Genomic DNA, 104,003 nt, shown 5'->3' on the forward strand with positions numbered 1-104,003 from the left:
GACTCTGTCCTCGAAAGAAGGTTAGGGTTAGGGTTGATCTCGAAGGGAGGGGTTTGTGTGTACTAATTAAGAACTGTGCGGCTAGTGTTAGGGTTGGTTGTGACGGTGTTACGATAAACGTGGTCATTTATATTGATGACATATTATTTAGTTTACAAATTTAGTCTATAAATTAGTTTTTGTAGCGATGCTATGCCGTTATTATTTTGTTTTTGCATTAGAAGGTTTTATTGCACTGTTTGTAATTTTCAAGCCGCTTCTCCCTATAGAATCATATCATTGAAATTATTGTGTGGTGGTTTCTTTCATTTATTCTACCATACAAAAGATAAGTATTTTATCTTATTTTATTTAATAAATTGTGGTAATAAAAATTGTCATTTACTAATATTAGTTTTATGTGATTTATTGTACGTAGGAATAGTAACATCGACATTGCCAAATATTTCCAACGCTACCTTCACTTGTGGCATAGGGTTATTCTTCTCCGGTGGGTCGACTGATCCAACGCTGCAGAGGGCTGGGTGGAAGGAAGGATATTCAAGCCTGCAGTTCTAGTTTTGTTGATTTGGGAAGGCATCGTGGCTGCCATCATGAGGATCATCTGTTGGAATTGTCAGGGGATGGGCCGGGGACAGTTCACGATTTGGAGGATCAAAGTAGCTTCGTTCCCCTGAATTGGTGATTTTGCTGGAAACGAAAAACCATAGTAGAAATTACATGTATTTAAAGCGGCGACTGGGCAGGCAGTTTTTACACTCAGTGGAGCCGAGGGGTGTTGGTGGTGGGTTTGTGTGTATTTTGGAAGGAAATGGAGCAGGTTGTTTTGGTTAATTAAATATGCTAATTTCTTTATTTTAGTTGTGGTGGAGGGATGAGTCAACTAAAGAGAGGTGGAGATTATTTGCTATGCATGCTAGTACAGATTATAAAACTAGGGAGCAACATTGGCGAACATTGCAGGGGCGTACTTAATAATCAAGTGACGATTATTGCTTGGTGATTGGAGATTTTAATGATTTATTAGATGGATCAGAGAAAACACGGGACAATGCAAGAACAGTAGTGCTGGGAGTATGCCTCGTTTTGGAATTTTGTGACTGACAACAAGCTCTTGGATTTAGGGTTTATTTGCTGCCCATATACATGGCGTAATAGAAGCGAGGGCGGCTTTCAGGAGAGATTGGATAGAGCTTTGGCATCGGAGGGCTGGGTGCAATTATATCCGAAAGCTTGTTTTGAGCGTGTTAGAGGGCTCGGAGCCTCGGACCATGCCTTACTGGCGTTGAAAACGAGCCAATTGTGGCAAAGTGGAAGAAGCGGTTTATATTTGATCCGAGATGGGGAGAGGAACAAAGATGTAAGGGTGTGGTGAGTACGAAATGGCACTATAATGGAGAAGGATAGCGAGCAAACCAGTTCGAAGAGGAGAATTGAGGAAAAAGAGCGTGCCAAACTCGAAGAGGAGAATTGATGATTTGAAAAGATTGCTGCTTGAAGAGTATCAAAAACATGTGTTTAAGGAGGAAAAAGGGTATTGGAAGCTTAAAAGCAGAGTCCAATGGTTGAATGAAGGTGACAAGAGTACTGTAAACCAAGAAGCAGTTCATCATTAGGGTTTATAGAGAGAGAGAGAAGTCGAGAGAAATGTAGAGTGAGAGAGAAAGATATTTCTTGTTATATTTGTTAGTTGTTACAGTATTCTGCTTAGTGAGTATTTATACAAGAACATTCTTACACTTGCATACACTTGCTAACTATAACTAACTCTCTTAATCTGATTACAAGTGTCACAATCCTATTTGTTCATTTAACTCTATCATCCCCCCTCAAACTCAGGATTGGGAGGACCACCAAGCATGAGGTTGTGACAGTGAGTGCGGAAGAGGGGTGCACTGAGGCCTTTGGTAAGGATGTCTGCAAACTGTTCACGAGAAGAGACAAACTGCACAAGCAACTGCTGTTTAGCAACCCGTTCACGAACAAAATGAACATCAACTTCAATATGCTTGGTCTTTTGATGTTGAACCGGATTAAATGACAGAGCAATTGCAGACAAATTATCACAGAAAAGAACAGGAACACAAGACATCTGAATGTGCAGGAATGTAAGAAGTTGTTGAATCCAATCAAGTTCAGCAGCAGTGGAGGACATGGCGCGATATTCCGCTTCAGTGGACGATCGAGACACCGTTTGTTGTTTCTTAGAAGACCAGGATATGGGATTGGAGCCCAGGAAAACAACTAACCCGGTTGTAGATCGTCTGTCATTGGGATCGCCAGCCCAGTCAGCATCACTGAAAGCCTTTAAACCAGTGTCACCAGCAGCATATGTAAGACCAGAAGACAAAGTGCCTTTTAAATAACGCAAAATGCGTTTGACAGCAGTGTAGTGAGAGACCATAGGGTTTTGCATAAACTGGGACACTTGATGGACAGAGAATGCAATGTCTGGGCGTGTAAAAGTGAGGTACTGCAAAGCACCAACTATGCTTCTGTATGTACCTGGTTCTGAAAATGGACACCCATCATCCTTCACCAACCGATTATATGGAAGACAGGGAGTATCACACGGTTTACAATCACTCATTTCTGTCTTGTGCAAGAGTTCATGAATATACTTGGTTTGGGACAAAAACAACCCAGTGGCTGTTCGAGAGATTTGGATCCCCAAGAAATAATGAAGTGGACCCAAATCCTTGATATCAAATTCAGTAGTAAGAGACTGAATAACATGATGTATGGCATCTGTAGCATTCCCAGTTAAGATGATGTCATCCACATAAAGAAGTAAAATCACAATCTCAGAACCAACATACTTCACAAATAGAGAGGAATCAGAATATGTTGTGAGGAACCCGAGAGAGGGAAGGAAAGATGTAAATCTCTCATTCCAGGCCCGTGGGGCTTGCTTTAACCCATACAGCGATTTATGTAACTTGCAAACGAAATGAGGATGCACAGGATCTGTAAAACCAGGTGGTTGGGCCATGTAAACTTCTTCCTGCAGAATGCCATGCAGAAAGGCATTTTTTACATCAAGTTGCCTTAAAGGCCAATGAAACTGAGCAGCTAAGGCCAACACAAGTCTGACCGTAGTAGGCTTGACCACGGGACTGAAAGTCTCTCCATAATCTAAGCCTTCCTCTTGACTGAAACCCTTGGCAACTAACCGAGCTTTGTGGCGTGCAATAGACCCATCAGAATTCTTCTTGATTTTAAAGATCCATTTACACCCTACTAAGTTTTTCTGAGATGGAAGGGAGACTAGAGACCAAGTACCTTGAGAATGAAGAGCATCAATCTCTTCCTTCATAGCAGCCAACCACACAGACGATTTCATAGCAGACTTATAGGTAGCTGGTTCAATCAGTGCCATATCAACATCTCCAGAAGGCTTGGAAGCAACCAACTTACTCAGGAAAACCTTGGGTTTGACTATCCCACTCTTACTCCTTGTTTGCATAGGATGCATATTCAAGGGTGCAATAGGTAACACCACTTGTAAACTCGCAGGACTGAACTCAGGATCCACAGGGAGGGGAGAAGAATCACTTGGTGGAGCAGTAATGGATGGAAAGGGAATACCTGGACTGGAGACAGATTCACTAAACTCGGGGTGTGGAATCACAGATGGAGAAATGGAAGGAGGAGCCCGAGGAATAGGCACCATCAACAGATTCGGAGTAGGAGAGACTGGGTTAAGAACTGAAGACTGAAAAGAGATAGGAGACGAGCTGGAACGTTTGACCATTTGAAGGAGACTGAGATAAGGAAATTCAGTCTCATCAAAGACAACATGACGGGAAACAAAAAAACGCTCTTTTAAAACTTCATAACAAAGATATCCCTTATATTGAGAAGCATACCCCAGAAAAACACATTTGGTTGTCTTAGCTTGAAGTTTAGATGTGTTGTAAGGTCGAAGCAAGGGATAACAAGAACAGCCAAATACCTTAAGATGAGTAATAACAGGAGGATGACCATATAATGCTTGAAATGGAGACTGATTTTGTAAGACTGGAGTTGGCATCCGATTAATTAAGTAAATGGCTATTTGGCAAGCAAAGGTCCAGAATTTAGAAGGAAGATGGGCATATTGTAACAAGGTGACTGTAGTTTCAATGATATGGCGATGTTTCCTCTCGGCTAACCCATTCTGTTCAGGTGTATAGGGACACGATTTCTGATGTACAATGCCTTTAGAGTGCATAAAGGCTTGGAGCTTAGTGCTAATGTACTCACCCCCCCCATCAGTTTGAAGTATGTGCACAGAAGAGGAGAACTGAGTAGATACAAATGCACAGAAGTTAACAAACACAGTATGGAAATCAGACTTATTGTATAGAGGAAATAACCAACAAAAACGAGTGCACTCATCAATGAGAGTAACATAGTATTTATAACCATCAATGGAATTACATGGTGCAGGACCCCAAAGGTCACTGTGAACAATTTCAAATGGTAGGACAGACTTGACATGAGTAGAAGGAAAAGGTAACTTTGTAAACTTGCCCTCGAGACAACTTTGACAGACAGTCGAAACAACATCCTTATTACAAGAAATATTGGCTTGTTTAAGGAGGAGGGAAACAATATGATTGGATGGATGTCCTAACCGAGTATGCCACAAATTGGAACTCACAAGCTGTCCAAGATAAGCAACAGGTGAAGATGTAGAAGGTGGACAGAGAGCTAAACTGGTAGAGAGTGAACGAATAGGATAGAGTCCATTACTGCAAGGGCCCTTGTACATGATTCTCCCTGTGACCTTGTCCTGAATCCAGAATGAAAATGCATCAAAGATTAGCCAGCAATTGTTATCCACACAGATCTTATGAACTGACAGTAAATTCTGTGTCAATTTAGGAACATAAAGAAGAGAATTTAATTTGATAGGACTGTGAGAAGTAGTAAGTATAGAACTGCCCATGTGAGAAACACTCAGACCTTCACCATTGGCAGTTTGAACAACTTCATTGCTGGGATATGGAGAAGCTATGGACAGATTGTTAAGATCAGCTGTCATATGAGTAGTAGCCCCAGAATCTGTCAACCATACTTGTGGTGACTGAGAAGTAGAAGCAACAGACCCCATGTGTGAAGGCTGAGAAGAAGGAGAAAACACAGTATGCATAGCCTGTAATGAAGACGGTTGAGAACCAGTGAACACAGGAGAACTATGGTATGAGTAACCCTGCATAGGAGCACCTGCCCGCTGAGAAAACTGAGATCCCATATAATAAGGTCCTTTTTCATTGTAAAAGCAATACCAAGTTGTACGATTGAACTTGCCACAAATCTGACATTGTTGTCTATCAGATGATTTATTTGAACAATAAGGGGCAGTGTGGCCTTCAGCATTACACAATTGACACGTCTGCAAAGGAGGCGCTGATGGATTCCCAAATTGACCAGGAAAAGAACCAAGGACACCAGGAGTAGGTGTAGGCAAGACATGGGATTGAGGATGATACATTGGCCGAGGAGTGTAGTATCGCTGTCCTCCATTGAGTTTGCCTTTACCTCTGTGCTTGTTGACATAAGGCTTGAACCCCCCAGATGCACCATATTGCTGACCCCCAACAGGACTATATGAATGACCACCACCAGAGCCTTTGGACATAGCAGAGGAATTAGTGACTACCATCGCAGAAAGAAAAGGAACAGCAGAATGACTATCGACAATGGTTTCTTCAGCAAGAAGTTGAGACCGGAATTCCTTAATGGTCATAACACTTTCTCTGCCTCGAACAACCGTGCGAAATGTATTATACTCCGGAGATAACCCATTGAGAGCCAAAATGATAATATCTTCATCAGCAAGAAACACACCAGCAGCAGACAAATAATCCCTAGCTTCTTTGATTCTCTGCAGGTACTGAGTGACAGAGTCTGACCCCTTCTTAATTGTATGAAGATTGGACTTCATCTGGAAAATGCTGGTTTTAGACACAGTAGAGAATTGTTCCTTAAGTCTAGTCCACAAGTCCCGAGAACTAGAACTACCAATCGCACAGGACATAGCCACGGGAGACAAGGTGGCAGTGACAAGTTGCATAAGGGCACGATCATGGAGTTTCCAAACTGTATAGGCATCTGAGTCTGTACCAGATTCATCAACTCGAACAGGACATGGTGTTGACCCATCAACAAACCCCATAATGCCATTACTTTCAAGCAATAATTCCATTTGAAAATGCCAATTGAGATAATTCGAATCATCAAGTTTTACATTGACAGATGTGGAAAGCGTCGAAATAAGAGAAGTGATAGGCGACTGGAGAAGTTGTAATTGAGATGCAGTAACCATTATTGCAGAACTAAAGAGAAGAAGTCAAGAGAGGAAATATCACAAACACCTGATGTGCACAATCTTGTAGAGCAGAGACGAGAAGATCAAGAAATTCCAAAACCCTAACAAAAGAAATTACAGACGAAGAAACAGAATACTAGAACTCAGGAAAGAACACATCAAGAATCTACCGTCGAAAAAGAGAAGGAATCACAGCTGAGAAGAGGAGCGGAAGCAGCCGAGGAATCGAAGAAACACTGTTGAAGCAGCCATGGCGATTGATACCATGTAAACCAAGAAGCAGTTCATCATTAGGGTTTATAGAGAGAGAGAGAAGTCGAGAGAAATGTAGAGTGAGAGAGAAAGATATTTCTTGTTATATTTGTTAGTTGTTACAGTATTCTGCTTAGTGAGTATTTATACAAGAACATTCTTACACTTGCATACACTTGCTAACTATAACTAACTCTCTTAATCTGATTACAAGTGTCACAATCCTATTTGTTCATTTAACTCTATCAAGTACGAAACACTTTCATGCTAAGACGATGAAACGCAGACGCCATAACCAACTAAAAGGTTTGGAGGATGATGGTGGTGTGTGGATGCGATGGAAAGGATTATGGTGGGATATTTTGTTAAGTTAGTTCAATCCAACAACCCAAGACGGATTGATGGGGTGGTAAGTTGTTTGGGAGCTCGAATTGGGGATGTGGAGAATAATTTGCTTTCTGCCATGCGTAGTAACGAAGAAATAAGTGAGGCTATTTTTCAGACGAATTTTGCCGCTGGATTATGGACTGTGTTTCCATGGTGTCTTATAGTGTGATGCTACATGGAGAACCTAATATATTCATCCTTGTCATGGACTGCCACAAGAGGACCCAGTCTCCCCATATTTGTTCTTGCTTTGTGACGATCGAAGAAGTGACGTAAAAATAAACAAAATTAAGCCTCTAATGATAAAGCATTTAAAAAATAAAAAATAAAAAAACTTATCTGCAATGTCTAGTAATGATCAACTTTGCCCAACTTTTGATTGCATTGTTTTAGGTTTTTAGTGGGGAGAGCGTAAATATGCGCATGACACTTCAACGCCTAAGCAAATTAAACTTCCAAGCTGCCCACGTGTAGATAAGGCTAGTCTGTCAAGAGAAACCTTCCATAGTCAAATATTGACCTCACAAGTTTCAATGGAAGATAAAACTCTCAAACTTTTGTTTATGGGGCAATATAGACGTGAGTGGTACATGAGTTTGTATGTAAGAGATTTATTTTGTAAACCGGGTGTAGATAAATTTTTTTGTTTGATTGACTTATACGAATTTTTAGAGTAACAATTTTCATAGAGAGTGATTCCTTTTATATGTATTGAATACGAAAAAATAAAAGAATGCGAGAATCACTTTTGTTTTTGTTTTTTTTTATTGCAACTCAAAATCCCAAAATCGATTGGCTTAAGAATAAAGGCCTATAAATCTCATTAACATAAGCGCACTAATTGTCATAGAAATTTCATTGAAGCGATGTTGTGCTTCGTACTAAACAGAGAAATGAGGGTAGGTTGGAAATTTTGAAAGAAATTAATCTGCACTGTTCATCTGCCTATTGGAATGAAAAAAAAAAGTTTTTGAAAGCTCCTTATTGCTGCTTTGGGTTTTTAGCTTTTTTCACCTAAATTGTGAAAAAAGCTGCTTGAGGATGTTAACCAAACACCAAATCTTCCCGGCTTTTTCGAGTCGCTGCTTTTTAAAAAAAAAAATTCAGCTGTACCAAACTGTTACTAAATCCAACCTCCCTCAGAAGAGTAAAATGCAACCTCCCTCGGAAGAGTAAAATGCAACCTCCCTCAGAAGAGTCAAATGCCATCCGTTGCCAACATTTGTCTATCTGAGGACCAAATACCTTTCGTACTTTTTTCACTAATTAAATAGAAAGCTTTCGTATCGTGTGGAGGAGGGGGTGCTGGTGATGGACAGATGGAGTGGTTGGCCTTATGACATGGCAAATAATTCAGTTTGTACTATGCATAAGGATGACTTGTAATACTTGTAACCATTGTTCTAAAAATCACCGTTTAGTGTTGTTTAGGCATTTGCATCAATCGTGATTCTTACTAAGACAGAAAATAGATAATTTTTATTTTGCATTTAATTTTTTTTAATAAATATATGAAACTTGTTGAATACTTGGACTCATTAAATGCTTATTCTCAATGTCTTAAATATGTTCTAATACTTTATAATTTATATATCATTTTGTAATTTATATGTCCCTATACAATTATATATATATTTATTTATTTATTTATTTAAGTACAATTAGATATTTGTTTATATGTTATATAATAAATTTAATTAAAATAAAAAGAACTGCCTAGGTCAAGCCTAGACACCTAAACGCTAGGCTCTTATCCGTTACCCGACTAGTGCCTAGAACTTTTTAAAACCTTGCTTTTAAGTATTTGATTCATCTCCTTTGGCTCTAAACACGGATAAGTAGACCTTATCTTCTACAGAGACTTGAATTAACATCCCTTTTTTTTTATGATATTTAGTAACTTAAAAAACTTTAATTCTTCAAAAAAGGGTTATCAAGATCTTAATTAAACATTAACTCCTTTCACTGAAGAGATGGTGTGTCTTCATAATTATGGGTATGATATATAAACGAAGTTGGATAAGTTCCATTTTATTGTAGGTAAATTACAATTTGATAGATGTACAAAAATTATATCAAAAATAATTTATATAGAGTGAAAAATAATCTCAAAAATCCAGAAGACGACATGTGAACCTTTTTTCAAAGAAAACAAGATTCAGGTCACACAAATATTCTCACGTGCAACTGATCAACTTCTTTATAGGCCTAGCAGCTACACCAAGCTCCCTGCTTGTGGCATGGAAAAGTAAAGACATAAAAAATAGGATCAATCAAGCATACTTACCTCATCATTTTAAGATATCATCTTGTAATTAATATTTCGGTATAATTCTTTATTTATTCATCCTACAAATAACATACCCTGACCAATTCATGGCTTAGACACTGCGTGAAGAACATTAAAACAGTTGGAATTGCATTATTAGTCTGGGGTGCTCGGCCGAGTATTGGGGTGTAAGCAAGTTCTTCTCTTCCATAGGGGGGGATTAGATTTAGCCAGCCACATTTCAAGTTTGGAATAATTTTGAATTTTTGTAGTTTTTGATTGGTTTTTCTCCCCTCATGTATACAAATAGAGATTTGTAACTAAAAAGACCAATAGGGTCACGCCAGTAGGGAGCATATGGCATTTAGTTGAAGTGGGAAGTTGGGTAGTTTAGGGAATTACTGTATTTATGTACCAGTTTCAGGTTATTTGGAAATTTGAGCTATGAATTTCTGGGTTTGTGTTTTTTTCTTTTCATGTTTTGTTTTTTGGGGCTTAAGGAGAACATAGTTTATCTATTATGCAATTTTTAGCAGGAAAATAAATAAAAAACTAAATAAATGAAAAGCAGTGGCAGAATAATCAGTTATCAAGTAAGATATGTGGTAGCAAGAATCCGCCCACCATCTTCAGTCTTGACGAATTTATAGAGAGGTGGCCGGCCTTGGGATAGGATTTTGCCCTACACATAACGGCTTCCCAAACCCTACACCTAGGTCGGCTTCCCATTGGCCAAGGTTGTGTCATCCTTAGGAAATAATATTCCCAAGATGATGGAAGCATCATTGATTGAATGTGATAACGATTCCTTACTTTTTTTGAGTTGATCTTTAATTGATAATGTATTAAAGATAGGATTTGGTGATTATATGCCTTTGACTTTTCCATGTCAAAAGCAGTTAAGCTTTGAGCAGTTGCATTCAGTTGCTTCGACCTTGAGAGATGCTGAGTTGTTGGTGTGAATATTTGTGTGCCCTGACCATTTAATGAGATAATCTCGTTTTCTTCAAAAAAAAAATTACATGTCGTCTCCAAGATTTTTAAAATTTTGTTTTTGGCTCCAACGATCAATGATTAAAATACTTGTGTGTAGAAGAACTTGGTTCTCTTCCAAACTCAGAACTCTATTTTTTTAGGGCATGCATGTCACATCCCAGTCTTGATTTCGCCGTAACACGATATTGTCCGCTTTAGGCTTACCATTCCCTCACGGTTTTGTTTCTAGGAACTCACACGAGAACTTCCCAGTGGGTCACCCATCCTAGGATTGCTCTCGCCTGAACTCACTTAACTTCGAAATTCTGATGGAACCCGAAACCAGTGAATTCCCAAAAGACATCGTGCTATATGGAGGTGGGCATGTACATATGAGGCACATCACCCCCTCTCTGTTGGTCGATGTGGAATGTTACAATGCATGTCTGCATGTACTAATTTAAAAGGGAGAGGACAATGCTCCCAACACATATGATTAAGTAAATGGGTAATGCTAGAAAAACTAAATTTGTAGATAATATTTTGAAAGCTAAAAACATGAAAGTTGATGATTGGTTTATCACTTAAATATTGATAAACATATTTATTTCTATTGATGACATATTATTTAGTTTGTAAATTTAGTCTTTGCATTATTATCCTAAGTAAATACGTGCTCTCTTTGTTTTATAGAGGTATTAGCATAGTCCTAGGTATGCATGGGACTTTATATGTATATTTTATTTCATTATACATATAAATGTCAGACGGTTGCTTTCAGGTGTCTGGTTTGGTTAAAACCTTAAAACAGCCTGTCAACAGTAGAAATCCATCCACTTGTATAATTTAATGATTTTTCTCTTTGGTTGAACAGTCGAACTTGATACCTGAGCTCAGTGTTCACACGACGTGGAATTCATGTGCTGAGGAGTAATGTTATTCATACCATGTTTTTGTACCATATTTTTATACCATCTTAGGTGTCATTTGATGTGGACCACATCATTTGAATTAATCAGAAATTTAGTTCATTATTTAATAAATTAATAATTAAGAAAAACTAATTAATTAAATGATGATTGTAGTATACGAGAAGTTTTTTTTCTCTATTTCTTTGGGTTTTGCAAATTTTTCAAATGATTTGGTGGTTCATATCAGATATCACCTAAAGTGGTATAGAAATATGATATAAAAATATGATACGAATAAAATTACTCATAAGTTTAGTGTTCACACTTCGTCAAAATATGGATTTGGATTCGGTACTGACCTTAGTGTCAGAGCATAGAGATTCATATTTCTAAGCCACACAGATTAAGTTTGACGATATAAATTAACCCATTCTGCTGATTTATCTCATATGAACTAACAACTTTGCTTTTTTTTTTTTTTTTTTTTTTACAAAAACTAATGAAATGGACTTGAAAACTTTGAGTTTTAATGATAAGGACAAAATAAAGGGTAAAATGAATAGTATCAGGATTGAGTTTTTAATATAAAAATGTGATTTTTCATTAAAGTGAACAATACTGTGAATTTTTTGTTAAAACTCATTTTTTTTTCATACAAACATATGGTCCAAATTTATAGATCCTTAAACTCTAGACACTAAGGTCCATAATGGATCTAGTTCCTCAAAATATTTCGCGCTCACACAATCGGCTTAATTAATATAGAAACAATTTCCACACATAAATTTTTATCTCTTTTTTTTACCAAAATATTTTTCTTTTTGAACACCTTAATGAATACCGCTTTCATTTTCTTTTGTTTAATCTTTAAAAAGTAAAAATAAATAAGAGCGCGGAAAAAAAATTAATGGAAATCTCCCCTTAATATGTAGCTGCCTTTCTTTGATCTATAAAAATCCACCAACTATTCTTCTTATTCTTCTCTTCCTCCTCCTCCTCCTCCTTCTTCTTTATCTTGTCAATTCTTCGCCTTCTTATTCTCGTCAATTCTTCTTCTTCTGGTAAATTCTTTTTCTACACCCTTCAATCTCATATCCATACCCCTACAAACTCAAAGATGGATGACAAAATTACTAATAAGTCATCAGTTCATAAAGAAGCAGCCACCCTTCCACCCAAGAGAGGTAAAATCAAATCCAAAATCTTTGAGGACATAAAAGAGACTGTCATCAATCTGATAGGAATGGGAAATGCAAGTGACAGCTCATCAGCAGCTCCAGCAAATCAGCAGCCAAATGAAAAGAAAAAGGCTTGAAGAGCAGATTCTTTCTGTTGGTGAATCTTTCAAGTTTTTTACTGTGACAAATTTCCTGTTTTAACTTTATGCACATTGTTATGTTGTAATTTTTACAATCGATTTGTTCTTGCTTGAAGTCAAATTATTCCCCTTTTACTAACTAATTCACATGTTTGAGAAATTTGAAAATGTCCCATTTTATGAAGATTATGTAGGAAATGAAGGTGTTAAATTGCTATAAATAATGAACAGAAATTAAATATTATGAATATGCACGCAATAGAATGGAATTAGAAAAATCTCAATTGAGTTTAGGCAAGCTTTCGACGCTTTGACCTTAAGACGATTGCCGCCCCATATTTGTTCTTGTGGTTTACTATGGTGTTCGTCTCCCATAAGACGACTCCCTCCTTGTGAAAGAAGTACTGCAATTCATAAGGCTCATTTGAACTCGAATATGCAGGAACTTTCTTGAACGAATTATTCTATAATACATGCCTAAATGATCTCTAGTATGTAGAAGTAGTGAGTGTAATTGAATGAATAACTTGCAGGAGTATTCCTATATTTATAGAGAGTCGCTTTGTGTAATTTAACATGGGAAAGGTTTCTATATGAGTTTAATTTATGGGAAGGTGGCGGCTAAGGATTCGAAGAACTTAGGAGATGGAATACATCTCCCTTTTAGTGTGCAAGAGTTGCCTGATGATAAACACGAGTCCCCCAATGATGAACTAGAGAGTCATTGTTGTGAAGAAGAAATCAACTTTATCCGGAGCCCGGAGTTGTATGCGGTTCTTAACTTTGATCCCTGTTGTATAAATTTCAGCCAGCTATCTTTTTTACAATATATGATCTAACTTACACGTTATAATTCTGATATTAGGATCGCCTCTGGAATGCCTGTTCAGGTGAGCAGTTGGTACTTTAGGTTAATAGTTTTAATTCGTGGATAGCCACAAGTAAGTGTGCTGTGACTCCGTATGAGGACCTCCTTCCCTTCTGCCCACTCTCCGTTCTCTAGGGAGTGGAAAAGGGAGATTCATTGCATGAAATAAAGCCACAACTGAGAAGCTCTAGCCATCTCATTGACTAGCAGTCCCGCAACTTGTTCACACATTTCATGTTAAACAAGGTGGAACCAGTTGTGAGCTATATTGCTTCATCATAAGCCCTGACTGAACGCAAAAATTGCTTGACGGAGAAGATACCAATTTTTTAGACGTTCTGGTATTATGAATCTATGCTTCAAAAAATGTGATACGTTTTCTGTAATATTCTGATTTCACATTTTTATAAATACATTGAAGAAATTAAAAGATAAACAGTTTGATTAGTATATATGTGTAGATCAGAATTACGCATGTTTTAGAATTTCAATCATTGCATGGTCTCGTCTATTTCCACAACAGTCTGAATGCTACGTAAGGATTATCTACGTTCCTTGAACAATCTCCGTGTGTTGTTTGTTTATCTATATCCTTCCCCTTTCTGGATAAGAAGTTTGTGTTTCTTAGGTACATAGAACTTGAGTCTTGACAGAGATAGTAGTGCTATCCTGGTGATGGGAAGGACACAACCAAGTGCGACGTTCTGCATTCCATCTTCCGTAAGAAAACTGCTTGAGCATCAAATGATGTGAGTGACTGCCAATTCTTTAATTCTATGTTGGTGCTTGTTTATGGAATGACCCGTGCTTGTTCATGTCATGTTGCGAGGCTGTTAGTTTTTACATATTTCATTTATGCTTAATTGTACATACGCACTTGCCTAACTGCTTATATGGATTGGACTTTCTATTGTGCATATTAGAGACACTAGTAGTTGATCTTGGATATTGGATGTTTGCTTTGAAGAGAGCCAAGAACTATCATAGTTCTGTCTAGGGTTGTAGTACTTATGTAAAGTTGTACATAGGCAAATCAGACATTATTGTACTTGTAAATGCTTTTTACATTCGTGTAGAACAATTGATACATTGTTTTTATCATTCAATAAAATGCATATTTCTGAATGTTGCTTGGTTTAATATACTGTTGATTACTCTAAAGCATTAGAAAAATGTAGACGAATTTACAAACATCTTGACCATTGCAATAGCACAAAAAGAGATATTCGTACTTTTCAAATGCTAAAAAAAATTTATAATATCACTTTAGAAGCCCCTATAATTCTCATCTATAATAGCATTTCTAAAACTCTATCAAAACCATATTTTGTGTTCTAAGATGTTATGTGGTGGAGATTGTGTTCAGAGTTGAAATTAATAATAATTTATTTACAGGTGCGGAGATTGTGGTAAGGTGTATTACATAGAATGATTCTAGATCATGCTGGCAGCATGTGTGCCGTCGCTATGCAGAGAAAGAAGATAGTGCAATGTTGTTGCAGATTGTGTAAGTGTACAACAAGTTTGCATTTAACGGGGCAATGTCACAACCCTGGGGAAGTAGTGCAGCTACGGCTACACCATGTGAATGAATGTAGCTCTGAAAAGAACACGAGCAAGTTGCAAAGTCCTTCAACTACTCGTAGTATGCAGATGGGTGTTGTCTGAGGTGCCTTCGTGGAAACGGCCTGCGGTGGGGTATGTTAAAATAAATTGTGATCGGTCATGGTGCTCGCAGACAGGTTTTGGTGGATACGGGTGGGTTGTGCGGTCGTCGGCTGGTATATTTAAAGAGGCTGGTGGCTTTCTGTGCAGCTCTAGTGCGACAGTGGAGCCATATATCATTAGAGCAGGACTAACCGCTTGTCCAGAATGGGGTTTTAGGAAAGCTGAGTTGGAATCAGACGCAAAAAGAGATATTAGATATGGTGACAACAGGGAAGACTACAGAAGGGATCATCCACGACATTCACATCCTAGCTTCTCAGTTCGAGTCAGCTGTGTTGAAATTTCCGCTCTATCTTTTGTGGCTGCCTATGCTGTTAAGGAAAATGGTGTTGTTGAGTGGGATGGTTTTGAGCTGTCATCTCCAAACGAGATGTCAAATACGCCAAAGAGAACTATAAAATATTGAGGTGTTCTCCAATTTTTTTTTCTTTTTAAAAGGGGAGCAACTAGTAGCAAGTCACGGTTATCCACCTCTTCTGGGAGTTGAGAGACTCACAATGACATTTCAGCCTCCCCTGACCACAAGTCTGACTTCCACACCAGCAGCGGGTTTCAAACCCAAGACTTCAAGTTTTTAATTTGAATGAAGCCTCGCAATTCATCCTTTAGCTCGTGGTTAAGGTGTACTCCAATTGACATGCAATATATGATGTGGTCTTCTAGCTTGTCTTTTTTATTACAACAAAGCAAAGAAGAAGTCAAATATATTTAATATATTTTTTTAATGCATAGGTCCTATTGACAAATAGATCGTAAAAGCTAAAATCGATTTTAATTAATTTTTATTAGTTAATCTAACTATGGAACTCAATATAATAAAAAAAATAAATACATATCCATTAGGACAAAAAAAAAAGATTTAACATTTATATTCAAATGGTCACATCAGCTAGCAAAGAACATTTGGACAAATTATATTTGTCATTATTTCCTTTGAAGGTCTAATATCCTGGCTGTTGATATTCATGTTTCTATCCGTATATGATTACTAATGAAATCTAACTATTGTTTGTGGAAAAAAAAAGGTTGAAATAAACATAAGCCTAGAATAATGAAGCATTTAAAAGTTTTTTGCTTCCGAAAAGCATTTAAAAGTTCACCAATGCAAATTGATTATTTTCAGTTATCTGCAATGTCTAGTAATGATCAATTTTACCCAACTTTTGATTGCATGGTTTTTAGTGGGGAGACTGTAATAGGAAATGGACAAATAAATCCCTTCAACAACTAAGCAACAACTAAGCAAACTTCCGAACTGCCTACGTTTAGATCAGGTTAGTCCTTGTCAAGAGAAACCTTCCATAGTCAAATATTGACCTTTTTCAATGGAAGATAAACTTTCAAACTTTTGGTTCTGGGAAATGAAAACATGAGTACTTCATGAATGTATATGTGAGATTTATTTTATAAGCCGGTTGTAGATAGTTCTCATTGATTGATACACTTTTTCAGAGCGACTTTCGAATTATAATTTCTTTTATATGTATTGCGTGCAAAAAAAAAAAAAAAACAGGAGAGTGCGAAAATCAGTTTCATTTTTTTTTTTCTTTTTTTTGCAAACTCAAAATCCCAAAATTGATTAGCTTAAAAATAAAGGCCTTGAAATCTCATCAACATTGGTAAATTCAATCAAAGTTTGACCTGAGACTTATAGTTTCCTTAGTTATTAATCTCCCCTCATCACTCTCACTTGATCAGAAGACTCAAATGCCATCTCATGCCACCTGTTGCCTCTCTGAGGACCAAATACCTTTAATAGTCTTTTCAACAATTAAATAGAAAGCGTTCACAACTTGTGGGGTTGGAGATGGAGTCGTTGACCGTAGATATGAATAATTCAGCTTGTACTACGCATAAAGGATGGCTTTTAATTCTTTGATTCATCTCCTTTGGCTCTTAAACATGAACAAGAGACCTTATCTTCTACATAGACTTAATACTTACATCCCTTTTTATAATCTTTAGTAACTTTGAAGAACATTCATTCTTCTAGATAAGGGTTATCAAGATGTTAACTAAACATTAACTATAATTACCCTTCAACTGCTGACATAGTGTCTCTTCATAATTATGGTTACGATGTGTAAACAATGTTAGGTAAGTTTCATTTCATTGTGGTTAAATTACAGTTTGATGCATGTGCATAAAATTTATTTTACTTTTTTTTTGAAAAATTATATCACATATTCAAAAGGATTTTCACACATTATTTTCTTTTTCTGCGCACCCTTATTTATTCAATACAAATACTACAAATAAACGTGTATGAGAGAAAAAAAAACGAAGAATATATAACTTCATAAATATGAAGAACGCAGTGTTGCTTCTCCAAGTCAAGTGAATTCTTGGAGACTTTTTGATTGGCCTTTGTTTGCTTGTTAGAAGATTCTACTACGTTCAAAGTTCAAACCGTCATCCCACGCATGTTAACATCTAATACCACATAGACTTTACATTAAAAATTAAAATAAAAACCAGCTGTCTCTCCTTGGACACACACACTCAAACCCCACATCACATATTTTCCACTCTTTTTTGTTTTGTTTTTTTTTTTTTTTTTGCATTTCCTTTTCACACTATTGTGAACCCTTCTATGATTCCCCCCACCCAAAAATTCCCAATGTGTATAAATATATGTATCCACCAAGTTTTATTCTCCCACAAAATCTTCCCTCTTCTGAAAACTTGAAATTTCTTATCCTCCTCCGTCTTTTTGCTCTGTATTTTTGTATGGCTTCGGTTACTCCAGTAAAATTCAAGTCCATGGAAACTGAGCTCCGCTCAAAGAGGCCACTGATAAGGCTGCCTCCACCAAGAGGTCAGATTAAAGCCAAGATTTTCAGAATGTTGGGGTCAAAAGTAAAAACTGCAGCATCATCAGTGATGAAAAAACTGGGAACAAAGAAAGGAGGATGCTGTGGAAGCTGAGCCTCCACTTTCATAGGAAGAGAGGCTTCGATGCACGCCCTGTACGCCGCTATGTCATTCCAGGCCAATAGTACAATGACGTCACGTGGGGAACATTGAAACAGTTGGAATTGCTGGGATGCTCGGCGGCGTATTGGGGTGTAAGCAAGCTCTTCTCTTCCATAGTGGGATTAGAGTTAGCCACATTTCAAGTTTGAAATAGTTTTGAACTGTTGTCGTTTTTATGGGTTTTTTTCTGCCTATACCTACGCAGATAGAGAGTTGTAATATAAAAAGACCAATAGGGTCATGCCAGTAGGGATCTATGGCATTTAGTTGAAGTGGGGAGTTGGGTGATTTAGGGAATAACTGTATTAATGTTCAAGTTTCAGGTTATTTGGAAACTTGAGCTACGAATTTTGTAAGTTCTGTTTCTGGATTTGCGTTTTTTTGTTGTCATGTTTTGTTTTGGACTTCAGAGGAGAAAATAGTTTATCTATTCTGCAATTTTTAACAGAAAAATAAATAAATAAATGAAAAAACAGCAGCAGCAGCAGCAGCACTACCAGTTATCAAGTAAGATCGATCAATGATTAAAATACTGATGTGCAGAAGAACTTGGTTCCCTTCCAAACTCAAAACTCTATTTTTTAAGGCATGCATGTCAGGCATGTCCTAATTTAAAAAGAGAGGTTTACCAACTCTCTCTGTCTGATGGAGGTATTAGCATAGTCTATAGGTGTGTATGGGACTTTCTTGCATCACGAGGCTCAAAAAAATATGTATACTGTCTTTCATTGCATGATCACGTAATGAGAGAAGGAAGTTTCAACTAGGCTATCCAGCCTAGGCCTGAGTGCCGACCCCGTCCACAAGCAACGAGTGCAACGGCGAGGACTTGTATTGACATCGGCCACAAAAAACTATTTCAGAGTACAAATAAATAAAAAGTAAGCGACATTCGCATAAGTGACAATTAATATGATGGCATAGATGAAAAAGTAAGAACTACATGATTCTTGTTCGATTTTAATTTTTCTTCTATAATTTTAGACTATTCAGTAATTCAAAAAATTGAAAAGTAAAAATTGTTTCTCAAAAAAAATTTGAACAGTAAAAATTGTTTGAAAAGCAAGACTACCAAGTAAGTTGAACTCAAACATGTTAATTTATTTGAAGCCCTACTGTTCTTTTTTCCGTTTTTTTGTTTTCATCAAGAGAGGGAATAATCATATTAAGATTTGGTAATAAAAAAAGACACAATATGATGTGATCCATATATTATTTGTCAGATGTCAAATGGTGTCTGGTTTGGTTAAAAAATCAAAAGCAGCCTCATTGGCAAAAAGCAACAGCAGAAAGACATCCCCCATTTTAATGATTTTCTCTTTGGTTGAACTTGAGCTTGTCTACTTGTCTCTTGACTCTTAAGGAATTCCTCACGTGTTCAATGTTCACATTGTATTAAATTATGTCACGCTCGCACAACTGGCTTAACTAATATAGAAAAATAATTCCCCCACATAAATTTTTTCTTGTTGAGGACGTCATTGAATTTCGCTTTATTATTTTTAAGAAAACTAATAAAAAAAAATTAAAAATTTTGAGTTTTAATAATTAGGAAAAATTAAAAGATAAAGTGAATAGTATCATGATTGATTTTTTAGTATAAAAATATGGATTTTCGTTAAAGTGAACAGTATTAGGACCTTTTCGTTAAAGTTCTTTTTTTTTTTTTTTTTTTTTAGGTTTTTTTAGTTAAAATGGTTTATGAGATTTACATAACTTCTTATTTTGATCTCTAAGATTTGAAATCAATATAAGTGATCCATCAGGAACTGATGCAGAAGTTATGCAAATCTTCAAAATCATTTTAATTAAAAACCTTTTTTGTATTAACAGTTTGCATGAAGCAAAAAAGAGAATAGTGGAGATCTCCTCTTAATCTGTAGGTGTCTTTCCACTGTCCATGATCTTATAAAAATCCACCTACTATTCTTCTTGTAGTCAATTCATTTTTCTACACCCTTCTGTCTCATATCCATACGGACCATACCCCTACAAACTCAAAGATGGATGATAAAATTACTAATAGGCCATCAGTTCATAAAGAAGCAGATACCCATTCCACCCAAGAAAGCTAAAATCAGAGCCAAAATCTTTAAGGACAAAAAAGAGACTAGTAATCAATGTGATGGGAATGGGAAATATCCTAGTGACAGCTCATCAGCAGTTTCAGCAAATCAGCAGCCAGATGAAAAGAAGAATGCTTGAAAAGCAGATTCTTTCACGTTTTTAACTGTGACAAATTTCCCGTTTTTACTGTCTGCCCATTTTTATTTTGGGGTTTCGGAATAGAATCATCTCCTGATCCTCTTTGTAAGTATTTAAAAAATTAATTAATTATGTTCGTTTATTATATATCGTACAGTTAAAAATTATTTTAAATTTTTGATTTAAAATTAAATATAAATATTACCTAACAAAAATTGAATGCACGATATACGATAAAAATATTGATTAATCTTTGAATCCCATAAAGAGAATCAAAGAGAATCCTTGTCCATTATATCGTTGTTCTTTTTCAGTCAATTTGTTCTTGCTTGAAGTCAATTTATTTCCTTTTTACTAATTAATTCACATGTTAGAGAAATTTGAAAATGTCCCGTTTTGTAAGATTATGTAGGAAACAAAGGTGATGAATTGCTATAAATAATGAACAGAAGTTAAATATATAAATACGATAATAGAACGGATTAAAAAAACCTTCGGTTGAGTCGAGGTAAGCGTTCGACGTTCTAATTTTAAAATGATTTCCACCACACTGGTGCTTATAGTTTGCTATGGCTTCCGTCTCACAGCAACGACTCCCTCCTTGTCATAAAGAACATTGCAATTCACAAGGCTCCTTTAGACCCAAATATGCAAGAACTCTCTAAAACGAAATATTATATAATAAAGTAATACTAATAAATCAACTTTTTAAATTAAATTTATTAATTATATGATGCATCACCCTAACCCTTCTATAGTAGATGCCTAAAATGATCTCTAGTATATAGAATGCAGTGAGTTTGCACTGGTTCTGGATTTTCCTGTACACAATAATTCTATTAAAACGAGAGAGGATTTTACCGGATTCTCTTTACGAGGATTATGAGGATCTTCCAATTACATCTGTTCATTATATATCGTGCTGACAGTTTTTGTCAAGTACTATTTATATTTAACTTTAAATAAAAAAATTAAAATAGTTTTTAATCATACAATGTACTATGAATAGATGTGATTTGAAGATTTTCGGAATCCTCACAAAAGAATCTAGTGAAAATCCTCAATCCTATTAAAATAGCCTTATAAGATTAATTCCATGAAATATCAAATCGGCCTAATCTCATTACCCAATGGACTGTTAAGAAATTTAATATTAAATTAGGCCCCTGTTAAATTAATATCAAATTTCCATCAGATTTATTTTTCATCCTTATTTCTGGTTGGTAAGGTCCAGAGCCAGTTCTCCAACATCAATCAAAATCTGATTCTACCACACCAGACTCTGGTTCTTCAGATTAGAATTATATCTTTTGCCATGTACTTAATTGAGCCTTGATCTATCTCAAATAGTGTCATTTAGGACTATGATATTCCACTTCATTTATACTTATAAGTGTTTTAAGTTCGAATTTTGTAATGACAAGTTTGTAACTAATTTTTTAGTTGTATATAAAAAAAAGGAATAGTGTCAATTTAGTCTTTAAATTATTACTCGAGTGAAAATTAAGTTCCAAACTATTTTTTTGGAAAAATCGGTCATTAAACTATTTAAAATCTACCAATACATTGCTAATATTATATTCAAAGCTATTCTATTTAGTTTTCTGTTAATTTAAATCACATGACTTACATGTGATAAACTTTGAAGGGTAGATTAGTAATTTTAATGAGTTCAAGGACTTATTCTTTTTGAAAAAATAGTATATGAAGTTAACTTTAGAAGGTAAGTTAGAAGTTAAAGGAGCCACCTATATGCAACATTGAGGGCTTATAGGTAAGAGAATGGCGATATTACGCTCTAAAATGTGTCACGTGCAAGTAACATAACTTAATTTGACAAACATTTGATATAATAACTTTAAATATTATAGTAAGGATGAAATTAGTAGTTTTTAATGAATTTAGAAACCTATTATACCAAAAACTAAAATCATTTAGAGACATATTTTTCACTCAAGTAATAATTCAAGAACTAAATCTACAATTAATCCTTAAAAAAAATAAGTAAAGTGTATAATTCATTGACCATTCAGCTTTGTTTTTTATTTTTTGGGGATTTTCCTAACCAACGTGCAACATGTAAGCAATATTCTTAGCCTGTTGTCGTTTCTAATTTCTTTTGTGTCCATCTATATTATTAAGAAATATAAACACAAAGTACTTTATAACTAGTTATAACTTTGATTCTATCCGATGCATCCATGTGCGTTTCTTGTTTTGCTCGATAATATATCCATCCATGCATGCATTTTTGTGTACCAAACATGACTTTTTTACATTAAAATTGCGAGGAGGATGGAATCTATGTATGGGGGATCCCAAACACCCCCCAGTAGTTTATACAGTGTTCACACCGCATGCCATGAGTGATATGATACCACTTCTCAGTCTTTTTGACAAAGTTACCCTCATTATAATAATGGCTTCCCCCACCACCAAGACATATAAAGCCCTACGCTTTCACTTCCGCTCACTTCACCCCTACTCTCCTGCAGTTTCCTCCTTCTTCCTTAATTTCTCTCCTTTTGCTCACAAAACAGCTGAGAAATGGAAAGCAAAAGCAATAAGCCAGTGAAGAGCGGGAAAGGATCAAAAGCCGTGACCAATACTATCCCACCAAAAAGAGGTCAAATCAAAGCTAGAATCTTTGAGGAGATAGTGGAGACTGTGACCAACATAGCAGCTGCAGGAGCGGTTGGAGGAAGGTGTGGTGGCAGTTCTGTGGAAAAACCAGGTTCATCATCAACTGTTTACTCATGCACTTCCGAATGAGAAATACACTAGCACTATTTGGGGAAAAAAGGGCAGAGAGAGAGAGGAAGGGTATTTTCTTTCTTTTTCAAATTTCTACTTTTAAATGTCTGAGGGTTTGAAGTAAGCATACAAGTTGTTTAAGTGTGCACTAGGAGTTAGGATTAGTACAGATCAAGTGTTCGATCGATTTCCTTGACTGTAACAAAAAAGTAATGTCGTCCATGTTGTTTTTGCTCTGAATTAATTCTTCATCTTTCTTAACAATATGGATTATCATTTAGATGACAGTTTATGTACACAAATAACTACAACTTCTATTTGGGTCGCACTAGTTGAACCTTAGCAAGAGCTTTTGTAATGTTTTTAAATCAATTCTTAGTAAAAATGCAAGTGAATCCTTAACCCCCAAAAAAAAAAAAAAAACACTTGAAGTGCTTTTGGAACTCAAAAATATTTTCTCTAAAGCCATTTTCAGTCATTTTAAAAGCACTTCTAAACAAGCTCTACATTTATCCTATTTGGTTTGCATGCAAGAATCTCCAAAAGATAGTGAGAGAGAGGTTTGCTAATTATATAGAACAACACTTTCTGATGTGGTCCAAATTAGGCCCGTTCTTTATTTGTTTCTAGGAATAAATTGAGTCTTTGTTTGGTTTGTAAGTACGTGTTTGTTTTAATAATAGTTTCCCGTTGGCGATCCTTTTGGATCCCATTCACCAAAAAAAAAAAAAAATCCTCTACATTAGTATCTCTGATTGGTTGAGAGTTTTCAATCTAATAGGATGGGAAATCTATAAATATATATAGAGCTATGCTCGTTATGAATAAATTAAACAATGTTAAATCCATTAGTTTAAATTTTGACATTTTTGTCGCATTAAAATCTGATTTTTGAGCCACTTAACATCACGAATGATCACATAAGCCTGATCTCGAATGTAAAATCAACCCAAATTATTAACTATTTGAGCTATAAGTATCATTTGTTTATATTTTTTTGTTTAAAAGTAATTGTCTGAAAAAAAAAAAAAAAAAAAAAAGAGGTTGTTTAGAATTAGCAAAATAAAAATGGGACAAATGTAATCACGTGGCTCAGCCAAGTCCGTTTGTGAGGGAGGGCCGCCCCTCCTACATCCCTGATTGACAACTTACGTTATCTGGTATGAGGATGACATCAAGCTGTTCAGATATAAGATCAACATCTCGTAATAATTTACTAGCCGATGAGCACACATTGTGTGTGTGTGAATAATTTCATTTTGTCTTTTGTTTTTTTATTAAGGAGTATGATTAGTTTTTAAAATTTTAAAAAGAGTATGAAAAAATGATGGTGAGACAATTTTTCTTAATAAGTGCATATTTTATCTTAATATTACATAATTACTGTTTCGTCTTCCTTATGTAAATATTGTGTATCAAAAGTGAGAGTAAAATAGAAAAAATAGGGATATGATTGTCATTTTATCAAAAGATACAAAATTACTATTTTGCCCTCATTGTCAAAATAGTAAGAGAACCCTCCTTGTCACACATATTTTATCTATACTATTTATTAAGAGAACCCTCCTTGTCTCTTAGTAATAGGAAAAATAGGGATATGATTGTCATATTATCTTAATAATCTATACTATTATTACTATTATTAAGAGAACCCTCCTTGTCAACTTTTTGCCACTTTTTTTTCCTATTTTGCCCTCACTTTTTATACACAGTGTTTACATAAGATAAAAAATATGCACTTATTAAGAGAAATTGTCTCATCATCATTTTTTTCATACAAGTAAGTGAAATCATGATTTTTTTTTATAGTTTGAATGAAATGAAGCAGTTGCACTTGATGAGAATGTGGGAGAAGGTGGGCGGTTGAAGCCTTTTGACAAAATAAACCAATCATATCCTATTTTTCCTATTTTACACTCATTTTTTGAGAAAATAACAATCATATACCTATTTTTCCTATGACAAAACAGTACTTATGTAATATTAAGAAAAAATATGCACTTATTACGAGAAATTATCTCATCATCATTATTCCATACTGTTTTTAAAATTTTAAAAACTAATCACACTCCTTAATTAATAATAAAAACTAAAATGAAATTGTGCACACACACAGAATGTGTGCTCATTTGCTAGATAGTATATATTATGTGTTAATGTTGGAAAAAAAGTATATATACTATGTGTTAATGAACGCATAATATACAATTAAAAAAAATATATATATATAAATATATATATATAATTTGATTTCTGTCGTTCTTCATAAATAAAGATACCACTACAGTTGAGACATCTTCTGAATCTCACTTCAATACATCATCTGGCCTGAAACTTACCCCTTCTCAGTTTCTTTTCTTCCGCCCCAAAAGTAACTGACTGAGCCCAAAAAAATGGAAAACAAAGGCGGCAGCAGCAACCCAGTGACGAGGAAAGGAAAGGGAAGAGACTTGACCAATTGCCCACCAAAAAGAGGTCTTATCAAAACCAAAATCTTTGGATTTGGCGGCAGATCAAATCAAGAATATTCATCAGCAGAAGGAGGAGGAGCAGCAGCAGCAGCAATCTGTGACACCAATTCTGGAGCAAGCCCTGCTTCTGCAAATGGCCACTCTTCCAATGAGTACGAGTAAACCTAGCAGCTGCTGGGAAAGGGGAAGAGAAGAGAGGCTATAATATATATGTGTGTGTATGCAAAGGAGACTATATGACGAGAGGAATTAAGGGTAGTTTTTCATTTTTTGTGTTTGCATATGTAACTTTCAAGTTTGAGGGTTTCAAGCAAGCGTGTTAATTATGTTATCCAAGTTGTTTCGCAAGACGTATATAACCCTTCCTCTTTCTTGGCAGTAATAAGAAATAAATCAGTGATTAAGTTCCATTTTCCCTACTTCTCTAGTTTTCTGGATCTTCCTTTCTGCAATGTAATTACAATCTTGAATTTTACGGCAGATTTTGTATCGGTGAACATCTGTTTTGAAAGAGCTCCATGTTGAATTTTAGAGTTTTATATTTCATAAATGAAACCTTTACAGGAACTAAACATATAAAGGAGAGAGGAGAGAGGAGAGTGAAGAAACGGACTTCAATCAATCCCCTTAATCACTCTTTGAAACACTCCTAATCTATTTACCAATAACAAGAAAAGCAAAGTCCCTTAATTGAAGGGAAACTACAACGTGAATAAGTATCTAGGATAAAACCCTTAACCCTTGCCGAGAGCTATACACTGGATAAACAACCAACCCTAATTGACAATGATTGCTGCAATGAGACTTCCAATAGCGTCCAACTTCCAACACTCTCCCTCAACTTGGATCAAGGGGATTCCTTGAGCCAAGCTTGCACAAAATTCTCGAAAACTGAGCAGTGGGAAGGGACTTGGTAAAAATATCAGCCAATTGATTATGATTGTGTGTATAGTGAGTGTCGATGACCTTGGATTGCACTTGTGCCCGAACATAGTGACAGTCTACTTCAATATGCTTTATTATCTCGTGAAAGACAAGATTAGAGGCAATATGCATGACAACTTGATTGTCCCAGAACAAGGACATTGGTTGGTTATTGGAGAACCCTAAATCAGAGAGAAGGCTTTTCAGCCAAATAAGCTCACAAGCAATGGAAGCCATGGCTCGTTACTTAGCCTCAACACTGGATCGAGCTATGACACTTTGTTTTTTGATTCTCCATGTGACCAAATTTCCACCCACAAAGGTACATAATCCGATAGTGGACTTGCGATCAAGGGAGTTCCCAGCCCAATCTGCATCATTGTATGCCATGACTTCAGTGTTGTCATTTTTCTTCATTAAGATACCTTGACCAACATACTTTTTGAGAGAACGAAGAATTCTCTTAACAATTTGCATATGAACCACAGTGGGGGCATGCATAAACTGACTCACTATGCTCACAGTATGAAATATATAAGCTTGCCTACCAACCTTTGATACTCAGTAACATTGGTTTGAGTTTCACTATGTGCATTGAGCTGAAACTTGCTGTTAAGAGGCGTACGTGTAGGTTTGCAATCCACCAAGTTAGCATCCTTCAAGAAATCGAGAACATATTGTCTTTGGTTGAGAAAAAGTCCCTTTTGGGATGTAGCTAGCTCAATACCAAGAAAGTACTTGAGATTTCCCCAAGTCTTTAAGAGCAAATTTTGGTTGAAGGCTCTGCTTAAGGGAATGGATTTCTTCAACATTGTCACCTGTCATGGTGGATTAGGTATATAAGATGTAGGCTCAGAGGTCATAACTAGGGTATCATGCACTACCTGATTGTCTTGGCAGAGAGGAACGCTAGGCAAAGGGAACAAGTCATGTAAGAACTCCCCCTGACCTTCATCACCCACTTTTCTTGAGAAATAGGGAGTTGTTTCATCAAATTTAATATCCCTTGAGACAACAAGTTTTCTAGTGACTAGATTGTAGCATTTGTATCCTTTTTGGGTAAAGAAATAACCCATAAAAACACACTTAGTTGCTCTAGGATCAAGCTTGTCATGGTGAAGTGATTGAATGGGAACAAAACATATGGAACCAAATACCCTCATGTGAGAAAAGTCAACCTTTCTATCCTTCAATACTTATAGGGAGATTTGAAACTTAGCACCTTATTAGGAAGTCTATTAATAAGGTAGGTGGCTGTAAGCACTCCTTGTGACCATAATTTTTTTGGTACATGCATATGAAGCATGAGAACCCTTCTCTTCTTAAGAAGGTCTTGATTTTTTCTCCCGGCAACCCTATTTTATTGGGGTGTGCCAACACTAGATGTTTGATGTAAGATGCCATGAGTGCTTAGGTATTGAGACATGTTATGGGACATATATTCAGTGCCATTGTCGGACCTTAATATGTAAATTTTAGATGAAAATTGAGTACCAACAAGTTTATGAAAATCTTGGAAAACATTTACAAGCTCACTTTCGAATTTCAAAAGATACAACCAAGTGATCCTTGTAAAATCATCAACAAAGGTTACAAAATACCTATATCCATCAAAGGACTCAAGGATTGGACTCCAAATATCTGAGTGGATGATTTCAAAAGGACTACTAGCCCTAGACATAGAGGGATCAAAAGGTAACCTAGCAAACTTAGACTAGTGACATACATCACACTGTAACTTTTCTTTACAAAGCTTTGGGAACAAAAAAGACATCACTTTCTCATAAGGATGTGTCAATCGTTGATGCCAAAGTTGTTGGTCTTGAAAAACACAGGAACTAACTTGAAAAGCCTTGGTTTCCTTGAAGTCTTTAGCTAGATAAATATAGTCCATTCAAAAAGAAACCTTCATCAATCTTCCTCATGGTGGTAATGTCCTCGAAAACAACATTATGAAGAGAGAAAATGGCTAGGCAATTTAGAGAGTTTGTGATGGTTCCAACTGATAACAACTGAAAAGGAAAAGAAGGAACATAAAGAGCTACTAACTCAATAAAGTCTTAAAACAGTTTGATTTTTTCCTTTCCTTACAACTGGAGCACTTTTTCCATTGGCTAATGACACTTGAGATGAATTAGACAATTTTTTAAAATCATGCAAGGTTAGTGAGCTCATTGGTCATGTGATCCATGGCATCTGAATCTACAATATAATAATCATGCTCACTACTAACATTAAGGGCAGTTAAGAATGCATTCATTGTACTTGGAACACCTCTATGTGGAGCACGATCACTTTTAGCTAGAAAGTTGGCAAACTTTCCAAGCAAGGCAATGTGGTTTTTTACTTTAGACACAAGAGCTTCTTCACACTCAGTGTGCAACTGCTTTTTATTAAGATAAGTAGTAGATTGATGAAGGTAGCTGCAAAGGTAGCTGCATGATTGGCCTTGTAAGAAGAGTGACTTGGACCCTTTTGGGGACCCTTATTCTTCTTTAAGAACTTAGGTTCTAGCTCATGATGAAGGATCCAACACCTATTTCTAGTATGCCCCATGGTATCATAATAATTGCACTTTAAATCAAGTTTTTTTTCCTATGTAAACCTTTGCTTCCACTCGATTATTGCTAGAGATATAAGCTCTAGTTTCAGGTATACTAGTCTTAGTCTCTTGACTCATCACTTTCTTCCTCACTTCTTCCTTTTGAATGATAGCACAAACTCTAGTGAAGGAATGAAGCTCAAAGTTCATCAGAATATGACTTTTAAGATCTTCGAACTATGGACCCAAACTTGCTAAGAGTTGAAAGATCTTGTCTTCCTCAGCTCTCTTCATTAAAATAGTAGCATTAGTCGTATGAGGACGATAAACGTCGAGCTCATTCCACATGCTTATCAGGTTACCAAGGTGTTGAACAAAGGGCTTCCTTGCTTGTTGCAAACTTGAGATGTCTTTCTTGAGCTGGAAGACATGTACAACATTAGTTTGGTTGCCATACATTTCTTGAACTTGCTTTCATAGGTGCAATTATGATTTTGAATAGTTGAATATTTCAACAATTCTATGCTCCATGGAATTAAGTAACCAAGACATGACCAACTAGTCCTTACACAACCCCAACTCATATGTAGGAGAGGTGGTTTCAGGTGCCTCAGTAACACCATTGACATAACCTAGCTTGTATCTTCCTCCCAATGCAAGAAAGATAGTGACACATCCGACCCTGATATCCTCCAAATACCAAGGTAAGCATGTGCTAGCCGACACCCGAAGATGACGAAACCATATTAGAATGCATGAGAACTAGAAAGAAATAACTAACATAAATAACTTGTAAAATTAACTACAATGAATATGCAATTATGGAACGTGTTCAGAGCATACAAATAATTTGAGACACTAAAAAGGAATAATATAAAATTGAATGAACAAAAGGATGAGTCCTACACCGAGAGGACTAGAAGATGCCGATGCTAGAGTGCCTTGACGCTGGGATTGTACGCCTCGATTCTAAGTCCTTAAGGGGCACAAAACAAAACATGAGTGAACCAAGTTGATATATATAAGTAGTACTAATATAGTTATTCAACAACGTAATGACCCCCAAAGTTTATGAAAACTCATGTAGCATAATCAAAAATAGCTTTTCCGAAAATCCTAGCATGCCATAAAACTTCATAAAACATATATTATATATAGTATTTTAAATAGTGGTATCAGTATCGCTCGAAGGCATATAAAACTCTTCATTTGCCCAAAGGCATATAGAACACTTCATTCGCCCGAAGGCATATAAAACACTTTATTCGCCCAAAGATATATAGAACACTTTATTCGCCTAAAGGCCTTCATTCGCCCATAGGCTCCTACAACACCCGACCAAAGCCATATATAAATATCAATCACCTAGCACCCGACCAAAGCCATATATAAGTATTAATCACCCGTAGGCTCCTACAGCACTCGACCGAAGCCAATATAAAAGTATTATTCGCCCGTATGCAGATCGTATAAGTAACCACTAAATAAACACATAAGAATATTAACATAATATTTCTAATATATATACACACACACACACATATATATCTCAAATCGCAACTCAATAACTAAAACGTCATATCGTGAAACCATGTTCACAAGTATGTATATAGTCATTAATCATATATACATCAAAGAACGTAAATCTGATAAAGCATAATATATCATAAAGTGTGAATCGAATTTACTCATAAATGTTTCATAAAACGTAACCAATAAATCATGTTTTTCATACATGCATTTTGGAAGAGGTCCGCTCATAGATATTTCGCCGTCAAAGAGCCGTGCAAACTAGAGAAAATGGAAACACCATAAACAATTACACCTAAGCACATAAAGGCACCAATTAATAAAACTAGACTATAACGATTGAATTTCAGGAAACAAACGTCATAAATGGGGACTTAGGGTACCCCCACGCGCCACCACATGGAGGCGGCCTGGACGGCCACGTGCCGCAGTACGCACCGATTTAGGTCGTCGAAAAGTTGGCTAGAAAATTAACCGATGCCGCCGTAACAGTATTTCTGATGAAGGCGTGTGTGCTCCACATGCAGACCCATGCACTAATTGGGTTCTGGGTTTGGGGCCAATTCAATTTGGGGTTTGGGTTTGGGCTCAATGGGTTTAGGTTTGGGCAATTGGGCTAGGTAATAGGGTTTGGGCCAGTTTCTGGGATGGGTTTTGGATTCAGGTTAAGGATTTAGGTCGGGTCGACCTAGCTTCAGGCCAAAGGTTGGCCAGTTTCTGGGCAAGTTTTCAAACGCTCATAACTTCTTCGATACTCAACCAAATCGAGCGATTCAAAAACCAAAGTTAGTACTCAACAAGATGAAGAGAATGATACCTTGCACAATGGCTAACTTGTCGTGGTTTGGCCAGAAAACACCTCAAAAGTGGCAGTGTTTGTCGGAAAACTAGGAAAAGCTACTCCGAGCTATTTTCGATGATTAACACATATGTAGAACTTAAAATAAGCTTTGATCTAACCCTAAAACATATCCCAAGGGTTTCTAGAAGCTTACCAACATTGGAAAATCACAAAACACATCGGGAAAAATGATGAATAGTGACAACGTCACTGTGGAGTTCTTCGGTATTTGATACGAGGTTTCGAGGCTTCTTCGTCCAAGTGGTGGTGGTTTAAGGTGGTTGTGGTTGCTCTGTGTGTGTGGTTCAGAGAGGAAAAGGAGAGTTTGCAGAGAGAGGGCTCGGGGAGAGGGGAGAGATAGAAAGAATGAGTGAAAGTGAGCGAGAGAGATGAGAGAGTTGTGAAAGAGAGTTCACGGGTTCAAAATGAAGAAAGGAAAAAGAACCGGGGGATAAAATCAAGGGTGGGCCCTCTTGGGCACACCAATTAAGATCAAAAGCATAATTTCAAAATAAATATCCCAAACTTAGTGAAATTACAAAAATACCCTTTTGTTCCGTAAATTCCAGGACGGCTTGTCACAGATAACATAAGCCCAGGCAAGGTAATTGAATTCATTCAACAAAACGGAACTGAGATGTTGGTTGGGATTAACTTCAACGTCATATTGAGGTGAAGTAACCAATGAGCTTTCGGCTTTAAATGAATTTTCTTCAGCCATCTTGGCATGAAGGAAAAGAAAGAAAACACAGCGAAAACAACATAGTTAGGAATTTAGGGTTCCTGCTCTGATACCATGTTGAATTTTAGAGTTGTATATTTCATAAATGAAACCTTTACAGTAACTAAACATATATAGAAGAGAGGAGAGTGAAGAAATAAACTTCAATCAATCCCATTAGTCACTCCTTCAAACAGTCCTAATCTATTTACAATAACAAGAAAAGCAAAGTCCCTTAATTGAAGGGAAAGTACAACATGAATAAGTATCCATGATAAAACCTTTAACCCTTACCGAGAGTTATACACTGGATTAACAACCAACCCTAATTGACAATGATTGTTGCAATAAGACTCCCAATAGCCTCCAACTTCCAACACTCCAAGATCACAAAAATCCCAATTCATTGTTATTACTAATTAAGAAATTTAAGAAACAATTTGATCTTTGATCAAAACTTATTAACTTCTTTGCTTGGATTGGGAAGTGAGATTTGTTCTCACTAATTAAGAAACAAGCTACATGCATTATGCACACATTTGGTGCTAAAAATGAGTTTAACCAAACTAGCTCGGTTTTTCACGGCAAATCTGTGTTGGCCAATCATGGTTGATAACAAGCGAATGAAGGCATTACGTTCTATTATACTATCAATTGTATACATGTTATGCATGTGTTTATTAAAATTTTGAAAATTTTACATACAGAGAAAATATAAATGTTCCCTTGAACTTTTTGGTGACGACCTTCAAACTATTTTTCGTCACTGAAAAGGTTGTTCATATCTTTAGTGACTGTTTTCGGATAACTATTTGTCACTAAAAATTTGTTTTATTTGGAGAATAATGTGAAAGAGAAAATGAGACAACTGATACGTTTACTTGGCTGTCAACGTTTTAAAAAATGAGCCTCGAGGTTGGCCTAGGCGGCCTTTGAGGTGGAGCGTGAGGAAAATGCCTATTCCAAGTGGGAGTAAGCTTAAACTCGCCTAGACATGATTGAGGCGTGCCTGAGACATCAACTGGGGCTTTTTTTTTTAAGTTAGAATTTCTCACCTATAGTGGAATTTTTTTTATTTAATTGTTGATTATTCTCGTATAATAGTTGATCTCAACTCTATTGTTGATTATCTTATATATATATATATATATATATAACTATATATATATTAATAATTTTAGATCTCATGAGGCTTTGCCTTAAGCCTCAAGGCTTTTGCCTAGGCAGTAGGCAAGGCTATTCATAAGACGCCTTGGTTTTGCTTTCGCCTTTTAAAACATGCTGGTTGTGAGGCTTTAAAAAAAGTAAAAACTATTTTGTGTTCAATTTACCATATTAACATAACTTTTATTTTAGTTATTTTTATTTAATTTTGTTTGACACAGTTAATATAGTCTTTTCTCCCTTTGATTGACAAAGAAGGTTTTGCTAATGGGTAGTTTACATTGTTTATGTATATCTATGAATTGTGAATGTAATTTCGATAAAAAATAATCAGAAAAAATTCACAAGAATTAAAGTTGCAAAAAAGTACATTCAAGTGTGACAATTTTTTAAGCAGTTCATGAACCAAATCATATCCATCCAATATTCTTATTAATTAAATTAGCTTTTTTAATGGATCTTTTTTTTTTTTTTTGGATATTTGGGAATCTTTCTTATCCTATCATTGGATGTGATAACAGAATACTCATTGTTTACTTGAGCAAATTGTATTCATTCTTTGACTTCAATTGTCATGTTACGTCACAAAAGCTAGTGTCATCAACATGTCACTCAATATCATCACAACTTTATAAATTAATTTAATTGTTGGGGGTTTGTTTCAATGTTTAATTAATTAGGATATCAATACGGCAAATAATATTAAATGAGAATGCTTGCTGCACGAGTTGTCCAAAAACAAATTGAATATTTGGCTAATAAAAAAAGATATTTTTCAAGTGATAAAGTCGACCTATTTTGTCTGAGAGTGAAAAGATTATGTGCTTAACTTAAAGTTCGCTGGTACCCACTCACCCATAGTCTCCTATGCCCTTTTTGTAAAAGTTGCAATCATTAACCCTAGCCCTGGAGAGTGGCCACCACAGCTGCACATACGAGAGAGAGAGAGAGGAGGACGAGATGGTGGAGGGGGATACTGGACCTTTCTATTCATATCCCCTTCTATCCTTTCTTCTTACATATTATTTTTTGTTTTATTATGTTTATAACAAAAATCAATATAAGATATTGACATGACTTAACTGTGATCGTTCAAATAAGAGGGTATAAAATAGTATAAAGATTAGGAGAGTAGAGAATCTTCTTCTATGAGAGGTTCAAGTGTGTTCAAACTTTGAAAGACTATTTCTTTAGGATGATGATGAGGACTTGAAATCAAGAAAGGAATCTTTCCGAAATATTAGATTTCACATTTCACATCAATTGCATGCATAATACTAACATGTGGTGTTAATTTGGACAGAAAGGTACCTAAAGGATGGTTTGGTCTTACGTTTTACTAAGACTAGATTAAAGCATGCATCTTGTAAACTAGTCTTTAATCTTATCCTATTTGGACTGCAATGTTATTGATAGTCAATTGATCAAAGAAATTGAATGAGAATTCCGGAACAAAAACAAAGGAAAAAAAAATGCTAAAAGAGAAAACAACAGTGAGACCATATCCCCGATAAACCATGCGTTCACAATGATGATGGTGACTTCTTACAAACATCTGTTGCTGTTTGCATTTTTTACATTTTTTTTCCCCCTGTTTCTGTTCCTATGATCAATTTCTTTGATCAATTGACTAGCTAAAAAAATCAAGAGGACTGCAGGGAGAAAAATAGAATACTCTTCAATTTGGATTCGCCTCCTAACCCAATTTTCTCGCTTTCTTAGAGATCAACGTAAAAGTGGATGACAGCTTCGCTTGGAGCCCAAGTCACAGATGTCAGTAAGAAGTCACCATCACCATTGTGAATGCATGTGGTGTATTGGGGACGTGCTCTTTCATAATTATAAAACTAATAGTGCACCAAATGGCCTGCAGCCCTAAATTAATTACCCCCAAGATTATCAATGGCTTAAATATAAAAGGATAATTAACTCGTCAAATCGTGCCTAAACGCGTCATTCATTTTCCCGTCGAAAAGATTTTGTCAAGGGACGACATATCTGTCATGTTCTTTATTTGACAGAAACATATACAGAGGTTCCCACATGGAAATTCAGGAAGATTATGTTTTGAAATATAAGGTAATCTTAAACAAGGACACGTGAACTTTTGACTATCCTTTTGCACTTATCTCTACAAATAGAAGTGAGTTCCCACCATTCAATTCACGTTTCGTTGTAATTACGAATGTTGCCCGTCTTACTGGATGACTGAGAAAATTGGATCCAAATTAGTTTTATAGAATCTTGATATTAAAAGACAAGATATTCTTCTAATTTAATTGAAATAGGTCTTTGGACCGAGCCAGCAGAGCAAGTGAATACGTTGAAGCTTTTTGACTGGAAGTTTGGATCCCAGTCGTTTGTTGCCCCTAGTGAAGTTACTTTAAAGGTTGATCAAGCAAGTCAAAAAAAGCCATCAACTTTTGGGGTTGCCAAATTGCAACTGGTTACCAGATACAGCTGTGTCAATACATAACTCTAATTTGAGTTAAATTTAGAATTAATCTGTGGACTATAACTCTAATATAGATTTCATCTGTTAATTTTGATCATTAAATTTAACAGAACATGGAGCAATGATCCATTCCGTTAACTTCTGTAAAAAAAAAAAAAAAAAAAAAAAATTATCCTTCATATACTTAGGTTCAAAGTAAATTTAATTATCGAAGACGCCAGCAATGAGACCAGTGCCATCATCACTGCTAAACCGGCTGAACGTTTATTTGGAACTTCATGTTATGATTTAGTTGTCGAAAAAAGGTTTACTGATCAACAAGAGTTACCATATGCAATTCTCTAATGTCGAGGGCAGATCAAAAATTTTCAACTTCAATTTTGAAATTTGAAAAATGATTTCAACAGAAATGATCTTTTGATCCAAGCGATTTTCGACGACAAAATACAAGATGTTCAATCAAGCTCCAAGCTTCAAATAACCTGACATTTACTAATGTATTAATCTCTCTTCTGTTTATATGGATTTAAGGGAAACTGAAATTACCGAATAAATAGATGAACAAAACACTTTGGACACTGAAGATTTTCCCATCAAATCTCTCAAGAACAAAGTGTCTCCAAACAAATCTGAAATAGTGTTTACTACCAAAACCGAGTACATTACATCTATTTGTTATTAATACACGTAATTTCATAACTCAAATTTTATTATATTTCTTATGCAAAGAATTTAATTTCTATCTACAGCAAGAACAAGTGCAAAGATGACTGAAGTTCTATGTAACAATATAGAACAAAAGATTTTTTTATGAGCCCAAGGCAATAGTCGTTCAAATATGCTTTTTTGGTTGTACATAGAACTTTTAACATAGAGTTGGTAAAATGCAGGTGCAAAATGAATGGCTAATCAATGTGCGAGACTTTTGGAAGTGTATAATTGTAACTTGGAAATTTCCCCTTTGGACTGTAAATATGCTTTTGATGTGAAGTAAATAGAACGTCATATAATTGTGATAGATTTTATTGCACCACCTCCTTTTCTACTTATGCTACAAGGAATCATGACTTGATTTTGAGTCTCTCATTTTAGCCACATCATTGCCAACTACTACTGCACCTTGGATACCAATTAAGCAGCCATCACTGTCAAATCCATATGGAAAACTCATCATATGAACGGTATATTGCTGGTACTTAGAAATCTGATATTGATGAATTATTTAGAAATAAATGTGTTAAATTGTGATTACTGATTCATAACCTGCAGCGGAGCGCGGACAATTTTGCTAGTTAGTTCTATAGAGTCTAGTCATTTATAAGAGGATTTATAAGACACAATATATTGTACTGTTTTTCATTTTAAACGTCCGGCCATAATATTTATAAGTTCACCAAACAAAGGACAAGATAGTCTTCTAATTTAATTGAAATAGGTCTTTGGACCGAGCCACCAGAGCAAGTGAATACGTTAAAGCTTTTTTACCGGAAGTTTGGATCCCAGTTGTTTATTGCCTCTAGTGAAGTTACTTTAAAGGCTGATCAAGCAAGTCAAAAAAGCCATCAACTTTTGGGGTTGCCAAATTGCAACTGGTTACTAGATACAGCCTAATTTGAGATAAATTTAGAATTAACCTTTGAGCTATAACTCTAATCTAGATTTCATCTGTTAATTTTGATCCTTAAATTTAACAAAACATGGAGCAATGATCCTTTCCGTCAACTTCTGTGAAAAAAATGCAACGCCCATGTGTCCGGTTTATGATGCCACGTAGATAATTATGAAAAATAAAATTGAAAAAACAAAGTTGAAGTTAACAATTCAGCACAGTAGGAAAATGCACTTATAAAAATACAGAAGACTATCAAAGTAGATGGTAAGAACAGCAATCTTAATCAAAATTTGGATTTTTTTTTTCTTGCATAAAACACCAAGTCAAATCCAGAACACCAAGAATTTAGCATAAAGACAGCATCTCAGGATGAATAATACATTATTTCCTCTCTCATTTCTCGATATCTCGTCTCTTTCGGCCCCAGCCCCAACAAGCAAACTGTCAACAGTACTCTCTCCCCCTCTTCAAGATGTCTCTATACCGGGCTCCCGTATCTGAATGGATGTTTTTGACAAACTTGCTTCAAGTTCATTTAACTCATCCAAGTCCAACTCGTCGTCATCATCATCATCATCGTCTTCATTATCATTATTGACGGGGACTTCAGAACCAGCAGCACTAGTAGAGGCGCTTGGTCCTCCTCCTGCTGCTGAGTTGTCTTTGGCCTGAAATGGAACACAGTCAAACTCGGATAACAAAATAAAATGGAAATTGTCAAGGCAATATAAATTGTCCATGTAAATGGGAACCATGCGACATTATTTGAACCACGTAATCTAAGAGTTTAGGAAAGCACTGTATACAAAAGCACATCCATGATATAAATGCTCCTTGTTTCAGAATATTTGTTCCTCGGGTAATGAGCGAAACATAGTCCTTCAAAGTTACGATAATACTTGTCCGCCAAAACTGGAATTACCAAAGCGGAGATTTTGGTTCATGAGTTACTGATTAATAGTCTTTTTTATACGAAACAAACTTTTATTAATGAAAAAAATAGGACAACAAAGGTGAACCAAGTCGTCCACTACTAAGAAAGTATGAAATTTTCTCTCCATAGTGTTTTCACATCAACATTAAACTTCAATCTCAAAATGTCTTCATTTTCTTTGGCATAAGCGAAAAGCGTGTATTAAGGTTAAAATCATGTTTTGAAGAAAATGGTTTTTATCACCATATGTCCCGTAGATTCCCCCCATAGACTTTCTATAAGTCAAAAGGGCACCACTCCTTTGAAACAGGAGGAATCTAAACTTTTGAAACAAATTAAAATGACCAGTTTTATAAGGTTTGACCTCCTTGATCACAGGAAAGACGGGGAGAACAAACAATAATTCATGGCCAAACAAATGAAGTAACAAGTAGCGAAATGAATATGATCACATAAGTGAACTACGGAAGTTCAAAGCACCAGCCAATTAATAGAATTTTTGTGGCCTAAAATAACATGGCAACAATTAACATGAAGACAGTGCACATACATGTAGGTATGTTAACGGTAAGAACACAAGTTTACGAGTCACAGATGCTCGCTTTACACGGTTCATGGTTAGAACAGAAGTCAGTCAGAGAGTATGCTTATAATGCATGGAACAAGGCAACAGACAGAACCAGAAAGGGCTAAGACAAACATAGTATAAACCCTTAAAAGGATCTTGATGCATGCATCTGTAATCAAAATTTTATGATCTCACCAGAAAAAAAACTTCACACCATGATCTACTATAAACGAAACCAACAAAGAGATACAATGTGAAAAACAAACTGAGATAAGAACAAGGATTTGAAAGAAAAAAAAAAAAAAATCACATCATGACATTACCAACAGAAAATCTTATTGCATAGCTTCAATCACATTTTGGTATTACCTTGGCGAACTTATAAGAATGTTCAAAGATCCCTTCAACCCATCTTTCACAGCGTTATTACTACAATAACTGTCAATTCTACAAACCACACCCCCCCCCCCCCCCCAAAAAAAAACAACAACAAAACCAAAATGGAATGGCCTGAACCCCAGCATTAAAATTATGTGATTGAAAAAGAGCAGATGTGGACTCTTATCTCTGTTGGTAAGCCAATGATTTTATTTGGCTGCAAAAAAGCTTTCTGACTTGAGATACGAAAACCTCTCTTAATACAAAAAGGAAGCAAATTCACAGATAGAAATAATATTCACACAAGACAGCAATGAGATGTTGGAAGTTAAATTTTAGCCAAAATAATACCAAAAGAACATACTAAGGCTTCACCGACTTCAAAATGGAATGGTATGCTATCAGTCCATAAATCAATCGCACGCATATACCAAAGGGACATATTACCTTCTCTTCAGAAGCCTCAGGATCTTGTCTTTGGTATTTTTCATATGCTTCAGCATCATCCACAAACACACTAGCATCTGAAAGAAACAACTCACGACCACTGAAATACAGGAAAACTTCAGTCAATAGCATAAAACAAAAAAATTTACAAAAATGCAAAAAAAAATAGAAAGGAACAGAACCTCATGCGGTCATTCTTAGCCCTCTCAGCTCGTTGTGCAGCCAAGCCAGCCTCTTTCTCTTCTGTCTTTTTATTCCTCCATTGCATGAACAACTCAGTGGTCATTGGAGTAATGGTTGTTACTTTTGCACGCTGCAGTAACCAGCAGATGATCAACAGTAAGAATTAGACATACAAAACTGAAGAAATAAAGCTAAAAGTACTTAGGGATACAACACATATAGTTCCAAATGTACAAAAGGTCTCTATCACAACACATATGGATAAAATGAAAACGTAAAGTCAACAAAATCAATATGATCATCACCTGATTTTCAATTTCATCCTCAATGGCAACTTTTTCAGCCTCCTCATCAAGAAGTGCCTTCATCTGAGATTTCAAAACATAACCAGGAGGAAGAGCATGTCTATAGTGGCACTCTTTTCCACCATTTGGACAAGACCAAAACCAACCATACTGTTTCTTTTCCACTGCATCTAAGAAGTGTTTGCAAACCTGTACATATAGAAAGCCCGCCTTAGATTCATAACTACATTCAGAGATTTCACATTACCAAATGAATATGGCCAAAATTAGAAAAAGCATGTTACTTTCTACCAGTCACTATTTTTAATGCTTATATTTTCTCATCTCGAAGACAAAAAATAATTCCGCCTCTATTATTCTACAACTCAACCCAATTTAACTCACTAGCATAGCCTACAAGCGAGAATCCAAACTAAATCCCAAATATTGTTTCACATTACAGATTCTTTACAAGAATGTCTTAAGTAACATTCAGCACCGCAAACAGCCAAACAGAGTAAACGAACAACTGAAAAGAGTAAAAGTAAAAGTATCCACCCGCCAAATCTATCTACAGAAGACATAAATTGATCACCTGAACTCTATATGTACTTGCATAAAGTTGTAGCATACCCTATTGTCAATGACTTGTTCTTTCAGTTATCAGATTACGACATTAATAATTTAACTCTTAACATAACCCTTAGGATCAAGGATTGCAAAACTGACCTACATTACCTAAACTAGTATTAAAAGAAGACCGATGTCCCATGCAACTAAGACTGTGCCTCCCTCGTTTTTTTTTTCCTCCTCATGAAACATATTATTGATGTAATGGGTAATATGCCCAGCAATGCCTCCATATTCCATCCTAAATCATCAGAAACATTTAAAGGGTGGGTATGGAGGAAGGAAGGAGGGATAGATAGATGAATATCTAAAGACAGATGGAGAGCAACACGTTCAAATGCAAATTACACTAAAAGCTTCTATGTCAGATATAAAAAACAATTTACGATAAGAAAACCAACATACAATTTCAGTGGGCTTATTCTGGTTATACTCATTCTTCTTTGACTCCACAACCTTTTCCAATGTCGCTTGATCCCAATCCTCCATAGTGTCTGAAAAATAATCAGTCTAGAATAAGCAAAACATGTGCGATAAATTAGCATCAGAACATTAAACACGATATGTCAATCCTCTCACCTTCATCATCACGCTTATCACTGTAAATATCAATCTTTTCACCCTTCCTCTGGACATTCAAGTCATGCGAAAACTTGCACTTGAATCCCTTGGTACATTGCCCAAACTTGAAAAACTCGCATAATATAGACTTGGGATCAACACCTATTCAAATTCCCAATTCGATTACAAGCATATCAAAACCAATCCGCTATCGAACACAATATAATCGACCATCACCAAACAAAATTAGGAAAAATGTGAGAGTTGGAGTACATACTAGTACTACATACCAGCTGGCACTTTCGGCTGACTAACAGCAACCTTAAACAAATCATTGAGCTCCTTCTCTTTTGCTTTCTCTTCCTCTTTCTTTTTCTGCAAAATCCATCAAAATTTGATAAAACCCAATTCCAACCCAAACACTAACTCCAATAAAAATAGTTAATTTACATTCTCAGCTAATTTTCTGCGTATCCAAACAGAACCCAATGGGGGAAAAATCAACAGAGATATAAATCGGACCTTGGCTTTGGCTGGGTCTACTTTGGGCTGGACTGCCTGCTTGAGATTCTGGACGTACTTCTGGACGTTCTTGCTCTTGTTCTTGTTCTTGAGCCCGAAGGTTTTGTCCTCCACAACCTTCTGCTTCTTCGCCAAGTCGGCCTTCGATGCCTTTGGCGGCATGGCTACGTCGATTCAACGAACAGAACAAATTAATGGAAAAAGGGGGAAATTGGAGCGGTCAGTGTTTCCGAATTAAATAAAAGTTATTAACTTCCGGTGGGGATTTTGCTTAATTTTGAATCAGAGATGGCGATTAGGTTTTCGAGAGCCCTCTCTGTGCGCGAGAAGGAAAAGCGAGCGGCGGTCGAGTGAGGTGTTTTGTTTGGGTGACATAAAATGTCCATTTTGCCCGAGCGTCGAGTGCGGCATCTCCCTACCAAAATTAGGAACAGAAGCGAAACGGGTGCAATTTATCATATTATTTAGTTTCGTAATTCTAACATAAAAGGATTGCAAGTAAAGAGAGAAAGAGAGGGATATTGATATTATTGTTTTCATTTCTCTTCTTTTTTGTGTAAAGAGAGGAAGAGAGGGATATTGATATTATTGCTTTCATTTCTTTTCTTTTTTGTGTAAAGAGAGGAAGAGAGAGATATTGATATTATTGCTTTCATTTCTTTTCTTTTTTGTTGTGTATTGTGATCATACACATAGTGTTCTTTAAATAAAGTCACACCCCGTGAAAACTTATAAAGGTGAAATGAATGCTTTTTGAAAAACCTCATGCAACACCAACATGATCACTATTCTAAAGTCTTCCTCACCTTTGGCTAACAACATGTGGACATTTACTCCCACAACTTTTACAACAATAAGTTTGTATTCTTTGTTTTTTTTTTTTTTACGTTAAATTGCTTTTAGAGTTTTGAAGTTTGAAGATATCTAAGTTCAATGTTCAAAATCTACTTAAGGTTTTTAAGTCTAAAGAATACCAAATTTTTGAAGTTGGCGTCATCTGTAGGCTGTAGCCAATTTGGTATGTTTGCAGACTCCAAATTGGCGTTAAAGCTATGTGACAGGGAAAAAAATCGAGGGATTGACCATCAAAAGTATGGTTCCTGAATTATGTAGCAGGCTTGGGGAAGGAGGAGAGGGTTTTTACAAAATCCAACATGGGCATTCTGTTATGATTACACCTGTTGTGAGTAGATCATTTCCGTTGTGTTTTTAGGATAATATTTTGAAATGACCATAATAACTCTCTTTTCTTTTTCTTATTTTTTCCCCTCGTTTTACAGATACGTATGGGACTGGGCACAGCAATTTTAGGCAGATGTCAAGCAGCTTATGCGTAATCTCAACGAGTGAAGTGAGAAACTCTGTCCCTTGTTAATGAGTAAATAAATGAAGTTAGCAAACATCCATTATCTAGGTGCTATATCTAAATAGTACTTTTTAAGCAACACTTGAATTCAACATGCTTCTAATAAAAGCACTTATAGCAAAGTATGCTTACGCACAGAAGGGTTCTATACTTCTAGTGGATGCATTTTCCATGTCTAACAAAAGGGTTCTATTTGGATGATTTGCTCTATTCCTGTATTGAAGAACATCGTAGGTTATTAATTTTTTTTGTTTTCGTTGTCCTTTGTAACATCATATTGGAGGACTTAAAAATTCGACTTTTCTATATGACGAATTTGTTTATCATTTTATGAGGAACACTTGGTGTTGATATGTTTTTAATAAAAGCACTTTTAGCAAACTATGCTTATGAAAGGGCCATGGTGAAGCTGAATGTATTTGAATACTAGTTGTAAAATTCTTAATAATTTGGAGTAAAAATAGGAGATTTCTCTTATTTGAGCATGTCAACATTCACTCCAAATTCACAATTCACACAACATAAATATCAACCCGTTTGAGATTGTTTATGTAGTGACATAAATATCAACCCATTTGAGATTTCTCTTCTCCCATATGTTGTTTTTTCCCCTAGTTTTCTTGGTTGATTTGCCTTCTTCTCACCCCTGTGATGTCTCTCATCCATATTCATCCAATTTCCAAGCTTCAGTCACGCTTTGTCGCGATTTGTTGTGGTGTTTTGACCTGGTGAGTATAGATCTGGTGCTTCCATGGGGTCGGGTGTTCCTCACACCACCACCTTCTCTTTGTTGTCTGCTTTTGTTGGCAGTGTTGCTTGTGGAATCCCACAAGCTTCTTTCAATTGGTTGCAGGTTATTTATTGTCTGCAGTTGTACTAGGAGTGAAGCTTGGGATTGAATGCTGGTATCGATGAGGCGAGGCTTAATTAGGGACAAGAATTTGTGTGGATCGACATGCATGGCTATTGTTTTGGTGGTTGCAGCGGAATCAGCCGTTTTGAGTTTTCTTTTGTTTTGGTCTCAACTTTTGGTTTGGCCACTGTTGTTTGTTTGTGTTTTTTGTTTTAGGGCCTTTTTGTTATAAAATTTGGTCATTTGTGTTATAAAGTTGGTTGTTGGTAATGTATATTGCCTTTGATGAAAAAAAAAAAATTTCAAGTGTTTTTTGTCTGTCATCGATTAAAAAAACAAAGAAAAGAAATAAAAATTAGTGATTGTCTAATCATTTTCAGCAGAGCTCATTTGGAAATGCATTTTTAGAAAAACAAAAAAAAAAATTTAATTATAAAATTTGAAGCGTTTTTGTTAAAATAAGCGATTACATGTTTTTTTAAGAAGTATTTCAAGTGATTTTTTAAGATCACTTGCATTTTGTGAAGAATTAGATTTAAGAACATTTTAAAAAAAAAATGCTCTCATTCATTTTAAAATCACTTTCACACGAATCCAAAGTTACTGAAATGTAATCACAATGTAATCACCGGAACCTTCCACCCAATAAAAATAAATAGAACCGCTTGTTACTCGTTGGCTCAAAGATTCTATGGAAGCTGAAAGCAAGGGAGTTGTCTCCGCACTCAAAGGGGAATATATCGTGATATCAGAGGTGGGACGAGGCTCTTTCTCCACCGTTTGGAAAGCCGTGCACCGGCAAAGCGGCAAGGTGGTGGCTCTCAAGCAGGTCCACCTTTCCCTCCTCAACCGCCACCTCAAGAACTGCTTGGATTGCGAGCTCAATTTCTTATCCTCCGTTAACCACCCAAACGTCATCCGCCTCCTCAATGCTTTCCAGGTTCTCAATCACCCTCCTCGCCTCCTCAATGCTTTCCACCCCAACATCATCCGCCTCCTCACGGTGGAGGACTGTTTCTTACATGCTCAATTTGTTTTCGTGAAGTCAAGCTCATATGTTCGTTGCAGGATGAAAGCTGCGTATTCATGGTGTTGGAGTTTTGTGATGGGGGAAATCTGGCTGCTTATATCCGGCAGCACGGGCGAGTTGAAGAACAGATTGCCAAGAGATTTATGCAGCAGCTTGGTAGCTTCTTAACTTTTTCGCATCTTTACCTGTACTAGGGCTTCAGGCCGCTTTGATTCTCCGGTCTGAATATAATCAAATTCTTGTTTTGGTTGCAGGAGCCGCGTTGAAATTACTACATTCGCACCACATCATTCATCGAGACTTGAAACCAGAGGTAAAAACAAGAGTTCATGGAAAGATGGTAACGAAATGCAATTAGAGATCTTGAAATCTATGCTAAACAATTGGATTTGTTATACAAATTGAATGTATATTGATTGATTTCGATCCTTTCGGATTGCATTACACCCTTAAATGTGGAATTGAATCGTAAATCTCTATCGGAATTCTGTAAATCGGCTGAATTGTTGTATTTTGAATTAGTAGAACATTCTACTCTCTGGCACTCAAGATGATGTGGTGCTAAAGGTAGCTGATTTCGGTCTCTCAAGGTAAACTCTAGCAGAGAGATCCATATGCGGAAATTCATCCGCTAACCCGGTTTAGGATGTATTTAGTATGATTTAAAGCAACCAACTGTGGTGGTTTCGTTCCTTATTAGCTTATCTTTGCTACCGTATACAGAAGTTTACATCCAGGTGATTATGCGGAGACAGTTTGTGGATCCCCGTTGTACATGGCACCTGAAGTTCTTCAGTTTGAAAGATATGATGGGAAGGTACGGTCTTGTCTATAACTTGTGTCATTTTCCCCTTTCAATCACGATGAATCAAAATTGACGGATTCAGTTTATAGGTTGACATGTGGAGTATTGGCGTAATTCTTTTCGAGCTTCTCAATGGTCGCCCTCCTTTCCCTGGTAGGACTAACGTTCAGGTACTAACTTCCCGCTTATTGTCGGAAAAGGTCCTTTAGTCACGCTTGGCCAAATCTTTGATAAATTTACTTTCCAGGTGCTTAAGACCATCAAGTCATCCACATACCTTCCTTTCGACCAAGACATCCTTTCTAGATTGCATCCTGACTCGGTCGATATGTGTTCAAAACTGTTGTCTCCAAATCCAGGTTTAGCATTTTACCAGCCTCACTTTCATATTATTATTGTACTTCGCCAAAACTCGCTATACATTATGTTTAGTAATTCTCTGACGTACTGATGCACCACTGCAGTTACGCGCCTGTCCTTCAGCGAATTCTATTTGCACAGTTTTTTTCAAGGTTTTCTAGAAGAGTTGAGATGCGAAACAATTACGGGTACACAAATGTTCTAGCACTCTGTACAGAAGATGATTTTACTGATGTGTATGATTCCCATTACGATAAACTGCACTAGAAGAGGTGTTGAACAGAAATGTCAAGATCTCCAAGCTCCATGGCTTTGCCATGGATCGGGAGAAGTGCAATTTCACTGTTTTAGACAGATTTGGTGGTAAGTGTGTAGAAGTCATAAGTGAATACCGGAAGTCCGTTGATTCCAACAACTCTTGAGTTATTTGCTTCTGTAAATGGACATGTTCATGATACAACAGAAATTGAAATCCTCCTACGAAGGCAAGACTCGATGAGTATTTTCGTTCCTGTCATGCATCGAGTAAAATTGATTTTGCAGGCATAGCTTTGATTGGTATTTTCGAATTTACACATAAAATATCATCAGGCATCAGCAAACGAGATACAAAAGTCAGCTACATTTTATTTACGAGATCATTCACATCAGCAGAAGCATCAACAAAGATGCACAGCCTACAGATCTCAGAGATTAGGACGTAGCCAACAACGAAGTCAAGGATTGGCTTCCAGATTGTGGTTCGTGTACTCTACATTCTCACACACAATTTCAGCAGTGCTTGTTTAAAATTGTCTCGATACCGCCTTGAGCTATAGGGTGGTAAGTCTCGCGAGCGGCTGCAAACACCTGCTTGGCCAGAATCTTCTCTTCTTCATTTCCATTGCCTTCCACAAGAGCCCTGTAGAGGGGGACAAGGTACTTCTTCCTCCCAACTTCCTTCAAAGTTCTCTCCACCTCGCCCAAGTAGTCTTTGCACTTGGAAGCAATGGCCAGCAGGAGAAATGTCACCTTCACGTCATAATCTTTCGATTCTGCCAGCCTGAAGCGCGAGTTCAACTCTACAATCTGCAAATCAAGTCACAGGAGCTAAGAAATTAACTACGCATGTTGAAGGCCGCTATGGAATCAAGTCATAGAAAATAAGTACCTGTGAAGGTTCAACAGGCTTGGGGAGGTTCTCCAAGTAGAGTTCCCACTCCTGCCCTCTCCAGTCAGCAACTTCATCCTCCCCCGGCATCTTACCAAGCTTAAATTCATTTGCCATGGACACAATCTTTGCATATATGTTAGAAACCGGTTCATACGCATCAGGAGGGATACCAGTGCCCTCAGTCCACAACACTAAGTCAACCTCTTTCTCTATTCCAGGTAGGTTTGCCTTCAGAAACTCGAGAAATGTATCGGTATCAATTGACTGGAACTTGAAGGTGGCAATGTATTTCTTCAGAAACTCATCAAACGCAGGCCTTCCAACCTTTATATTCCGAAAAACAAGTGCCAATCAGATCGTCTTTACAGAACAATATCAAGAAACAAAAGAAGTTACAACTTCAACATACCTGACGTTCGATGCGCCATAGAAACTGGAAACCCTTTTCATATGGAACTCTAGAATACACATCATCTGGATCAACTCCTTCCTGGTTGGTTTTCAGCTTTGTGACCTCCAAGCTATCCTTGAACCTCTCCATTTCCTTGTGCAAACCACGCCAGCCGATTCCAATGTTCAATGCAGCTCTGTCCTCGCCTTGCACAGCCTCAACAATTCTCCTCTCAGCATATGTCGTGAAACCCTGTAGCAATAAGTAAATGTTAACACCCTGATATCAACTACAACCGGAAGCTCGTAAATCAGTAAGACATTCTTCACATTCTCCTAACCCAGAATTATACAAACATCCTAGTGCGTTATGCTTCTAAAAGGGAGTTTTAACGAAACACTTCCGGTATTATTCAATGTTAACGAAAAACCACATTTTTACCTTTCCTGCTACCATTCACTACACCTTTATTTGTCTTTTTTAATTAAAACTAAAGTTTTTTTGAATTTTTCGTTAGTTTCCTTTCTAAAACTGAACTACATCTAAAACAACGCGGCATCACACCGTCAAGCTTTCGCACATTGCGGTTTTCACAAGATACATACTGGAAACTGACCTAAAACGCACTGTATGCAGGTAGTATTACATCAAATGAAGAACATAAGCATCTTGAAGTTATGGAATTGATCAGTTATGAACTTAGCATCACCCAAATAAGAAAACAAACAACATCTATGTGTGAATTTTTCGATATGAAGCCCGAAAAGTTGAACCAGTGAATGTGTGAATGTAAATTTAGTACCTCATTCAGCCAAGAATCCTCATTAGTTTTGTTGGTGATCAAGTTCCCAGTCCAGCTATGAGCCAGCTCGTGCGCCACCACCTGCGCGCCGCTGGCGTCGCCTTTGAGCACCGTCGGCGTCAAGAACGTCATTCTCGGATTCTCCATTCCACCGTACGGGAAGCTCGGGGGCAGCACCAAAAGATCGAACCTTTCCCACACGTACGGCCCAAACAAGGCCTCCCCTTGCCTGATCATGTCCTCGATGCTCGCGAACTCCGTCGCCGCCGATTCAAGCACCGCCGGCACCGCCTCAGAGTAAACCCTAGTCCTAGGGCCCACCTCCCGGAACCCCAGCTCACCGACGGCGAACGCGAACAGGTACGGCGGGATTGGCTGCTCCATGACGAACTCCTCAACGACCCTGTTCTCAGAGCACCACAAGGCGTCGCCGGAGACCAGCGCCGACCCCTCACCGGCGATCGGGTCGCGGCGAGAGACGTGACGCGCGGACATAACGGCGGAGAGCTGGCGGGGGACGTTGAGCTTGGCCGCGTAGCGCACACGCGCAGCGGGAGTGTCCTGGCAGGGGAACACGGAGCGCGCGTGGATGGCCTGGCATTGGGTGTAGACAAACGGCAGCGTCTTGTTAAAGGTCTGGGGAGGGGAGAGCCACTGGAGGGCGGAGGAGGAGGGGGAGGTGGAGTACAGTATTAAGACGGACGCTGCGTTGGAGAGGGTGAAGGTAAGGTGGCAGCCTTTGATTGGGTCAGGATGGGAGATGACGTAAGAGAGAGGCCGGGAGGGCTTATGGGGGTCGATGACGGAGTGGACGGTGAGGGCACGGATGTCGAGGGAGAGTGGGCCGGAGTACGGGGCGGGGAGGGTGAGGAGGGCGGAGGCGTGGATGGTGGAGGAGGGGAAGTCGAAGAAGAAGGAGAGGGAAATATGGGTGGCGAGTGGGTGAGTTGAGTCAGTGAACGAGTGAGGGTCGATGGGCGCCATGGGGAATTGCTTAGGCTTTAGAGCGTGGAACCGGAAACGGACAAATAAGGAATTTAAATAGACACACAGCAGTAAACAATATTTCTTCAGTTTTCTGGTTATTATTTTGGCTATGCCCTTCAACATTTTGGGTAAAATTTTAAAGTTCCGGATTTATTAATTTGATGGATTTGGTGGAAGAGATCCGAAAATAATCAATTTCCTTTATTTTGGCTTTGCCTTTCAACATGTTGGAGGGAGAAGAAAATCATACACCGGCATATATATGGTAAAGTTTTTACATTATTTACTAAGAATTTGATACTTTTCTTTTTCTTTTTGAAGTCTCAGATTCTTTCTTAAGTGTGAAAATTCGGCTATGGATAGATTGACATTCCTAAGTAAACAAAAGAGTATAACTTTTTTCTAAAGTGGTGAAAGTTCTTGTACGTTTCGAATGACGTGTATTGAATAAACAAAAGAGTATAATTTCTTTCTAAAGTAGTGAAAATTCTATCAAGTTTCAAATGACATGAACTGAATAAATAGAAAATTGTAGCTTCTTTCTAAACTGGTGAAAAAAAATTTTTCTAAGAATTTGAGTTTTCGAACGGCGCCACGCTCTTTATATCATCTTATTTGTATTGTTCATATATAGGTGTCGTATCGTGTTAAGAATATCAATTCCACATCAAAAAAAGAAAAGAACTTTGATGTACTTATAAGTAATTGGAATCTCATATTACCAATTAGTTTTATAATAGAATCTCAATTTTCTTCAAAAATTATATTCAGTTGCAACGAATCACATGATGAACGAGATAAAACAAAAAGGGTATTTAGCAGGCTGATACTCAACGGCCAGAAAAGAACTCACAGGCTTAATATAATAACGGCCCAAAACATCGTATTTCAAATTTCACAGCTGCCAGCCCATATGAAATTGCCAGGGTAACAGTAAGCCTACAGTGGAGCCCACCTTCATCCCAGTGACCACCATCATTCCGAGAGCAACTTTCCCCTCTCTCCTCTCACTCTCTCAGTCTCTCTGAAGAATCCAAACATCGTTCTTGCTCTTGTTCTTGTTCTTGAGCCCGAAGGTTTTGTCCTCCGCAACCTTCTGCTTCTTCGCCAAGTCGGCCTTCGATGCCTTTGGCGGCATGGCTACGTCGATTCAATGAACAGAACAAATTAATGGAAAAAGGGGGGAAATTGGAGCAATCAGTGTTTCCGAATTGAATAAAAGTTATTAACTTCCGGTGGGGATTTTGCTTAATTTTGAATCAGAGATGGCGATTAGTTTTTTGAGAGCCCTGTGAGAAGGAAAAGCGAGCGGCGGTCGAGTGAGGTGTTTTGTTTGGGTGACACAAAATGTCAATATTGCCCGAGTGTCGAGTGTGGCATCTCCCTACCAAAATAGAGACAGAAGCGAAACGGGTGCAATTTATCATATTATTTAGTTTCGTAATTCTAACATAAAAGGATTGCAAGTAAAGAGAGGAAGAGAGGGATATTGATATTATTGTTTTCATTTCTCTTCTTTTTTGTGTAAAGAGAGGAAGAGAGGGATATTGATATTACTGCTTTCATTTCTTTTCTTTTTTGTGTAAAGAGAGGAAGAGAGAGATATTGATATTATTGCTTTCATTTCTTTTCTTTTTTGTTGTGTATTGTGATCATACACATAGTGTTCTTTAAATAAAGTCACACCCCGTCAAAACTTATAAAGGTGAAATGAATGCTTTTTGAAAAACCTCATGCAACACCAACATGATCACTATTCTAAAGTCTTTCTCACCTTTGGCTAACAACATGTGGACATTTACTCCCACAACTTTTTGTATTCTTTTCTTTTTTTTTTTTTTTTTTTTTTTACGTTAAATTGCTTTTAGAGTTTTGAAGTTTGAAGATATCTAAGTTCAATGTTCAAAATCTACTTAAGGTTTTTAAGTCTAAAGAATACCACATTTTCGAAGTTGGCGTCATCTGTAGGCTGTAGCCAATTTGGTATGTTTGCAGACTCCAAATTGGCGTTAAAGCTATGTGACAGGGAAAAAAAATCAAGGGATTGACCATCAAAAGTATGGTTCCTGAATTATGTAGCAGGCTTGGGGAAGGAGGAGAGGGTTTTTACAAAATCCAACATGGGCATTCTGTTATGATTACACCTGCTGTGAGTAGATAATTTCCGTTGCGTTTTTAGGATAATATTTTGAAATGACAATAATAATTCTCTTTTCTTTTTCTTATTTTTTCCCCTCGTTTTACATATACGTATGGGGCTGGGCACGACAATTTTAGGCAGATGTCAAGCAGCTTATGCGTAATCTCAACGAGTTAAGTGAGAAACTCTGTCCCTTGTTAATGAGTAAATAAATGAAGTTAGCAAACATCCATTATCTAGGTGCTATATCTAAATAGTACTTTTTAAGCAACACTTGAATTCAACATGCTTCTAATAAAAGCACTTATAGCAAAGTATGCTTACGCACAGAAGGGTTCTATACTTCTAGTGGATGCATTTTCCATGTCTAACAAAAGGGTTCTATTTGGATGATTTGCTCTATTCCTGTATTGAAGAACATCGTAGGTTATTAATTTTTTTTGTTTTTGTTGTCCTTTGTAACATCATCAACTCCCTTTTCTTTCAACTCTAAGTGTCATACTATAATTGGAATGATCCAGATCAGCTGCCTGCTTATACACAAACAGGCTGCATTTCTTCCACGCGACTTGGAACGGGCACTTTCAGAATTTCTCCAGCAAGCATCTTCCAACAGGTGAGACTGGGATTCCTGTCATGTTCAAATTGTTTAACACCCTACCTGTGTGCAGACGTGGGTGGGTGTAGCCATATTGGCTATAGCGAATTTCTCCCCCTATGCATCCGAGTTGGAAACACTCTTGGCACTACATTTAATTTAAAGTTGAATATCGCTTGTTAAAAAGAATCTTGAACTGTACACTATCCTGCCTCACAGAATATATGATACAGGAGTGCTTATGCATATTTGAACCACTTATAATGTACACTGATATGCATATATCATTAGATTCATTACCATACTTGGTTGTGGATACTGGAGATAAGTCTCTCACCTGCAAGTCTAAAAATTGCGTAGTAACTTATAACTTGCATTTGATTGCATATTGTGTTACGAGTGAAATGAATTCTATGCGCGCTAAGAAGTTCCTTCCCTTTTGTTCTTTTTGTAGATTGTGGATAACGTAGAAGCGGCAGTGGACTACATTCTGCAGAGGAAAGGAACTTCTTAGCGCAGAGTTCATTTCACCCACCTGCAGAAAATTTACTTGTGATGATTTTATGCAGACTGGTTTTTGCTGGCAGATATAAAATTGGATTGACCGCCTCTTCAAAATATAATTGGCAACTTGCATAGGAAACTTCACTATCATATATCGTTGACTTTGATAAAGTCTTTGTAAGATTAAATTAAGAAATCTCGAGTGCTTTGCTTGTTGTTGAAGAATTGCAAAATATTAATTTGACTTTGCAAAATATTTAATTTGAGTTTGAATCAGACATGCAGGATTATACTATTCTTCTTTGGTGGCATTATTTCCTGGATCTAAAAATAAGAGGAAAAAGGAAAACTGCTTAACTTAGTTGTTGATCGTCTGAAGAAGAGAGATTAATATGGCCGATGCTGTTGTTTTATGGTGCTTGAACGGCACACGGACTATCATTCCGGAATTGAAACTCTTGGGTGGTGTAGGTGGTCAGGTTGAGCTTGCACAAACCAAGCTACAATTTATGCAAGGTTATCTGAAAGATGCAGATGCAAGACATGGACATGATGATGCTGGAGTACGCACTTGGGTCGCAAGCGTAAGAGATGCTGCTTATGATCTGGAGGATGTCGCTGAAGCTTTTGTCTTAAAAGTTGCTTCCATGAGGAAAGGAAGCGTTCTGAAAAGGTTTACTTGCATCTTCTTAGAAGGAGTTCATCTTCACAAGATTGGCTCGGCAATTGAGAAAATTACGACTAAAATTTCAAAATTAAGGTTAAGTTTGCCAAGTTATAACCTACAAGAGATGAGGGAGAGTGGAGGCGACACTTCTTTCCAGAGGCAACAAGAGCGGAGGCGATCTTTTCCTTATGCAATTGAACCTAATGTGGTTGCGTGTGCCGATGGCATAGAGACATTGGTTGTGCATTTGATCAAAGAAAAACATCATCGAGTTGTTTCTATATGGGGAATGGGTGGCTTGGGTAAGACCACGCTTGCAAAACAAGTTTATAATCAGGATGGAGTGAGGTGTCATTTCGACTGTTTTGCTTGGGTGTGTGTATCTCAACAATGCCATGGAAGAGAAGTTTTGGAAGAGCTTCTAAATCAACTCAGTTCTACCAATGAGGAAAGACAAGAAATTGCAAAACTCAATGAGGACGAGATAGCAAAGAGGCTTTGTACTAAGCAACAAGAAAGGAAATGTTTGGTGGTGCTTGACGACATTTGGACATGCGATGTGTGGAATTCTTTACAAGCTGGTTTTCCGATGATGAGGAAACTGAGAGCCAAATATTACTCACCACTCGCAACAAAGAAGTGGCCTACTGTGCAGATGAAAATGGCTTCATCTACCAACCGCTGTCATTGAATGAAGATGAAAGTTGGGAACTGTTTGAGAAGATAGCAATGTTTCAAACGGAAGATACAAGTATGTTCTCTTCTCACACAAAGCTTTTATTTCTACTTTTCTTATTATTTATCAATTGAATAGGGATTATATCGTTTCATTTGACACTAGAGTTTGTATGGAATAACGAAATATCAAATAACACCGCAGATTCAAGAATTTACTGTACCCTTGATCTAGCATAGAAATAATTTGTTATTTGTATAGTTCCAATTTCTAGTTCCCGAGAAACATAGGTAGTTAAATGATCTGGTTTTAATATTGTTTCTCAGACCCTGAAATTTATGCAAAGAAGAAAGATCTAGGAATGAAGATGCTTCGACATTGTGAAGGTTTGCCACTTGCCATCATTGTGCTTGGAGGACTTCTATCTAGAAAAGACTCCGTTGATGAGTGGGATATGGTGCATATAAATTTCTATGCATACATAAGGAGAGGCACAAACCTTGGACCTGAATACGAAGGTGAAGAATACGGTGGTGTATTATGGTTATTGGCTTTGAGTTATGATAACTTACCATATCAGTTGAAACTATGCTTTCTCTATTTAGCCCATTTTCCGAAAGATTATGAAATACCGGTGAATAGATTGACTCAACTATGGATGGCTTAAGGTTTTGTATCATTAACATCCATGGAAAAAATGGAAGATGTATCTTACAGGTGCTTAAGTGAGTTGGTAGAGAGGTTTATGGTTCAAGTTGGACAACATGGTTTAACAAGGAAGATTAAGACTTGTTGTCTCCATGGTCTTATGCGAGATTTGTGTATGGTCAAGGCAAAAGAAGGGAACATTCTTCGTATTATCAATTACTCTGCAGCCACGGTAACCAAGGAAACACCGAGCGGTAGTAGTTCAAGGACTTGCCATCAATTTGGAAAAGGAGCTTGATTTTTATTATCTAAATAGAGATGAAAGAGATAGACATCTTAGGTCTATGCTTTTCTTTGTCCCAAAACAGTTTATTTTGAACCTAAATTTCGGCCAAAGAGTACTACGGTCAGTGTTAAATAGCTACAAACTTCTCAGAGTTTTGAAGTTTGAAGATATTTTCATGAGAATAAGCTTCAAGTTACCAGGTGAAATTGAGAATCTAGTCCACTTAAGATTTTTAAGTCTAAGGAATACTAAGATGCAAGAGCTTCCATCGTCTGTAGGTAATTTGGTATGTCTGCAAACTCTAGATTTACGCGGCACTAACGCTCATGCAGGGTTGCTGCTGAAAGTTCCAAACGTGTTTTGGAAGATGGAGAAACTGAGACATGTGTATTTACCCTCGATAATAAGAGGAGAGAGACTGTCATTTGCCACTCATGCAAGTAATTTGCAGACGGTGGTCAATGTTTCAGTTTCGGCATCTGATCTGTATGATTTTATTAACTTAACCAACCTTCGAAGATTGGAGGTAACGCTATTTGGCAACGAAACCATCGAGAAAGGGAGCCTTACATTTGACAATCTGCAGTCTTTATCAACGGCATCTTTTCATGATGGAGCATGGAACTTAGTATTAAGCTGCCCTCGTATATACAAGTTGCGAGTAAAGGGACGTATCAGACAGTTACCAGAAGACCTCCTGTTGCTTCCAAACCTCACAAAGCTAACACTCTGTGGAATTCATCACGATCGTCTCAAGGACGATAACATAGAAATACTAGAGAAGCTGCCAAGCTTACGAATGCTTTTCCTGGATAATAATGCTGCCCTCGGCTATTTTCCCGGACCACTTGTTTGCTCAGCAGGAGGCTTTCCTCGTCTTGAGTTCCTTTCTCTTCACAGCTTGATAGAATTAAAGGAGTGGAGGGTGGAGAAACGAGCCATGCCTAGTCTCTCCAGGTTGCACAGTTCCAGACGGCCTTTGGTATGTTACTACCCTCAAGGAATTAACCATCAAAATGGTGACTCGTGGATTCGGTAGCAGGCTTGAGGAAGGAGGAGAGGAATTTTACAAAATCCAACATGTGAACTCTGTTTTGGTTACGGATTTTTTCGCTTCCCCTTCACTTGAATATTGGAGGACTTAAAAAGTTCCTTTACTTGAATATTGGAGGACTTAAAAGTTCGACTTCTCTAAATGACGAGTTTGTTTACCATTTTATGAGAAACATTTGGTGTTGACATGCTTTTAATAAAAGCACGTTTAGCAAATTATGCTCAGGAAAGAATCACGGTGAAGCTGAATGTATTTGAATACTAGTTGTAAAATTCTTGATAATTTGAAGTAAAAATAGGATATTTCTCTTATTTGAGCATGTCAGCACTCACTCCAAATTCACAATTCACACAACATAAATATCAACCCGTTTGAGATTGTTTATGTAGTGACATAAATATCAACCCGTTTGAGATTTCTCTTCTCCCATCCGCTGTTTTTTTCCTTGGTTTTCTTGGCTGATTTGCCTTCTTCTCACCCTTGTGACATCTTTCATCTATATTCATCCATATTCATCCAATTTCCGAGCTTCAGTCACGCTTTGTCGCAATTTGTTGTGGTGTTTTGAGCTGGTGAGTATAGATCTGGTGCTTCCATTGGATCAAATGTTCCTTGCACCACCACCTTCTCTTTGTTGTTTGCTTTGTTGGCAGTGTTGCTTGTGGAATCCCACGAGCTTCTTTCAATTGGTTGTAGGTTATTTATTGTCTGTAGTTGTGCTAGGAGTGAATCTTGGGATTGAATGCTAGTATCGATGAGACGACGCTTAATTAGGGGCAGGAATTTGTGTGGATCTACATATATGGCTACTGTTTTGGTGGTTGCAGCAGAATCAGCTGTTTTGAGTTTTCTTTTGTTTCGGTCTCAACTTTTGGTTGGGCCACTGTTGTTTGTTTGTGCTTTTGTTTTTGGGCCTTTTTGTTGTAAAATTTGATCATTTGTGTTGTAAAGTTTGTTGTTGGTAATGTATATTGCCTTTGATAAAAATAAAAAAAAAATAAAAAAATTCAAGTGTTTTTTGTCTGTCATCGATTAAAAAAATAAAGAAAAGAAATAAAAGTTGGTGATTGCCTAATCATTTTCAGCATAGCTCATTTGAAAATGCGTTTTTGGAAAAAATATTTCTTAATTCTAAAATTTGAAGTGTTTTTTGAAATAAACGGTTATATGCTTCTTTTAAGAAATATTTCAAATGTTTTTTCAAGATTACTTGCATTTTACAAAGAATTAGTTTAAGAACATTTTTATAAAAAATGCCTTTATCCATTTTAAAATCACTTGCAAACGAATCCAAAGGTACTGAAATGTAATCACAATATAATCACCGGAACCTTCCACCAAATAAAAATAAAGGAAAACTAATGAAAAAGGTTTGAAAACTTTAAGTTTTAATGGTAACAATAAAATAAAGAATAGAGTGAATAATACCAAAATTAACATTTTAATGTAAAAATATAATTTTTCGTTAAAATGAACGACACTCTAAATTTTCCATAGAACTCCCTAAAAATAAATAGAACCGCTTGTTACTTGTTAGCTGAAAGATTCTATGGAAGCCGAAAGCAAGGGAGTTGTCTCCGCACTCAAAGGGGACTATGTCGTGATATCAGAGGTGGGACGAGGCTCTTTCTCCACCGTTTGGAAAGCCGTGCACCGGCAAAGCGGCAAGGTGGTGGCTCTCAAGCAGGTCCACCTTTCCCGCCTCAACCGCCACCTCAAGAACTGCTTGGATTGCGAGCTCAATTTCTTATCCTCCGTTAACCACCCAAACATCATCCGCCTCCTCAATGCTTTCCAGGTTCTCAATCACCCTCCTCGCCTCCTCAATGCTTTCCACCCAAACATCATCCGCCTCCTCAAGGTGGAGGACTGTTTCTTACATGCTCAATTTGATTTCGTGAAGTCAAGCTTATATGTTCATTGCAGGATGAAAGCTGCATATTCATGGTGTTGGAGTTTTGTGATGGGGGAAATCTGGCTGCTTATATCCGGCAGCACGGGCGAGTTGAAGAACAGATTGCCAAGAGATTTATGCAGCAGCTTGGTAGCTTCTTAACTTTTTTGCATCTTTACCTGTACTAGGGCTTCAGGCCGCTTTGATTCTCCGGTCTGAATATAATCAAATTCTTGTTTTGGTTGCAGGCGCCGCGTTGAAATTACTACATTCGCAGCCACATCATTCATCGAGACTTGAAACCGGAGGTAAAAACAAGAGTTTATGGAAAGATGGTAACAAAATGCAATTAGAGATCTTGAAATCTATGCTAAACGATTGGATTTATTATACAAATTGAATGTATATTGATTGATTTCGATCCTTTCGGATTGCATTGCACCCTTAAATGTGGAATTGAATCGTAAATCTCTATCAGAATTCTGTAAATCGGCTGAATTGTTGTATTTTGTATTACTAGAACATTCTTCTCTCTGGCACTCAAGATGATGTGGTGCTAAAGGTAGCTGATTTCGGTCTCTCAAGGTAAACTCTAGCAGAGAGATCCATATGCGGAAATTCATCCGCTAACCCGGTTTAGGATGTATTTAGTATGATTTAAAGCAACCAACTGTGGTGGTTTCGTTCCTTATTAGCTTATCTTTGCTACCGTGTACAGAAGTTTACATCCAGGTGATTATGCGGAGACAGTTTGTGGATCCCCGTTGTACATGGCACCTGAAGTTCTTCAGTTTGAAAGATATGATGGGAAGGTACGGTCTTGTCTATAACTTGTGTCATTTTCCCCTTTCAATCACGATGAATCAAAATTGACGGATTCAGTTTATAGGTTGACATGTGGAGTATTGGCGTAATTCTTTTCGAGCTTCTCAATGGTCGCCCTCCTTTCCCTGGTAGGACTAATGTTCAGGTACTAACTTCCCACTTTTTGTCGGAAAAGGTCCTTTAGTCATGCTTGGCCAAATCTTTGATAAATTTACTTTCCAGGTGCTTAAGACCATCAAGTCATCCACATACCTTCCTTTCGACCAAGTCATCCTTTCTAGATTGCATCCTGACTCGGTCGATATGTGTTCAAAACTGTTATCTCCAAATCCAGGTTTAGCATTTTACCAGCCTCACTTTCATATTATTATTGTACTTCGCCAAAACTCGCTATACATTATGTTTAGTAATTCTCTGACGTACTGATGCACTACTGCAGTTAAGCGCCTGTCCTTCAGCGAATTCTATTCGCACAGTTTTTTGCAACGTTTTCTAGAAGAGTTGAGATGCGAAACAATTACTGGGTACACAAATGTTCTAGCACTCTGTACAGAAGATGATTTTACTGATGTGTATGATTCCCATTACGATAAACTCCACTAGAAGAGGTGTTGAACAGAAATGTCAAGATCTCCAAGCTCCATGGCTTTGCCATGGATCGGGAGAAGTGCAATTTCACTGTTTTAGACAGATTTGGTGGTAACTGTGTAGAAATCATAAGTGAATACCGGAAGTCCGTTGATTCCAACAACTCTTGAGTTATTTGCTTCTGTAAATGGACATGTTCATGATATAATAGAAATTGAAATCCTCCTACGAAAGCGAGTCTCGATGAGTATTTTCGTTCCTGTCATGCATCGAGTAAAATTGATTTTGCAGGCATAGCTTTGATTGGTATTTTCGAATTTACACATAAAATATCATCAGGCATCAGCAAACGAGATACAAAAGTCAGCTACATTTTATTTACGAGATCATTCACATCAGCAGAAGCATCAACAAAGATGCACAGCCTACAGATCTCAGAGATTAGGACGTAGCCAACAACGAAGTCAAGGATTGGCTTCCAGATTGCGGTTCGTGTACTCTACATTCTCACACACAATTTCAGCAGTGCTTGTTTAAAATTGTCTCGATACCGCCTTGAGCTATAGGGTGGTAAGTCTCGCGAGCGGCTGCAAACACCTGCTTGGCCAGAATCTTCTCTTCTTCATTTCCATTGCCTTCCACAAGAGCCCTGTAGAGGAGGACAAGGTACGTCTTCCTCCCAACTTCCTTCAAAGTTCTCTCCACCTCGCCCAAGTAGTCTTTGCACTTGGAAGCAATGGCCAGCAGAAGAAATGTCACCTTCACGTCATAATCTTTCGATTCTGCCAGCCTGAAGCGCGAGTTCAACTCTACAATCTGCAAATCAAGTCACAGGAGCTAAGAAATTAAGTAACTACGCGTGTTGAAGGCCGCTATGGAATCAAGTCATAGAAAATAAGTACCTGTGAAGGTTCAACAGGCTTGGGGAGGTTCTCCAAGTAGAGTTCCCACTCCTGCCCTCTCCAGTCAGCAACTTCATCCTCACCCGGCAACTTACCAAGCTTAAATTCATTTGCCATGGACACAATCTTTGCATATATGTTAGAAACCGGTTCATACGCATCAGGAGGGATACCAGTGCCCTCAGTCCACAACACTAAGTCAACCTCTTTCTCTATTCCAGGTAGGTTTGCCTTCAGAAACTCGAGAAATGTATCGGTATCAATTGACTGGAACTTGAAGGTGGCAATGTATTTCTTCAGAAACTCATCAAACGCAGGCCTTCCAACCTTTATATTCCGAAAAACAAGTGCCAATCAGATCGTCTTTACAGAACAATATCAAGAAACAAAAGAAGTTACAACTTCAACATACCTGACGTTCGATGCGCCATAGAAACTGGAAACCCTTTTCATATGGAACTCTAGAATACACATCATCTGGATCAACTCCTTCCTGGTTGGTTTTCAGCTTTGTGACCTCCAAGCTATCCTTGAACCTCTCCATTTCCTTGTGCAAACCCCGCCAGCCGATTCCAATCTTCAATGCAGCTCTGTCCTCGCCTTGCACAGCCTCAACAATTCTCCTATCAGCATATGTCGTGAAACCCTGCAGCAATAAGTAAATGTTAACACCATGATATCAACTACAACCGGAAGCTCGTAAATCAGTAAGACATTCTTCACATTCTCCTAACCCAGAATTATACAAACATCCTAGTGCGTTATGCTTCTAAAAGGGAGGTTTAACGAAACACTTCCAGTATTATTCAGTTTTTAACGAAAAACCACATTTTTACCTTTCCTGGTACCATTCCCTACACCTTTATTTGTCTTTTTTCATTAAAACTAAAGTTTTTTTTAATTTTTCGTTAGTTTCCTTTCTAAAACTGAACTACATCTAAAACAACGCGGCATCACATTGCGTTTTCACAAGATACATACTGGAAACTGACCTCAAACGCACTGTATGCAGGTAGTATTACATCAAATGAAGAACACAAGCAACTTGAAGTTATGGAATTGATCAGTTATGAACTTGGCATCACCCAAATATGCAAAACAAACAACATCTATGTGTGAATTTTTCGATATGAAGCCCGAAAAGTTGAACCAGTGAATGTGTAAATTTAGTACCTCATTCAGCCAAAAATGCTCATTAGTTTTGTTGGTGATCAAGTTCCCAGTCCAGCTATGAGCCAGCTCGTGCGCCACCAACTGCGCGCCGCTGGCGTCGCCTTTGAGCACCGTCGGCGACACGAACGTCATTCTCGGATTCTCCATTCCAGCGTACGGGAAGCTCGGGGGCAGCACCAAAAGATCGAACCTTTCCCACACGTACGGCCCAAACAAGGCCTCCCCTTGCCTGATCATGTCCTCGGTGCTCGCGAACTCCGTCGCCGCCGATTCAAGCACCGCCGGCACCGCCTCAGAGTAAATCCTAGTCCTAGGGCCCACCTCCCGGAACCCCAGCTCACCGACGGCGAACGCGAACAGGTACGGCGGGATTGGCTGCTCCATGACGAACTCCTCAACGACCCTGTTCTCAGAGCACCACAAGGCGTCGCCGGAGACCAGCGCCGACCCCTCGCCGGCGATCGGGTCGCGGCGAGAGACGTGACGCGCGGACATGACGGCGGAGAGCTGGCGGGGGACGTTGAGCTTGGCCGCGTAGCGCACACGCGCAGCGGGAGTGTCCTGGCAGGGGAACACGGAGCGCGCGTGGATGGCGTGGCATTGGGTGTAGACAAACGGCAGCGTCTTGTTAAAGGTCTGGGGAAGGGAGAGCCACTGGAGGGCGGAGGAGGAGGGGGAGGTGGAGTACAGTATTAAGACGGAGGCTGCGTTGGAGAGGGTGAAGGTGAGGTGGCAGCCTTTGATTGGGTCAGGATGGGAGATGACGTAAGAGAGAGGACGGGAGGGCTTATGGGGGTCGATGACGGAGTGGACGGTGAGGGCACGGATGTCGAGGGAGAGTGGGCCGGAGTACGAGGCGGGGAGCGTGAGGAGGGCGGAGGCGTGGATGGTGGAGGAGGGGAAGTCGAAGAAGAAGGAGAGGGAAATATGGGTGGCGAGTGGGTGAGTCGAGTCAGTAAACGAGTGAGGGTCGATGGGCGCCATCGGGAAATGCTTAGGCTTTAGAGCGTGGAACCGGAAACGGACAAATAAGGAATTTAAATAGACAGAGAGCAATAAACAATATTTCTTCAGTTTTCTGGTTATTATTTTGGCTATGCCTTTCAACATTTTAGATAAGATTTTAAAGGTCTGGAATTATTGATTTGATGGATTTGATGAAAGAGACTCGAGGATGATCCATTTCCATTATTTTGGCTTTGCCTTTCAACATTTTGGAGGGAGAAGAAAATCATACACCGGCATATATAAGGTAAAGTTTTTACATTATTTACTAAGAATTTGATACTTTTCTTTTTCTTTTTGAAGTCTCAGATTCTTTCTTAAGCGTGAAAATTCGTGTAACATCTCACATCGTCCAGGGGAGTGATTCTTATATGTATAATCTCATTCCTACCTAACACGAGGCCTTTTGGGAGCTCACTGGCTTCAGGTTCCTTAGGAACTCCGAAGTTAAGCGAGAAGGGGGCTAGAGCAATCCCATGATGGGTGACCCACTGGGAAGTTGCTCGTGAGTTTCCAAAAACAAAACCGTGAGGGAATGGTAAGCCCAAAGCGGATAATATCGTGCTATGGTGGTGGAGCGGGTCCTGAGAAGTGATTCCCTCCGGGCCGGGATGTGACAATTCGGCTATGGATAGAATGACATTCCTAAGTAAACAAAAGAGCATAACGTTTTTATAAAGTGGTGAAAATTCTTGTACGTTTCGAATGACGTGTATTGAATAAACAAAAGAGTATAATTTCTTTCTAAAGGAGTGAAAATTCTATCAAGTTTCAAATGACATGAACTGAATAAATAGAAAATTGTAGCTTCTTTCTAAACTGGTGAAAAAAAAATTTCTACGAATTTGAGTTGTCTAACGGCGCCACGCTCTCTATATCATCTGATTTGTATTGTTCATATACTAGGCTTTAAAATTCGTCGTAGCGTGTTGAGAATATCAATTCCACATCAAAAAAAGAAAAGAACTTTGATGTACTTATAAGTAATTGGAACCTCATATTACCAATTATTTTTACAATAGAACCTTAATTTTCTTCAAAAATTATATTCAGTTACAACGAATCACGTGATGAACGAGACAAAACAAAAAGGGTATTTAGCAGGCTGATAAAGGGCCAGAAAAGAACTCACAGGCTTAATACAATAACGGCCCAAAACATCGTATTTCGAATTTCACAGCTGCCAGCCCAGATGAAATTGCCAGGGTAACAGCAAGCCTGCAGTGGAGCCCACCTTCATCCCAGTGACCACCATCATTCCGAGAGCAACTTTCCCCTCTCTCCTCTCACTCTCTCTGAAGAATCCAAACATCGAGGAAAGCTGAGAAATTCAAAACGCAGAGAAAGCGAGTTCACTCGCTCTCTCTCTTCACCAATCAAAACCCTCTCCCTCTGAAAACCAGAAGAGCAAGATGGACGATTACACGAGGGAGATGATGGACCTCAAGACTCTCGTCACTCGCACCCTCGAGAAGAAGGGCGTACTCGCCAAGATCCGGGTACAATTTCAAATTCCCTTTTTCGCCCATTCCCATTTCCCCCTTTTTCTTAATGTTCGACATCTCGATCTCCTTTCTGTGATTCCGCAGCTGATTTTACCCCAAAAACGCGGTTTTTTTTTTCTCGGGTTAATTGAGTATATGTCCCCCAGCTTTGTTGACTTCGGCTAGGGTTTTGCAATTTCAAAGCTCGTTGCTTTGTATTTGCTTAACTGTAATTTGAAGCTTCGGATTTTGAGAAATGTGATCCGTTTTTTGAATAACTAGGCTGTGATTTGTGAATAATCAAACTTATTATTCGGGTTTTCGGCTTGTTTTCTGATTAATTCAACTGTTTTGTTTTGGTAGGCTGAGTTGAGAGCAAGTGTGTTTGAGGCAATTGAGGAGGAGGACAAGGTCATTGAGAAAGACGAAGGCTTGCCTCCGGCATTGCTTGGTAGCTGCAACGATCGCGCTAAACAGCTCCACGCTTCCCCTTCAGGTTCTTCTACTTATCCCACGCTTAAAGAAAGTTAATTTCCTTTCGGTTTTTATGCTTATCGGCTGAATTTCACTTTGGCATGCTTGTTATAGGAAGGTTGTTGACGGCACTGATATGCGAATACCTAGACTGGGCGCAACTAAACCATACGCTAAAAGTTTACCAGCCCGAGTGTAATTTGGTAATCATGTATAATTTTGAGTGCAGAAAGTGTCGGCTTTTTGCAAAAAGTTTGAAGTAATATGTTGCTTTCTTATGCTAATGATTGCTGATTTTGTTTTTGCTGAATCGCAGCAAAAGGATTCTTGGAAAGCTGAGTTGAAGGACTTTAGTAGCAAGAATGGGTATGATCTGAACCGAAATGGAGATAGCTGTCCTTTGCTTTTGGACGTGCTTGAAGGGTTCTTGAAATTTGAGGTTTGATTTTGTCTGAGTTAAAACACAAAATTTTCAATTTCATTTCAGTATTTGCATTAGGACTGTTGTCTTTCGTGGCGATGTTTTATTTGCTTCAAGGTACATTTAACTGATTTTTATGTTTTATCACGTAACCAAGACATCGCTTCAATAAATGTGTGTTAGTTCGACAAAAAATAAATAAATAAATATGTGTGAGTTCTCTGGACATAGTACAGATTAGTTAAGAATCAGATTGCATGATATGTTCTCTGTTATACTTGCCCGCACGTTTTCCCTTTTCTTTAAACCTATTGGTCAGTTATAGGATGGGATTAATATACAATTCAGAGGTTCAACTGACCATGGGAAAAAGTTTCCCAGCCAAAAGAGAAAGGGGATGATATCACCCTGGGTTGCTAATGAAGCAAAAATACAAATTCCTTTAGCTTATTGTTTGCATGTTTTTGTTCCTTTAGCAGATTGCTTACCATTAGATCGTTTTACTGCAGAATTTATCTCAAGCAAGGGGTACTGGAAGGAGGCTAACTACTTCAGAAACGGAGTCCTTATCCAATTTAGATTCTCGGAACATGCGAAGACCTTCTTCGTCATCTGTTGCAGGAGGGCTACCTCCACTAGGAAGGTGCTGAACCTACATCACTATCCAATATTTTGTGATTGCTTTTGTCTCATTTTCCTTTTTCCTTCAACTCTTAATTGATATTAGTTTGTTTGTGTGTTTATACTTAGGCCTGGTGCATCTTCCCAGTCAACTGGTGAGTGACAAAGCTATTTCTTGTGTCTTCCCTTGACGTGCTTCCTTTTGTTTCTCTTTATCTGATGCATTCTAGCATATTCAGATCGAAGAGGTGGGTCCTCCATGTCTGGCTACAGGAAAGATGACTACAACTATAGGTATGACAGTGATGAAAGTCCTGAGGATGTCATTCGAGCTTCAAGTGCAATGGAAAATCTCCAATTGGATAGAAAAGCTCGCAATCTAACAACATCTTGGCGGTATGTTCTCAGCCTCTTCTTTTTGTTCTATCCACTTTAAACTAAGACTAGGATAAGCTTTTCTTTCCAAAGAAAACTGAAGAGTGATGAGAAATGGTGGAGAGATAAATTTTCGATGATGTTGAAAATCAAAGTAGGGCTATTTGCCTTGTGTTTCATTTCGTAGGTGGTTTAATTTAAAAGAAATTATGGATGGTTACATTTTCCATGAGATCATATTGTGTTGACCGGTCAGTAAATGCACAGAATTTACCAGTAATGACATGCCGATCCCACCGTTGTCATGTATAACGAAGGATGTGAAATTTTGAAACCCTGGGTTAAGGCTCATCTTAAGTGATCATCTAGTAGCGATTGCATTCAAAATAGTTGGGAACCGTACTTCTTGGACATTGTTCATCTTAGCTTTGTTTGCTCGATCTCGCTACAGGCACGCAGGCGATGGAATTAGTGAGGATGACGGCAGGGCTGACCACATGTAGCTGAGCGATGACAACCTTTGTATAACTGCACGTGTATTTGATTTTGTATTTTGTTCTTATCACCCTCAAACGATAGGCATGTATTGTAAGATCGTACCGTATTCCGATTTGATTTAGTGCTTTGTTCGAGTGGTTTTTGATTGATGTAATTTCATTTTCACCCTTTCGTGAAATTTAAATTAGTAACTGCTGCATGCTTGCAATTTTCATTATAATGAAGGCTATGGAGTTTCATGTAATTCATAAGATTGAGATATTGAGGGGCTTTTTCTGAGATCAGCTGGAGCCACACTCAATGAAGCAGTATTGCTAAGGCAGGTTATTTGTCTCCTTGGAATGTGTAGTTGTAATTTTGGGTCCACATGGCAGTTTTTCATTGGATACGTGTACTCTTTGAACACATGGTAAGCAATGATACGTCGGGAAATGGCACTGAGACTATGAAATGGTTTCAAAAAAGAGAAACTCTCTAGGGGTGAGGAATTTGGGTAAGCTGCACAAGTTTGCCTCCGTGAAATTCGAACTTACACATTCTTACGCACAATAAAGAGTGAATAATGTGTGAGATGTAGTATTGTAGCCGATCCCATGTGTAATTGATTTAAAGATTTTTAGTTGAAAGTAGAATCCAAAGAACATTAAGGGCTCGTTCACTTATCAGTTGGTAATGAAAAGAAAGAAATTTTGTTCCCTTCATAACTTTCCCTTGTTTTCTTGCATGTAATTTGTAACCGAATTATCTAAAATCGCAATGGAAAAACCTGATTTCAGGAATTTTGCTAAGAGACTAAATTTTTAAACTAAATTTACAAACTAAATAATATGTAATCAATAAAAAATAAACACGTTAATTAACTTTTAAATAATATTTCAACTACCAACCTTTAGATTTTATTGCACGTGCACTTTTTGACATTCGTTATCGTGGACTGGAGAGCGCTCTAGATTTTATTGCACGTGCCGTGGCGCGCCTAAAACCCACCACCGCCCCTCTGCCCTCCCGGAACTCATTAAACTCCCTCCCTCTCTGTCTCTCTCTCTCTCTCTCTCTCTCTCTCTCTCTCTCTCTGTGCAATCCAAAAGGACTTGACTTTTTAGTCCCTCCCATGGCGGTTTTGGATCGCGTTCTGAAATTACGACGACCAGGAAGCTACTTCTCACTCCGGAGCTTCCGCTTCTCACCTTTTCTAAATTCCGAAAGTGACATCAAAGCGTCTGCCTCCGTCATCCCAAAGCCTCTCCCCCTGCATCGCGACGTCGAGGGCAGGAATGTCCAGTGGGTCTTCCTCGGCTGCCCCGGCGTCGGCAAAGGCACCTACGCCTCCCGCCTCTGCCACCTCCTCGGCGTCCCCCACATCGCCACCGGCGATCTCGTCCGCGACGAGTTGTCGTCCTCCGGCCCCTTCGCTCTTCAGGTCCCTCCCGTTTGGCCCTTAGGGTTTCTGTAACTTCTGTAAATTTAAGTTGTTCAAAACCTAAAAGAATATATGTAAAATTGCAGCTTGCGGAGGTTGTGAATCAGGGGAAATTGGTTTCGGATGAGATTATAATAAACTTGTTGTCCAAGCGTCTTGAGGCTAGTGCAGCTAAGGGTGAAACTGGCTTCATCCTTGACGGCTTCCCTCGGACGATTCGACAGGCGGTAATACCATCTTTTCCATCAAATTTTAAAAAATGGGAGCTTGAATTTGCTTGAAATGTGCACAAAATGATCGTGCAGGTGTAGATAATAAAATGTAGTAGTCAGATATGAAGATTTAGTTCAGATTAGTAGAGTTGAAATGTGAAAGTAGATTTGTGTTGTTTGAAAAGTGACTGCTTGTTGATTGTGTGATCGCGCAATTGCGTTATTCCTGCACAGCGGTATTTCCGTTGTGCTGCTTTTCATTTCAAAAGTTGTTGCATTTTTTGAATTTAATGTTTGGATCCGGAAAATCTGAATTCAGATGGTTCAAGTTTTAATAAGGTTTCCTTTTGTGTTATATTTGCTTATGGGGATCAACTTCAGTACTTCATTTGGTTTGAAGTTCTATCATCTTGCATATCTACATAAGGAATTTGCACCCCATCACGAATTTTAGTCATTGAGTTTCAATATGATTACTACACCGGGGGCATCTACCATTCATCGAACGAAGATAATTACTTTGTGTGCTGTTTTACGAGAGTACTTATTTAGTGGGAATTTCCAGGTTTCTATGACCTCTGGAGGGCACTCTTAAGTTTTGAAACTAATATGTAAGGATACTTATTGAGGAAGTAGTGAGAATTTCCTTTCTTTTATAATGTCTCAAGCGGCTACGGAGAGAAGAGTAGGCATTGACTTAGTGCCATTCAGTTGACAACAGAGCTTATTGTATGGTGCAATTGTATATTTCCATGTCGCATCGATTCAGCTTCTGTGCCTTTCCCTCCTTCCTTCCTCTCAAACATAACGCTCTGGCCTCTCTTGGTTATAACTTGCCTTATAATTTTTTATGATTTTACAGGAAATTTTAGAAGGAGTAACAGACATTGACTTGGTGATCAACCTAAAGCTTCGTGAAGAGGCTTTGCTTGCGAAGTGCCTTGGAAGAAGGATTTGTAGTGAGTGTGGAGGAAATTATAACGTTGCCTCCGTTGACATTAAGGCTGAGGACGGGAACCCTGGCATGTACATGGCTCCACTTCTTCCCCCTCCAAATTGTGCATCTAAGCTTATCACGCGATCTGATGACACTGAAGAAGTTGTTAAGGAGCGCCTCCGTATTTACAATGATATGGTATTGTTTCAGTATCTTGGGAATGCTCTTTTATATTCTTTTCAAGTATTCAAGCATCTAACTTATCCATGTTTAAGATTAGAAATATATTAACGTGACTGAAACACTGCCACCCATAGTTTATAAGGCATTCCACCTTCGTATAGATCTACCTCAGAGACTATTCTACAGGCTGAGTGAACGGTATTCAGTTTTGGTTCAGTTAGTAATCTGTGCATCACATTCAATCATCTTCTTGCAGAGTCAACCCGTGGAGGAGTTCTACCGAAGTCGAGGAAAATTGTTAGAGTTTGATCTTCCTGGAGGGATTCCCGAATCGTGGCCAAAGCTACTTCAAGCTTTGAAGCTGGAAGACCATGAAGACAAATGGTCTGCAGCAGTATGATTCAAAAATTATGTACTACATACACCAGACAAGTTAGTTTTCATTAGGTAAGCTATATCATTCTTTGCATTGTCATCGAAGCAGATGCATATAATTTGAAATTGAAGGGGAAAAACTTCAGTGTGCGATAAAAAGCAGGTATGGTATTATTTGTTTGCCAAGTTGGGCATTTGTAATATTCAGTCGTGTTCTTTGCGGGGCAGATGCTTAGATCGTAGTGGTGGGAAGTAAAATTTTCATTGCACCACAAGTTTGCCGTGTTTTAATGAAATTGTATCGATTAACGAATTGTAAACATGGAATTCTGTACACAAACCATAGGAGGAGAAAAACATGAAAACTTACCATTTGTTTTCTTGTCATCTTTTTCCTTTGCATGCATCTGCTCTTGGATTCTTGTTGAGAACATTCTCTAAAACTGTCAAAAACTGGGTTTACTCAATTTGCTTGGGTTATAGTGATGCCTTTCTTTCCAGTGTCAGAAGAGGTTTCAAGTTTTGAGTTCCCCTCGTCCCTCATTTGCTTGGGTTATAGTGATGCCTCTCTTTCCAGTGTCAGAAGAGGTTTCAAGTTTTGAGTTCCCCTCGTCCCTCAATGAGGAACGAGGGGAAATGGGCATGTTGCATTATGCGGGACAAAGGGAAATGGACACGTTGCATTGTGCGGGATGTAATTGGGATAAATAAACTGGGAAAAATTTCACAATATTGCTTTGAACTTTACACTTTTGTGCAGACACCCATCTTAACTAAAATTTGTACAATCAACTACCCAAATTCGAAAAAAAAAAAAAAAACTACCCAAATTTTGGGTTGTGCGACAATTTGGCACCTCCGTCCACTTTCATCTCGATTCTCTCCAAATAATGGCACTTGGCAATTAGGTGTCACTTTTAAATCATTTCGGCTCGAGGTTGTGAGTAAGTTTTGGTGCTGGTAATAACAGTTAACAAACTTTATTTGATAAAAAAAAATAAAAAATATTTCTAATATTTCTAATAATTATTAATACATGGAAAAAAAGTCATTATTAAAATACTATTATGATATTTCTAAAATCTATATAAAATCTTAATCCTAAGTTGAAAACCTATTGAAATTATGTGAAAATGGATGAAGGTGTCAAATTAGCAATTTATATATAAGAAAATTAGAGCATAAAGGCAAGATATATAAATTAATAACGTTTTAAACATAGAAGTATGATTGGGCTCATTTATTAATAGATCAAGTGGTATATATACTATCAAAATTTTATGAGTAGTGAGATTATAAGATCACGTGACAACAGATTTTAGATTTAAAATGACAGAAATAGATATTGATACAAACTAAATTACCTAAACATTTAAAATGAAAAACCGAAAAGAAGACTTTTCTTTTGGTCGTGGGATTTCCAAGCAGATATTTTTATGATGACGTGGACCAATCTGTGAAATCGGGAGGGCATTTTGGTCCTCTCACAAGCCGTCTCTTCCGCCGTTGGTGTGCGAACCCGCCAAAATTCGTCTCCAGTTACGTCGACGAATCCAAGCATCCTCAAACCTTCTACTCGTCTCAAAACGCGCCACGTGTCACGGCGAGTTCCCCGCATGACCTACTCCCCCAGTTATCCCTCGTGGCAGGCACATGACGTGGCAGAGTTCCCGACCTCCACTCCGTCCACGTCAGCAAATGGCCTGCATATAATATCTTTATCTCAATTTCAAGACATCTGCCTTTCCCCTGCCTCTTCTGCGCCGCCGTTCCGCGACCGCTGAAGCCCATTTTTTTCTCCGATGCGTATTTTTCTCTTTTTTCTTTTGTTTTTCAGAAGAGAAAAGCCCTAACGCGCTCTCACTCAGCTCGGAAGCTTGCGACTTTCCAACTCAAAAAATCTGCATTCGGAGGTCTGGATCGAGCTCAAATAATGCAAATTTTTTAGTATTTTTTGGCTATTTTCTCTGGATTTAGAGGTAAATTCGACTGCTCTGAAATCGAAATAATAAAATTAGTCTTCCAGTTTATTCAATTTTTCATTTTTATGACAGTTTATTCTGTTAGGTTTAGTTGATGTGAGTGCATTCTGTTGTTAATTTCACTTCAATTTCCTACTCTTTTTGTTTTTTTTTTATTTATTTTTGTATATCTGTTGAAGCTTAAAGGAGCAAATTTGTTAAATCTTTGGTATGCTTTGTTGCTGAAATGGAAATTGTGTGAGAAAAATAATTTAGTGAATCAATTTTCGTGCAAAAGAGAAATAATGGGAACATTGTTTGAACTTCAAGTAATCTTTGCTCTGGTTAGATATATCAGTGGCGATGGAATGTGCATCGATTTCGTAGACCATGTAATTTACAGTTCTTTTGAATCTGATTGTTTCTTGTTTGGAGAGGAGGCTCGTGGAGCTTCACTCCATTTTAGGTCTTGTTAATGCTTGCATCCTGAAGACACTGGGATGTGCAACGTGATCCCGCTGTCTCTTTGAATCTGGTTGATCGGGAAAGTTGGGATGAATAGCAATAGTCGTGTAACCAAAGAGCGCGCGGAATTAAATTGCCACATTCGAGATGAGAGCAAGGAAATTAAGGATGGCACCATGGGAGATGGCCGACAGCTCTCAAAGGAGGAAGATTTTCGGGTTAATGAGGACTTGCAAGGCTGTAAATAGGTGGGCGGCCAGAACAACAGCTTCAAGGATGGGAGGAGTTCTTATCTGTCAGGTCTCTGAAGGTTCTGCTAGTGGAAAATGATGATGGAACTCGCAATCTTCTCCGTGCTTTACTGCAAAATTGTGGCTACGAAGGTTAGTATAATGCAAAATATAAGATCCTATGTGTAGGACTAGGATCAGTTGAAGTGTACTGGCGTAAATATTTGTATGAGCTGATATTTCAAGTGCAGATATTAATGATATGAGATATTTCCCTCATACACCATAAAATGATAGAACGTGCTTACGACAGATTTTCTAGTTTAAGCATGTTCTATCATATTTTTAGCAGGTTGATATTGTTAACAAAGGATTAAAAAAAGTCATAGTTTCATCCTTGTGGCTGCCTACGCCTATTTTACAGAACTTCTGCAGACTCCGATGCTTAATCTACTAAGGTTGTCAGTAGCTGTGGCATCTACAATCTTAGACAATAAACAATTATGCAGTCTTCAAGCCAAAAGCTTTTCTTATGATGTTAAAGCTGTGACTAAAACATTGTTTAAGGTTGTAAACATGGGTTTTGTGATTCTAATTTTCATATGCTTTACAGTTGATAGTTCTTTGAGAAAGCTCACTTTGCGAGAGTGATAGACTAATAGTTTACTTCCAATTTATCTTGAATAATTTAGGAAAATGAGGATTAATTCCTGTTCCTTTAATTGCTTGTATTTTGGTAAAATTAACAGTGGATCCAACCTTTGCAGTAATAGAGGCAGATAATGGTATACGAGCTTGGGAAATCTTAGAAGATCTTACAACTCATGTTGATCTTATTTTGAGTGAGGTTGTCATGCCCAGTTTGTCAGGCATGGATCTCCTGACCAACGTAATGGACCACAAAACTCGAAAGAATATTCCTGTAATTAGTAAGTACATTTTTACTCAGGCAAACGTAATTCTGATTTACCTATAGTATTTTTTAGTAGGTTGATACTTTAGCTACTGAACCTGGTGTGTCTTATGCAGTGATGTCGAGTCAAGATTCTATGAGTACAGTTATTAAGTGTTTATCAAAGGGCGCTGTTGATTTTTTATTGAAGCCTATACGAAAGAATGAGCTTAAAAACCTATGGCGGCATGTTTGGAGGAAATGCCAAAGGGTGAGTCGCTCTACTTATTTCATGTTTTTTTTTGTATGATACTATGTCGTGGAACTATTATTTTCAGTTCGGTTTTCATTTCTACATTCAAGCATCAGTGCATCACTAAGGCATGTGCAGAATCTTGATCCTCTGTTTTTGTGTTCATTACTCATCCTTTCAGCAATCTAGTGGTAGTGGAAGTGCAAGTGATATCGGGACTCAAAAATCTACAAAGTCGTCAAGTTTTGAGGAGTCAGACAAGAACACTGGTAGTAATTGCGAGGATAACATTGCCCTTGGAAACATTAGTCTGACTGACAAGGATGAAGGTGATAATGGAAGTGGCACTGAGGTATAAATTCGTCCTGTCTAGGATCTTTCTTGTTCTACGTTTTTAATCGTATATCCTCTCTTGGATGGTTTACTCTATCTCCTTTCTCATGTATGTTAGATGTTGATTGGCAAGTATCAGTCAGCTTACTAATTGCCTTAACTTTACTAGTATCATATAAAAGAGTAAACTAGTGTTTGAATTCTTTTTTATTGCACTCGATTTGCATATATGTATGCCTAATGTTTAATCTTGAGCATGAGTAAAATTAAACATAATTTAAATCGGAAGGCAAAAAGATCATTTTCAGGAAAAAGTACCTTTTCGTGATGAGGTTGTTTAGCTGCAATTTTCCATGCCACCCAAAACGAAAATTTATCTCCCAAAAGATCTTCTGGAGAGGTACTGATCAATTTCCAAGCATTAGCTTGGATTTATTCTTTCAGACCAGTCAGGTTGATCCTTCAAGGGATGACACTTTTGGCAATGACGGGGTGCCTGCATTTAAAACTAGTGAGGGTGAAGGGCAAAATGAAGAGCTTGGTAGGCATCTTATTCTAAACGTCTTTTGTTTCCTTGTCTCTCTTTTTTCGGGGTAAATTTTTCTGTTTTTCTCCTTCAGGTGATGTTGTCATGTGCAAAGACTCGGCTATAGGACTTCCTAGAACTTCAGTTTTGCAGCTTGATGAACCAAAAGAAGAAGGGTTAACCAACACGACCAGCACTAATAAAGACACACTTCCAGAAATGGACTCAAAGAACGATGATGAACAAACAGACAAAGGGCAACCAGAGCTCAACAATGAAAAACCAAATCGGGAATTGAGAAACCAGGCTGTTGATCTAATGGGTGGCATCGGTAACAGTACCACCTTTCCTCAGATGCAATGTATTATGTTTGACGTTCCAAATGGTGTCTTCAAGCTTCCAGAGATAAAAGCTAAGGCCATCCATGACAGTAAAGAAATTCCTTCCCTCGAGCTCAGTTTAATGACGCAGAGAGATGTTCAAGATGCCAGGTGCAGTGGTCATGATCAAAATGTTCTGAGACATTCAAACAATTCAGCCTTCTCAAGGTATGCAGATACTCAGAAATTGAATTAAACTCATCTCTACCGACGTGTACTGTCAACTTTTTTAATCTGAAACATGTTTCGGTACTGTTCAGGTACAAGTTTTCTACAAATTCGAAGCAGGACCCCATCTGGGAGTATTGGTAGATATTCTCCTCTCGGTAATAGCTCAGGGGAGCAAATGCAAAATCATTTCAAAATTCTCAATCTAAATCATATGGCACTCCTCTCTACCAGCGTTCCAATGGCTGTAGCAATAACAATGACACAGGGTCCACTACTAACAAGTTCTTTGCCAACGAAGAGATATTGGAGGACAATGCAGACCCCAGATCAATCCACACTTACTGTGTCTTCCAACCAGACCACAACAGGATTATGTCTTATAACCAGCCTATAAAACAAGGTCAGGCTGATGCTGCAGTCCATAACACAACTTTATCACAAGAATGGGGAATGAATCAGCACGTGCAAGTGCTGCAGCAGCAGCACCATATGCATAACGTGCGTCTGGACCAGCACCAGCAGATACTGAATCACGATGGTTTGTCTCTGAAAAATCTGGCGGCAGCAGCTCCGCAGTGCGGGTCATCCAATGTGCAGGGTGCACCAATGGAACCAAATGTTGGCAGTAACAGTTTGCATGGGTGTGCCTTAGAAAGAAACAACAGTATCAACGGGCAGAGTGGGGGTAGCTCTGCCATAAATTCTAGGGGAACTTACATGGAATCTGATAAGCACATAGCTGGAGAAGGAGGAACTATCAGTGCAACTGAAGGTGGTAGCAAAAGTGAAATTGATCAAAACCGTCTTGCACAAAGAGAGGCTGCTTTGCATAAATTCCGCCAGAAGAGGAAAGATAGATGCTTCGAGAAGAAGGTAACTCTAGTTGTGTTTTGAGTTTTATCGCGTGTAATGCGTTACTTCTATGGTTAATTTTGATTGAGTATTTAACAAAACGATTCTTCACCTTTTCAGGTTAGATACCAGAGCAGGAAAAAACTGGCGGAAGAAAGGCCCCGTGTTCGTGGACAGTTTATTCGAAATGTGGTAAATGAAACCAAAGGCAACGATACAGATAGCTAAGCTTACTCAACTCATTGCTAGTGGTTTTGTCCATGAGAACAGGACTAGCCATGTATACCCGATGAAGCATCTTCGATGATGCAGGATGGGGCATACAGCATTTGGCATTCAAAATCTACATATCTAGTATGGTTAAAGACTAGATTTACTACAGGGGGACAACAAAAGACATGGATTTATGTTTTTTTTTTTTTTTGACTTAAACAATTTCTTTTGCGATTTTACTGCAGAAGGCAGTAATTATTGATGGCGTAGCCTAGCCTTCTCCAATACAAACATATGTCTAGAGCGTTGTTAGTCAAAACTTGAATTTACACCATTAGACGATGCTTCGTATTCATACATTCATACAGAACAGAAGATGCTATATGTATGTAAGGGCCGAAGAGTGTCAGAAGAAGAAAAAACTGCAGAGATTGCACTTGCATATTGGAGAATCAGATTTCACCCCTTTTGCATACGAACATACACAAAAATGTCACTTAGCAGTTACAAAATTTACAATATAATATATTGTAGTGTGTGACTGAGGAAGGGAGAGACTAACCGCAGATCATTGCCGGCGCACTGAATTCAATCGTTAAAGCTATGTAGCCGCTGGACAATGCGAACGCACTTGAACGAAGGAGAAAAAATGAATTTCAGAGAAGCAAAAGCAAATGGGGTGGCCTAACTTCCTCTTAATTCGGGATTCAAACCTTCTGTAGTACCGAAATGCAAGTATCCCAATTAGACCAATCTCCGCCCCGGCCACCCTCACACGCATCCCTAGCCGCGTCACTGTCTGGTGGCTCAACTCGCTTACAGAAATGGTTCGGCGGCGAACTTCCCTTCCGTCAAACAAAAGACTGATTAAAACTTTATCAGCTGCGTAATATACAGTTGGGCAAAAGTCAGCATGAAAAGCACGTTCCTTTTTACTACGGAATTGGATCATATCCGGATCCATTTGTGGGATCTAAGGATTCCCACATTTTAGTCTCTCATCATATATCATGCGGTCATAAATTATTTGATTTTTTTAATTTAAAATTAGACATAATAGTATCTGATAAAAACTGATCACGATGTACAATAAATGATTAGAATGTAAGGATTCCTAGAATCTCACAAAATAGATCCGGAGAAAATCCTCTTTCTTTTAGTCAGCCTTATAATTAGGCAGATTTTTAACGTGTCAAATTTAGGGTTTAGGCCCAAAAAGCCAAATGAAGAAAATATATGTTTTGTCCTGACAGATCACGTCATTTAAACTACCTACTCACAAAAATACCCCGTGATAGACTTGCCTTGCATATTGTAGTCTCATCCACTCCTCAAGTGGTTCCTATACCCTATCTTGGTTGCGGGCGACAATTCCATGACCCTTGCTTGGAAGGACTTCTATGAAATAGATACACAATTAATGATTTCGGAGCTCATCCTACAATTAAAACTTGTTTTGTTTCTTTATAATTGGTCATTTACCAGGGCTCGCACAATAAACTATTTATAAAAGAAAAAAGAAATCGTCATTATATGCTGTCAAAATTAGTAGAAACGTCTTTGATATCAATTCACGTAGGAATTAACACTTTGGTTAGGATCTTCTTTCATGCCATCGAATTGTGTTACGTGGTAGTCCACCTTGGATTTGAGGGACTGTGTACTGTGAAATGGAAGTTATTCTAAGTGTGGACATGGTGGAAGAAGCATGTCAAGAAAAAAGAAATACAACAATTGCAACCCTATTTTCAAAAACACATCTAAAATTCATAAATCCATTTTTATTTATGCAATGGAAAATAAATACAACAATTAATATCAATGCATGGGAAACTCTAATTCATTAAAAATTCAAAATCGAGATCAGGCTAATGGTTTGAGTCCAAAACACACTTCTCATGTTTTTTTTTTAGTAAGAAAGTAAAACACATGAATATAGCAGCTTCATGCATTTTTCATGGTTTTACTGCAAGGGAACGAAAATTATATGTAAACTTGATAATTTTTAGTATAATTGGAGTAAAGATCGCTGAGAATATGAATTACTTATACAAATATTACCGATTATCTAATCGTCTTGTGGGATATTGGGGTGGTATTGTGAGATATCGGAGTGAACTAAAATTGTCCATTTAAGGCATGTTTACATATAGGAATGTACATGGCGGAGTGGGAGTCGTTCCCCATTCTTGATCATTCTTTCGATTACTAACACTTGGGAATGAAAAAAGTGTGTGGGACCCACTTACTAAAGGGAATCACACTCCCCAAACTCCCGGAATTAAATTCTCGACATTGAGGTGGTAATTGAATTCCCCGAAATGAAGCCTATCAAGAATCCAGCTTTTGTAGCAATATTACCCCATAGTTCTTTTCTATTCCAAAACACTCGTTGTGGTTTTACCTTCCAACTCCTCTGCAACCCCAGACCACTCTCTCAATCTTCTGCCTTTCCCAAATCTACCACCATGAACGAACACGGACACAATAACAACCGTACCGACCACGCCTATCACAACCCCTCCTAAAACCACCACAAATATAACAACCACAAATTTAGAGAAAATGAAAAGAAAAAAGCCAAACATCATACCCACTAGTAGGCGACCCGCTCAGGAAGCATATATGAGATCTCTGAACTTCGACCCACTCATCAGCTTTCACAAGCACGTTGGATTGAACGGCGTTGCGAACCATGATGGAAGTAACCAAGAAAGCGGGGAGGGAGGACATAGAGGAGAGAGATGGAGGGTTTCAGAAATTGGGGCTAGCGGCGGTGGCTATAGGGGTAAGTGGGATGGAGGGCAAGGAAAGGCGGGGATGGGGGAGGGCTATTGCGGTTGGGAAATAAAGTCTTCATGATGAAGGGGGTGGTGTGGGGAAGACAGACACATGGTTTTGGGTGGCGGGGGACAAATGGAAATAACCATCTTCTAACAAAAAGAAACTTCTTTAATTCTTTTTTATATAGATAAATTTTGGTATATAACATTAGTTTGATTATTATTTTATTTTATTTGAACAATAAATTAGTTTGATTAATTAGTATAAAAATAATTTATTTATATAAGGGTAATTTAGTAATCAAGCTAGTTATAATTCCGATTCCAGTGAATTAGTAAACAACTTATATAGAACCAACATCATTCCTCTCTGAATTCAGACAGTTTTAGTAAACAACTTCAACAGAAATCTTACCCTACTTCCACCTCATTCCAATTTCTCCTCAATTTAATTCCTCTCAATCTGATTACGGATTAGTAAACACGCCTTAGAGTCCATTTAGAGGATTAATTTTAATAATTTGGCAAAATTTAACAATAAAGAGGCACTATTACCTTTTCATTACGTCTCCTTTTAATAAACGTTGAGGGAAACAGTCGATTTGGATCTAATTATAGAAGGGACAAAAAAGGCTCACCACTAATTCGATGACCAGACCAAAACACCACCAAAACTCTACCTGCCAATTTCGCTAAAAAACCATGCAATCACAATTCTGCAAAGGAGGTGGATATATTCCAAATTCAACGTCCTTTTAACGTATCTTTAAAATTAAAAGGTAAATCCAAATCACATTACAATTGCATTTGTTTATAAAAATAAAAAAATAAAAAATAAAAAAATCCACCTGATTATTGTGCCGGTATACGATATAGACCCCATAGAAAAGAAAAAATAAATTAGTTTGATTAATTAGTATAAAAATAATTTTTTTTTATATAAGGGCAATTTAGTAATCAAGCTAGTTTTAATTCTGATTCCAGTGAATTAGTAAACAACTTATATAGAACCAACATCATTCCTCTTCAATTTCAGACAGTTTTAGTAAACAACTTCAACAGAAATTTTATTCTACTTCCACCTAATTCCAATTCCCCTCAATTCAATTCCACTCAATTTGATCACGGATTAGTAAACACGCTCTTAGAGTCCATTTAGAGGATTCATTTCAATGCCGGTATTCGATATAGACCCCATAGAAAAGAAAAAAATAAAACGAAATTGTTTCCTATTGTTATCATCGTAATGCAAAGATGATGGGAATGAAACAAATTCATTTGATCCTTGGGATTATTGTGCCTAACTCAATTTGATCACGGATTAGTAAACACGTCCTTAGAGTCCATTTAGAGGATTCATTTCAATGCCGGTATTCGACATAGACCCCATAGAAAAGAAAAAAAATAAAACGAAATTGTTTCCTATTGTTATCATCGTAATGCAAAGATGATGGGAATGAAACAAATTCATTTGATCCTTGGGATTATTGCGCCTAACCTAACCCTATGACCTAACTATGTCAGTCAAATAGTCATTCAACAACAATGTGATGCAAAACATACGCTCTAATTGTTTACCAAAAGAAAATATGTGCTAATAATCCTCAAATGCTCATTGAGCATGTGCTAATTAACGATGATAAGAGTCGCATTCACAACCCATTTTATTTCGGTTTCAGGGCAGGTCGGGATGAGAATAACAACATTCATGTCGCCACATTAGTACAACCCGTAACGCAGATATACTTTCCACCATCCCAAGGGAGCCTCAATCGCTATATTCACCCACAATTTGAAATTCCTTAACAACGCCGCGTATATGATCCTCAAGTCTTGCTTCCGGGATAGAAATACTCGACACCATTTTCCTTTACTTTGAATTGGAAATTCGACACCTTGTTTCTCGATCCCTCATGCCCATCATAAATCCCCCTGTTTTTAACTGTCAACTGCAACCAAGTACAACAATCAGGATCATAGCTCGTGCATCCGTGCAGCAATGTAGGTATTATCTTTAACTATTAGGATGAACCTTTTGTGAAGTAATAGAGACTACAGTCGTAACTGGCAAGTCACAAGCAGCACGGTAGCAAGCAATACAAACGGACATAGTTCTCACAATTTTTCAATTGTTAACACCAATTTGTGAAGAGCAAAGAACAAGGATATCAAGAAAAAGGACCATGACACAAAAACCCCAATCATACACATGAGCATAATATGGTTAACAAAACTAATTAGATTATCTGTTTTCATAACAACCAAAGACCCATAAAGTAAGCTATTAATCACAAATGAGAAGAGGGGACCATACAAGAATGATGTGACGGGATATAATTCCTAGCACTCTCCCTATGAAGAGAGACATAACATTTGTTCTAGCAAATACCTGCCCGTGCACATCTGAGGCTAACCCAGTGGCCAACGGTTCTGCCCTTATCAGAATGTCTGCTAGATGCTCCATCTGTAATATAAGGGTAGGCTTCGCTGTGCCTGAATAGATATCCTCGTGATTGAGCATGATCAAAGAACAGCCCTGAGACAAGAAAAGGACACAAAATAAATAACAGAACAAAAGGAGTGGAAGCATGAAAGGCGGAGAAATTGAGACAGTTGCAAGCAATGCCTTACAGATTCTGATATTAAAGTGTGACAGTAATGCAGAAAGTCCAGCACAAGATTTGCAGATCCTTAGCAGCCACCTCCATGAGGGAAATATCATCAATCATAACTGGTGACACAGTTGTTCTCTTGAGCTAAGGCACTTATAGTCTTTTGGATTTTCCCATACAAAGCAATTAGTCCACAATCACTGTTTTTCCCTTCATCTGCATCACAATTGAATGAGATGATTTCTTGTCATGAATTTAATGATATAAAGAAACCCAATAATCCAACAATTTCTGATAACCAATACTAACAACTCTTACACTTTTCTCTTAACGAACAAAGATTTATCAACCGAAATTGAACTACGGTTAACATCAGTCCTGCAGTAAATCCTATATCGCTTCAAATTACAGTGATTACAGCAACCTAAAGAAGATTTATTTGTCTGCAGGTCTCTTATATGAGGATCATTAGCTAACTTTTAGCTACTCAGGACATGTAAATCAATAAGGACATGTCGGGGATTTGCATTTGATGGAAAATTAATTAGTAAATAAGAGTAAGCCGGGCTGAGCCGGTAAACTGAAAGACCAATTCATACCTGATTTTCTCACCTGGGCAGTCCATAAGCATGTCAAGAAAAAAGAATCTATTATTGTCCCTCTGTGCAGCCAAATTGCAACCCTGTTTCAGAAAACACATTCAAAATTCAGAAACCCCATTTTTATTAATGTAATGGAAACAAATATAACAATTACTAATAAATGCTTGACCAATGTAAATTAACACAAAAAATAGCAGCTAAACATGAAACTATGAACAATCAATCGAAAGTAAAAGTAACAGTTTAATTCTTTGTAAAGAGAGAGAGGGAGTACGAGTCTTCGGAGGATGCGATCGTAGTGAGAGAAGGGGTGGGCGAAGGCAACAAAAACGACGGCGTTGGAGGTGGAGTGGGGAGACTGAGAGAGAGAGCGCTTGAGAATGTGGTGGAGGACGAAAGCGGCGCTAGTGTCGACGCAGTCTTCGAGGAGCACAACGCGGCGGCTGAGATGCCCTAGCGCTTCGTCCAATAAGCCTCCTCCCTGCTCCATCTTCGTCTTCTTCCTCGCAGTCAGCTTTTAGGGTTTAGGGTTTCTGAATTTCTGATTTCAACGGTTTGTTAAGCAGAACTTGATTTCAACGGTTTTGGGCCTGCTACGCACTTCACCCGCGCCTTTTTTTTTTTTTTTTACTATTTTATTATTATTATTTTTTTTTTTTGTTCGGGAAAAAGAAATAGAATTGTGATTTTCAACCCACTTTTTTTACTTGTACACCTCTGTTAATGTTATTCTAATTGCTCAATCTAATGACGACGAAATTAGAGGGGTACGTATGAGGTGAGAAATGGTGGATGAAAATTTTGAAATATTTTTCAAAATTAATTATTTATGAAAGTGAATAGTATGAAAATTAAAAAGAATTATCCAACAAATAGAACTTTCGAACACAGGCACATAATAATTAAAGATTTGATTATTGAAAAACACCCATCGAATAGCTTGCTTTATGAGTTCAAGGAAAATTATATAAGACTCACTTTAAAGTGCAAATAGAGAAAAATTGTATGTCAGACTCATAATTACTTCTTAACTTATCTCAATCTCTCTTTATTTACGTTACCACATCAATTGTATCTATCATTCATTCATTGCTTTACATTGATTCAGTAAGGGAAATGTTATTGGTATTTCAAAAATCTCATTCTACATTTCTTATAAGTGTATTTTTTTCCTAATATAAAAAGTATAGAGTGTAGAACGAGAATTTTTTAATAGAAATAACAATTCCCTTCACTAAAAACTACTTAAATTTGCGCTATAGAAATTCAAATTCAAATCTAAATTCACCTTTTACTAATTCTTAAAGAAATCACCCAGAGGTAAATTTAACCCAAGTACTATTCATTTCAAATTACGACATGTTTAAACATAAATTCCTTGAAACGCGGTCAAAGTCACGTTGAAAATGATGTTTTTGAAATTGACATTATTATGCTTTTTAAAAAATTTTGTTCCAAGAAACTGGCCTTATTTTTTATTATTTTTTTAACAGAAAAACTGGAATTTAATAGTATATTACCTTTCATATCCAGCTGTCCATTCTGCTTCTAGTTTTTTTTTTCCCCTCAAGTGAAAGCCAAATATTGTATTTAAAAAAGCAAAAAAGTGAAACCCAATTATTTGGTTTTGTATTTAATCATGAGATGTTAACTGTTTAGCTCGTGGGTGAAATTTAAAATGGTACGTGGGTCCACCATTTAGTATTAAGATTTAGTAATTTATTTTTTTTTAAAGTGAAAAATCTTAAATTTAAATATGGTAAATAATGAATTTTTAAGAAAAATTACTTTTGCATCGAATGACATGTTTGAAATTTTTTTTATCATTTTTTTTTAATGTCATTATTGCTTTATTTGTTTACAAATATACCCTTGAAATAATTAGATGCGAATTTCGTTCAATTTGTAAACCTTTTTATTTGAAGTGTGCTTTTGTTCAAAACATTTTGATGAAGCTCGTGATCCCAAAATAGAATTCTAACTTTCTAATAGTATAGATATATTGTTGTGTGTCTATATATATATATATTGTTACAACGTGAGCATAACTACATTAATTAACGAACGTATTTTCCCGTTGCATCACATCAGAATTACAATTGTTATCTTCATTAGCTGCCAATTGTCATCATGTTTTGGAGTAAAGTGGTCACTTGAGGCTGAGCTGAGTCAAAGCAAAACAATGGAAATACTGAGATTCTGTGGGAAGAAATACAAATTCAGAAAAACTACAAGGGCACCCTTGCAAAAAAGGGTTTTCAAGAATTAAAAGTATATAATGGGAATGAACAGGTCTGTGAGAATTTAACCAACTCTGCCTCTCAAGCAACACAAAGGTTAAAAATCGGTAAGAGGTAGAAGAAAAGCCATGAGTTGGTTCCTTTGTTCTGGCAAATTAAGCAGAAAATCTGCAAAGAAGAAGAAGCTCAAGAATAACAAGCCACAAGATCAGATCTCATCAATTTCAGGTAACATTTCTGGAAATATTCTAAAGACACCATTTTTTCAGAATTTTTTACTGTTTGGAAGATGCTTGAAGATTTGAGCTTTGTGAGCCAATGTGTGCTTTTTTTACCGCGTTGAGTTACTGTTGATGAATGCAGGAATCCCATTTTTGTAATTGCTTGAATCTTAGTGTATTCGATCCCTTTTGAATATTAGCATTGTCGGGAATAATGTGCGTTTGTTTGTTGTCATGTGGTATTTGGCACTCTGGGTTGGATTTTCTTTGGTGTTTAGCATTCACAGTTATTGGGAAAGAGTTACTTTCGATTTTTAACCATAAAGTTGTGTTCTTTACTGCACTGGGTTTTCTACTGTTGCTAACCATTTTTGTTTAATCAAATCAAAATCATTAGTTTTTGTGTGTTTTTTAATCAGAGAGATGGCTTAAATGTTTACTTTTGATCAGGAAGAAAAAACGTGGAGAGAGAGAGAGGGAGAGAGAGTGAATTTATGATGAGTTCACTCGATTACTCGTTCATTTTTTCAAAACTCTGAATGATGGTAATAAGTACTAGAAACTTTTTGGATCATTATGCAATCGAAGTTTGGTTTGAATTTTATTACACAGTGAACTGTTTTTGCATTGTTGTTTATTTACCTTTCGCATTTGTTCTTTTACTTAGAACAACTGAAGGCAAATTTGGGACCATCTGTAAAAGAGGCTCCTAAGGATGGAGGCCCCGGTCACATTGCAGCACATACATTTACATTTCGAGAATTGGCAGCAGCAACAAAGAACTTTCGAGCAGATTGTATTTTAGGTGAAGGAGGTTTTGGTCAAGTATATAAAGGGCGCTTGGAGAGCACTAATCAGGTTCTTTCCAAAGCTTTGACAATCAACGACATGAAAAATTAAATTACCTGTCTTTCCTTTTTACAATTCTTTATGCCTTTCATTTCCCATTCTCAACCTCACCTTAACTGTAAGATTTATTTCTTGCATCGTAAATTTTAATTTCTAAAATTAAACTTTATTTCATATGATGTACTTACATATTATGATTTTTATATGCTTTGATAAAGTAGAGTGTTGCAAAGGATGACCGAAGTAATATTGTTTGGTGAAAGACCGGAAAGGTTTTGAGTGTGGCGCTAAGCCTAATTCTGGGTGGTCTCGAATTTGATAAGATTCAATCCACTTCTATCGCTGCAGATAATAGGGGTGTACTCATATCTACTGTCATTGATATTTTTCCGTCTGTACTAGAAGTTCGTTTGTTGTCGCATCTTTGACTTCACATGCTTTGCTTGTGGTAGGAGCTGAACCTTGTTCCTTTTGGTGTAGGTAGTGGCCATAAAGCAACTTGATTCCAATGGGCTTCAAGGGAACAGGGAATTCCTTGTCGAAGTATTAATGTTGAGCCTACTTCACCATCCCAATCTTGTGAATTTAGTAGGCTATTGTGCTGACGGGGATCAGAGGCTTTTGGTATACGAGTACATGCCATTGGGATCTTTGGAAGACCATCTGCACGGTATATACAGCAGTAACAGCACTTGAAGCCATTATTTCTTTGCTCGAAGTTCATAATTTGATGTTGCAATAGAATGCAAGCTAACACGTTATTACCATGTCATGGCATGTTCAACGTGTCCGTGGTTATATGATGCTTAAGCACCAATTTTATTTTTCCGTCTAACTTCTATTTGGTATCTTTTAACGTTGTTAATGACTTTTATTTATCGCCATATGCCAGATCTACCGCCAGATGGAAAACATCTTGACTGGAACACGAGAATGAAAATAGCTGCCGGTGCTGCAAAGGGCTTGGAGTATTTGCACGACAAAGCTAGCCCCCCTGTTATTTATCGTGATCTTAAATGCTCAAACATTTTACTTGGTGAAGGATACCATCCTAAGCTATCGGATTTTGGCTTGGCAAAGTTGGGTCCTGTGGGAGATAATACTCATGTTTCCACCAGGGTGATGGGAACCTATGGATATTGTGCCCCTGAATATGCAATGACTGGTCAGCTCACATTGAAATCAGATGTATACAGCTTCGGGGTTGTTCTTCTGGAAATCATTACCGGAAGAAAGGCAATTGACATTTCCAGGGCTGCCGGTGAACAGAATTTGGTCACATGGGTAAGAGAGTTGTGTCTTCTTCTTTGCTTTTGTACATTTTATTTTCTCTGCTAATATGAAAACATATGAAGAGTGCTTGGAACACTCAAATGAGTTTCGTACGAGGTTGCAATTAACAACTGCAATATTTTATGAGTGAAATCAACGATAGGAAGGACAAGCTATTTCTTGCTAAATGGCAATCTCGACTCTTGTGAACTTTCTGCTCATAAACTCTTTGTCGCAGGCCCGTCCCTTGTTTAGAGATCGGAGGAAATTTTGGCAAATTGCTGATCCAATGCTCCAAGGTCAGTATCCAGTGAGGGGAATGTATCAAGCTCTAGCCGTGGCTGCAATGTGTGTCCAGGATCACCCTAATATGCGACCTGCCATAGCGGATGCAGTGACAGCCCTTAATTACCTTGCTTCCCAAAAGTATGATCCTGAAGCACGGCAATCACACAGCTCTCACACAGCATCGTCCACTCCTAGGTCTAGGAGGGAACCTTTAAATTCATAAGATAAGTCTTAGTCGACATGGTTCCATCTTCGGAGCTTGTGATGAGAGCATGGTTGTTGTCACCAATATAGCCGTCGTGTTTCCCTTCCGTAGTGGGGTTTTAGTTGTGATTCAGAAGTCAATTTGTTTGGAGCTGGAGTGGTATTTTTGTTGGCTGTAAATGCAATGTTGCCTGTTTATCGGAATTTCCCTCACTCCGGTAGCTGGTGCGGTGGTCGCTCCCCCGCTTTTCCTGTTTTTCTTTGCTTCCTCCTCCGCCCTTTTCCTTCACTCGCCTTATACAAGATTCTTTGATTTGATGTACAACTGAGCAATAAGAACCATAGAAATGTATCCAAATTATTTGATAATTGTAGCAATGGTTCCCCAACTGAAACCCAAATGGAGGAATGGTCTCTCAACTAAAAATCCTTCACCATTGGTCTTTAACTCATCAAAACGTGCAACTATGGTCTTTTTCATCAACTCTGTTAGAACTTCGTCAAAATGAGCTAGAATTGTATTTAAGTTGAGAGACCATTGCTCCAATTGGGTTTCAGTCGAGGGACAATTTTTTCAACTGAGTTAAAGTTGAGAGATCATTAATATAATTTTCTCATTTGGTTTTTAATATTTGCCTTGATTAAGCCTAGCATGTATGACATGTGATTCATTTTGACCGAAGTTCTGATAGAGTTGACAAAAAAGAACATTGCTGCACGTTTTGATGAGTTAAGCAATCAATGATCATGAATTTCTAATAGAAGGACTATTATTCCAATTAAATCAACGTTAATGCGCCATTACTACAATTTCCTCAAATCATTTATGGGAATATGGGAATTTTACAGATTTTGGTGAATGCATTACCTCATCCTGTGCAACTGCATGGTTATTGATTATCACTTCCATTGTCTCCTACGCTCGCTTGGTTTCTGTCCCTTTTTTTTTGTTCAACCCAAGAGCTAAAAAAGAGTGCACGAGAAGAAAAAGAAAATGCGGAAATCACTCTGCCAACATTTTCAGACAATTTTGTACCTGCTCAAAATTAGTAAATGAACTATTATTAGTCTCATATTACATATTGAACAGTAAGTAGCAAAGAGATAGACTTCGTGTGGTGCTACTTTCACCCAAAAACGTTAATTTTGAGAGAGAGAGAGAGAGAGAGAGAGAGAGAGAGAGAGAGAGAGAGAGAGCAACATAACTACATTTATCTGATCAAAAGAGAAAAGAAGAGGAACTGTACGTTTCGAAAAGTCATACAAATACAAGAACGACGAAAATTATACACCTATGTAAACCATATATCATCCATATTTTCTACATTTTCTTCTTCCTCCCCTACATTATTATTACCACTACTTAATGAACAATCAAACAATGAATGGATAAAAAATTACATACGAAACTATATCTCCCTGGACCGACGGACACAGAAAAGCATACTACCAAAGCTTTTGCACATTTGAGTAATATACCATCGGGCACCGAATATCTATAGGGATATACCAATAGAGACTTTGGCCTGCTCTATTCTTTATCTTCCACTTTAACGACATTTGTCTCTTTTACTTCTGCTTCCGCAGTGGGGCTCTGTCCTTCACTGGTAGACTTGCCATCATTTGGCTCCTCACTGTTAGCATGTTTTCCCTGGTGCATTCAATAGGTGATATTAACCGCAAATAATATGGAAAGATACCGGTGATCTTAGTCAAACGACCTATTAATCGTATTCTCCTACTGTTTTTGTCACACAAATGTTAGATGTCAAGGGTACAAGAAGGGCTAACCTTGTTCCGGTCGCGCCAGCCAAGGCCAAATGGTCGACCAAGCAAACTAATCTTTCTAGCAGGAATTTCTTGTGTCAGCTGCTCTTGATTGCTTTGTACTGGTGAAGATACAGATCTGCAAAACAACCTTTTACTTCAATTTCCACCTACCGAAAGCTGAACAACCTTTCATATATCTACGCCACAACTAAAGGAAGGACTAAATCAAGGTAGATACAAACAAAACCAAGAGTGAAAAACAGGTGATCGAGTAACTTTCAACAATGAATAAAATAAGACTGCAGAGACTGTTACCGTGGAGATTGTGCTTTCACTTGACCAGATTGGTATTGCAAAGTAGCCTCCAACATTGATTCTGCCATAACAGCTCTCTTCTCCATTTCCGCAAGCGCAGCAGTGGCCTCTTCATACTTCTCCTGCAAGAATGTGTTTACAATTTATAAAATAAGAATAAAAAGTATTGACCTGAAAAATTTTCACTCTGCAGTCGGAGAATAGTTTGGTCAAACTACATGCGTTAAATTAGTAAACTAATCTTATACATGTGGTTCTAAAATCTAACATCACAGTTTTTCATTATTACATAAAAGAACGAGTCAGATATACGGTTTATCTAGGCAACCTGAAGCACTTGAGCAGCATATCTCTGTGCTTCTGCATCTTGCTCAGAAAATCTGCGAGCATCTTCTGTTAGTTTCTGCTCTTGCTCTACTCGCATTAAGACCTGTAAGATAGGAAGCAATCTTTCACTGCTCACAAACCCAGAACCAGTATGGAAAAGACAGAACTCCCAATGACAAAGGACGAGGAGACAAAACCTGGAGCATGACGCTCTCCTGTTCCTGCTTATCAGAAAGGGCTCGGCGAAGCTCAGCAACCTCTTGCTCTAATTGCTCAACCTGATGAAGCGAGAAACTCCATGTGAAATATCTTTGCTAGTAACTTTCCAAGTACAAGGACAAATAAATGAGAATTCCACACTAGAAACAAAGATGTGTAGTTGATGCAATAAGCCAGTGAAAGATCTGATCTCAGAGCATATTAGCTACTCATTTAATCATCATAACTAAAATGCTTTGTTGCCCTAATATTAGATGTAGCAAGTAATAAACAAGTTTTGCAGTAACATATCTCAAATTATTCACCAATGAAATGAGGCAGATTCATAAAAGAAATAAATATATAGAAAACCATCTCTTTCATTAACAAATTAAGCTATGTATAAAAGTTTCTTGGATGTACCCTGGCACTCAGTTGCCGACGATTATCTTGCTTGACCATCTCCATCAATGCTGTCTCCAGCTCCTCAGCTCTGAAAATTTGGGAAAGACCCAGAATATCAGCATTACTTTAGAATAATAATCTGGCTCAATAACAATCACATTTGTTACTAGATTTAATAGTTGTTACTGAAGCATAGTGTGAAAGTTTAGAAATGGTCCTAGAAACATTAGTAATGGTCGTCAAACTGTTTAGATATTTGTACTCTTGTGAATGTAGGTGTCAGTTGATGCGTAATTAACATAAAGATTTGGCATAAATCTAAGGAAAATAAAATATTTCAACTTAAGGATTTTATCACTAGTTTAGAAAGCTAGTTTCCTATGTGATATTTCAGGATTCCATGGAATCACACAAAGCTGCTTCATTTAATGGTGGTCGGGATAATGCTGAGAATGATCTATTAATGGAAGTAAAATTAGGAGGAGGTTCATAGAAGAACAGTTAAATGTCTAAGCAATCAAGTATGTTCCCAACAAGTTTCTAGCACTTCCAACTAAGGACATTTTCACACAAAAACAAATCCATAGGCTCCTGTTGTTCATAATGAGGGCTTCAATGAATGGTTATAGTAGTGTTTGCAGAAACCATCATACGATGGTTGGACTTGAAGACTGCAATGAATGGTCGTAAAGTGCTTGACCCCCAAATCCTAGATGCCCTTGAATAGTCAAGATTAATACCAACTATGAAGTAAATATAAACTATTTTTCTTTTTGAAATTTCTTGGCTTACATTTTTCCTTCCAACCTATCAAAATGAGCTATTTTTTATATGTATTTAACCAATGCATTGGGGAAATTGAGAGTTACATTGGCATCCAACATATCAAAAAGGAGTATTCTGTTAAGTGAATGTAGATTTTACAAGGAAAAAACAAACAAACAAAAACCGCTTAACACCATAATATGAACCTGAGTTCAGCAGATCTTTTATCCTCCAGCAGCTTGCATAATTCAACCTTCAACCATACCACCTGCACGAATAACCTAATTTAAATCTCAAAGTTTGATTATGAGGAAAATATTTCAACAACCAACCACAAAAAAGTTAATGCAGATTAAGTGGCAACCCATGGACAGAACAAAATGCACTCCACTACTTTGGCAAACAAAAGAAGATTATAATGAGGGTGTGGTTGCATTGAAAAGAAATAGCAACCTGTTCTTGAAGATCTGGAACGGAATCTAATTCCCCATTTCCAGTCAGGCCAATAAGAATTTCATCTGCATTAGAGGACCCAGACTCTGAACGAGATAAATCACCATTTGTCTGTGAATTGATCAAACGTTCTGCTTTCTTTGCCTCTATTATCAATGATTTAGGATCTTGCTTAAAATTATAAAGCTTAGATGCTAGACCCTGAGAATCTTTCAAAGCCTGAAGTCCCTTTGATCTTTCATCAATAGCGACAATTACAGCTGGCCGATGTTTATTTCTCAGCTCTTGTAATCTAGTTTCATTTACATTTTGGTAACCCATGCAAGCAGTCAATACCAGTTGACTGCTATCGAATGTAGAGCCAGCCAGTGATTGCAGAAGAGTGACAGCATCTCCAGCATCCTTAGTAGTAACCAGTGCAGGGCCTACACGCAACTGAGCCAAATTAAGTTTCATAAACCAGAGAAGCCTACAGGCCACATGGTACTATATTCATATTGAATATCCATATTATATGCAATCTTTTTCTTTAAAAAAAGGGAAAATAAATCTGTTTTATCCAGTACCATATAACTCCATCAAGGCAAGTGCTGTTCTGAACAGCATCACGCGGTTCCCCTCAAAAAGAAGAACGTCCCAGACCCGAAGAACTGAAGTCAATAGGAAGCAATCATATTAGAGGGTAGGCTATAAGATGTACCTATAAAAAAAAAGTTAGTTTTAATTACAAAGACACATATAAAACCTGACCACTTTCCCATGGAAGCATGTTCATGAAAATGGTAAGGAACCATGGCCCGGTAACCCATGCCACCTGCACTCCCAGGTAACCTAGATGGTTGACTGCAATGTGAATAAAGGTGACATTAAGTGATCGCTCAACAAATATATAATACAAGGAGAAGCATCTACTGTGTACATAATAATATACAAACCCAATTTAGGAAATCTCTCATGCACCAACTCCTCAAAAACAAGTTGATCCACCTGGTAAAATACAGACCATCAGTATATGTCTAAATGTCAACCATCTGCAGTTATACACTAACATGGTTTTCACAATTTCGTTAATGTACCTGAGATTCTATCATTTCCTCGGAGTAATAGCCATCAAAATAATCATCTAAGAGCCCCATTAAAGCCCTGAAAGTTTTGCCAATTTTGTCATTACACAAATCCATACAAGTGTAACAGTTCAATACGCAACAAAAACTTCTAAATTTCAAGGACAATTGTTATTCCTTTCAAAAGAAAACTCTGCTCTCTAATTTCTTCAAGGTAAGCATCCAAAATTAAGTCAAGTAATGACAAACGAAGGTGATTATCCTTTTGGGGAAGTTAATAAACAGCGAATCAAGTTTCAGATCTTACCAAAAGGCATTTTCTTCAGGCATGAGAAGTAGTAATAAGCCAGCAAAAAAATTCATGGCCTGCATGTAGAAGCCCAACAAGCATTAAAGTCAGTTAGAAGTGAAACAAAGAAAATAATTGATAACACTGGCTAAATTTAAACACAAATATTGACGCATTACAATCACTCAAATATAGAAGGGGGTTCAGTTACAGCTGCATCTAAGTCACATCCATAACCCTCGGGAAGATGCAGACTTAATGTGACAAATAATCTTGACATTTAAAATAAGGCTAAGATTCTCTGTGGATCACAAATTAATCCTATAGCCTTTAAGGCCTAAATTGGCCAGATCCTGTATTCATTAAAACTACTCCATTCACAATAAACTTATAAACTTATAGAAACCCATAACCTATTTGTAAAATGTTATTCATAAATACATAAATCAAACTCATGAGCATTACAGTCTCGGTATAATTGTACAAATAATCACAAAAGTGTCATTTCACGGAAAAACAAAGTACTATTTTGATCCTCAAATTTCATGGCCAATTAAAGTAATGGCAACTTTACAACTTCGCAGTTACCTGACCGTAGAACACGTTCCAGAAACAATTACCTGACAGTACCCAACAGTGGGATTGTGTCGCGCATATGCGGTAAGCAAACGCCTCAAAGCATTTCTACCATCTTCATCAAGAGCAGGGTGACCTGGAAATGTTCGAGGTAGATCCTGGAAATCAGATCATTGCCAATAAGTTAATAACTTTAGTTGATAGTTCTTTTCAAATAAAGGAACAGCCATACTGAAGACAAAAGTTTTTTTTATATAAAGTAGTGGACAACCTTCTCAATCTGCCCTTTCCATTTTTCAGGTACAGATACAGGATCTGTTGTTGACAATTTGCTATCACTGTCTGATTCCGAGCTATGTTTTTCCACATCACCACCAGCATTAGTTTCAGAAGCTAGCAGATCCTGGTAATAGTTATCCGCGCGCCGTGCCTTCACACCGACAAAGGCTTGCCAAAGCTGAAAGTTGGAAGTAAGCAATAATCATGTTTACTCATTATAATGAAATTCGCGAAATAAAAAGAGATAATATAATTAAATATGCACCTCTCCCCTGAGAGCCATTGGCACTCCCCCACGAACAAGAACCTCCAATTCCTCTTTCCAAGGAAATAAAGATTCTGAACCAACTGTGTCAGAAGCAGCACCGGTTGCAGATGTACTCAGACTATCACTCGAAGGGACATCTTGAACTGGGTCTGACCTCTCCACATCATAGAACTCATCCTCGGAATCCTCCTCAGATGCTCCTTTTGGGGATCTAGCCTCTTGAATAGAAGTAAGTGGCTTCCCAGTTCCTGTGTCCTGCTCATGCTTTGATAAATTGTTCTTCTTCTTCTTTATACGAATACTCATCAGATTCTCAATGGCATGAAGGGATGGTCTAATCTCATTCCATATTTGGATGCCACGAGCTTTTTTGTCATTAGCTGCCAGTTCCTCCTTGTCATTGTCGCTTTTGGTTGGAGAATCAGAACCTGTCTTCTGGTCACTTAAATCATCACCATCAACACCCTTTTCTGAATTGGAGTCTAGTTCTTTTGCTGAGGCTTCGACAAGCGAGTTATCTTGTCCCTTAGATGATCCATCTACTGGCAATTCAGTAGACTCTGCTTGTAGTTCCAGGAAAGACTTCCACCTTTCTGATCTTTCCTCCTCCTCTTCCTGAAAACATATGTATATTAGAGCACAACACAGCTGGAAGTTCTGATAAATAATTCACGCATCTAGCCTTCACTGTAAAAAGTGAAAACACTGGCCGAAGGAAGCCAAACACATTCTTTGTTTAGCTTCTCAGAATGTAAGAAACTAAACGAACATAGTTGTAAATTTAATGTTTGTCCTCTTTTCCATGATCATCAATTTTTATCATAAACCAAAACGAAACAGTTAAGATAGAAGAAAACAAAAAAAAGAACAAAACCTTGTAGATACTGGCATATTCTCGGTATCGTTGTACATGCTGAGGCCTCACAGCAAATCCATAAGCATCCCTGTCCCAACACCAATGGCCATTCATTCAAAATCGCTACCGAAAAAGAAATCTTCTTTCACAAACAACAAACATATCTAACCTTAAACATTACTACACCTCCATACTAATCAATCCACAATCATATCCCAATCCAAACAGCCCAATTATGAATAACATCAAATCCAGAGCACGAAAACCAAAATTCCAAGCACGAATCGTGCTCGGGATACCTGTAACCGGCCTCGAGTCTCGATCGCAGACTCGGGCTCGACAATTCTAGTTCCCATAGCACTCGGCATTGCCTCAGATCAGTCTCAATCTAATTATACTACAAATCACACCGCATTTCACACTAAACAATCGAAAATCAACTCCCTCAATGCACTTACACAATCAAATAAACACACAAATCCTACCAAATTACACACTAATCAATCCAACGGTCAGGATCTTAATCCCCGAATCAACATATTTCTGCGAACCCAGCGAAAGAAGCAAAATGATGAGGATTACAGAAAACCTAGGAGGGCGCGTGGCGGGAAAGGAGAGGGGTAGCACAGAAGAAAAAGCGTTACCTCTTGTGCTCGTAGGCGCCGAGCGGGTTGAGCGAGACTTTGGCGGCGGATTTCATTTGTATCGGGTCCGGGTGAGCGCAGAGATCGGGTTTCGTTACGCCGCGGCTGGGCCCTTGATTTTCTGCAACTGAATTTTCAACTCAGCGTCTGTACGTGGGAGGGAGGCAGTCAGAGAGAAGACTGGGTAGAAGTAGAGTGTGAGTTGGTTGATTGAGCAAGGAAGTTGGAGAGAGAGAGAGAGAGAGAGAGAGAGAGCGGCACATGCAATGAGGGGCGAGATTGCCGTGGCATTATTACATGTGCGCCATGTCTCTTACACGGAATCCGAGATGAGGGAGACGGACTTATTTTCTGCAGAAGCAAGAGTAAATAGAAAGTTCAGTTTTTATTTTACTAAAATGGTTGATTTTGGTAGGTCATGTGTTCAATATAAATAGACGACATGATCGATAATGTTATGAAAATAATACTAATAAACAATGATAAACAACTAATGAAATACATCTTTGAAAGACGCATGAGCTCTTGCAGAAAGACTAATATAATATAAATAGATCAATAACACTGTTTGTTTTAATGCCAAACGTATCAAGAAATTAATATAAAAAAATATAAATCGAAATCGTGACGTAAATGTGAGAGTAAATACTTCCTCATCATGGTTAGAAACTTCTATTAAAAGAGGTAGAATTTTATTAAGGATTTTGGATAATTGGATTCACTTCACATAATTGTTTAAAAAGAGTTTTGAAAAATGGTGTTGAACTGTTTACCTAATTTCCTTGATTTTCATAAAAGTTAATGCTAGAAATTAATTGTTTAAAAACAGTTTTGAAAATGGTGTTGAACTGTTTAACCTAATTTCCTTGCTTTTCTTAAAAGGTTAATGGTAGAAATTAAATATGATGTTATGCTAGGAAATGATATAAAGAAATTTGATTGTTTGCCTTATTTTTCCACGTGATTTCCTTGTTTTCAAAAATTTGTTTTAGGAAATGGAAATTTTATTAGGATTTTTCGTAGAATATTTAATTATAATGTTATCTTTTATTACCGTAAAATTAGTTGACTTATAACTCATAGCCCATTTGGCATTGTGTTTTTTCTCATAGAAAAGCTGATTTACTTTATAAGGTTTTTAATATTTTTTCAATTCCCGTTATAACTTTATTTATTTTTAGAAATAACATCATCTACTATTTTCTTATAATTTTTTTCCGTGACAAAAAGTTTAGAGGGAGGGGACTCAGGGGAGGCTACTCATCTCAAGACTATGGCATACCACAAATGAGGACTTACAGAGGGAGTTTTAACCTTTTTTTCACACGTACGCTATCTCTTAAATTTGAACTCACCACCTCTCATTTTTCCAACCCAACTCCACCACTTTCTACCTCCACCTTCTATCGCCATCCACTTTTATCACTTCCACAACCGCCACCACCATCACGTAGAGTTATGAGTGGTGGCAAATTCATAATTTCTTTTCTAACAAGTAAAATAACCTTAAAAGGATTTATCCGCAATTGGTGCGCTCCAAATGAGTAAGCAAAAGCAACCAAGGCGCCAAACATGGGGGCCCACCGTCATCATTCACACTTTATCCGTATGCAATGAGAGTATGCACTTCATTCGTATGCAATGTGGTGGCTTCGAAAATTACACTTGTAATTCAATTGATCACAACAACGCGCTCGTTATTTTCATTCGAGATTAATTTACCTTACGAATAAATTAGAATAATTTTTTTTATACAAGTAAAATTGACGAAAGGAAAACTAAATCAAACACCTCGAGTGAAGCGGATAAATATTCTTAATTAGTAACGTACAAATTAGAACAGTTTAGATTTTAGAATGACAATGCAATGTTAAAAACTAAAACTAATGTATTTTCACACACACACCCTCTATCACGGTGGTGGAGATGAGTGGTTTCCTTGCATCACGGTGTAGGTCTAAACTCTGTTGGTTCTCTAATCTAACATCCAGTCTGATAAATCTATCGTTTGACCAAAAAATCTATAAGTCACAACCACAAATATTTCAAAGAAAATTTTATATAAGTTAGTTACAAATAAGTATAAGAATGGCTTCACCTTGGAAGCCATCAAATTTTTGTCTAAAAATACTTGAATTTAAACAACAACATTAGATTAGTGGAAATTTAACAAAGGCGAGTGTCATTAATGGATTTTGTAATTTTTTTACTCGAAAAATGTTAGAGAGTGACGGTACTTTTATATTATATGTTGTAAAATAAGGAAATTGATGATTGAATTTAATGATTTAAAAAAAAATTATCACTTAGCACATTATATAATATATAATATACAAAATATCATGTAAATAGATGATTTATCTAATATTATTCTTTTTTATTTAGTTAACTTGTCATTTAGGGTTTAGTTGTATTCTTTTTCTTTGTAAGTGAGAGATTTTAGATTTAATTTCCGTTAAAAATGAATTTGAATCACATTATTATTAGCCCAACTTCACCTGATAATCTAGATAACATCGTTTGTAAAAAACTTGGCAAGACTGTGAGCTTCCCCTGTCGGCGAAAGGTTTTCGTTAAAGGACCTTTTCCTCGCAAATGCCAAACGTCCCTTATTTTTTATCCGATCCCGCTCAAAGATTTTGTGTCGGTAGAAGACAACAAATTTGAGTACCCTTTATGCATGAACCTATGAAATCTGAGACATCGTTTTTTTCTTATGAAGATATTTCTTGTTATGATTTCTTTGCAACTATTCCAAGCAACAACTATACATTATCGACACAAATTTGACAATTAAAATCCGATCAAAACCTTTTCTGTCACTGAATTAGCACTAATTAAATATTACGGTTAAATATTATTTGATACTGCATATGAGCATCTTCATAATTCTCAATTTTGTTCGAATAATTTTATTCGTGAGAACCAACTTGAGTCTCGTCTGTTAAAAAAAAAAAAAAAAAAAAAACTGATCTGAAAAACTGTGTATTTATTTTTAATAAAGACTAAAAACGAAATTAAAAATGTATTACGCTTTCAAATGAAGCTAAATTATTCATATTTACTTTTAATGCAAAATTATTATTTTTTAATTTCGAGAAGGTTGCTTTTTCCTCCTTTGAAGTTACATGGACCTTTTACGAAAAGATTAACAGTGTTTAAGGCTTAAGATAAGCAACTGTGTCTACGTTATTGGGAGAAATATAATGGCACCAAGTGGCGGGTCATGCTGCTGCATATGGGGCTTTGGAATTTCCTCAGTTGATGATTGAGTAAAACTAAATGTGGGAGTTGTAATGATTAGCTAAATGCAGATGTAAATAATCACAACCTACCAATACCTATTTTTCCTTTGCACTTTCGTATTTGTAGTTTCATTTCGTTACAATTGTTAGTCCAATCCGTCACACAGTACGAAATTCGGGATGTTTTGAAATTAGAGGATGTGCACAAAAATACAACTACCGGAGAAGAGGAATAAAAAATATACCATATTTTACACACTACATTTATACTGTTTCTTATTAATTAAAAATTTCATATCAGGATGTCTCTCACTCTTCATTATCAATGCTATAAATCACGGTTGTTTGTCACAATCTCGTCTTACTAATAACACTAACTCGTGAGCTAGGAATTGCAACACATTCCCACAAGCCAAAAGCAGCCTTGGAATTGTTATTCTCACTGAATAATATCAGATTTTCTTGTGTTTTGATTTAAAACGATAATGGATAAATAACTATATTTTAAGAGAATTAAATTAACCATTTAAATTTTTTTCTTTTAGAAATGTAACATCACTGGCCTTTAAAAATAAAAGTGAGTGGGATTTTGGGGCCCAATGGGACTGCCAAGATGGAGCCCAACATATGTGTTTAGTGATCCTTTGCCTCGGTTGAAATATATTTTGGAATGCACACCATTTTAGAAAAAGAAAACTAACTAAAAGTTAAAAAAAAAAAAAAATTTTTAATGAAAAACCCTTTTAAATGTATAGTGAATAGTACAAGGGAAATGTATAAATGTGGTTTTTTGTTAAAAGTGAACAGTACCAGAAGTGTTATGTTAAAACTCCATTTTAAAAAATAAAAACAACTACAAAACATTAAAAGAGGATCAAATTTTAATTAAGGAACACTTTTTTTAATTACAAATCTAAACTAAGAGGATGGGGATGATTTAAACCCAAAAGCAATGGTTTGAAGAGTAAGACGTTAATCATTATGACAATTCACCACTTTGTAATTAAAGAGTATTTACATCTGAAAAATCATGGTGAAGCAAAAAGCCTATGCCTTTCATTTTTGGAAAATTGGTTTAGTATCCCTTTACAAACCCACCAACCAAAAGTAGCACTGCTCTCCAAATGTATCTCTTTTATCCCTCTCTAACGAAAATGCCTTCAAGTTCATATATTATCGACATAATATTAATACATTACTGAAACAATGTTGATAAATAATCAACACAATATTAATTTTTTTTGTCAAAAGGGCCAGTAGAGATTGTATTTTAAAAGCATAGTTAATTTTGATTGGTATTTTATAAACGTGCTGGCAAGCCCAATCTCCTCTTTTTTTATTTTTTTTTGATGATGTTATCTTTTATCTTTTCACCAAAATAAGGAGAAAATTATAGGCTTTGTGCTTCACGACAGAGGCAACTTCACACAACAACCAAGCTTTCGAGGGATCAAGCTTTTAAGGGTTCCACCACAGATTTTGGACCAAGAAAACAGCAAGAAGAAACACCTTGAGGTTATAGGGAACAGACAAGGGCCAAATAAGTTACATGAATAAGGTTGTGCGACGGAAGAAGAAGACGATTATACCTAAGTATTACATTTTTCTTCAAAATCTCGGTTGGGCAATAATCAACGTATCAACTGAATTCGTCCTTGCAAATCTAATCATATCATTTACCCCAAATATGAAATGTGGCGAATTTGTGGACATTTATGAGTTATGTACTTTATTACATATATTGTAGCCAATCCAAAAAATAAAAGTGCAAATAAAATAAGTGAGAACCCTTTTTCTTTCTAACTTTGACAAAAAAATAAAATAAAAAAGGCAAACAAACAGAGAACTAACAAGTGGAATGGAACCGTGGAATAAACTTAGCTCTAGAATTCTCCAACCAAAATCAAAGCAACCCAACTTCCTTTCTTCCCAAACGCAACAGATAATCAACAGCAGAAGAAGAAAGCGAGCTGCTAAAATTAGCAAACGCAGACCTCTCCAGCTTCTAGTTGTGTTAGTTTTTATAACCGTTTCACCTGAAAGTGAAGAGAGAGAGTCCTGCCGAAACTTAAAAGCACTTTTTGTAGAAGTTGTTTTGGTTGGCCAGCCATGTCAGCCCTGGTGCTCAAAATGACCACAGCAGCCTCCTCTATATACCCCAAAAAGCCCTACCAAATCCTCTTCAATTCCATCTCCTCTCCCTCCCCTCCCCCAAATCGTAAAATCCTCGTTGCAGCATTATCGCAAACACATAAATACTCCGGCTGCAGGATAATCCCCTGCGCACCATTCCTCCCTTTTCCCCAAAACCCGTCCCCCAGATTCCCTGAATGCTTCTCCGCCTCCTCTTCCTCCCGCAACCGCAGTGACGCTAGTGGGGTTTCCTCCGAAGATCGCGGAGAGTCCTCTGGTGGGTCCGGCTCTGAGTCCGGCCCCGGTGGTGGTGGTGGTGGTGCTCTTATGGCCGATATGGGTTCGGCGAATCATAAAGGCGCCGATTGGTACGACAGCCCATTGTACCCGAACCAAGACGAATTGCTTTCTCCTCTGCAACATCAACAACAAAAACAACAGCAGCTGCAATCCCAATCCTCCTCCAAATTCCTTACCTTGCCCACCATTCTAACACTCGGCCGCGTCGCCTCCGTGCCGGTTCTCGTTAGCAGTATGATTTCGATTGAATTTTTTATTTCGTTGCAAATTGCATTGACTGCAATTGTGTATCTGGCTGATTTTTGAATCTCCGGTGTGGGTTTTGTTTGTTCTTTGACTTTTGTGTCTCTGTTGGGAGATCCAATGCAATTCGAGTAATCATATTTTGGCAATGATGTTGATTTGTATGATGTATTTTGCTAACTTTTGAATTGCCCTTGTGGTTTTCTTTTGTTTTTTGATATTGATGTCTCTGTTGGGAGTGTCAATACAATTGACATCTGGGTTTTGTATGCATTCTCGGTTTCTGCAGATTTGGTTTTGGAAGCATAATGTCCTTGCATTTGATTAGGCTAACCTTGGTTTTTTCTTTCTTTCAATGTCGTAGCTTTCTATGTCGATAGTTGGTGGGGAACAACTGCCACAACTAGTATTTTCATTGCTGCAGCAATTACTGATTGGCTCGATGGGTATATTGCTCGGAAGGTTAACTTATTTTCTTTTCAATTGATTTTGGGAATTTCAATTCTTGAGGTTGTTCATCGGGGTCAAATTATTGACTTTGTAAGAGTTTATTTGGGTTTCAGATGAGATCAGGATCTGCATTTGGCGCATTTTTGGATCCGGTAGCTGATAAGGTATTGTTTTCCCCACCAAAGTTAAAATGAAACACTTCCATTGTCAGTTTCAGCTTATTGAAATAAAAGTACTGCTTTTGTTATTATAATTCTTCTCTAAAACTGTTCTAGGGTTCTAAATTGATTGTCATTCCTGCTGAATGCAGCTCATGGTTGCAGCGACACTGGTTTTATTGTGTTCTAGGCCTTTGGATGTTGCTATGTTTGGGCAAGTTCCATGGCTCTTTGTTGTTCCTTCAATTGCCATAATTGGTAGAGAGGTATTATATTGTTCTATTTGTCTCCTTTATTTTCTTAGTTATTAATTAATCGATTCAGGGCTTGCTTTCTTGTATGCCTTGTTTTGGTGGACCAATAAAATATTTCACTGGTGTCTTAGTAAGTCAAAATTAAATTTGATTGTATTTTTTGCCAGGAAGTTATGGTTAGTAGAAAAATGAAGTGTGCCTGTATTTAACATGAAAATATTTGGGCATGATCTTGAATGTAGAAAAAGTACAAAGGCATCTTCATAAAGATGTTGGGTGTGCGTTGGGCTGGGGAGGCGGGGGTGTTGTTTGTTCAGGATATCATGTACTTGGACAGTATGTTGAATTGTGGTTTGAAAATACATTGGCATATCATTTCATCCATGTTAGGTATAATGTGGGCTTTTACTCTTTTTTGTGCATTCGTGTGCATATTCTGCATGTGAGTTTCCAAGTTCTACTGTTTCAGGTTCATAAAACAAATCTTTTTAACCTATATTCTGCTCCAACTAGTAATTATCTTATCGGCTATTCTCTCTTCCCCCACCCAACTTTTTCATTGATCAATTATTTGCATCCTGTAGTTTTATGGATTCCTCATGTTAATAACACTGTCTCACTAATTGCTTCTGCGTCTTACTTTTAGATAACCATGTCTGCAGTTAGAGAATGGGCTGCTTCTCAGAACGCTAAACTTTTAGAGGTTTGTTTTCCTTCCCCATGCGACCTCTGAACAACTGCCTTCTCATTTCAGAACTCATAGAAGATGTTAGCTGTAACTCAGATCGTAAATTAAGTTTTCGTTCAAATGATAAATATTCTCAGGCTGTAGCTGTAAATAACTTGGGAAAGTGGAAAACAGCCACACAGATGATAGCACTAACTATCCTCTTGGCAACCCGAGACAACAGGTACATCGTCTGGTTTTCTTGAATTTTGGGCTATTCTTTTTAGGTCAATACAGATGAAATAGTTTATTAGTTTAGTTTCTGACGCCATTTTCATCCATCTGTCATCCAACTTGTGCAGCCTTGGAAGACCAGAGGTTCTAGTAGCTTCTGGTGTTGTTTTGCTTTATGTTTCAGCAGGCCTTGCTGTATGGTCTTTGGTTGTGTATATGAGCAAGATATGGAAGGTACTGCTGAGGTAGTGTGTGCGCCACTCCTCTATGTTCACTGATACACATACTTCTCGATCGAGCAACCATTTCAAATGCGAAGAGGTACTTGTCAGTGCTCTCTGTACATGAACCCAGTAATGATCAATCTTGCACAGCGTTCCGCTGATAGTCAATGGAGGGGACAACACATTATTGCTAGAGATCTTGAAGCATTTAAGTAAATTTTGCTTTAATATTTTGGGGTGGGTAGTATCATTTTGTTTAATCGCTGCCCTCGACGACTTTATATTCTCACAGATGTCATGTCAGGTTGATCTAATTTTTTGGAGTAATACCTGGATAGAGATGTTGAAACAAAATTTCTTCATTGCGTATCATATTTAAGGCGGTTATTCAATATTTTTATCTGTTCACTGATTCGGGAAGATTCTGGTTCTTTGAAGCGAGGTTAGGATGGATCATGTTGCGTTAATAAGTTGCTTCTGCAGTTTGGTGTTGGAGATGATTTATGTGCTTGTTGATTTCAGAAAGTGTAAACAAAAAGTATCTACGGTTAAATAAAGCAGCTTTCTAAATTCCCTTGGCTATTCCAACTGCTTATGGCTTTTACTTTCAAGCAGAACATTTTTTAGATTTCTGCAGGATCTCATAAGATTGATTAGTTTTCCTTGTAAGGTTGTGCCAGGAAAAAGGAACTGTTTGTACGTTATGTGGAGGAGTCGTTCCTTACGGCAAAATTATAGCTTGAAACGAGTGCATTAACTTTTCTGTGAGGAATGACTTCTTACGTATAGATATGGTTATTTTCGACAACTTCGTCAGAATTTTGTCAAAATGAGTTATGTTGGAAGGATCATTGCTACAATTGGGTTAAAGTTAAAGGATCATTGCTCCAATTGGATTAAAGTGAGGGATCATTTCTCCAGTTGGATTAAAGTTAAGGGACCATTGATACAATTTTTCTTACATATTTGCCTCTTGATTCAGCCTCTTTTACATGGGCACGTGACTCATTTTAACGGAAGTTCTAATAGAGTTGACGAAAATAATCATAGCTGCACGTTTTAAGAAGTTGAGGGACCATTGATAATGGACTTTTAGTTGAGAGATC

At 37.5% G+C, this 104,003-nt stretch overlaps 10 protein-coding genes, 1 long non-coding RNA gene and 3 pseudogenes across 14 annotated transcripts; 9 read left to right on the plus strand and 5 right to left on the minus strand.

Moving 5' to 3' along the window:
• Positions 1-11,652: 11,652 nt before the first annotated feature.
• LOC125480135 lies at positions 11,653-15,753 on the plus strand. The gene is made up of 2 exons (XR_007260524.1): positions 11,653-14,045; positions 14,692-15,753. It is a non-coding gene; the product is annotated as an uncharacterized LOC125480135 (long non-coding RNA).
• Positions 15,754-37,498: 21,745 nt separating this feature from the next.
• On the minus strand, positions 37,499-50,805 carry LOC103966664 (zinc finger CCCH domain-containing protein 11). 3 transcript variants are annotated; one of them, XM_048590490.1, is made up of 9 exons: positions 50,567-50,805; positions 41,727-41,843; positions 41,495-41,579; positions 41,223-41,366; positions 41,049-41,137; positions 40,035-40,223; positions 39,729-39,859; positions 39,547-39,646; positions 37,499-37,887 (listed from the first exon to the last, which is right to left on the minus strand). In XM_048590490.1, the coding sequence occupies exons 1-9, from the start codon at positions 50,609-50,611 to the stop codon at positions 37,687-37,689; spliced, it is 1,101 nt and encodes a 366-aa protein (XP_048446447.1). In that variant the 5' UTR covers positions 50,612-50,805; the 3' UTR covers positions 37,499-37,686. The 3 variants fall into 3 exon arrangements, with proteins under 3 accessions (XP_048446447.1, XP_009378138.2, XP_048446448.1); XM_009379863.3 differs by lacking the exon at positions 50,567-50,805 and having other exon boundaries at positions 41,727-41,928; XM_048590491.1 differs by lacking the exon at positions 50,567-50,805 and having other exon boundaries at positions 41,482-41,579.
• On the plus strand, positions 44,622-46,652 carry LOC103966667 (serine/threonine-protein kinase ATG1t-like). Its single transcript, XM_048590492.1, has 8 exons — positions 44,622-44,885; positions 45,014-45,131; positions 45,230-45,288; positions 45,501-45,565; positions 45,699-45,792; positions 45,870-45,950; positions 46,028-46,139; positions 46,245-46,652. The coding sequence occupies exons 1-8, from the start codon at positions 44,637-44,639 to the stop codon at positions 46,343-46,345; spliced, it is 879 nt and encodes a 292-aa protein (XP_048446449.1). The 5' UTR covers positions 44,622-44,636; the 3' UTR covers positions 46,346-46,652.
• Positions 46,672-49,511, minus strand: LOC103966666 (leucine aminopeptidase-like). Its single transcript, XM_009379865.3, has 4 exons — positions 48,487-49,511; positions 47,703-47,936; positions 47,291-47,617; positions 46,672-47,208 (listed from the first exon to the last, which is right to left on the minus strand). The coding sequence occupies exons 1-4, from the start codon at positions 49,468-49,470 to the stop codon at positions 46,912-46,914; spliced, it is 1,842 nt and encodes a 613-aa protein (XP_009378140.2). The 5' UTR covers positions 49,471-49,511; the 3' UTR covers positions 46,672-46,911.
• Positions 50,806-52,501: 1,696 nt separating the features above from the next.
• On the plus strand, positions 52,502-56,268 carry LOC108868655 (annotated as a pseudogene).
• Positions 56,269-57,564: 1,296 nt separating this feature from the next.
• LOC103966683 lies at positions 57,565-59,581 on the plus strand (annotated as a pseudogene).
• Positions 59,582-59,708: 127 nt separating this feature from the next.
• On the minus strand, positions 59,709-62,538 carry LOC103966665 (leucine aminopeptidase). The gene is made up of 4 exons (XM_048590489.1): positions 61,429-62,538; positions 60,668-60,901; positions 60,256-60,582; positions 59,709-60,169 (listed from the first exon to the last, which is right to left on the minus strand). The coding sequence occupies exons 1-4, from the start codon at positions 62,536-62,538 to the stop codon at positions 59,873-59,875; spliced, it is 1,968 nt and encodes a 655-aa protein (XP_048446446.1). The 3' UTR covers positions 59,709-59,872.
• A 1,141-nt stretch (positions 62,539-63,679) lies between these two features.
• LOC103966668 (protein TONNEAU 1a) lies at positions 63,680-66,550 on the plus strand. Its single transcript, XM_009379866.3, has 8 exons — positions 63,680-63,932; positions 64,281-64,413; positions 64,506-64,594; positions 64,708-64,830; positions 65,322-65,455; positions 65,563-65,588; positions 65,673-65,829; positions 66,260-66,550. Exons 1-8 carry the CDS (start codon positions 63,846-63,848, stop codon positions 66,309-66,311), a joined length of 801 nt encoding a protein of 266 aa, XP_009378141.1. The 5' UTR covers positions 63,680-63,845; the 3' UTR covers positions 66,312-66,550.
• A 735-nt stretch (positions 66,551-67,285) lies between these two features.
• Positions 67,286-69,820, plus strand: LOC103966669 (probable adenylate kinase 6, chloroplastic). Its single transcript, XM_048590476.1, has 4 exons — positions 67,286-67,726; positions 67,813-67,953; positions 68,801-69,073; positions 69,315-69,820. The coding sequence occupies exons 1-4, from the start codon at positions 67,418-67,420 to the stop codon at positions 69,456-69,458; spliced, it is 867 nt and encodes a 288-aa protein (XP_048446433.1). The 5' UTR covers positions 67,286-67,417; the 3' UTR covers positions 69,459-69,820.
• Positions 69,821-71,933: 2,113 nt separating this feature from the next.
• Positions 71,934-76,190, plus strand: LOC125480195 (annotated as a pseudogene).
• Positions 76,191-80,082: 3,892 nt separating this feature from the next.
• LOC103948328 (elongator complex protein 6) lies at positions 80,083-82,287 on the minus strand. Its single transcript, XM_009359338.3, is given in 7 exon segments — positions 80,083-80,441; positions 80,882-81,028; positions 81,124-81,185; positions 81,188-81,224; positions 81,226-81,320; positions 81,717-81,786; positions 81,981-82,287. Coding segments are annotated over 7 exon segments (750 nt in total). The 5' UTR covers positions 82,197-82,287; the 3' UTR covers positions 80,083-80,318.
• A 1,716-nt stretch (positions 82,288-84,003) lies between these two features.
• LOC125480151 (probable serine/threonine-protein kinase PBL7) lies at positions 84,004-87,175 on the plus strand. Its single transcript, XM_048590558.1, has 5 exons — positions 84,004-84,174; positions 84,835-85,025; positions 85,497-85,686; positions 85,909-86,300; positions 86,527-87,175. The coding sequence occupies exons 1-5, from the start codon at positions 84,075-84,077 to the stop codon at positions 86,797-86,799; spliced, it is 1,146 nt and encodes a 381-aa protein (XP_048446515.1). The 5' UTR covers positions 84,004-84,074; the 3' UTR covers positions 86,800-87,175.
• On the minus strand, positions 86,969-95,196 carry LOC125480149 (EVI5-like protein). Of its 2 annotated transcripts, XR_007260553.1 has the most exons (20): positions 94,990-95,196; positions 94,364-94,433; positions 93,487-94,104; positions 93,214-93,399; positions 92,987-93,100; positions 92,385-92,443; positions 92,090-92,156; positions 91,949-92,000; positions 91,764-91,856; positions 91,580-91,663; positions 91,014-91,438; positions 90,767-90,828; positions 89,814-89,883; positions 89,390-89,470; positions 89,194-89,295; positions 88,866-88,987; positions 88,572-88,686; positions 88,291-88,431; positions 87,649-87,816; positions 86,969-87,105 (listed from the first exon to the last, which is right to left on the minus strand). XR_007260553.1 is itself a non-coding variant. In XM_048590550.1 (18 exons), exons 1-18 carry the CDS (start codon positions 95,043-95,045, stop codon positions 88,312-88,314), a joined length of 2,496 nt encoding a protein of 831 aa, XP_048446507.1. In that variant the 5' UTR covers positions 95,046-95,196; the 3' UTR covers positions 87,973-88,311. The 2 variants fall into 2 exon arrangements, 1 of the variants encoding a protein (XP_048446507.1); XM_048590550.1 differs by lacking the exons at positions 86,969-87,105; positions 87,649-87,816 and having other exon boundaries at positions 87,973-88,431.
• A 5,147-nt stretch (positions 95,197-100,343) lies between these two features.
• Positions 100,344-103,291, plus strand: LOC103948333 (CDP-diacylglycerol--glycerol-3-phosphate 3-phosphatidyltransferase 1, chloroplastic). The gene is made up of 7 exons (XM_009359343.3): positions 100,344-100,899; positions 101,275-101,372; positions 101,474-101,524; positions 101,671-101,784; positions 102,419-102,475; positions 102,598-102,683; positions 102,802-103,291. The coding sequence occupies exons 1-7, from the start codon at positions 100,344-100,346 to the stop codon at positions 102,920-102,922; spliced, it is 1,083 nt and encodes a 360-aa protein (XP_009357618.3). The 3' UTR covers positions 102,923-103,291.
• The last annotated feature ends 712 nt before the right edge of the window (positions 103,292-104,003 follow it).

The sequence above is a fragment of a genome, unplaced genomic scaffold, assembly GCF_019419815.1.
Source record: "Pyrus x bretschneideri cultivar Hongxiangsu unplaced genomic scaffold, Pyrus_bretschneideri_v1 Contig32, whole genome shotgun sequence".
Lineage (NCBI taxonomy): Eukaryota > Viridiplantae > Streptophyta > Magnoliopsida > Rosales > Rosaceae > Pyrus > Pyrus x bretschneideri.

Coding starts and splice junctions, on each gene's coding strand:
- LOC103966664 (XM_048590490.1), bottom strand. CDS start 50,611: ATGCCGCCAAAGGCATCGAAGGCCGACTTGGCGAAGAAGCAGAAG. Junction 41,367..41,494: donor TCAGCCGAAAGTGCCAGCTG/GTATGTAGTACT, acceptor GAATTTGAATAG/GTGTTGATCCCAAGTCTATA. Junction 37,888..39,546: donor CTGAGGCTTCTGAAGAGAAG/GTAATATGTCCC, acceptor GTTCCATTTCAG/GCCAAAGACAACTCAGCAGC.
- LOC103948333 (XM_009359343.3), top strand. CDS start 100,344: ATGTCAGCCCTGGTGCTCAAAATGACCACAGCAGCCTCCTCTATATAC. Junction 102,476..102,597: donor AGAACGCTAAACTTTTAGAG/GTTTGTTTTCCT, acceptor AAATATTCTCAG/GCTGTAGCTGTAAATAACTT. Junction 102,684..102,801: donor TTGGCAACCCGAGACAACAG/GTACATCGTCTG, acceptor CAACTTGTGCAG/CCTTGGAAGACCAGAGGTTC.
- LOC103966668 (XM_009379866.3), top strand. CDS start 63,846: ATGGACGATTACACGAGGGAGATGATGGACCTCAAGACTCTCGTCACT. Junction 64,595..64,707: donor ACCAGCCCGAGTGTAATTTG/GTAATCATGTAT, acceptor GCTGAATCGCAG/CAAAAGGATTCTTGGAAAGC. Junction 65,589..65,672: donor TGCATCTTCCCAGTCAACTG/GTGAGTGACAAA, acceptor TAGCATATTCAG/ATCGAAGAGGTGGGTCCTCC.
- LOC125480149 (XM_048590550.1), bottom strand. CDS start 95,045: ATGAAATCCGCCGCCAAAGTCTCGCTCAACCCGCTCGGCGCCTACGAG. Junction 93,101..93,213: donor GGAAAGGGCAGATTGAGAAG/GTTGTCCACTAC, acceptor TCTGATTTCCAG/GATCTACCTCGAACATTTCC. Junction 92,001..92,089: donor AGGAAATGATAGAATCTCAG/GTACATTAACGA, acceptor GTATTTTACCAG/GTGGATCAACTTGTTTTTGA.
- LOC103966669 (XM_048590476.1), top strand. CDS start 67,418: ATGGCGGTTTTGGATCGCGTTCTGAAATTACGACGACCAGGAAGCTAC. Junction 67,727..67,812: donor CCGGCCCCTTCGCTCTTCAG/GTCCCTCCCGTT, acceptor GTAAAATTGCAG/CTTGCGGAGGTTGTGAATCA. Junction 67,954..68,800: donor CTCGGACGATTCGACAGGCG/GTAATACCATCT, acceptor ATGATTTTACAG/GAAATTTTAGAAGGAGTAAC.
- LOC125480151 (XM_048590558.1), top strand. CDS start 84,075: ATGAGTTGGTTCCTTTGTTCTGGCAAATTAAGCAGAAAATCTGCAAAG. Junction 84,175..84,834: donor TCAGATCTCATCAATTTCAG/GTAACATTTCTG, acceptor TCTTTTACTTAG/AACAACTGAAGGCAAATTTG. Junction 85,687..85,908: donor TTTGGAAGACCATCTGCACG/GTATATACAGCA, acceptor GCCATATGCCAG/ATCTACCGCCAGATGGAAAA.
- LOC103966667 (XM_048590492.1), top strand. CDS start 44,637: ATGGAAGCTGAAAGCAAGGGAGTTGTCTCCGCACTCAAAGGGGAATAT. Junction 45,289..45,500: donor ATCGAGACTTGAAACCAGAG/GTAAAAACAAGA, acceptor TTGAATTAGTAG/AACATTCTACTCTCTGGCAC. Junction 46,140..46,244: donor ACTGTTGTCTCCAAATCCAG/GTTTAGCATTTT, acceptor GCACCACTGCAG/TTACGCGCCTGTCCTTCAGC.
- LOC103966666 (XM_009379865.3), bottom strand. CDS start 49,470: ATGGCGCCCATCGACCCTCACTCGTTCACTGACTCAACTCACCCACTC. Junction 47,618..47,702: donor TATGGCGCATCGAACGTCAG/GTATGTTGAAGT, acceptor CGGAATATAAAG/GTTGGAAGGCCTGCGTTTGA. Junction 47,209..47,290: donor AGCCTGTTGAACCTTCACAG/GTACTTATTTTC, acceptor CTTGATTTGCAG/ATTGTAGAGTTGAACTCGCG.
- LOC103966665 (XM_048590489.1), bottom strand. CDS start 62,538: ATGTTGAAAGGCATAGCCAAAATAATAACCAGAAAACTGAAGAAATAT. Junction 60,902..61,428: donor AGCATTTTTGGCTGAATGAG/GTACTAAATTTA, acceptor TTATTGCTGCAG/GGTTTCACGACATATGCTGA. Junction 60,170..60,255: donor AGCCTGTTGAACCTTCACAG/GTACTTATTTTC, acceptor CTTGATTTGCAG/ATTGTAGAGTTGAACTCGCG.